Source organism: Crocodylus siamensis, chromosome 4 (assembly GCF_052110815.1).
Source record: "Crocodylus siamensis isolate JL-2025a chromosome 4, ASM5211081v1, whole genome shotgun sequence".
Lineage (NCBI taxonomy): Eukaryota > Metazoa > Chordata > Crocodylia > Crocodylidae > Crocodylus > Crocodylus siamensis.
In genome coordinates, this window is record NC_143398.1 from 212643722 (window position 1) to 212745834 (window position 102113).

Below are 102113 nucleotides of genomic sequence, written 5' to 3' on the forward strand. Positions count from 1 at the left end.
CAGGCGTCTCACAGGCTCTGTCCCACTATCACTACCACCCCCTACTATCCAGCCAGGGGCAAAGGAAGGAAGCGCTGAGTGTTTGAGAGTCTAACGTGGGCCGAGGAGGCTGGGACAGTCCGCGGCGGGGTCGCGGTCTCAGCGCCGGGGCCCCGGCAGGCGGGGGCCCGCGGGGACATCGCAGCTCGGGTGGAAAGGTGGAGCTCAGTGCGCTGACTGCCGAGGTCGCTGTGCAAAAGGCCCGGCGACGGTCGCCGGCGGGGCCCGAGGGCCCGGGCGGCTCTAGCTGTGCGAGTAGAAGCCGTAGTAGCCGATGTCCTTGGCGCAGTTCTTTTCACAGTCCCTCTGGCTCAGTACTTCGCTCTTGAGGGGCGAGGAGCTCTCGGACACCGGCGTGTCCGACGGCGAGATCCGCCTCCGCTTGGCCTGCTCGTATATCCCAGAGTCGCTGGAGTCGATGGACTTAATGGAGGACGGGGTCTCGATCCAGCTGGAGTCGGACAAATCTTTGGGCTTGGAGTCCTCGGCGCCCGGCAGCGGGGAGCGCTCGGGGGCCAGGCTCTCCGCCTCCTCCCCGAGGTAGGGGTTGCCGCTGGCCATGCGGGCGGCGGCCGCGCTGTTGGGCCAGCACGACAGCACGGAGCTGGACTTGCTGCAGTACTGCGGCGGGCTGCGGGCGCCCCAGCCCGACGGGTCGGCGTAGTAGCCCAGCGGCCGGCCCGTGCAGCCCGCCGCCTGCAGCGGCAGCGCCTTCACGCCGGCCGCCGCGTAGGACAGCAGCGTGGCCGCGTTGCCGGCGAAGTCGGTGGCCGTGTCGTAGGCGGAGGCGGCGAAGTCGAGGCGGTTGTTGGCCGGGGTGACGAACCAGCGCTGCGGGGACGGCGCGCCCGGGTCTTCGCCCTGCTGCGGCGACAGCAGCCCGTTGGTGTGCGGCACGCTGCGGTCCGTGCCCGGCCCGGGGCCGGCGCCCGCGCCCGGGTGGAAGCGGGACTTGGCGTAGTTGCTCACGAACTGGTCCTGCAGGAAGGAGCCCGCCATGGCGTAGCGGGCCCCGGGCACGATCTGCGAGCGGGGCGAGTCGTTGGGGGAGGGCGTGAGCCGGTCCATGTCGCAGCCCGTGTAGATCCTGCCGGAGAGAAGGAGGGGAGAGCAGAGCGCTGGGTGCCGGCCCGAGACGAGCCCCGGCGCGCGGAGCCCGGGCCGGCTCGGCCGCAGAGCCCTGGGTGTCCCGCACCTCCCTCCTCCCGAGCCTGGCCTCGCAGGGCAGCGTCTTGAGGAGGCCCAGCAAGCCAGGCAGAGGCCGGCCTGTGCCCGCGGGGTCGCGGACTGACTCCCGTCTCCGGCCGTCCCGTCTGTAAGACCCCGCGCCCAGGGGCAACAGGCGACCCCGGCTCTTGCACACGCACTGCTCAAAGCCAGAGACGAGCCAGCAGGGTTTACTGAACTGAAGCTAACCCTGAGACACCTGCTTCACATTTCCCCCTCCCCAATACTCCTTGGCCTGCAGCTCATGACCATCAGACCTCTACACCAGCCCGTGCTTTTAATTTAGGCTAAAGTTGGGCTTTAGTTAACCCTCCCCTCCTCCTAAATTGACTTCTTCAGAAAACACTCGGCCCTGGAGCAAATTCGACGTGCTAGACGACATTAAGGGCGTTGCTCTTCTTCCCGGCTTGTTTAAGAGGCGCCTTTGTAAGCCGATGCATTTGCGGGAAGGAAGGACAGAGGCGGGAGGAGGCGAGGGCTGGGGCTCCCCCCGCGCAGGACGCAGACACAGCGTGACCGAGAGGTGCAGGCAGGTGGCCCGTGCACGTCAGCGGCCGGCAGAGCCAACCCCTTCATCCTCCCCTCGCTCTAGGCCCGAGTTTCGCACAGCACACACCCTGGCTCAACTCCTCGCTCCAAAACGTTGCATTTACTCCTGCCGAGGTGTTAGCTTTGCTAAACAGAGAGCGGTTCCCGCAGACGCCTGAAGTTAAGCACGTGCTCAGCGTGGCAAACCTATTGTCCTCGAGGCAAGCAGTTCCCAGCCCCGGGACAGGGAACAAGCCACACGCAGGGGCTCCCACAAAGCGCCGTCCTGCCCCTGCCGGAGACCCGAGCCCTTCCCCCGGACGGGGGCTGCCCGGTTGCTCCCGGATGGGGGGTGGCCTCCTCCCCGGCTCTCACTGAGCTGGTCGCCCGGCCCAGGGCTTCGCAGCTCTCGAGCCATAGGCCCGGGGCGGGAGGGTGTCTCTTTGCTCCCCCGCCCCCCGCTCCAGTGGGCAGCGGGCAGAGAACCAGCGTCTCCCGCGCCGGGGCAAGCCGCGGCCCGGAGCGCGCTCGGGGCGCACGCGGTGGCAGCGGGACTGGGTGCCGGGCCGCGGGGGAGCCCCCAGCCGGGCGCCAAGCCCGGATCCGCTCCACGGAGTAGCCCGAGCTTCGCACCTGGCCAGACGCGCGGGTTTGGACACCGACTTGAGTGACAACAGCACGAGTGCGCGCGGGAGCAGCCAGGGGAAATGCCTTTCTGGAAGACGAGCCAAAACAAAAGCCCTGCAGGCTTTAGCTCCACCCAGAAAGAAGAGGAGAAGAGATGCGCTTCCAAACTCGAGGTACAGCGCCCAGCAGCACACGCAGCGGCATTTCTGCTCAGCAAGCTAGCGAGGGGGCCTTATTGTGTAGCCCGAATACACAAATTGAATAAACTGGAGTGCTTCAAAACGGGTGCAAAGATATAACCCCGAAAAACAAGCGCTAAAGAAAACCCAAGAGAAAAGAAAAACAAAACGAAACCAAAAAACCACACAGCACAAGTGCCAAAGCGACGTGCAGCTTCGTGGAAGCGCGGGGCGAGAAAGCCTCCGCCTCCGCCTGCACCGGGCCGGCGGGAAGGTGTCGCCAGCACCTGGCGACCACCCGGTGCCTGCTCCCAGTCCCGCCGTTCACATCCTCCCGTTTATCGCCAACAATTCGGGGAGAGCGGAGCTGATTTTCAGTCTGCCACACATTCAGCCCTGATCGTAAGAAACCCGGTTTTCTCCTCTCACCGCGACACTGGACGGGTCAGGATTCAGAAGACCGCAACTGTGCCGCGAAACCCCGCTCTGCCCTCACGTGCGCCCTAAACGCAACCGCCACAAACCCGGTTTACTTACGTGTCATAATTGTCTCGGAAGCCTTTTGCGAAAGGGTTGTGATCTATCTTCAGCTGTGTGATCTAGGGAGAGGAGAGGCTCCGTGAGTACTCTTCACAGGCAGGCACGGTGAAAAAGCAGGAGCATTTCTATTACACTACAATAAGCACATTTCTTTAACGCAGGGTTTCTAGCTCTTTTATCTTAGGCTCAAATTGCCCCTCTTCAAAATTTAAACAACAACAACTATAATTACAACAACAACAACAACAACATCGTTTACGAAGATGTAATGAAAGGAGAATTTTAAGCTCCTCTTCCATTCGTTTTCAGCAATTACCGATACCAATGAGACATATTTTGATTCGGCATTTATTAATAGGAATCTAAAAACAAAATTTTAAAAAAAAATTAAGATTCCAGATCAGAAATAATTACTACTTCTAGTTGTTTTATCTAGTATTTGCAGAGATGATCCAAGCACCGGGCACAACAATTAAAAACAAAGCAGACAGGTTTAACATCTCCCGTCCGGAGAGAGGGCAAAATAAAATAATAATTTAATTTTAAAAAAGGAGGAAGAAAGAAAAGCAACCCCCCAGCACCAACACCCAAACAAAACCCTTCCCCAGGCACTGGCGAGACCGCGGCCGGGTGGAAGTGACCCGCACCCCGGGGGGCAGCGGCACGAGCAGGGGCTCTTTTCAGACGCGCTTGAAATCCGCCCAAGAGAATTAGAGCCGTTCTTCCGGAAAGGAGGTAACAGCTATGGACAATTATCGTGTCCTGGAAGTGCCAACAGGGTTTCCTCTCGGTCACCCTGGGAGAGATTCATTACGGACACTGATGAATGTTTCGACCTAAGGGAATATTTAGTCTCCGGACCCTGCACCAGACTAAACAGCGTCTGGGACGACCGGGGCAAGGGGAAGGCTTCGAGACCTGAACCCAGAGGACTGCTAGTGTCGAGGGTTTGGGGCTCGCGGCTCTTGCTGGTCCCAGCAAAGGGCACAGCATTGCAACTTGGCCAAATAGATATCCCGACTCCTGTAGGTTTGGGACAGGGGACAGGGGACAGCGTCCCCCGCCAGGGCGGGCGGGCAGCGGCCTGCCCTGCTCGGAGCGCTGCTGCCGCCCGGGGGGCTCCGGCGCGGGTGCAGGAGACGCCTGGCTCCTTACATCCGTGTTCTGGTAGGCGGTGACCGCTATGAACTGGGTCTCGGGGAAGGTGAACGTCTGCACTCTCCCCGGCTGGTTGGTGTCCTCTGTCCCGTCTTCATTCACCTCCACCACGTGCAAGCGGGGCTGGTACTTGTGCAAGGACTGCAAGACCACCATCTGTCAGGCAGAGAGAGGGGAGGGGAGCCGGGGAGAGAGCCGCATCAGAGCCAGGGCAGGGGGAAACACTGAGCGCGACTGAAGCCGCCGATCCCTCCCCGAGAAGCCGGGCGAAGCGCAGCCAGAGCTCTCCCGGCCGGGATTTCTGCCTGCTCGGCGGTGCGGTCAGAGGCTGCGCTTCCCCGCCCGAGCCTGCGATGCGGCTAAGGAGAAAGCTGGGGCCGATCTCGGTCCCCGGACAGCGCCGGGCCCCACTGACCTGCCCGTTGTTGTTGGAGGCTCCTTTGTTGTTTGTAAGTTTCAGCTTCCCGAAGGAGATCTCCTGGCGCATCCAGTGGGCCCCGGTGTTGGGGGAGTCGGGGTGCATGTACACCCGGTTTCCTGCACGCACACAGAGACACCCGCGCTGCTTACCCGGCCCGGCCCGGCCGCGAGCCCCGGCTTCCCGGGGCCGGATCGGCCGCGGCCCCGAGCTGCTGCCCCGCGGGTCCTTTCTCTCCCTTCTCCTTTTCTTTGCCCTCCTTCCCCCCACGCCAGCCTTGGCCCGCTCGCGGCTAGGAAGTCGCCAGAGCCAGTCCACAAAGGCTTTAATTAATCCTTCTCACCTCCGCATGTGTCGGGAAACGTGTTAATTGGAAGCACTTGCCTTGCACATTGGTGTCCGCCTTGCCACAAGGAACCCATTTGCCTCCTTGAAATCTCCAGTGGTTGGGATCGGCCAGAATGACATCCACGAAAATGTTGTAGTGAGCCGTGGGATCCAGGCCGGAGATGTTGAAACTTAGGAAAGGGAACATGCGCCTACGGAGAGGGGAAAGGGAAAGGGGAAAGGGAAGACCCAGCCGCGCACGGGCGCGGAGGGAGCCCGGCGGGGCCGAGAGCCCGAGGTAGCCGAGGGGAAGCCGGCAGAGCTGCAGGGAAGGGCTGAGGACAAAGGCAGGAGGAGCAGCCGCGGGGCCTCCCCGGGGTGGAAGGGCAGAGACCCGCACCCGCCGCCAGCCCCCCGCTTTCCCCTGGGCTTGCGGGCTGCGGTCCGGGTCCCCCCGACATCCAGGCTCGGGCCGGGGGAGCCCGGCGTCCCAGCCCCGCCAGCCAGCGTCGGCTCCACGCAGCAGCCACAGAGAGCGCCGCTTACCTCCCTTGCTTGGTGATGATCATCTCTGTCTGGTGCCGGTGAAATTTCAGCCAGAGTGGCCTGTTGCACAGGTAGACCTGCGCCTTGCCGGGCACCAGCCCCGGCTGGGTGGAGGAGAACTGGTAGAAAGGCGCGCCTTGGTAGGAATGGCCGTACTGCTGGGGGTAGGGGTAGCCCGCCGTTGGGTAACCTTGCGGAGAAGAGTTGGACAGGAGGCTGTTGTAAGCTCCATTGGTGATCACAGGATGGTGAGCCATGTAGCGGCTGGGGCTGGCGATAGAAAAGGCTGGGTGAGCGGGTCCATGCTGGCTGGGGTAAGGGAACATGGTACTAGGAGCAGAGGCAGCGGACTGGGGCTGGCTGGACTGAGAGAGCAGATAGCGATCTGCAGCAGATCCATCGAAACTGTGACGAAGCTCAGAGACCCCGTCCAAGACGGGAGAGAGTTTATTTCTCTGGACGTCCCCTGGTGTGTCCTTGGAGTCAGGAAAATTGTCTGTATCTGACTGATTCGTCATCCCCCTGGTAATTTTTTTCAAAGGTGAACTTCTCTCCAGGTTGTCAGTGGTCGAGATAATGGGATGATCATGCAAGGCAAGCTCAGATCCGCCTGCATGTGGGTAACTGCTGCTCACATTGAGAAATTTCTTGGAGAGCATGATAGAGGGAGAAAGACAATGCTCCAGCTGCATAGCTCTAGCACCACAAGAATAACCCTTCAGTCCCTGGATCTGAAAGGGCTCCTTAACACTAGAAACTAGACATTGCGGGACCCTCGCTAAGCAGAAAGCACTTCTTCCACCAAATGCTTCCCAAACGTTTGATTTACTTTTTTTTTTTTCCCTGGGAGAAGAGATTGGCCAATTGACACTATGCAGCAATCAGGAAAGACTCACTTTTGATCTTGCTGCTTGTGGAGCGGATGAAACGGCTCCTGCCATTGGTTAACCGCTGACAGTAATTTAATTAGATAGACATTAATTAGGATAATCACCTGGCTCCTGGTCGCGACGATCATGGCAAATTGAAGGAGATGATTTTGTGAGATAGAAGGGAGCTGGGGGGAGCGCGTGTGTTTGCTGGGAGTGCTCATTATTGTGTGACCTCCCGAGCTTTGTGACTGTGGATGGAAAAGAAATCAAAAGACGATTTCTGCGATCTCCTAAGTGTTGCTCTCTCCCTCACGAGACGGGGAGAGCGTGGGGGCTGGAGGCTTTGGGGTGCGGCCAAGGTGGCAGCATGCGCTCGGACGGCGAGGGCTGCGCAGGGCAGAGCTCGCGAGCCCCGAGCCGGTGGCCTGCTTTCACCTTAGCCTCGCGCAGTGTCTCTTTCCCGGCTAATACGAAGTGCGCAATAGCTGCGTGGACTCTTTTATAAGATCTCCCCGCCGCCCCCCGCACGAGCTGCTTCCCGGGGAGAAAATAAAGCTCCCCCCCGCGACGGCGGCTGCCGGTCCCGGGTGCGGCGCCTCGCCTCGCCTCGCCTCGCCTCGCCTCTGCCCAGCTCGGCACAACGTGAGCCGGGAGCAGAGGGGCCCTACCGCACCGGCCGCGCTGGTGCATCAATATTTCATGTGTGCGCTGTAATGCGGACGACGATCGCGCCCGGCAGGCAGGCGTCCTTCTCCACTCGCTCTCTCTTCGCGCAGTGACTCAGGCGCGGAGAGATCTTTTGTAGGAGATGTGTCATAGCAGCGGTGGCCCCGGCTCGCGAACGAGGCGAGAGCGCTCGCCGGGGGCCGGAGCCCGCCGAAGGGCTGCGCCGGCAGGCGAGGGCCGGGGCCACGGGCAGCGCCCCCGGCTGCCGGGCGAGGCGCCCCCGCAGGCGGCGCGCAGGGCGCGGCTCTGCAAGGGGGCGGCGCTGACGGAGGCAGCCGGGCCGCGCGGGGTCGGCGGCCGCCCCCTGCCAGGCTGCGGCGGGAGAGACCCTCGCGGGCCCCGCGCACAGACGCTGCTCTGCCTTCGGCCTGTGCGGCCAGGACGGGGCTTCAGCGACCAGCTCGGTCCCTCTCCCCCACTCATTCACCACCAGGAACCGGAGCCTTGGCCGCTGGTAAGAAACCAGGCGGGGAAGGAGTGAAGGCCCCTGACTTCCCTCTGCAGCCGGGCTCACCCTAGCAGTGGTGCCACATACAGTGGAAGCTGGGCCTCAGCAGCCCTGTTGGATCAATGCTGCTGCTGCCAGCCTGGTGGTGCCCTCTGAACCTTCAATACGGGAGACAAAAACATCGTTGCAAATATTCTGTAGGTAACCAAACGAATATTTGGTGGAAAAATCAAAGACCTTCCTAGATGCCAATTTATTATAAATTACAAATTACTGGAAACTGCAAAGCCGTTCTCTCCAAAAAGCAAAGGAAAAGTACAGTTACAATGATCAAAGAAAGCTTTGCTCTTAAGGGACACACACCTTACTCCCCCAAATACTACAGTGGAAATAATTCTTGTAGTTTTAGTTTGACCTGGGGCATTTGATAGTTCTTCATTCAGTCAACTCGACCATGTGTTGCCATCCTTTGCACTGCCACAGCTCAGAAAGAAATGAGTTACCAAAGAGGTCAGCAACAAAGCTCCAACTAGTGCTCCAAAGCTCCAAGATCATAAAGAGAGTAGATAGAGGAGAGTAGAAGTGAGCACATTTGGTTCTGTGCTCTCCTGCCCATCAAAAGAACTGTTCTAAACATCAGAAGGAAAACAGAAAAGTAAATTTAAACCCCCCTTTAAAAAAATCCAATAAATACCTTTTTAAAATGTTTTCTTCAAATGGATTTTAGTTCATTTAGAAAAACCTTAACATTTTGAAATCTGAAAAAGATGATAACTACCTGGTTTCTTCAAGTATTATTGTATGTTTACAGTGAAAAGCCATATAAAAAGGTTTTACGCTTACATAGGATGCAGCCAAACATCATATTAATTTGTAAATAAATGCTAATGAAACATTTGATAATGTTTCAGGTTTTGGTTTTGTAACTAAAGCACAAGATTCAGTAAATGTATTTGAGATAGTCAGCTGTGAACTAAGTTATTGTTCTAGGAAGACCATGTTTTACAGTGGAAATAGTCCTAAAGCCTCTCCGTAAAAACATTTCTAATGAAATCTTTCACAAATGCCAATCATGCACACTACTGTGTTAGTCTTGATTGTTGAATGGCTGGTTGGTTAGCGCATACTATTTTCCACACCATGCATCCTGTTTTCCAGGAATATATAGCAATTTTCTGAGCAGAGCTAGTTACATACTAAGCTGCTATAGTTCTTGGTGCTCATTTCCTTCACATACAAATTCTCCAGTGCAAAACTGCTATGATGATGATAGCACCAGCTGAAAGATCAGGAGACAAGGCAAAATCTCCAGGAGACATAGGGGAAAGACTGTACTACACATTTCATGTAGTACATTCAACCATGGCATATCAATTTACATTGCAGAGATGTAATGAATTCTGCAGCAAACTGGGAATTATGCAATAGTACTAATGTATTCTGAAAAAAAACCTTTATTTTGTCCTTTTGTTAAGCGGGCATCACTGATGGATAGGTATTGGTAGGCTAATCAGTTCGTAGAAAAAATGTGAAAAGGGTTGGAGAAGAATTGCAAAAAGGCACAGTCCATGACTCCTCAGGGTGGTCAGGTCCTAATGAAGCTTGGGTGCTCCCTTCTGGACAGGAGTCTGGTCCCTTCTGCCCTTCATGTCACTACATGCATCCTACTCTCAAACAGCTATGCAATCCTTTCTTTTTGGGTTCTTAAAATGCTTAGTAGATAAAGTAACAACTAGAACATGACAGAAAACAGAATTTGAGAGGTTTATGCAGCATCCTTATAAAAGAAACAATGTGTAGCCAGGCTGCATTATACACAGGACTTGGATGCTGTGGTTCAAGCCCAGGCTACAGCAAATATGCTGCTTCTTGAAAATAAATCTTCCTTCAGTTACCCGCTGTAAAGCATCCTCACTCCCCAAATATTAAAACACCTGATACATTAGTGCTACTTATCAGGAACTTTGTGTTTTTCCCTTCCTCCTTGTCTGGTGTTCTGTTGCCTTCTTTTGAGGCTTATAAATCAGTAAGTTTGCAAACATCTGCATTTATTTCTATTTGAATTAGATGTTTATTAAGTATAATTTGACAGAGTTCTGTTTGTAAATATTATCTAACTTAAAGGTCAACATCTGAACAGGCACAAAAAAGCATTAAAAAAATGCCTTGTAATAAACTAGTGAACCAACAGACTACAGTTTGCACTGCATGGAATACTTGCCACCTACAGACATAAAATGGAACAATGAGGCAAAGCTAGGCTTTACCAATCACACCAGTCAAGTCCCCTTTGTAATTCTGTCTTTTAAAGACTCAAATCTAGCAGGAGTTTAAAATAGTCATCTGCCTGAACCTGTGAATTGTATTTACATTTTTTTAAAATCACTTCATTAGTTAAACAGAATAATGTGTGAGAACAAAAGTGTAAGAGGAACATTAGTGAGTCTGGTCTCTGTAGCTGCCTAATACTGAAAACCACCTGCTTGGATTTACTGAGACAGGAGCTAGGTTTAAATAAGGTAAATGCACAAAGATAATTCCTTTGAGTGAGTGTTCCCACAGCCTGAGAGCAGGAAGGGGCTTGAGAAGTCTCTTTTTGCAACTGGGACTCTTCTTGTGGGACTTGAAATTTAATTTAACCTCCTCTCATTGCTAAGGAATTGTCTTTATGACTGACTTCCAGTCACATTTTATTTTTTTCAGGCAGTGAAAATGCTTACAATAATGTTTTACAATGTTTTTGTGAACACAGTACTACTGACAAAGTACGTGTTTTTATTTTCCTAGGTTACTCAGTAATTCAAGCGAGTCTCCTTTAATTTGAAGTGTTATTTACCACACTTATTAAAATATCTCTCAACAAGACATAGGAAACCAAGTTTTTACCTACGTAAGCATTCTACACTGATATCTATCCATCCTACCAATTGACAGAAAAACACCTTCCAAAAATTAGATAGATTGTAAATGTATTTTTATTATGTAGCAACAATCAAAATATATATGTACTACTGATTTTTTCCCCCAAATATTAAATGAAAAAAACTTGATACAGTTTGCCTCCTCTGTGTTCTTGAACTGCTGTGGAATCTGTAAGACCCTGACAAAGAAACAGAAGCAATTGCACAACAGAGACTGAAAGTTGTTATAGTGCTGAAAATGATACCTTTCATTTAACCATATATATCTTCAGCAGTCCCTGATTTCTGAGTGTTAACAACAGACAAATACACACAGAAAGCACTCCAACAGTAGATTCATTATTTAAATACAACTGTATCCAACATAGCTGCTAAACACTGGACAATATTTGAGGTCATCAGCACATCCACATGTTCTTCTAAATGACGTTTGGGGTCCTGAAACATAAATATTAAAACACGCTATTAGAGAAATCATTAAGATGTGAAATGCTCCAAGAAGCAACATGCATTTCAGTTCCACTTGAGGACACTGAAATGATGTTCCCAGCCTGTAAAGTCACTGTTTTCCTTCCTTCAAATAATGTATATAGCTTGGATTCTGAGTTCTCATGACTCTGACCTTGTTAATCCTTAACATAATCCAAAAAGAGCCCCATGTGGGTTAAGCAAATATGCATGGGTTAATTTGTCTCTCCAATTCTGGAAGTATAAAATGAAAACAAAGTTTTTATACAATTCCATACAAAATCTTGACTCAAGTGAAGTCAAAATTCAATGGAGCCAGGATTTCACCCTTAATATAGTTGCCTCAGAGCTAAGAATAATAAGTAAACCAGTACTTTAGGACTGACTAATCTGCAATAGAAGGGAATTCAGAGTTAAAATCGCTTCAGTGGCTGAACCTAGATAGTAAACTGTATATATGTTTTTGCATGTATGGTGCTACTTTATGAGACCAGCAATAGCTAAGCACAGAACATGTTAGCAACACAATTTTAGTTGCATTTCTAATCTTGTTTTTGTGAGGTTAAGGTAGATCTTTAAATACATTTGAATGCTTTTGTACATTTTTGTTACTGCAAAAGTTAAAAAGATAAAAAGTTCAAATACATATCTGAACCATTTTTCTGTGGATGAGATTTGTACCATTTAAAATGAAAATTCACCATAAATGTCTACAATTTGACATGGGAGATCTACTGTATCAATGTAAATAAATACATCTGTACCATGTAATTCATTTAGTAGTACTTCAGGTGAAATTCTGGCCTCACTCAATTCAATCGTGTAATATTATTTATTTCAACAAGATTTTACCCTTACCATTGATATAGTACTTTGTGATTTAGAGCGAAATGATACAAAGACTTACCCCTCTACTTAAGTAATATTCTTTGAGTACACTTTAACTTCAAAACATTAAGTACATGCTTAAATAGCTGCAAAAATATGAACCTAAGTCCAGATAAACAATATTATTTATGTAGTGAATTCTCTCTCAGATCAATATTATGCATTTGCCCAAGACAACAGGATTGCTACAGTAGTAAATTTAAATAGATGCATACACCTTTGCAGAAGTTAACCTAGCTAATTAATATTCACAGTATAGTGTAAAGTAGATAAGTGAATTTATAAAAATGGCTCTTTCTGTTGCATTGCTTGCTTATACAGAAACCAGTATAAAGAAGTTACAACAGAACGCAGTACTGGGCATGATTTTTACTCTGTTAGAAGAAATGATCTAAAGAATCTCTCCCACATTACATGCAGTTTCATGGAAGTGTCACCCCTTTTTCTATAATCCGTTTGCAAGCTTCATTTATTTCTTTAAGATTTCTCTGTTTGTAGTTATCTTTCTAACTAAAGGGAAAATATTCATGGCAGTAGCTGTGTCTAAAAATCCATAAAGTTTGGTGTATAAATGCAAGAGCAGGAAAAAAAAACTACTGGAAGGAAGTGTGTTTCAATACTGGAAGGAAGTGTTTTCATTAAATTATTTACAAGTTGAGAAAGATATACCAAAAAGTCTCTTTTTAGTAAAAAAAAATCTGACATGCAAGGAAAAAAACACAGTTTTTCTGTACTGAATTAACTTTAAAAAGTATGATTTTAAAGCATAGTTGAAATGATAAATTATACATGTGATAAGGCTTAGGTTTCAGTTGAGAAGAAATATTTACCACTATTATAAATCCTTTAAAATGATAGTTTTTCCTTTTGTTTCCTCCAATTGATCTGAATGCTACAATGTGCATGATTGGCTGAGCAATATTGCAGATAACTTATGACATCACACTGCTGGAAGCTGACACAAGCGAGTAATCCAGAATCCTCTGAAACAGTTCTATGGTTTACTACAGCAGCCATACAAATAAATCCTGTCTTTGTTCTTGCAAGGAAAAATTGTTTGGATGTATTTAAAGCTATCACTTGCTTTTAATTAGAATTCTGAGAGCAGTTTCTTTCCTCAGCAATTTTAATCTTTTTGCACAGCTACAGATTTCTCTCTTTGGCTAATAATTGGCCAATACCAAGTATGGAATTAATGTAATATCTTGTAAGTCCCATGTCCAACCACTGCAAGAAGATGGGCTTGATTCTTTTCTATTTCAACTGTGCCCTTTAAAAAGTGTTGTTGTTCCAAAGCACAAGGTAGTATGACGGCATTTAGCATACCTATTGTTTGTGTGCTGGCATTAAACATCCTCAGTTTGTCAGTGAATTATAGGTGAACTTAAGTCTCCTCCTGGCTCTACAGCCACAGAATAAAGGAATCCAAAGACTGACTTACAAAACAAACAAAAACTCCATGATCTTGTCTTCTAAGGAATGCATAATTAAGATTTTTTTCTTCTTTCTTTCTCTCTTAGTGGATGAAAAGTAGAATCTGGAGGATATCAAGTGGCTTATAAAATTTATTTAGCTGTAGCTACAAATTTCATTATAAGAGACTGCATATCAGACAGATAATTTACAAACCAGAAAGATTTTGTAACTGCTTTACTGATTACCTAGAGTCCTTTTGTTCAGAAAGCGTAAGTTCATTATTTATAGGGAGTTGAAAATATCAAGGGTATAGAAGAAAAATCACCTGCATACAAGCGACTAAACCAATATTAAAAATATACAAAGCATGTTATTTCACCTCACTATAATTCATTACACCTCACCTGCTTGCCAACATTTTTTATTGCCAGCTGTTCAGGTGTCATCTTATCTTCTTCTTCAACAGCCTGTGAAAGAAATACAAAAAAGGTCAGTGTTTCAGATTTTGTTTACTTTTTCCTGAGCCACAAGATTCTCAAAATATAATTTCCTCTTAAAAATCAAAAGACAACACATTTCAGAGAGTCAAAAGGAAAGATGCTTCAACTGCTCAGCAAAGGTGGCACTAATTATTATTTAAGCGTTAGTGCAAGAGATCAAGGGGAGAGTGTTTGTGAGCAGTTCTACTGTCAGATATCCTAGATATATTCACCAAACTGTATTAAAAAAAAGAAGTGCTTGGGATTTATGAAATCTTGTAAAAAGCTAGGAACTGGGAGGTAATCATGTAATATTCAAAGGACAGCATTACATTCATTTCTAACTACTCTAGGTTTTATTTTTAATTATGTATGTTGTGCTTCTTTGAATACATTTTAGTGATATTTCTTTATTTTGATTTAATTTTAAATGCTTACTCTGTAAGGTTTATTTACCCAAATAATTTAAAGTGATATTCAACTTCGTTGTTAGGAATTTACAATGCATTTGTTTTAAAGCACTTTTATGCCTATATTCTTTCTAGTAACTGTTTACATAGGCAGAGCAAACCTCAGTCATTTGCAATATTTTAAATGTAAATAAATACTATTAATTTATGCTACAGATAACCATAATCCTGATTCCGTAGTATGCTACATGAGTTTTATGCTTAACACAGGATATAGTCAGGCTCTATATATTTTAAGAGATCTAAATACCCACCTACTGTATCAGATGAATTTTTAAGCAATTCTACTACTCTGCAAGTACTTCCTGTAGTCTGATCAAGTAGTTCTTGACAGCTGCAAAAATTAGTTGTTTTGTTTTTTTAATCACTCCTGAAATACTCTGAATCAATGTTAAATTACAGAACTTCAGAGTTTGCTAGATTAGAGCCAAATCTGCTGCTTCAGCTAAAAAACTGTGATGGAGCCTTTAAATCTGGCGGTCAGCTATAAGCAACAGCTAATTTTCACTTGGTTACTAAGGCACTCAATACCCAGATAGTTTTGGTTTGTAATTTTAGCTACAGTTGTGCCTTATTTGCCAAATCCATTTAAGTCTCACAAGAATCATTTTATTTGCTATGCATCATACAAACGCATTAATTGAATGGAGAGCAATCCCAACATGCTACTACTGTAGGATATGAATACCTTGTTATAGTTCTTAGCTAATTCCAACATCTCCTTCACTACTGTTTCATTGAGTTTGCAATGTTCACTGTAGTCCTGAAGTGTTAAACCTTCCATCCAACTCTTCTTATGCAAATTTAGCAACATCTGCAAAATAAAGTCAGAGATTTTGAAAACTGTGTCAAAAAAGTAGACTTCCAATACCAATTTCCAAGGCCCACCTGACACAAAGTTTATTCACTAATCAGAGATGCAAGAGTGCATATGAATAAACTAAGGGTAGTAACATGCCAACTAGTTAGGAAAGCATTTTTAATCTTAAAAGGAAAGTATGTTTTGCATATCTATCCTCAAAGTCCCTGGATTTTGCAGTAATCTGGTGCACCAGACTAGAAATTTTGCAACAAATATTTTATTTATTCTTTAAAATAATTATGAAAATGAGAAGTACACAGTAGGTGCAGTAGTCTGTGTAACTATTTTGATTAAAAAAACTTTTACACTGTCCTCATACTTAAAGTTTGCTAGATTTTATATTGACAGTACATAACACTGGAGAAATAATCACAGAAAAGACAGAGGTTTTAGCTGCTACACAGATGGCAGCTGAAGTTTTTGGCTCCTGTTCATAGTTCAGAGACAGTAGAGTGTTGTGGACTAAGCATATTAGGCAGATGTTTTTACCATACTGATGATCCCTGAACAGGGCTGTTGCTATTATGCAGTGGACTTTAACCATAAACAAAACAAATGGTTCTAAAAAGGAATGATAAAGACAGATAGATATGACTTTTTTTCATTTTTCCATATGCTAGCATTCTTCCATGTAGCTGGCTTCAAAGAAGTTGCACCTTAAAGAAGCAGTCAAACTTCACATTCTCATGGGGTGCTAAGATCCATGTCATAAGAATATTTAGGGTTTATTATACACTGTATAAAACCATTCAACTTTAACTAAAGATTTCCACAGAGGGGAACATTTCTGAGTCTTTCACTAATACCCAGGAGTCTGATTTGGATGCAGAGCCCAAGAGATGGGAGAATTTAATATGACAATCCTAAACAGGGGCTCTGAAATTTATCTGAGTTTTGCCTTACTTGACTTGATGGACTGAAAGAACTGGTGGAAAGACACATCTTAGGTTCTGATTTCAGTACTTAGAGGGCACGCATCTAGGAGACTCTGCCCACTCTCAGACAGTTCAAGGATGATTCTGGTGTCTTTTAGGTAGACAGATACATTCTATCCTCTCCCCAATTCCTGAATATGGCATTTACTGCCTAAGTCCTCAAATCCCCATTATGTTGATTATAAAACTAGGAATTCAAGTTATCTGCAGGGGAGCTGTTTTTCAATTCTATGTGACATCTTCATAAAACTGTGGCTTTAAAACACAGTTAAAGGGAGTGGGCTCCCTCCTACAGCAGCTGAAGTCTTTGCATGTGTTGTCTGACAGGTTTTGTACTATAAAGACATTAGGAAGTTAGTTCTCTTCAATAGACAAAAAACACTGGGGCCTTGCTGTGAAATCTAGATTAACCAGCTCCCACAGATTCTGAGCTGTGTTGGTATAGATGTGCTTTCCAACTGAGTCTTGCTGCTTTTGCTTCTTTATCCATAAACACACATAGTTTAAGATGGTTTAACAAAAAAAAAAAAAGACAAAATGGGTGTAACAGTCCTATGAAGGATTTTTTAACTTGACCCTTCATTAACTCATTTTTACAAGCCTCTCTTAAGGTACTTAAGATTAGTCTTTACCTGCTCAGATGATTTCAAGGATCCTTATGGCCTAGCAGTTTCTGCCAACAAAACCAGGAGTGTGTCCACACCAATAACTACCCTGTGTCAGAACCCCTTCCTTTGGCAGAGCAATACCAGCTCTGCAAGTGACAGAAGGCTTCTACTGCCAAAGGGAAAACATCAGGAAGTATATGTGGACATGCCAACACTTTCCCATAGTAGCCATGGCCCCTTTAACAGGTTATGCCTCCTGCAGTGCACCATGGACCTTCTGGTATAACTGTTGTAGCAGAGCCATACAGAGCTGCCACTCTGGGATGCACTCTGGTGTGAGGTGTGATAGCTATGTGCCAGCAGAAGACTTGTTATATACAGAGAAGCCCTAAGTCAAGATAGCAGATGTCTTCTCAGCCTAGCAAATGAAGCCAGATTTAAAGGAACCCATTAGACCCAAGAGATAGTTGATCATGTCATGTTATATTTTCAAGATACCAACAGTCTCTGATAGTTAATATGCATTTCCTGAGGCAAACGGACAATCATTGCAGAAGAATCTAGTGTTGCTTATATGAAAAGTACATATTGCATAAGGATGAATGAAAATAAAATTATTCAAAAGGAAAAAGAGGCTCATTATGCGAACTGGGGACTACTGAAGGAGTCATCCAAAAACAAGTAAACAAGCACTTAGATGTCTTGATTCTACACTTACAAGATGCATGTAAATTTAGCAGCCTCTCTGTCAAGATAATTTCCCTTGTGTATATAATATCTCACGTTAATAATTGTTCAAGTTAATTTTTTTAATGCATTAAATTGAACACGTGGTATGTGGTTTTGAAGCCCACACCCAAGCTCCACTCTGCCACTGTCACCACTGACCAGGAATAACAGTCACAAGCTGGCAGAGGGCAGGTTTAGGTTAGACATCAGGAGGCGCTACTTCACAGTCAGGGCCGCTAGAATCTGGAACCAACTTCCAAGAGAAGTGGTGCATGCTTCTACCCTGGGGGGTTTTAAGAGGAGGTTAGATGAACATCTTGCTGGGGTTGTTTGACCCCAGTATTATTTCCTGCCATGGCAGGGGGTCGGACTAGATGATCTGCTCATGTCCCTTCCGACCCTAGAAACTATGAAACACAGCCCAGAGGCATATGGAGCAGTGCCCAGCAAGCAAATCTGTGAAGGGGAAAAGGCGTGGGGGAGAGAAGGGGCATGTAACAGCAGATCAAGGCCCCCATGGTGACAGAGTAAGTGGGGCAGGGGTGAATGGGGCCCCAGGGCCAGGGTGGGTCATGGGACGGATCTGCGGGTGGCTCGTCCAGGGGAGCTCCCACCACTGCATGTACCTCGGGGGAGGCATGAGGGGCATGTGCACCCTGATTGTGTGCAGGGCAGAGGCGGACTGCTGCTGCAGGCTGGGACTCTGCACCCCGCTGCCTTTGCCCTGGGAGCTGCAGCTGGCAAAGCAAACAAAACTCTGGTTTGTGTCTACCAATGCATCTCGAGTGAGACCCAGGAAGTCATTCTCCTGCTTTACTCAGCCTTGGTGAGGCCGCAACTGGAATACTGCATCCAATTCTGGGCTCCGCACTCTAGAAAGGATGTGGAGAAGCTTGAGAGAGTCCAGAGGAGAGCCACATGCATTATTAGAGGACAAGAGAGCAAGCCTTATGAGAACAGGCTGAGAGCCATGGGACTCTTCAGCCTGGAGAAGTGAAGGCTCAGGGGTGACTTGGTGGCAGCCTGTAAGTATATAAGGGGTGTGCATCAGGAACTGGAAGACTGTCTGTTCACCAGGGCATCCCAAGGGAAAACTAGGTCTAACTGTCACAAACACCCAGAAGACTGTTTTAGGATGGACATGAGGAAAAACTTCTTTACTGTCTGAGTCCCCAAAGCCTAGAATAGCAGGCATCTACTCTGGACACGTAAGAAACACTTGGATGCTTATCTTGCTGGGATCATTTGACCCCAGCTAACATCCTGCCCCTTGGGCAGGGGGTTGGACCTGATGATCTGATGAGGTCCCTTCCAGCCCTAAAGTCTATGAAATCTATGCCATGCTGTGCCTCCCACCACTGGCCGGGCAGGGGTCATGGCACAGCCAGCACGCAACTCCTGAGACAAAGGCAGCAAGGAGGAGCGCCACCCTGCAGCAGCAGCCCACCTCACAGCAGTAGCCCTCACACAAATCTGGGGGGGCACAGGCCCGGCCCCCCATGACTCCCCCAGGATGTACACAGTGGTGGGACCGCCCCCCCCCCCCGACAAGCTGCCAGAAGCTCCAACTGTCCCACAACCCAGCCCAGGGCCCCATTCACCCCAACCCGCCTCTATCCCACTCCCTCCCTCACCATGGGGGCCTCGATCTGACCCCCTGCCCCTTCCCTGCTGGGCAGAGAGAGAAAGAGAAAGAGTGCATCTGTCTGACTTACTCACAAGCCGCTGTCCTCCCCCAGCCCTGCTACTGCCTCTCACTCCTGACCCACAGTACCCCACATCCTGTGTGGGAACCCCCCTCCCCTGGCTCCACACCCCCCCCACACACAGCCCCCCACACCTTCACCCAATGCCCAACTATACAAAGTACTTGCATAATTTTGCACAGCTGAGTTTTTCTGCACATAATTTTGAGTTTTTAGCTGTGCAATTAAAAGTGACTAATTCTTTTAATCACGGAACTAACTGTGATCAATTTTTTAAATCATCTGACAGCCTATATGTACATATATACAGACAGACAGACAGACACTTACAGTGAAAGAAATTACTTATTACTACTGATGGCCCTGAGAGATTAATATGAGAAGCTGGATTCTATTTCAACTCATGCATATTAAATTCCAATTGTGGGGTAAATTTCTATCATTGTTTAAATTTATACAAGCTAACAAAAGCAAAAACATATCCAGGTATATCAGAAGGCAGTCTGGCCTTCAGAATCTTGACTTCTATGAATTATGAATAGCCTGGAAGAATGCACTTTGATTTTCAGATTCAAGACTAAATTTGTTAAATTGGAAATTAGACAAAGCTCATTCTACTTTTAAAAAGAGCAATTTTGATATGGAAGTTCCTGACACTAAATGCACATGAAATCTCATAATACCACTTTTCCAAGAGTAAAATAATTAAGTAGGCTGCCAAGTTTCTAAGCATTTAGTGAAGGCTTGAGCTGTACTATTCAGACCAAACAAAATCACCGTGTGTATTGGGCGTGCTTATAGTTAAGCCTCTATTTTGTAGCTTCGACTGTTCCTATGAATTCTACTCCTCCAAAGTAAAGGTAGGTTTAATATCTACCAACATTGCCATGCACAGCTTGAAATTTCTGACGAACCTGCTCAGGTTGATCAAGGATCAAAGATGTTTCAGGATTAAAGGCAACTTTGAAATATGACAAATGTAGATATATTTAGAAAAAAATATAAATCAATCAAATTATTTATACAAGAAATACTCATTTTCTGTTAGCTACTGTTACCACAATTACTTGTTATGCATACAGATGTTTTTGAAGATGTAGCCTAGTACAGGATAGTTTAGCCTAGTTAATTTGTTTTGTAATAAATCCATAACATGACAGAGGAAAAAAGGTGCTAATGTCAACTAAAAATGTCAGAAATTCTAATTCAAACTACAATACTGCAACATGCTACACATCACTTTAAATAGTTTGTAAAGTGTTTTTTGTACTCTAAACAAAAAATATAAAAACTTACCTTCTGTTCTAATTCATTTTTTCTGTAGTTGATAGTAATGGAGTAATAATGCCTGTTCAGTCCATGAATCAGAGCCTACAAAAATACATTACACTAAAGTTATCATCACAGGTATGAAATATTAGTAAAAAAGCCGTATTTTACAGTGACACTTATCTTAAAATAATCAGGGGTTTTTTAAAGTTATAAACTGAATCAAATACTCTACTTATTCCTAATTCTCCATTCCAAATACTGTAGTTTTTCAATTATATTTTGTATTTCTAAACTATTTTGCTCTGGTTTTTATCCGCTGCTGCATAAGAGGTGCAAGCATCAAGGAAAATAGTAATAACTACCTACCTGTATGGTGATGATGAATACATATAGAAAGCAAACTGAAAAAAAAAATTTTCTATCCCTTTTAGTTATGGTAAATTTAGGTGTTATCTATAAAAATAGGTGGTGCAGGTATTTCAGATATGCCAGGGGTGGGCAAAATGTGACCTGCGGGCCAGATGAGGCCTGCCAGGCCATTCTGTCCGGTCTGCGGCGCCCCTAAAAATTTAGAAAATTAATATTTATCTGCCCCAGCTGCCTGTCATGTGACCCTCGATGGCTTCCCAAAACTCAGTAAGCGGCCCTCCACCTGAAATAATGGCCCACCCCGACATATGCCATGTTTGCTCACATACCACACATTACTAAACAAGACCCACAGCTTGTTTTGGGAAGGCAAATTAAAGAAATAAGACTTTTCCAGAGTTGTGGATGAATCCTGACCATCACTATAGAGGTAAAGCTATGTTTTTAAATTCTCACACAGCTGCTGCTAGGTTGGCAGCAGCTTTTGGCTGAGAGAGTTAAACCTAAGTGACACTGCAGACTACACTCTTCCCCTGCCCTCTGTGGTTGGGAAAAGTCAGACAGTTATGGCAGCCATTAAAGTGTCTTATGCAGCCATTACAGTGTCCATATGCTTCAATTTTGGTGCAGAAGTCAGCCTCCCAGCTTAAGAAACACCCTAATCTTGGAGGGTTGGTTTTTTTGTTTGTGAGTTTGTTTGTTTAGGGGAAAGCTGTGCATTATATGAAAGTAAGTATAGTAAGCATGATTTTTTAAGTTGACCACATCTCTCTATAACCACTGCCAGACATTTCAGAACCATATTTTTTAATCCTTATGCATTTGAGCTGTAGTATTGTGGTAGAGGCTAGAGCAGTAGTTAACATTTCATCTTGGGCCAGACTGCAAGAAGCACTGCCCTAGTACTCTATGTGTGTTTTAAATTTTTCACTGTAAATGCAAATAAGCCTTTCCCATTAATCGGCATGTGCTCCATGAATGTACAGTTCTTAGCTTTCTTTATCACCATTCTGGTTTAAAACAAACAAGTTTTATTATATGGAACTTTTGTGTATGTATGCTCCCTTTTCTTGCTTCGTCATAAAAGATTATAGGTATACTTTTCAAATCTATGACTTAAGGAATGTGTTGGATTAAAATGCAGCCTTTTTGCAAATGTGACAAATTCAAGCCTGTTGGAGAATATTTTTGAGATGTAAGAAATTATAACATTTAACACGTAAATACTGGGTATGTATTTATGATCTTTCAAATTCTGATTTCAATCATTTTACCTATTCACATTTAACTGTATTCCTTAGAGCTATCCTAAGCTCATACTTTATTTATATTATACAAAATGAAAGTAAAGATTTTAATTTAATGATTTCAAAGTTGTTCCTTATTAAAGCTAAAGATAGATGCATAAATTAAGTTTAAATAGCCTTCTTGTGTATATATTTCTATGCAATACAGATAAATGTTTTAAGTTACTTTTTACAAGGATCAATAATTGTGTGTTAACTATGTTGCTCAAATGCTATTATAACTGTTACAGAAACATTAAAAACTTTTCCTGATTGATAACTTAATTTCAGCTTTAAGTGACTTAAGCTTTCTGTAGTCTTCTTTAATGGTTTTCCTCCTGCTAAAAAATTGTATATGAAGTTCAAAATACATTACAAGTGAAGAGGACATTCTGAAACATTCCTCTAGGTTTTAGAAGTACTAAAACAGTGCTGGACAATCTCCCTTAAAATCATTCTCTTCTAAAGAAAAAACATTACTTAAGCAAAATCAAAACCACTGATACTGTTCCACTCATCTTAAAGTGTCACTACAACAGGTTAACTGGAAACCTCTAATATCAGTAACTATTTACATTTTAAAAAACAACCTTATTTAAAAAATAACCTAGTTGCTTTGTTCCAATACAAGGGCTTCTTCTAGCACTGGTTAAAATTAGCTAGACAGGTAAACTATATGTGAAAGAGCTCTGTTAAAAATGACAGCAAAGAAAAACAGAACAAGTACTTCCAATTTAAGTGCGTCTTTTGTTTCCCCGAAATAAAAGTGAACAAAGATAGGGGTTGAAATCTTAGTCTTATATCAGCCAATGGAAGTTTCTACATTAAATTCAGCAAAGCCAGAATTTTACACAGGTACTTTAGAACATAAGTCTACCTTCATTTGTTCTCTGGGGAAGGAAAAGATTTTAAGACATATGTACACTTAATTTTAAACAGCAAGATTTTTAGCATAATGCTGTACTATAGAAACGGTCACTGCAGTCTTGCAATTAATAAAAGTTATGGCCAAAACACAGAATATGCTATGCTGCGATGCTATGCTGTGAGATGCTGTTTAATCTTTTGTAAAATATAATGAAGTAGTATGATACTATGGGGGTTTACAAGAGAGGTCATTACATAAAGTCTAAAAAAGCTCAGTAATATATTCTCTTGAAACATGCAAGCATGGGCTTGCCTATATCCAAGCAAAAACATTAGTAGGTTATTTCATAGTCATTATACTTTGCAGTTTTCACTGACTTAAAATCAATAGCAAAACACTTCAACCTTTCAAAACAGAAGGTATTTTACTTGCATGAATATTTTTCTGTTTTTGTTAATGGAATGTATTAATACTTAAAATAGAAATAGAAAAAACCACTGGCGTTTTGAAGGTAGTGTGTTTAACAATGGTGACTTAGCTCCCAAAGGACAGCTGTCTCAGTAAAAGTTGAAGTCTATGATTTCAGTTTTACGGTGATATACCATATTGTCTTTATCCAGTATATGCTGTATTTAGCAACATACATTACTATTTTCAATGTAATTAATTTTCCGATACATGATTAGCCTTCGTGGTTGCAAATATCCATGACTTATACAATACATTTGAAAATAAAATATACTTTTCTGGCAGGAAAAACTGTAAAAACATTGAGGAACAAGAATGCTACAGATAAAGCATTAATCATTCAGGAGGATACTCTTTTTTTTAGAGCAGAAGATGCTTCTTAAAAATGAAGGCCTGCTTCACTGAAAGTCAGAAATTTGACCCCAACAGCTAGTCAACCACAAAAACCAAATCTCAGATTAAAATAACTGCAAAAACAAATTTAGCCTTTTTACTTAATAAACTCCTGCAAAGATATATAAACAGAGGACTTTGCTTGGATTGGTCAATCATAGCTTATTGAAGTGGGAATAGATTCACTGAATCTATGTTGCTCCTAATGACATCATTAGAGATTTTTTGTTGCTGTTGTTTAGAACAAAGCAGAAATGGAAGTGTAAATTAGTTAAGGTGCAAAAAAATGTAGGAATAAAGAAAATGGAAAGAGAACCCAGGAAACAGAAACAGGACAGAAAAGGTATTTTAAAATGCTTGTTTTAGAATAATTTATTTTTAAGGAAATCTCAGGCCCATGTTAGCAGTAGGAATTTTAAAACTCCAGTACTGGAAAAATATACTAATGGACCTCCGATCATGTAATAGGTCAAAAATAATAAAGATGGGGTTATGTTCACAAACCCCTATATTTAGACTGTTTTCACATGTGGTTAATTTAGGGCTCAGTCTCACACTTCTAATTTACATGAATAATTCTGTCCATCTATTAAGCTGTTCTTCTATGGGTGTACAAAATACCGCAAAGATGTGTGGTAAGAAAACTGAAGTATAACCTCACATGCTCAAATCCTGCTAAACAACACCAGTTTAACATATATTATCAAATACTCAGTTTACCTGGATAGATGGCTTGTTTAAGTGACCCAGATTTGAAGTTGTTTGTCTTGGTTCATGTCCCAAGACCATCATATTAGCATTGATCAACCTGAAGGCATCAATAACAACCTGTAAAAACAAGATGTCAAGTCAATTCTTTTTAGAAAATGCAAGCAATGGTGCCAAGCAACAGTGGACAAGGCATGAACAACTCACATCTGTTTTTGGCCTTTTTCCAGAAAATCATTTAATTATAATATTAATAAAAAAGAACTCCTGCTGGCTGTGCCATCAGCACACCACATCTACTTTGTATTGTAAGGTGACACCAATTATTACATTTTTCACGGAACTGTAAAGTTTTATATACTTTTTATTATCATACCACATTGACTGTCCTACTGTACATACTATAAACTTCAAAGACACGCATATGTTTGTCACCTAAATCTTATCTAATCAAAATGAATGACAGACAGAGACTAAAACTGAAAGTGAGCACAAGCTAAGGGACTGCGTCTAAAGCCCAGTCCTGTCACATCAATTATACCACCACAATACTTGAAATGACAACAAAATTATAGCCAGCAAGGAACTTGCCCCATGTATTCCCTTCTAGTCAGATGCTTTTTGCTTCTTCTGACTAAGAAAAGGTCTATAAACCGTCTGATGGATTAAAAAGTCCTTGTCAGTGTCATGCTCAGGATTAAGAAACAGGGTAAAAGAAAACCAAGGTCATTTATGATTAAAGGTACATAGTAGGTAGTTTGGTTATTTCATTACAAAAAAGCAGAGCCTCTATCTAGCTTATTCCTATACTTTGCTGAATCCTTTCAAGAAACGTTTGGAACAAAATATTTCGTGGCCTCATATAATAAAACTAAAGGTGCACCGATACATTGATGCAATATCAGATCGGCACAGATATAAAGAAAATTGATTGTATTGGAAATCAGCCTGATGTGGCCAATAAATGCTCGTATATGCGCGCAACCGCAGCACAGCATGTAGGCGGTGAAAAGCGCAGCCCAACAGCATGGAGAGCTGCGTGCAGCTGGTAAGTCTGTTGTGGTGTACAGGACGAGGAAGAGACTGGGTGTTGGGGGGAGGGGGGCGCAGATCGACGCCCTCCATGTTGAGAGTGGGCCAGGGACTGGGTTAGGTACTGCCCGGCCAGGGCAGGGTGGGTGCAGGATGGAGCCGTGGCTCATCCAGGCAGTATGGGGGACAGCTCCTGTCACTGCGTGCACCCCAGGAAGGTACGTAGCGGGGGCATGTGCTCCCGGATCTGCAGGGGAGGCGGGGCCTGCAGTTACAGGCTGGGGCCAGGGCTGCGCCAAGCTTTTCCCAGAGCATGAAGGCTGCGCTTGGGACTCTGGGGCCGTGCTCGGAGTTATGCTCCCAGTGTGTGGGACAGCTGCAGCCATCCCAAATTTCCCCATAGCCCCCCCCACTAGACTCCCCTCCTAGCGCTGCTGCTGCATGCTCCAAGCGCAGTCCCCACATGCTGGGAGCGTAGCCCCAGCCCCAGCCCACCCTGCCCCCCACCACGCACATCTGGGGGGCACTCTCTCCCTCAGATGAGCTACTGCTCTGTCCCACGCCCCACCCCACCTTGGCTGGGCAGCACCTGCCCCAGCCCTTACCCACTCTCACTGCAGAGGCCTTGATCTGACCAACCCCACGCCCCTTCCCTGCCCACCACAACAGACTTACTAGCTGCATGCAACTGTATTAGAAATCGTATCAGCCGATATGCCTCCTTAAAAATCGGCTATTGGTATCGACCCCCAAAATCTTTATCAATGCACCCCTAAATAAAACAAACAATCATTTTGGTCCCAGTTGCAGTGAGAGACAGCTGAGAACACACTACAGTCATGTTCTATGCTCATCACCTCTATCCATCATTCTGTTGCTTACAGCTAAGCTTACTTGTTTATTTAGGTTCTGATCCTACAGCCAGACATGGATACATGAAATCTTGTGCAAGATCAAAATGCTACTGAAGTCAAGAGGTGTACATAGATTAAGGCATTTGCCTGCATGAATGTGAGACATTGAGGCCTTATGCTTAGACTGCAATCCTGTTATATTCTTAAAGTAGATTAATACGTCAGAGGATTTTAAAACTTTCATTGAAAACATCGGCTCAATTTCCATTGCAGTTAGGGTATCTTTTCCCACTCTAAAACAGTACTACATGGCATTATGTACTACGGTCATCCATCCAACATATTAAGAAGTTAAACCTCCTGGTGTTTTAAAATCGCTGCTTCTTGAACAAGCAAGAATACAAGTATTGTCCATATTGGAATAATAAAATGAAATATGGCAACTAAGTTATTCTCACCAATTCAATACTTCCCTTTAATTTATACAAATATTATTACTGACCATGAATTCACCTGTCTGGGGGTGCAATGCAAATAAGATTAAAGGTCACAGAGAGAAATTAGAAATGAATTAGCTGATATCAGTATGGAAATTTAAAAACTGCTTGTCAAATCTTAAACTAAATCAGCCTAACTGTTTTGGCCTGTTGTACATGTCAAAGAAGCCATCGTTGCACTTTACGCAAAATTATGTTTATTTCTGTGGTGGAAGCAAGTATCCAAGACTTAAATACAAAAACAGAAGATACTTTTATTCACATCAAGGAATTTATTATTTTTTTTTACTTCTGCATGTATATAAAGGGTAGGGGTCCATATCTTCCTTTAGGCATGAACAGTACAAAGTAGTTACGAAGCTCATTAAATAAGCAGCTATTTTAAAAAAGGGAAATTATAACTCACTTATTCCATTAAGTAACTGAAATGTCTTGATGTACATACAATCCCTAACTCTTGACTGATGGGTGGGATTTCTCCCCATCTCACATTTTAAAGCAGCACACAGAAAGTATACGTGGAAAAGTATTAAGGACCCAATATAAGTCAGACAGCGTGGTGACAAGTACCTTGTAGAAACATGCAACCAATATTTTTCTTTCCAATGTGACCTGGAATAATTTACCCACACACACTTAATGAAAGGAAAATAATTTATTTAAATACTTTAAAAAGAGATTACATGTAATTAATCTGTAAAACAATAACCCCACTAAAAGTTTCTACACATCTCTTCAGTCTGTTTTAATTTTAAAACATTTATTAAAAAAGGTTTTCCTCAGCAAATATTACTTTAGCCTGTGCTATTTTATAGCTATCTTTTTGTGTACAAAGTACATCTTATCAATTTTCTAACTACTGAAATTCCATTTTAACCAGATGTTCTAATTTGTGAACACCTGCAAATGCCCAACCGTAACAACTGAGGAGTATAAATAAAAAAGTAAAGCAAAGCAAAAAACCCACAATTTAGTCCTCCAGAGACTGCTAGATAGAAAAATCAAGCAAATAAAAATTTACCCTGAGGAGCAAGATACATTAACTTGGCAGGGTACCATAACCACAAGGTGCATCATCATAATTTAACTTACTAATGGCTACACTCCTAGACTGGAGTTTAAAAGACTGCTCCGCTAGAAATTATGGAGCCTATCCAAGAATGAAACAGCATTTTTGACTCTCCAGTTGTTCCAATACTTTGGTTTGATGTAAATTTTTTAAGTCAAGTTTCTGAAAGGAAAGACTAAAAACAGTTTAGCTATTAGGCTTTGTAATATTAATCTGATAACATATCAAACATTTTAGGGTAGCCACAGTGTCACATCTGAATACCTTTCAGGTAAACAGATTCTAGACAATCTGCTGCTCAAATATTTCAGCTACACTGAACATGAGTCTGGCCTGGCAACCCTGATTCCTTGAAGTAGGTTCCGTTATTCTGGTGGCATTACCTGCATGAATAAGCCTTGAGGACTCTGCATGTGAAACTTTGGAGAAAGAAAATGAAAATATCTGGTGAATCGTTAGCTTACTACTTTAACTACAACAGGATATCCTGAAATCACAGTGATTATATACCGAGACAATAAGGATACAAATGCTTGCTCTCTCTCTCTCTCTCTCTCTCTAATCTAGATAGGAAACAAAAAATAAATTGAATGACATTTTTCTTTCTCTTGCTTTCTTTATGAAAACCAGTAAAAACTAAATACTTTAACTACACTAAGATTAAAGGAATTCACTGCGATCACTATAGCAACTGTCTTGAGGAAACTAACATGCTCAACAACCTGCAACCTAAATTTAGATCTAATACGCAATAAAAGCATAAATACATTAATATATCCTACATTTTCATTTCTGTGAAGTCTTCTAATTGCTTTTTGCACAGTGAGAACAAATCGGTTCCTCCTTTAGAGCATCATATCAAAATAAATAGACTCATTAATGTCCAGTGCACTAATGAGCAATGGGTGAACTAGGTGTTAATTATGCCACAGTAAGAATCAAGGAAAAAGCCCTGGTGAGCATTTGGAGGTGTGTACGAGCTGAAGTCTTTTCTCTATGTTTGTGTATTTTGAAGTACAGCATGATGCAATCAGATGACAGCAAGATGGTCACATCCTATTTTACAATGGAAACTTTAGACACAGTAATTTGAATAGAGAACCCCCAAGGATTAATTAAAGCAAAGCAAAATCACATTTTTCGGAGTTCCACAGATTTTCTAAATGATCAGGATTTACAGTGGTTCTAAACTGTTAGTTTACATTGCACTTGAATCATCTCCCTGCATCTTTTACTATATTAATGAAAATAGTAACACAGTTCACAACCCCCCTGCAAAACTCCCTCTTTAGAAAGGGGCAAAAAAGTCGAAGTCTATGGTTGTAGGATGTTTTTTAGATTATGACAGCAGCACATTATAAAAATACTTTTCCATACTGCAACTCTTTCACCATCCTGACCATTTAATTCTTCCTAGTACAAGTGTCTCGAGACTTTTCAGAGGTCATTTCAACAGCAGACAGCTTATAACAAAACCATTAGCAGTTTGGCTAGCTTAAGGAAACCTCTTACTTTCCTTTTTTGTTTATTATCACTGCATGAATCTGCAGCATATGAGAGTTTATAATTTCTCAGGCTTGTTAAATTCATGTTAAAGGTCTGTTTTCTTGTTGAATAAATTTTGTTCATATAATGCTGCCTATTTCATATACTGAGTCTTTAATAGCACCTTTGGTCTACGCGCAACTCACAGATCAAAACAGAGGACTAAAATAGGGGTTGATGATGCTATTTACATGTGTGATTCCTGCTGTCTTCTTGTTAGTAGCTTTAATATAATAGAAGACCTTGTCTGTTTTGTAATTAACACATCTTTACTGGAGAGATATTTGGAAGTGATTGCTGTGAATATACTGGTTAGTAAAATAAACACAATCACACACCACTTTCTGTTATCAGACAAATTTGTGAATTGTACACATTATACTCCAGATCAACAAACTGTGATATAACAGCCAAGTAGAAGACACATTTATATAACCCTTTATTTTTCTGAAAATATGTATTCAATCTGACCTTGCAAATATAATTAGCTTGTGGGATGTGTGGATTTCAGTACCATGGATGCTTTACTAATTGCAACTCTTGGAAATAGATACTAAATATTTGGAAGCTGCCAATACAAAATAAAAACTGCATCTTTTTTGTACATCTGTCTTAGCTTCAAAAACCATAATAATCTAAAAAACAATAACGATACAATATTTTTCAAGCAACTCCATGGGGTCAACAGCCTACAATAGCATCCAAATAACAAAGACTGCAGAGTCAAAAGTCAAAGCATCTTTAAACTCAAAAATAGTTTATAATGTTTTGGCTGTTTGTGCAGAACTACGCCAAATATGATTCAACATGTTTTTCTTTCACATATTTTATCCATTACTATGCCACTGTTACAGAAGCAAAATCTCTAGATTATCTACGATTTTTAAACCGTACACTTCCATCCATAACAACTTTAAAAGAAACATGTTCAAACAGACTGATCAGGTGTATACTATTTAATTCAAGGACTAAAATTTACAGAGCCAGAGAGATACAAATAAGTGCTGTACTTCCACATTTCTTTAGGATGGACTGTCTCAGTACTGGCATATGAAAAAAATCAAACAATGTTTTGGTCAAATTTATTTCTATAATACTTTTAAAACTGTATACGGCATTCCCAAGTCTTTGTAACAGTAAGTCTACTTACTCCTTTTATGAAAATATACCTGCATTTTATATGGTAATTACATAAAATAATAAAACCACAGTTAGAGGTCAGTCAGCCTTGTTATTTCAATTTAAAACTTCCGTGACATCAACATTTTTGAGGCAAAAACCTATAACATAGAAGCTATCTTTAAAAATATACTGTGGCCTTGAAATTAAACAGTCTACTTATTGTTTATGCCACATGTTTATGAACAAACCTACTAGTGCATAAGAAAAACTCTGCAAAAGATATAATGTGGCTATGCCAGGTGTGGAAAAAGAAGTAATGTCCCTTCTAAAACATCTTTTATCACCTGCAACTGACCTGTTATCAACTGCTTATTTTGTTTCTAGATTCTTTAAAAATTAAATGGAACATGTGACCTTGGCAGTGCAGCTGGGGTTTATGACCATTTCGTTATTTATGCTGCCATGCACTGTTAGACAACCACAAGTGAAGAACATCTTCTGTCCCTTGTAAGCCCACAACATAAAAAATTCAGAGAAATCTTACTTTTTATGCCATTTCCAATGAAAAGCACTAAGAACTAAAACTGACTGATGCCAAATGCATATCACTGAAATGCTGTGATTGTGAGTTTGAAGTTTGAAACTTGGAAATTATTTATAAAATGTCAGTTTTAGCTCTGGAAGAGAGATTCCTAGGAGTATGTGCATTTTCTTTGTTTATCCTTGGAGAATTGCTTGCTATGGTCAAATGTGCTGTACAACTTGAATATCCATATTGGGAGAAGAGAGAACTACAGTCTTAATACATTTATCTTGACAAGTGAGGGCATGCATCCATAACTCACAAGCAGCAAAACCACAAGTTTTAAAGCTATATGCCTTAATGAAGATAAATGGATTATTTGACGTTCACCATGGTAAAAGGTATTTAAACATTTAATAGTTTTCAACAAAAAGTCTTCTTGGAGCTTTTTTGTTTTGGGGAGGGGAATGAACTAAAATAACTTATAAAACAGTTTACAAAGCAAACATTTGTCACCTAATTTAGAGCACAATAAAATCCAAATGGTGTTGCAAAAAATTACAGAACACTGACATTCACTTTAACAATAAGGTCTGTAATGTTCTATTTTATAATATTCAATTCAGAAATTTAAAGAGCTATTTACTCAAAGCACATGGGCCACAAAAATGTTCTCTGGAAAGTGTAACTAGCATAAAATTCTGCTGGCTTTCAAATGAAACAAGGATGATGGAATGAATGTTAACGGGCACATGATTTGCATGTTATGCCTAATGTTTACAAACCCTGGTCTGAACTGAAGTATCAATACAGAGCTACCTGCATCACGATGCAAAGATAATACCACATTTTCTTGTATACCACACATCCCCAAATAAGACATGCACCTTGTTTTTGGGAAGACAGAATGAAAAAAAGATTTTTCTGGTTACAGCTACAGGCAGCCGGCATAGAGCCTAACCTTCAGTTCACTCGTCCTCTTGTTCCTGCTTAGGCAAAAGCTCTAGTTTTAACCATTTCATAACTAAACTGACTGCAATTCATGTGGCTGCTTGTAGGGGGCAGGAATTATTTTACAGCATCTCCAGGCTTCCATTCTGGGCAGAAAATAAGCTTCCCTGCTTAAGACATGTACTCCAATTTTAGAAGACTAATTCTTTGGGGAAAGGTGCATGAATAATGTGAGTAAATATGGTAGCTCTCCTACAGAAAGTGCGATTCTAAAGTGGAACAAAAAAAGACCATACTCTTACATTCACCAATAATTAGTTTCCTGCTTGTATCAAAACAAAGCCACTATAAAAATAACAATTTCCTTGTTCTGAAAATCTGAGTTCAAGAATGAAATTGCTGACATCAGATAAAGATGCCTCATCTTTAGGTCACTGAGCCATATGCATCTTTCAGTTAATACTATGAGTTGCTCTATTTCCAGATACGTGGTAGTTATTTGACTATCTGTTAAAAGAACTTGTAACCCCATTCAAGCTCTGAGAGGACAGATGCCCACATCACAGAACACGCACACAAATGTCATTCTTGTTGACAGTGTCACCAGATTCAGTCAACGGTTTTGTTTTGTTTTTTTTTGGGGGGGGGGGAGGGGAAATGAAGAATGACCTCTAGGAGAGGTCACTCTGGGGCAGAGTTGAGCCATACTGGTGTAACAATGTTGGGGAAGCATATTTCTAAGATTTCAGTTCTCATCATTTGACAATGTAGAAGTGAGTCACGTTCAAAAAGCAGCCAAAATCTCGTGCCTAATTTGTCCTTATGATGATTTACTACAGGGTGTTCAATAATCACACACTAAAACTGCAGTAAAGGCACAAGAGTCAAGTTTTCTTGAATTTCTGATTTATTCCCCCCATATTTCTATTTTCCCCTCAGCTTATACATGCACCAAAAATATCCAAGAACTCTCTAATAGAGGTTGGAGGAAAAAGGGCTACTAGAAGTTCAATGACTTTGCATGTGGGAAATGATTTAGGCCCATTAAACATGTCCTCAAAGCAATGTCATTTCTATTAAAAATACTGAATCTTTTCTTTGCAACAATTTAATTGAAAGAATAAAAATATTATTAATTCTGTTATGGTACCCAAAGTGTGCTAAGTACAGCACAAATATACAGAAGGTTCCCATCCTATCATAGAATAGTTTCTACTAAAATGATGCATTATAAAGTCTGCTTCAGAACTCTTACAATGCATAGTAATTGAGAATTTTTCATTTACATCAGACTACAGAAATTTTAGCATGTCAAATATTAATAATAAATGTTGCAAAAGGATTAAATGGTCTTGGCACAGAACAATTGATAGCATATGTTAAAAAATAAAAGAAGAGTATTTTCATGTTTAATAGTATTGGTGTAATAATTCAGAACAAATAACCTTGACACTTAGCCTCCAATTTATTAGAACTACTAGTTTTATTTTTAATTTTGCCTAGTTGATTGCTATTCTCTCTAACTGCAGGATTAGTACTTCCAGATTGTATTTTAATGACAATCTAAGGTACCTAGCGCCTAGGACAGATTCATTTTCAATCTATTTTCATAAAAACATAAATTTGTCTTATTTTTAAAGTAAACTTTTCGGATGGTTTCAGGCAATTAAAAAATGTACTGCAAAGTATGATTTTCTTTTAAATACATTCAAATACAAGTTTCAAGTATTACATCTGTCCTTTCACCCATTTTTTGTGATTTTAATAATATTTCCCTGGCTTCTTAAACTCATTCTCTTCTCTTCTCTTCTTTGCCAGTGTGAATGACCTAAACAAACGAAAGGAGAAAAGGGACAGACTCCAGTTCTCAGCTACAGGAACTACTTGAAAATTCTAATATAAGCAAGGCTAAAAGTTGGAGACTAACGTAAGTTTTAAATATAGTAAAGGACAATGCTGAGGCTAATGAGCGAAGTTCTAACATACTAAAGAGAGTAGCCAATATCTGTTTGACTAGCCTTGGTTTGACACCTTTTGATCACCAGACAATCCTCTCAATTCCTTCCAAAGCAATCCAAATTTAGGTTACAGACCATGAATATCTGCAACAAAGACCTGTCTCTGAGCACAGTCCAGCTATCTTTTTCTGTTGTCAAAAGAGTTTATTAAGCAAATCGTCTTTTAACATTTGGAATTTGAATATAGCAGAAGACAGCAATGCTAAGAGTGGACATGTATATTCAGGACTGTACAAAAGATAACAATCCCTCCTCCTCACAGTTTAAAACCTAAACAAATAAAAGAAAATGTAAGTCATGCAGGACAGACTGAAGTCTAGATCTGGAAGTGGTACTTGTATCTGAAGGAGAATCAGAATTCCAAGGCTTCATAGAAGAAATGTGCCTTAAGCAGAGACTGCCACCAAAGAGGGGGAGATCATTCAGAGCATGACAGATAGAGCTGCGGTTGCAAGGATGATATACTATCAATGCTTATGTTGAATTTTAGTACCTTCTTCAATGCCTTAATAAATCATCTCAACTACACTTAGTGAATATATCCTTGGTGCAGGAAGAATTAAAAACAGGATGAAGCAAGCCAACAAAATTCTAAATGATAATGTTTGATCCAGTGTTTTCCTAAAGTTGCTGCTGTTTGGTTTATCATCCTAAACTGAAACCTAAATGCACCTAAGCCTGTGACAGAGAGTAGTATGTTCATATTGACCTTCTGGTTAAAAACTCTGGATTGGGACTCAGGAAATCTGGGTTTGGTTTCCAGCTCTGACCCAATCTTCACTTAATCTCCTTGGTCCACCGTTTTTCATCTGCAATATGATTATAATAGAAGTTTTACTTAACAACTCTCCATTTAGAGAAAAGGCTTGTGTTTTCTTAGTATCTACCACAACTGGCCACTGAGTCTAGACTGACACCTCTAGGGGCTATTATAATGGGGATTACAAAAGTAAGCCCATTTCTTAACTTTCTGCTTAAAAAAAACCCCAAAAAACCCCAAAAGAATGTATCTGACCACTTTCACAGGTAGGACACAAAACCATAAACCATGACAGAAATAAGCAATTCAGAGTTTCTTTGGAGAGAAACTGCTTGAATGAAGAATTTTCAAAAAATTCATTCTAATTTTCAAGCTAACATCCTAACTGCAGTTTCCAGGATCTCTAAAACATTGTTTTAACACCAAATGCAATATCCCTCCTTAGATCTCTTAATGAGAAAGACATGACAATTTCAGTACCTTCCAAAATTATCCTAAAATAATTTCAGAATGTGGACTGAGCTTAAGGTCAATGATATCTTTACGTTTGCTGACATGTCACAAGATTAGCACACAGAATCAAATATACAAAAACGAAGAAAAATCAACCCTCCTGAAAATACATATAGATTACCCAAGTTGTTTTTGCTACATGATTACAAATATTTTCCAGAAGTTATTTTGACAGAGCCTTACTAAAATAATTCACCACAATGTACTAGACACTGACATCATGGTTTCAAAGGTATGTATACATTACTGAATTGATACAAACATGAGAGGTTATGTGATAAAGTTCAGCATGCAAATTAATAACAAGAACTGGAATTAGAGTCACTGTCTTCTACAACCTAGTCAAGTTCCCAACTAACTGGAATAAATTTAGTTTTAAAGTAATTTAATTCCTACAATACAAGTAAAATCAAACTTGTTTTTCTTTTATTCTCTGGATTGTAGTAACGATAACTAATCAACCCAAGTTTCATTCTTGTTGCTGATATTATTATGATACCCTTGTATTTGATGGGAGTTACAGTTTTATGGACAGTTGGGATACCATTAACCTATACATATGAAATGTTGGCACACAGTTAAGAATATGAATAAAAAGAAGATTTAGATTGTTACTTACTGACCTATAAAATTGGCCCACTGTACCTATGGATAATATCGATGAGCTGGAGAGGCCAAAGTGAGGCAAAAAGAGGTCAGCACTACATTTCACTAGTGAGAAAACTTTCTTCAGTTGAAGTGGAGACCCATGCCATCAAGTTCTGTGGAACTGAAATATCCCTTTCAAAATACTAAGGGCCAGATTCTAGTCTACCTCTTAGGTATGTAACTGAACTTAACTGACCCTTTCCACCCTGAAAAACTATGGATACAAAAAAGGTGGTTGGGCCCTCCTTTCTGAATTTGACTCAGGTCTCAAGTATCAGATATGTTACACAGGATATGCATTAATATACTTTCAGGGCCCTGAACAGGATGGAATATAATCACATTTAAGTACCAAAGTGCACACAGATGTCCAATGGATGGACTAGGATCTGGCTCTAAGTGTCTAGCTTTTATAGCTGCAAACAAAATAGCTTAATGGCATCATCATACTTCTTGTTTCCCAAACAAGCTGAGTAAAACTAACAAGACTTTGGTTGGTTTCTCAGGACTGACTTCCACACTGAAGAATCACATCGAGTCTACTCTACTACTAAACACTATGAATCAACCCATTTAAGTCATACTCATAAGTATAACTATTTGCTACTTCCAAGACACCCAAAGCACAATGATTTTCTTTAGTTTTAAGTGCTGTATCAACTCTTGGAAAAATGTCTGCCTTCAACTGCTGAGCCTTGTATGCATTCTCATGCTTAACTTGGCAGTGAGATAAATGCCTTAATTAGGCTAGCTGTCTGGTACTACAAAAGGTAAATCTAGATTCGGATCACCTGTTTCTTTAAGAACATTAGCTAACGTTTTAAAATATAAGTGTACATAGGACAGGTTGTATTTTAACAGGGTAGCTCATCAAGGTGAACCAGGGCTCCCCTTTAAGATTCACTTCAACCAGCTTGCCCCATCTACACAAAGGTTTAAAGATAGATTAGTTAAAATATTAGTCATTGTGTTATTTGTAATTACTTTAATCTTAGTCAACATGTACCTTGTATTAAAACAGGGAAACCACATCTCAGCTTTCGGAGCTCTCTCAGGCCAGGTATACACCACAATCTTTTGCCAGCATAGCTTTGTTGGTAAGAGATACAAGGAGGTGTGATCTCCGACTGACATAGCTGTGCCAGCAAAAGCCCCCCTGGTGTAGCGGCTGTTACACCAGCAAAACTGTGCTTTTGCCAGTATAGCTTATTTTGCTGTGATGGGGGTGGGAGAGGGAGAAATAAGGTAGTGCAGTTTTGTCAGTAAAAGGTAACACCATGTGAGCAGCACTTGCTGGTCTACTGTACTAACTAGATTGGCAATGCATCTAGTACAGACCAGAAAACAAGCTGTAAAGCATTTCCCTTTCTTAGAATATCCTTTTAATTAATGCATAAAACATACAGAATTATGAGTCAGGCCCCCAAAAATCAGAAGTGACAAATCACAAGTAACTGTGGGATTCCCTTTATTTACTTCCAGTGTCATGTTTCAAAGGTGTACTTTTTGAGCTGTTTTGCCACAATCAGGAAATTTACTCATTTTTAAAAAAATATGAAAGTAGGGATTTTCATTTGGTCATTTGACTCCAGGAGCTGGAGCTTTAAGGGAAGAAACAACAAGAATGAGAACACATTGCAAGATTTGTAATAAAGAAAAAACAAAAAAATCATAGAAGCTGACAATGTCAGGAGAAAAGTTATGATCAAAACGAATGTTTATGTTCAACAAAAAACTCCAGACTTTATGAATCTGCTCCTACTAAAGAACAGAAAAAGCAAACAGAAAAAGTCAAAGGTTAGTTGTTCCCCAAAGAGGATATTCACAAGCATAGGTAAAAAAAGAGGTAAAACATATACTTGGTATTAACAAGTCCAGCAGGATGAGTGTGATCTATTCTCAAGATAACACTAGACTTTTACCAATTATTTTAATATAGATACATATGTAATTTAAAATGCAGTAGTAATACAATCCAGATTGTATTTGCTATAGACTCAATAAAAAGCAGTCTTTCCTTATTTTCATCAGATGAAAAAAACCAAAAGAAGGTATTAGTATGTTACCAGAAAACTTTAAAAAAAAAATACTTCACTCCCCCCTTCCATACATACATCAATTACACAATCAGGTATTTATAGACATTTCAATCGATTTAATTCTGGTTTACTAGCTTCTAGAGTACCGAAATGTACTGCTAAATTGCTTGTTCTGTTTTTTTAATGATACTATAGAGACAATTTTTGCTTTGGTAAATGAAGCCAGAATAAGGAGAACAAATTAGGAAATCTGATCTGCCAGAATAATGTGATATCAGAAAGTTCAACTATAATATTTTATTAGATGAACATTTTGAAATTATGAAAACATTTGCCTTAGTTGGAGGATTAATATAATCTGCCATAAGTAAACTACTGCCTTTCAGATAAGTTTTTATAAATATTAGTTTGTCTTAAGTAGCATTTATAAAATATATTAATGGCATACATATATATTATGATTTATTTTAATAATTATTCTACAGTACAATGGAAGTGCATGCTCAAACAAAACACCTCAGCAGTATTTTAAAGCAGTAACCACCTAGCCAATTTCTGTACGTTCTGTAGTTTTTTCTAATCCACTCTCCCTGTGGTTGAGCAAAATCGAATTGCCTCTCACATTTGCAGACAGCTCTGTGAAGGTGATAATAGAGCTGCTCCCTGCTGTCATGAGGCAGGAAATAGGAAAATGGCATATGGGGCTAGAAAGAAATAAAAAGAGAACTAAACAAGAACAAAAGAGATTTCAACAAAGGACAACTATAACCCAATATGCTTTGCAAGTTAATCTCTTTTCATAATCATTTAACATACTTAATCATTCATCTGCCACCCTTACTCAAAAATGTGAATGGTTTAGACCAAGACTTTGGCAAACTTTTTATTGTCTAAAAGATTTGGAATGCAGATAACATCAGAAACCATCATGTTCAATGCCTACAAAATACATCATTACTTGTGCAAGGAACTGGACTCATCCCAATTTGCTATTAAGAAGGTTTAGCAACACACCCAAAATTTAATATCGCAAATTATCTAGTACACAGCATATACATATGTTAATCTGTTTAGCTAGCAAAAGCTCAAGTGGTTGAATGGGTGTTGAATAGCAAATGAGAGTGAGAACTGATTATTGCAAATATATAAGATAGCTCAATATAATATGGCTCAGTCAAGGAGAGCAGATTTCAATTCATTTATATCCTGGGAAAACTGTAAACAGTTTTGTTAAATATGTGCCCAAAATTTAAGACCTACTATGCATTTCACTGTGTTTCAACTTCAAATCTTTTTTTAGTAAATAAAAAAACCCAAAACTGACTGTACCTTTCCTTTTACACTCTGGATAGGATCCACCACCACAGCTACTGCTCTTTCTGATAGGGCTTCAAAGCTCTGTTGAGTATTGATATCCACACCAGACAGCCAACAGCCAAAGCCAGGGTGACTATGATACCAACCAACAACCATCTCTGGCCTGAAACAAAGACAGCATTCTGAGACTCCTAACAGTACTAGCAACAGAAACATAGGCTATGAGAAGAAACACTGAAGAAACAGGGTATAAATTAGGACAAAAGATGGAACACATAGGTGTGAAACAAGCACCATTAGAAATATTTAAATTACTTACCATAGTATGGTGAAAACATGGACATGAATAAGTGAGACAAAGGAGTGCTATCATTAAGGGATGCACATTAACAGTGGTAGATCATGCTTTCAGTTTTTCACCCTGTTACCACACCTTCCCTGAACCAGTTTTTACCCTTTCAGCACTTGAGTAAATATCTACTCTTTAACTCCTTGGCGTCAAGAGTTGAATTTTCACGGCAGAAAGTCCATTCCAGACATGGACGACGGGAACCAACGGTGGGAAAGGATTAAATATCAATTAAACCAGCAGTAGAACTAGGAACTCAGTCAAAAAGCAATTTGCACTGTTCTGTTCAGCTGCTGAGCCTTTTGCTAACATTAATTTTGAAGTTTTTTCCACAGTAAAAGAATTTGTCCAAGCAGATGACAACTGTTGAGAGGTACAGAGTTAAATAACAAAAATTTGCTTAAACGCTAGGATGCCTTTTATCAAGTTTTTTTTCCCCCCCTTTCTTTTACCTACAAAGAGCAACCACAGGCTTGTAAATAAAGCTATGACGTTTTTATAATTTTACAAATACAAACAGTAACATTGTTTCTTATAAAACACCATTCTTATAAAGCAACATTCCAATCCCAGACTATTATATGATAATCAGGGATGGAAGCATATTCCACTGATCTGCATATGAAGTCTGTCTCCTGCACTTCAAGGGAAGACATGACACGGGCTACAATAAATACTTATTCATCACAACTCTAGGTCAATTACATCCGTTTCAGCAGCGATAACATCCCATTGGATAACAGGACTTGAAGGAAGGAGGAGGAATAATGCAGGCTAAGCAACATGCACAAAGCATCACTAACTTCAGATGTTGCTTTAAAACAGTTACTTACCTTCCTGTCTGTTTCAGCATATCCAACATTTTGGCTTGAAATACTGGATCAACTGCCTCTACACTGACTCCCTGATTTGGAAAGACAGACAATATTAATAAATTCACATATAAATTATTTCAAAATATAAACACGCATACCAAAAACATCTTACTGCTTTCAAAGAAAAAAATCCAACACAAAGTGATTTAACAGCCTCACTAATACTTTTTTTTTTTTTTTTTTTTTTTTTAACTATTCTTTATTACTTTTAGGGGGGAAACAAACTACTTTTGAAATTATCTAATTTTTAAGCAAGACTATTTTAATAGGCCATTTTTAAATAGAATTATGAGTTTATAAATGCACCCATTTCTACAGCTCCTCTAAAAATGCTACAAATTTTCTGATCATCTGTTCAGAATTTTTTTTTAGGTTACCAACACCAGCCAGCATGTACAGCAACACTCATGATTGTTTCTCTTCTGTTTTTTTTTTTGGTTCTGTACAAACTGACCTGTTTCCTGCCAGGTCAATTTGAGCTCCACTGTTGCTGTTATGGATAAATATCCACTTGCAAAACCCGGGAAAGGGTTCCATCATCAAAAACCCCCCAGAGAAACTGACCACACTCACCATGTTGGCAAATGTACAGAATAAACTGAAGAAAAGAGGGAAAAAAATCTAATAGTTCAGTAACATCTGATCTTAACAGTTACTGTCCCCTTAAAAGCAATATTTCACTTGAACTACACAAAGCCACTACAAATTCCAAATCCTAACTTCTGGTCATCACCCTCAAAAGATATTCCTTTCTTTTTTCATTAAATTCATTTTTTTTTTAAACTGAGTATTTTAAAATGAATTCAGCAACATATGGTTTGCAGGCTGGATCCAGCCCACAGAGCCAGCAAGCTTTGGTGCCATGGGGCTTCACCTGTACCCACACCAGGGCCAAATGCAGGGAGTTGCACCACGGCGGCAGGTGAAGGGTAAGGAAAAATGGTGGCAGGAAAAGCAGCAGTGGTGGCCAGGTCAGAACGCTGGTTCACCTCAGGCCCGAGGCCAAGGCTGTTCTCGTTCTAGCCCAGAGCTCTGAAATTTTGCCAGTGTTTTAAAACATTCACCCTTCAATATTAGAAAAATATCATCTAAAAATAATTCCACTGGAGTATAAACTCTGCCACAAACAGTAGATTCAAATTCATAGTTTCAGTGGTAATAATACAGTCAAGGGCATGACATCATTTCCATCAAACTCCTCCTTTCTAGGGTTCATAATTAGACCATAACAATTCTCCCAGTGCTACAGTTTCATATACAAAGGTGCTAATGTCAATGATCTATGAGTTCTGTACGCTATGCTTCTATCCCTATAGAAGATCCAGTTAGTCCAGGAGTGGGCAAAACGCAGCCTGCCAGGCCATTCTATCTGGCCCGCAGGGCCCCTAAAAAATTTAGAAATATTAATACTTATCTGCCCCTGGCTGCCTGTCATATGGCCCTCAATGGCTTTGCAAAACTCAGTAAGTGGCCCTCTGCCCAAAATAATTACCCACCCCTGAGTTAGTCTCTCCTAAAGACCATGCACATGCCATAAATTCGTTGAAAAGAATATGAAGTGGTTTAAAATCATCTATTCATAAACTTTACGTAAGCAAAGATGGGTATAACCCAGATGTCTAATTAGTATTTTCTCATATCTTATTAGGGATAATGGAAGAAAATGGGGGGGGAAGGAGGAGGAGGATGCGGGGGCTGTTCCATTCATAACAGTTTTTGCTACATTAAATAACATTTCCTTTCTAATTCTTACTGTAAAGGCTCACCGTTCCTGACTGTGGCATAGCAAACACATCAATTACTCTCACAGTATAATCATCAACAAATTCTCCAAGCATCAGACCCATAACTTCCATGGGAACACCAGCACGGCCATGTTTCAACATCTGGAAATGAGACCAAAGTTATAACATAGATGTAGTTTACAGGTTTGCCTGCGAATTTTTTTTTGCTTCTATTGCAAGTCTTAGTTTTATTTTTTCCGTTAGCTGACAGCTCATAATGTGATTTGAAAATATAATGCACTGTAAATGTGCTAAAAATTATAAATACAAAAAATCATAAACCATTTAAATAAGTGAAGTACTTAAATAAGACTGAAAAATAAATTTAATTAAAAACACGTAATCTTGTAAAAAAACTAAGTAGTCAGCTCCACTGACCTTAAACAACTTCACTTTTTGGATGATCACAGATGTAATGCCCTGTTGTAGCCACAGTACCATTTACAATAAATGTGTACAATTACTTACTTTCAGCAGTGCGAGGGAAGAGATATAAACCTGTTCTGCTGTATCCACGGCAGGAGCATCCGTAGGTGGCCCCTATGAAACAGAATAAATTAAGGACTCTTTCCTCCATATTTATTATGACCCATTTTCCAATTAATTCTGTTGTATTTTGCAAACTAGTGTAAAACTTTAAGAATAATGTGTGCATAAACGTGTTGCTATATGCAGTGAATCCATGGGTTGCAGAATTTACAATGAAATATCCTTTCCATACAACAATTATCCACACAAACCAATCGTCATCCAGTGGAAATTATCTAGCCTATCTAGTCAAAATCAATGCTCAATAATCTAAATTAGCTAGACAGAATCAGTCAAATAAAATAACCAATACTGCAGAGCACACACCTGTTAGGCTACGAGTCAGATAAGTTTCCATTAGTCAGAGTTAAGTCTTGCAGCTAAGCTAACCTTCCTCAGCTGTAAACTATGGCCAGTTCTCCAATTAACTGTGCGTTTCTTACAGTGGTGTGAATGTAAATGCTGCTGGGCTAGCATGATTAACTGGCACCAACACAAACAGCAATTTCCCTTTTGCTTCGGTGATTTTCAACTAAAGAAGACTTGCAGATAAAGGGCTACAGGAGCACTTTGCAGATACACTGGTACAGTGAGAGAAAAATGGACCTCCAATCCCTAGGTGAAAAAGCTGTGAACAAAATACTTTGCTCTTTGCCTTATGAATAGTTATTTGAAAATTAGCACAATTGTCCCAGGTGTGAATTATTAGCTGAGGCAGTATTGTATACTGCTGAAACAGGAAAAAAAAGCAGAGCAAGATATTTAAAAGGTAAAAGTATACTCTTCTTGGCAAGTAAGGGACAAAATGTCCTTCTCTAAATAATCATACCTCAATCTATCCCATCCACCACCCAAGCAACATTATGTTCACACTACTTCATATATGCAGGGTCTGCAATGCATTCACAGCAAAAAGGAGACACAGTGGCCCAAATTCTGTCCTTTCCAGTGCTATGCAAATGTGGAATAACTCCCAAAATAATTCTTTTCTGAGCTCCAAAGGGAGTTCCCAATCCTCAACAAGCGATTGGAAGACTGATACACGTCTCTGTGTGGGTACACTCTGGAAGACACAGGTAAGCGATCTGCATGACTATACATAAATGAATCAGCCAAATCCTCAGTAGGTCCAATTGCAAGAGACTTGCAATGAGCCTGCAATGTGATGCTGCGGCTAGTAAAGCAACCAAAACACTGGCTTGCATCCGTAGATGCTTCTCAAGCAAATCCCGGGACATCATTCTCCCCTTGTACTCTGCCTTGGTGAGGCCGCAGCTGGAGTACTGCGTCCAGTTTTGGGCTCTGCAATTCAAAAAGGATGTGGAGAAGCTTGAGAGAGTCCAGAGAAGAGCCACGCGCGTGATCAGAGAACAGGAAAACAGACCTTACCACAACAGGCTGAGATCCATGGGGCTCTTTAGCCTGGAAAAGTGCAGGCTCAGGGGTGATCTGATGGCCACCTATAAATTTATCAGCGATGACCACCAGTATCTGGGGGAACATTTATTCACCAGAGCGCCCCAAGGGACGACAAGGTCGAATGGTCATAAACTACTGCAAGACCATTTCAGGCTGGACATAAGGAAGTATGTCTGTACTGTCCGAGCCCCCCAAGGTCTGGAACAGCCTGCCATCGGAGGTGGTTCAAGCACCTACATTGAACACCTTCAAGAGTAAATTGGATGCTTATTTTACTGGGATCCTATGACCCCAGCTGACTTCCTGCCCTTTGGGTGGGGGACTGGACTCAATCTTCTGAGGTCCCTTCCAGCCCTAATGTCTATGAAATCTATGAAATACTAGAGAGGTAAAAGTAACTCCTGATCTTCTATGCAATGGAGAAGAATTTGGAACAACAGACTCCCAGATAAATCCAAACAAGACCCATTAACCAATTTACTAGGTATAAAGTAAAGTAGGTGATGACAAGCATTTACATCACTGTTTCTTTACATTTGGATAAGTATTTGTCTACTTTTATCATGCACACAAACATGCTTTTTTTCTCTCCCCCACACCCGCCCCAGCCATAGCATGGTACATACGTAACACAAAAAACTACACTTTTTTGGCAAAATAGTCTAATTCTGGTGACTTTCTCCAAGACATATTAATATGCTTCTGCTTCAGTTCTCCCACCTTTCCAGTCAATTAGCCAACTACAACTCTCTCCTAAAGCTCTCAAACTCCCTCATCTTCCAGACTGCTTTTGATACTGTTGACCATATCCTTTCAATTTAAATTTGCTCTTCCTTCACCTCATAAACTTCCAACTCTTTTCCTCTTCATAGTCTGTAGGTGAGGATCTCAACTCACATAGTTTAAACTATCGTCCTTAGATTTATGATTTGCTAATAGACCTTCAGTGTTTCTGCAATCAATCTAGAGTTGTTTTTCTCCCAATACTACATTTTTTCACATATCAGACACATCCAAATAAGAAATGCACCTTTTTTTGGAAAGCAGAATGTAGGCAGGGAAAAAAAGATTTTTCCAAAGAGTGTGTTCCTGAGCACCAGAGTCCAACATGCAACACACTGTCTCTCTGGGGGGGGGGGGAAGAAGGAGAGACTAGAGGACTGTTTTCTCTCCTGAGAAGCCATGGCATGTACAGACATTCTCTGTCCCAAGAGAAACTCTCCTGGGAGTGATTTAACCAAAATTGTTCCTAGGTTATTTTTCTCCTGGAGCAGCCATTTTTATCCTGAGAGAAAAATTCTCAACATCTGTATGCTCATGGCTTCTCCTGGGAGAACAGTGCCTTTCCCAAGAGAAACTGAATATCTGTATGAGACCTATGTTTCCAGAAGGACTTAATCTACCTGACATAAGGCTAGGCCCCTTGCTAGGGCAATAGCAGGACTGCTATTTCTTTACTGTAAACAGTTCTTTACATAAGCTCCTGTAAACAATAAAGCACTGTTGCCACCCACAAGCCTCCTCAAGATACTACAGACTGCACACAGCAGCTCATTTACCCCTTTAGGCACAAACTATCATGCTCAGGCTGTGAGAGAGTTAACATTAGACTATGCCACTTGGGGCTTACAAGGTCATAGAAAATGCCAGCTATTGTGAAGGGAGAAGACGTTGTACTCTCATTGCTGCCTACTGCCCTTTCTTTTCTTCCAGTGAAGAAAAAAAAAAAGCCAGTCCACCCCCTTGAGACACACCCCAATTTTGGAAGGGTGAAGAGGGGAAGACATTCATGTGGCATCATGTGAATCAACACAGCGCAATATGACCAAAACAGAACTAAATGTCATCCCTGCCAAAGCCCCCCTGGTTCTTTTACTTTATCACTTGAACATCATCTCTATTTTCCCAGTCCCTCTGACATGGACCCTAAGGTACTATACACACCTTAAGAAATCTTGCTTTAAGGAAAATTTCTTAGATAGATCTGAGGTATAGTTTGCCATATTTCAATGACATCCTATTAGTTCCTTATTGACACCTTCCCTACTTTACTCTAAGACCATCGTAAAGAGTCCATGAACACACCTAAATGACATTCTTTCAAAAAAATGTGCAGACGTACGTACTCACTTAGTTACTCCATAGCCAGACAGTACATTTCTGACAGGACTTCCCTAGGAATGCCCAGATTCCCAAGGCAATTAAGCACATGCTTAGGTACCATCTCAAACATGGATGCTTTCCTAAACTGGATGGAAAGAGGGGAATTTAGCCTGCCACACTTTTAATGTCTTCATTGCTCTTAATAACAACTCTCCAATTTACTGTGATTACAGCAGAACTGCATAGTAAAGGACTTCTATAGCCTTGCTCTGTCATAGGAGGTCCCCATGAATGTAGTGCAAGTCTGTTTTGGCTTTTTTTGCCATTATATTTCATTGAAAAAACTCATGTCTAACTTGCTGCACACTAAAATCTTTAAATATTGTAAAAGACTTATTGGTATAATTCTATGTAGAACCTCTTTCACTCTTTGTATGTGCCCTAACATTAAAATCACATTATTTTCTACTTTGGTTCCAATCTCTAAGTTGCTTTGCATTAGTTTTGTTATCAGTGGTGTTCTCACAGTTTAGAATTTTGTTAATTATACTAATATGAATTTTATTCCCTTTTCTGAATCATTAAAAGACAGTAAGAATAGACCTAACACTAATTCCTGTGGTGCATTATATGACAGAATCACCACACATTATTATTACATATCTGAAGGTCTTCAACCAGCCAACAATGTTCAGATTCATCTAATATGGATTAATTTTGGGAGAAGAAATTAATGAGAATCTATATATAAATACTCCACTAAGGCATAAGCATGTATAACATCCACTTGCCTTCCATCCACTAGTATTTTTAATTATATCACTGGGTCTTGCATCATTTATGCTTAAAACCACACTGTTTACAGCACATCATTCCTCTGTCTACTAGGCATGACTTTTTTAAAATTAATTACTTATTCAACTACTGCATTAAGGGAAGTCAAGATTATGCTATAGCAACTGCAAGCATCACCTTTCTGACAGCTGAATGAGTACTTATTCAAAGTGCAAAGGAAGTCTCATGAGTTGGGTACTAAGTCTTTCCTTTCCAACTAATTCACCTGTCCAACTTCATGACTTCTGAGAACAGCCACATGATGATACCATTTTACTTGGTCTTAAACAAGTAAGATACCAGAGGATTACAAACTACTCTTCCTCACTCCATGAAGTCCTGTCTTACCTCTTTCTGACTCAGTTTCCCCTCTTGATATTTTTAAATCAGTCTCCCATTTTATTTCACTCCCAGTCAACAGGGGTTCTTTTTGTGAAGGCTTCCACACTTATCTCAGCTGCCCATTTTTATTTCTATAAATTATAATAGCAGTTGTTTAACTTGCCACATACCCCGGCCACATTTTTTGTATAAAGTGACTGGTGTATCCTGAGCCGGGGGGGGGGCACAATTTGTGGGTGGGCCCAGAGGCCGGCCAAAAGCCCCATATCCACTCCTATACTTCTGTGCTGCAGCTTAGTGTCAGTCTCCCCCACCCCCCAACATGCTGCTGAGCGGTGCCAAGTTGGGGGCCAATCTCAGGGGGGGTACGTATCCCCCCCTGTACCCCTGCTACTAGTCGCCTGTGAAATGTTTTTACTTAATTTGCAAACTAAAACATCCATCCCTTCTGAAGATTTGTTTAAAATAAACTTCAAACAATATACTTAACAACTGCTCTGATATGCTAAAAGTCATCCTTCCCAGAGCCTCATATAATGCGGCCAATTTATACAGAAGTGTTAGTATCATGTCATTGTATTTAATGCAAATTTCAGTTTATTTAGCGCTTTTCCTTAAAAGATGCACTGCACAGAAAACAAATAGGGGTGTGCATTTTCCCTTTTTATAGGGAAACAGGGATTCCATTATTTTATACTTTCAAGTTTTAACTTTACACAGAACTCTATTTTTAAATGAATGCTTCACAACTGGAATCTGAAGCAACACCGTTCCCTTTCTTCAATTTAGAGATATGACCATTACACTAGCATATTCACTCAAGTAGATGGAACTATAGTACATATTTAAATCCTGTGCTTTGACCCACTCCCACTGCAGGTTTCCAAATAAGCCAACCTACCCTTTTTATAATGTATAAGGGAGCAGACAGGATGTAAAAGTTAAGCTTCATATTTGAAACAAGTTGCCTACCAATGGAAAACCTCACTGCCTAGTAGCTTTTATAAAGGGGAAAATGTACTTGTGTATTATAAATACAACTATAGCAGTTACATCTCCAGTACAAATTAAAGATGAACTGGGGAAAGAAGAAGGTCTAGAGGGAGCTACTACTTTTTGCTTTGTTTCCTTGTTTGTGGGTTGCCAAGCCCCTTTCTTGTCACCAACACCCTACAATAAATTTATTTAACTTCACATTAAAAAAAACAAACAAACTTGCCTTTTCTTATTTGTATTAATTCATTAGAGAACTGAAGGATGAATGGGTTTAAGACATTGCAAAATAAAATTTGAGTAATCCTTTAATTCGTTCCTTTATATATTAACAAGGAAATACAATAATTATGAGACCACAATGAAGAACTCTGTTCTAAAAATTAACAGCCAATACATATGGAAAGCAAAGCATCACTCTCCTCACAACCCTAATCTCAAACTCTCCGAGAAAAAAATGGGACTAGAAGCTTCTACTTCTAAATCATCTTAAGTGTTAGTCAGAGAATGACCTGCCTGCAGGCCAGTCATCTCACACAGAAGCATGACCTGGTTTCTTCTTCTTCTCCCCCCCGCCCAATAAAAAGGCACCAGTTATTAGCAACGTCAGGTTTATATTTAAATTGTACACCATAAAGAAGCATTTGTTTTGTCATTTATTTTAGTGAAATAAAATTATCATCCTTTCAGTAATGTTCTAAGGAGCAAGGATCATATATGCTAATCATCTGTTCACAAACTGAATTCCAAGGTTAAACTACACAAGAGATAATATTTTTCTTTCAGAGGGTTAAAACACGATCCTGTATAAACTGTGACTTTTACTTGGGCAGCCCTTGTTGACTAAGTGTTAAAGGCATTTGCCATTATAACAGCATAGAAACTAACGCCTTAAAGTGTTATCTACTCAGGCCTTTTAGCAAATTTGTTAACACTTTTAGGTATATTACTCCACCTTATCTTAGTGTGAACTGGTATCAATTATTTAGCCAATTTTATTGTGTTATTAAAATACCTGCTGATTAAATGTGAACTAAAGTGTCATTTTAGAGCACTGCTCTTCATTTGTACTATTTATTTTACATATATTTAAATAAGTACAAAAGTGGATTCAAGATTAATTATGATAGCAACTGTGAAAGTGAAATATTTCACAAATTGCGACACTTTCTATTGTTTAAATCAAACTTAAATACTGCTATGTTGTCACATTAACTGAACAAAGGCTTTTTATTTAAAAGAAAAAGTCTACCAGCCTAGCTCTCTCAACAAAGAAACTGGATTTCACAAACAGGGGCAGCTGTGGAAAAAATGTAATGAGCTAAAATACTAATGTAGAACAAATTATCTTTATAGAACCCCTTAATTTTAATACAAAAATATAAAATCTGATGTAACCATCACGACCAATTCTTAAAATTGGTACCACTTAAAATACAAAACACTGGACAAGGATAAGCACACACACTCACTATAGTGTTTATTTCTTTCCCAGCAAGGTAAGAAAGAACCTTTTTAATACTTTAATTTTGTGAGTATTAAACAACTAGTGTGAAAAACAAGCTGCATGTAAACTATTTCTACTGCCTCTGCTTCAATGACTAGCTGAGGCAACCTGTTATAGGAGGTGTTAATTGGCAATAGGAGTACAAGTCAGAAGCATGTTCCCCATCGTCCTAACCCAGCAAGGCTAGGTCATTAAAGTGGAAATGAATTCTTTCATGCCGACTTAACCCTTTGAGTACATAATTTCAGCTGTTACACCTAAAGACAATTGAGGGAGATTAATTTAAAACTTGTGTTACTTTTGAGTGTGAAAAAGTGTCGTTTCTTCCTCCTCCTCCTCCTGCAAAGAAATCCTCTAGACAACATTCACTATGTTTATTATGTAGGAGAGAAAAATGTCTAGGATACAAATGAAATACAAACTATTGCAGAAGAAGAATTATTCTGTTTTACATATCAAAACTACTGCTGGAACACTGAACATGTTAAATGGATTTGGAACTATTCTTTTTCCTAGATGTAAATCAAAGACAGGTTCAGAAACAGAGATTGAAAGAGCACTGTAGATTATTACATTCTGAAGAAGCAGAGAGTAAAACAGATATACAGACAGGAGAAACTAATGATGGTACATGTGTTGTATATAACTGCATGTATTTAAAAATAAAATCATGTAAGTGCAATTGCACCTCTTTAAAAATCCCTTTGCTTCTGTTAGGGCACATTAAAATCTGATGATTAACTGACAGAAAACTCTAACACTTCTTTAATATAGTGACCTTTTTTCTATATTAAATTCCTATAATTAAAAATAAAGAAAAATCCAAGTAGGCTTAACTTTAAGAAAACAGTTTTTGCTGATATTGGACAAAAAAGGTGTTAGCATACACCCAAATTAAAAATTATTATTCAGCCAGTGAACATGGGTACAGCTTACTACCAGATTTCAGCATTTCAAGTCATATTACAATACCCCTACACAAAGAAACTATAAACAAATTAAAGATGGCCTTCTCACTGTAGTGGTGCATCTATGGATGAACATCAAATTGAGCAGCAGAAGCCTTTATAAGGAAAAGCAAATTTCGGAAGTTGAAACCAGCATGCTGAATAATAATCTGATCAGTTGGTGTTCAGAATTTTTATTTTGCAAATACTTGATCATCAGTAAGCCCACTTGAAGAAGTTAGAGTTGTGCCAAAACTATGTACAGATTTAGGTCCATATTTGCAATGCTTATGAATAAAAGCATATATTATATAACTGTATGACCAGCTAAGTTTCAACACACACACTATATTTATAAGAAAATTATATAGCATCTCATTGGCCTATATAATCGGGAAAAATATTACAGCATACCCTTAAGAGTATATTGACCTTCCAACTGGAATGCTGGATATTAGGAAACTGTAAAACTTGTTATAAGAAAAAATGTGTAAGAAAATCCAGTAGTTCAAAATGCATTTCCACCAAACTGTTAATTCCTTTGCAAAAAGGCATTTGATTAATCCACATGAACCTGTACATTAAAATGAAACTTACGTAAAATACTAGCTTTGGAAGCTTTAGGAATAAATGGTGCCATGCACCAGCCATCTAGTATAGCAAGATTATTGAGGGTGGGGAGAGGGAGGGTGAAGGCACAATGATTTTCTGCAGCATGGTGGCAATGTGTCCCAACACGCCTTATCCCTCTGTAGGCATTCTGGGGTCTGCAGTCTCCAGTGTGCTTGAGACGCCACTAGGGATGACCCTGTGCTGGCTCACCACACATCTGGTTTTGAAGAACGCAAACAGGAGCAGGTGGGTAGGGCAAGCTGATGCACACCACCAGCAAGGTGTAGGCTGCAGAAATATTGTGCAGGAATCTGTCCAGATGTGATCGTTAACCTGTTTCAAGATGGTAGTTGATTTTATATAGGATACTTCTATCAGTATAGCTATACTTTTAAGAATATTATTAAAATTTTCCCAAAAGTTAATCAAAATTAACAAAAATTAAAAGCTCTTGTGAGGAAACCGCACATTCAAAATAATCAAGTTAAACCTTACAGCAGTATCAAAAGAGGAAAGATTGGCTACATCTACATCTAGAAATCTGGCAGCAGGAAAGCAGTATCACCACTACCCTAGCACCAAATTTCCAGACCTATGGGGAACCCTGTAGGCCAAATAACACCGTGCTGCAGGCCAGATCTGGTCTGTGGGCTGAGGTCTGAACATCCGTGGTTTAGGCTGCTGGCCACAATCCATCTGTGGAAAGATTCTTTGTTTCTGTCATCCTCTTTGTGGAAGAGTCAGTTTTAAGACAATAGAGTACCCATTTAAATAAGCATTTATTCACATCCCATACGTCTTTATAGTTTAATGACATCTTACTCAGCTGATGGCCAAACTTGTTCTTTAGAATACATGTTAAAATGATCATCAGTATAACATTTGTATTGTTTCCTGAGGACTGTGGCTCCTAAACTTGCCAAAAAGGTTACACCAAGAGAACTGATGTTTAAAGCATCTGAAAAATTTAGTCATTTGAATGCTTTTCATTCTTTTTCAGTTTTAAATTACTGCTTCATGACCTTCTCACTGTAGTCTAAACACTAGGGGATAAAAGTGTCCGATTAGATTAAGCAATGACTTGATGCCTGTGGGATCAAACTTAATGTTGAAATTTGATCTCAGTACAATTTATTTTAAAGATGCTCAACCAGAACACTAATTAGTCTAATGATTTATAAGCAGAAACCTTATTGTCCATTAATTAAAAAATATATATCCATAGCAAAAAACTCATATTACCCAAGATTTGTAATAAATACGAAACCATAAACTGTATGGTACAAACTGAAGTGTCTTTCAAAAAATAGAAACAAATGACCACCTGAACAAAGCCATTTCAAGTTCTCATTTTGTTCAAAATAAAAATTCAAGTAGTCATTATACATTCAAAGGAAAAGGACAGTAGATGAAGCACTATTGAAGCTGACCACTTCAATTCAATTAGGATGGCAATAAAGCCATAAATATCTAAGATTTTGTTTCATCTTCATCCCTTCAACAATGCTGTAATTGTCTTAAGCAACCTACCATATTTATTCAAATATAACATGAGGTTCCTTCCCCCTTGCCCTCTCCCCAGTCACCAAGGGGAAAAAAGCCACAGCTAAATCTTAGAAGAACCAGCCAGGGGCAGGCGGCAGCTCACGTGGCAAAAAAAGCAGTAGGGCAGAACAGGAACAGGCATGGGGGGGGAAGGGGCAGAGGGATAAGCAGCAGGCAGCAGAGGAGAGGATGGGGGGCAAGCTATAGGGAGGCAGGCACAGGCATGGGACAGTAAGGGTAGGGGTGGGCAAGCAGGAAGGGCAAGGATTTGGCTCCTCACTTTTCCCTACCCCCCAACTTTTCCCACCATAGTAGTGGGGGGGGGGGGCAGGGATGAATTTAAGATGACCCACCCCCAATTGTTAGATTCTAGAAATGAAAATGTGTCCACATATAGAAACTAATTAATTGTGGAAGATGGCTTTTAAATTCCAAGTATTCTTGGATTCTCGTAATACAGTATTTTTTCATCCTCAAAATGTTGCAAAATCTGGAGTTAAAGTTCCACATAAGAAGTCAAACCATCTACCCATTACCAGTTCATAGTGGCAATTTACAAAGTTCCAGTATTTCTGCCTTTAACATACCTTCCTTGCTGCATAAAGGAATCTGGATTTCATTTATCCAAGACAAGCATCAGAACCTCAATGGGAAGATTCATGGTCTATAATCATATATTTATCCAGAACTTCTGGAAGTTAACTTTTCCCTTCTCTAGATACAGAATTTTGTCAACCACCCACCAAATCACGTTTTGTACAGCTAAAGGATTTGTATTAAAAAAATACAAAGTATTTAACAAAAAAGGATCACGCCCTTGTACAAGATGAAGTACAGTGCCCCTACTCTAAAGGATTTGCAGGTGGTGACAGAAAGTAAAGTGGATGTATCAGCAGATTCTAAGGTTACTGCAAAAGAGATGCAACTTTAGGAAGGTTTGCTAAAAGGAACATGAAAAAAAGAAAGATATACCAAGATGTGATACCCAGAGCAAGACAAATTTAGGAGAAATTCAGAAAGTAGAACTAAAAGGAAGAAATAAAATTTATAACATTAAAATAAATGCTTCCTTAGCTGGTTCTGATGGGTTCTAACCTTTTCAGTGCAAACATCTACATTTTTGATCACTCCATTGTGCTAAAACTTTCTTTCATAGATGATATTTATTTCTAACATAGGGAGGTCAAACATTCTGGCATGCTGCAATACACCACTTCTCACAGTTTCACCTCCCGAGATGGATCAGATGCATACAACCTGGGTATTCATTTTGGCTCAAAGTTTTCCTAAGAATTTGCATAAAGGACAGTAGACATTTAATAGCAGCATGCATGGCAGGTATTTCTTTCAGAGAGCTTACCACATGCCAGTTAAACCTGCCCAAGTGTGAAAAAATTAAAGGGGTGTGCAGGCAGTGGATCATGGCTCTGCCCCAGCTTCAGACCACGGTGTCACCGCCACAAGATCCCGGGCCTGGAGCAGTTTCCTGCCCAGCCACGCACCCGGCCACCACTGGTGGGGCTGGTCTCCATGGCAACCCTGACCCTGCCCTGTCATGGCTGGTGTCTCCATGGAAACTGGCCACAGTGATGTGGGCAGAGGCTCCTGGGAAATTGAGCCCAGCTACTGGCTGGATCCATCATTGTGCCCACCCATGAGTTAGGGAGTCTTACTATAAAATCAAATCAAAGAAAAGAATAAAAATTAAATCGGGGGATACAAGTTCCAGTGGTCATTGTGTCAGACTTGCTGTGCAATTGTGGGCAAGCCATTTATCCCTAGCTCTGTGTTTCTGTCATTAAAGAGCTATGAGCGATATTGATTTTTAATAGTTTAAAAGAATTTGGATGGAAGACGCTATAAAAATATTAATACAATGCTAATGCATGACTCTCCTACATTAGCTGCAATCCATAGTCTACGTATTGCAGCAGAGGATATCTCCTAGCAGGAATGGAGAGAAAGGGGCAGGGCGGGGGTGGAAAACAAGGAAGGAAGGAAGGTCAGAGAAGAATACAACTCAAGTCATGAGAAATATGGGCCAGGATGGGGAAGGCAGCAGCAATAATGTGTCCATGGGTTATAAATTACAAGGATTAGTTTATATTCTTTTAAATGGATGTGAGTTGATGAGCTTTAATTTAGATACAGTGGTGCTGACTAAAGATACAGCCACCCTACCACATTCTCAGAACATCCAATAAAGTTAATAGTATTTCCTACTAGATGTTCAATTAGCTATGGAAGTCTTAGCACAAATATAAACCAGAACCCAGAGGCCTTTTAGAGGCAGAAAGACCAAAAATAAATTACAAAGATGTTAACTATTTGGCCCACGTAATCCTATCATCTAGCCTGTGGTGCTAGCTATGGGACTTGGACTGGACTAGAATGTCAAATACAGGGAATACTATGCCCGTGGGGCACGCTGAATGTGGCACCCAAGCCAAACCAGCCACATGTGTGTGCAGAATCAAGTGCATGAGGCTGGTCTGTGGGCCAGATTGGGCCAATGTCACTCAGTTGGCCTCCAGGCCTTGATGGGTTTGACAGCCTTGAGTTATACTAATGAACAACATAAAGGAAACTTATATTTAATTTGCTAATTGGGAGGGATGTACAGTGAACCTCACCCTCTGCCTGCCAGATCAATAACTTTCTCTGAATCCCAGAAAAATGTTTAATCCCTACATTGGCTAGATCACTTGATTAAACAGAACTTTTGATTAGTGGCAGGTCTCCCAAGTTCCTCTGGTGCCATAGACTTTATAAATGGGATCAGTGTGTTCTAAAAAACATGATAATACAAGGGAAAAAGGTTCCACAGCATCAAGCAGTGCAATGCTTGAAACCTCATAATCAAAGTGACAGTTTTCAAGTGCCATTTACAATGCCCTAATCTGGAAACATCCCAGCTAACCCATCTGATCAACAATTTCACAGATGGAAGCACTTGATGGCTAATTGGCAAGTCCATTATTCAAATAAAATAGCTATCTGCACTTTTATTTTTTATTTTTCAAGTCAAGGTGTAAACACTCCATATACGACAGGTCAACCTGCAAAAATTGGATTATCTTTCCCTCAATCCTTCCCTGAAATGTGTTATTTTAAAGCATATAATCAGTGTAATTTTTTAAAATTTACTGCTGTGAAGTAGTTGTCTGCATAAAAAGATGGTGAGCAATCAAAACTCCTTTTTTGTTTTTCTCCCCCTCCTTCCCTTAATTCCATTAAAGTAAAGACTGGTTGTTTAAGGGCAATACAAGTACATTTATACTATGACCTCACTCCCCTGTAAAACAGCATGTTGTGTAAGTGCTATATTTAACAAAAAGAAAACTTAAAGTGTTACTCTCTCTCTAGATGTGATCAGAGGAGAGACTGGATGGGATGTCAGTATAGATAACACACCTTCACTGGCTTTAGCATTCTGAAGCCTTATACCCCAGGTGGCACCAACAGAGTCTTTTAACTGAAAACAGTCTTTGCTCTCTGAACTAGCACTCATTACAACCGCCTAAGGGTTGCCAAACATGCAGTTTGTGGCCTGGATCCATCCCATGGAACCATCCATTCCATTTGGCCCATCAGGATACCAGAAGTCGGGGAGTGGGACTACAGGGCACTGCCTCCCACACAATCCATGACCCCTGCACTCTGATATACAAAGCTGTCAGCAGCAGATGGAGCAAGTGAGGGATACAGCCCTTGCGACCCACACAGCTGTTGCTGATCCCACTCATCCAGCCTGGGAGGTGCCCCTGTGGTCTGGATGTCACCCAGGGAGAGTTTGACACCCCTGGTCTAAAGTGTACATATACAAAATAGTAACTCCATTATCAACCAAATACTCCACCCATTGTGTTCCAAATGAAAGGGTATTGTTCGAGGTTGAAGTGATGTTGTAGCCATGCTGGTGCAGGAAACAGATGAGACAAGGATGGATCTTTTGGCGATTTAAAATAAATAAAAACATTGGACCAACTGTATAGTTGGAATATTAAACAAGTTTTTGGGCACAAATTGCCCTTGCCTCACAGTACTGTTTCAAAAAAAAGTCTACAGGCATGCTTTTGCTTCACACGCCATACCCTCCTCCCTCCCCAGTCTACAGCGTATCCACTTCCTGACTTATAGGAGCTTGCATAAAAAGCAAAATGAAGCACTAGAATACTAATCAGCTTTGCTACAGGTAAAATTTGCCAAAGGGAAAACCAGAGTGATGGAAAAGGCCAACCAGGAAAGAATGAACAAGCGGTAGAAGTAAACCACAAAAGAGGAACATTAGAGTAGAAATTCCTGCCAAAGAGCTACTTGTCATCTCTTGATAAGAATACTGTCTCAAAAAGACCTAATTAAGAAATGAAGTGTTGACTCACTTGATCTACAGTGGAGAAAATGAAAGTAGGAAGGTGGGTGAGGGGGCAGGGGGAAGAGGAAAAGCAGTTCTGTGTTTAGAACAGTAAAATGCTGCCATGTTTTATCACTAATGCATGCTAGATAAGAAAGATCAACTCTCTTTTTCTGAAGATATCCAAGTAATGAGCAATTCAAAAGCTTGAAGCAAATTCTCTTCTTCTTGCCATATTGTCTCTTCAATACAAACTTGAAAAATTCACTAAGATGCTCCTTTATTTCTCCTTTTTTGATTATGCTGCATCTGTACTGTAAATTTAGAGTAGCCGCACACTATCCTATGCTTCCACTGCATCACTATGGCTTTCGGGATACATTTGTTGAAATATTCATGTAGAATCTTTTAAGAGATGCTAAATTTACATCCACAAAAGGTAAGATTCAAGTCCTACACAGGTCTACTTAGGAAAAGTATTTTCAAATCCTGGTATAAAATTACATCAAAATACAGGCTTCTCTCCCTCCTCCCAAATAAAGGAAAACAAGTGGTTTGTGCTGCATTTCACTGCATACAATAATGTGGTCAGCATTTAACAGAGGAGGCTACGTGAACATTTCTGATACTATGGTGAAGGACAGATTAGTACACTATTAACTAGGACACTAGATTTCTGGGGGATGGCTCCAGGGGTCCTGGGCTGAAACTGAAAAGAAGCTGAAATTGGCAAACAGCAAAGACTTGAAAAGAAAAAAAAGTAATCTTAAAAATGGGGTGGAACACATGTTAAAATTTACAACAGTTCTCACTTCAAATTTTAGTCTTCATTCAGTTTAAATTCTTGTAAAGAGAGTGAAATTTTTGCTAAAATTTAGGGCCATTTTTAGAGGCATAAGTGCCTCACCAACTTCAGTTGAAGCCCTGGTATCTAAACTCTTGTGGCTGGGAGCCAAAGAAGAAAACCCAGTTTGGTGAATGAGAACACAGAATAGTTTCCTTGTTCCTTCCTCCCACCCCATCCTCAGCTTCCCATCCTTTCCCTCAAACTTGTATGACACCACATGTAACCTTCAGAAGCAGGTTATTAAATAGAGCCGTGATGTTTAGATGCACTATCATGTAAATCTTTTTTTTTTTTACCTCTTAAATTCATATTTAAGTAGGTGGTTTTGCTTCTGTCTGAGTCAAATACCACTTTAATGGAAACCATGCTTCCAAGGATTCAAAACCACCAGTTAAATTTACATTAGTTATATAGCCCTCTACTATTTCTAAAGTTTGCACTGTTTTGAGATTCTTAATAATCTTTGTTATTCAAGCCACTTTATTTTAGCTGCTTTGGAATGAGCTACACTTAACTAAGCTTTTGAGTTTTCTCTTCCAAGTCAAACATATTATGGGAAAGAAGAGGTTAACATGCATGTTTTGCAGAAATCTTAATCCTTGGTCTGCTTTTAGTTCACCTTCCATCAACACATTCATAGCTCATATTTATGCAAGATCTTTACTCACAGACTTCATAATGGATCCTTTTAATAAATTATTTGCATTACTGCTGCACTCATAGGCTCAAATATGCTAGGTACCATACCAACAAAGAAAATCATTGTCTTTAAGACTGTACAATTTCATGTCAAACAAAGGGTATGAAATAGAGAGAGAATGCACAAACAAATCATGTAAAGAACTGTCACATAACATAATCCAATCTTGGATTTGTCCTCCGCCTGAAGAAGGGTGTGTATGCCCGAAAGCTTGCAAACACAGATAATGTTTTTGTGATTTCTGAGTTGGTCCAATAAAAGGTATTATCTCTGAACCAAGAGTTCTAGAGCTTTGCATTTCTTTCTGTCTCAGACAAACACAGCTACCAAATACATCTCTTATTATTGATGTGTAACAAAGCTGCCTGCCTTTAATAGGAGTAAAGCTGGGAATATCCACAGCTTGCCACCAGCCCAGCTATGATCATCCAACTATGTTGGAGAGGTGTCACAACAGAGGAGAGTCTAAAAGGTAAAATCTGAAAGAAAATAAAAATACTGGCTTCAGGAAGTTCTTTCCCTGCATAAGGTGCAGTGTAGAAGAAACCCCAAGGGTGCTTAACATAGAAGCTGTCTAGTGGCAGATATAACAAGGGCACAAAGAGTCTAAAAATGGTAAAGACAGGAAAGTTACTTAGACACAAATCTGAAGGGGGGCGGGGGGGGAGGAGGGGGAAGAGGGTGAGATGTGGCCAGAGCAAGACAAGATAGAGCAATGCTACTAGGAGCATACTGAACAGGCCTGAGAGGTATAGGCTAGAGAAGAGGATGGTGAAGTAGACAAAATTTAAAATAAGATCTTGACTGACCTGTGGCTACACAGAAAGAAGAAAGGCCAGATTTAGATTTAGAAATGTCTTGATTCAGTAGGGCCAGTAAAAGGGCCAAGCCAAAGATGACATCTAGGACACAGGCCTGAAAGAGACTATTATGGGTGTCCCACAATAATGAAAAGCATTTAGTGGAGATCACCAACTCAGTTTGAATCTTACTAGGTTTAAGATGAACCCTGGTTATTCAAAGACCTATTAGAAAGATAGGATGCTCAGAGCTCTAGTGTGAAACTAGAGCTAGGCCTCTTGAAAGTCTCTGGATTAGAGTCAGAGGAGAGAGCAACAAGGGTGATGTCATGGTGAGTGTCTGCTATAGACCACCAGACCAGGTGGATGTGGTGGATAAGGCTTTCTTCAAACACCTAGCAGAAGTTTCCAGATCACAGGCCATGGTTCTCATAGGGGACTTAAGTCACCCTGATATCTGCTGGAAGGACAATACAGCGGTGCACGGGCAATCCAAGATTTTTTGGAGAATGCTGGGGACAACTTCCTGGTGCAAGTGCTGGAGGGGCCAACTAGGAGCCATGTGATGAAATGACTGGGTCTATGGATGCGGGGAGACCAGTGGCAGTACAGGTTGGATGAATGGACTGTCAAGCGGATAAAAAAACTGGCTGGATCATCAGGCTTGCAGGGTAGTAGTCATTGGCTTCATCCAGTTGGCAGCCAGTTTCAAATGTAGTGCCCCAGGGGTCGGTCCTGAGGCCAGTTTTGGTCAATATTTCATCAGTGACCTAGAAGATGGGATAAAGTGCATGCTCAGCATGTTTACAGATGACACCAAGCTTGGGAGCATAGTAGATATGCTGGAAGGTAAGGCTAGGATTCAGAGAGACCCTGACAAACTGGAGGACTGGACCAAAAGAAATCTTGTGAGCTTCAGTAAGGACAAGTGCAAAGTTCTATACAGGCAGTCCTCGGACTTACGACATAATTGGTTCCTGAAAACTGCGTCTTCATAGCTTCATAGTTTCTAGGGTCGGAAGGGACCTGAGCAGATCATCTAGTCCGACCCCCTGCCATGGCAGGAAAGAATACTGGGGTCAAACGACCCCAGCAAGATGTGCATCTAACCTCCTCTTAAACACCCCCAGGGTAGAAGCCTGCACCACTTCTCTTGGAAGTTGGTTCCAGATCCTAGCCGCCCTGACCATGAAGTAGCACCTCCTGATGTCTAACCTAAACCTACCCTCTGCCAGCTTGTGACCGTTATTCCTGGTCACTCCTGGCAGTGCTCGGGGGAACAGGGACTCCCCCAATGCCTGCTGATCCCCCCTGACTAGTTTACAACAGGCCACAAGATTCCCCCTCAGCCTTCTCTTGTGGAGGCTGAACAGGTTCAGGTCCCGTAGCCTCTCCTCATAGGGCCTGCCCTGTTGTCCCTTGATCATACGAGTGGCCCTCCTCTGGACCCTCTCCATGTTGTTGACATCCCTCTTGAAGTGTGGCGCCCAAAACTGGACGCAGTACTCCAGCTGCGGCCTGACCAGTGCCGCATAGAATCGAAACGTAACTCGGAACCAATTTTCTCATAAGAAACAATGTTATAAATGAGGGATTGGTTCCTGAACCAAGGCCTGATACCCTGTTTTCACCAAAAGTACACCAGAATTTTGTACTCGATCAATTATAGATGAGTAATATAGCTACATTAACGTATTTATATCGTAAATAGCAATCATATTGATTTACAAGGACTTCTCTGAGGTGACTCTGCTGGACTTTTTGAAGGGCTCTTGGCTGGAGTCTTCTCAGGAGTCTTGGCTGCAGGTTTTTCTAGAGTCCTGTCTGCTGTCTTAAAGAAAGTGTCCAAGCAAGTTTGGACAGATGTTCTCCAGGGAGACAAGTGATAAAGTGAACTTGTTTGCTGGCGTGGTGTCGCACCGGATCAAGCCTTGTAAGTCGAAACTGATGTCAAAATTGAAACAGGGTGTCAATTTATAAATGTTGCAAGTGTGAAATGTTGTAACTCGAAGGTTGTAAGTCAAGGACTATCTGTACTTTGGATAGAACAATCCCATGCACAGGCTAGGGACCAACTGGCTAAGCAACAGCACTGCAGAAGAGGACCTGGTGGTTACAGGAGACAGTAAGCTAAATATGAGCCAACAGTATGTCCTTGTTGCAAAGAAGGCTAACGGCATACTGAGCTGCATTAGTAGAAGCACTGACAGCAGACTGACAAAAGTGATTCTTCCCCTCTATTCAGCACTGGTGAGGCCACATCTGGAGTACTGTGTCCAGTTTTGGGCCCCCCACTACAGAAAGGATGTAGACAAATTGGAGACAGTCCAGCAAAGGGCAATGAAAATGGTTAGGGGGCTAAGGCAGATGACTGCTGAGGAGAGACTAAGGGAACTGGGCTTATTTAATTTGGAGAAGAGAAGACTAAGGCGGGATTTAATAGCCTGAAGGATAATTCAAAAGAGGATGGAGCTAGACTGTTCCCAGCAGTGGCAGATGACAGAACAAGGAGCAATGATCTCAAGTTGTAGCAAGGGAGGTTTAGATCAGATATTAGGGAAAACTCTCTCACTAGGAGGGTAGTAAAATACTGTAACAGGTTAGTCAGAGAGGTTGTGAACTCTCCATCCTTGGAGGTTTTTAAGACCTGGCTAGAGAAATCCTTGGCTGGGATGATCTAGTTGGGGTGGCCCTGCTTTGAGCAGGAGGTTGGACTAGATGACCTCCCGAGTTCCCTTCCAACTCTAATTTTCTATGATTCTGTGGGTCATCACCATAAAGTAGTGGTGAAAGCTGTGCAAAAACCAAGCAGAAGTCCAGCAGAGAAGAGAGGCCAAGACAAAACTTTCACAGGCACACATGAAGGGGAAGAGAACCCTTCAAACAAGAAACTGGAAGGGCGGTGGGGTACCTCTAATGAATGAGGTAAGAGGATAATCATGATAAGCAGAATCAGAAAAGCTAGCAAGAAGACAAAGTTTCCAAAACCACAAAATGTTCCAGAAGGATAAAGCCCTGAAATTTAGCTAGGAAGAGGTCATTACAGTTTTAGTAGAGAGTAGGGGTGTACAGATAAAGATTTTCTTGGCTAATACCGATGGTTGATTATTAACCAGCCATATTGGCTGATAACTGATCCAATAGCTGACTTACAGAAATGCAGACCAACTGCTTGGAGAACAACATCCTGTGGGGAGAGAAGGAGCATGGGAGAAGGAGACTGAGGCTCTCACAGTGAGGGAGGGAGGAGGTCAGGGGCGGGTGTTGCCCAAGCAACCCCGGGAACAGGACAGAGCTGAAATGTGGGGGGAGGGGGGGCTGCTGCTGTACACACCCCCAAAGGAGACACGGGGGGCCATGTGCACCCTTGGATTTGTGCAAAGGGCAAAGGCAGGCTGCCGACTGCAGGCTCAGCACCAAGGGCAGCACCAGCCTCTTCTCAGCAGGGAAGGCTGGGCCGGGGCTGTGCTTTGGGTGGGCAGCAGTGGCGCTGGGAGTGGTGGCTATGGGGTGGACTACGGCCACCTCAAAATTCCCGTAGCCACCCCACAGCCATTCCTTTCAGTGCCACCACTGCCTGCACCACCCCGGCCCAATCCCCCCCACTGGGAACAGGCTGGCACAGTCCCTGCAGCAGGTAGCCCACCCTCGCCCCATTCACAAATCCATGGGGTACATGCCCCCCATGCCATGGTGGGGAGCCACCCTCCCCCCCCCCATCTACCTGCACCCCCTGGAAAAGCCAGCGGTGGCTCTGTCCCACTCCCAGGGTCACATTCACTGCCCTGGCTGGGTAGCGCCTGCCCTGCCCCACTGCCTCCCTCACTGTGGGGCCTCAAATCAGCCACCCCCCACATCCCTTCCCTCTTCCACACCCCTACCCCACACTGCCCTCCAAGCTGCCGGACTGCATTCCTGGCCATGTGCATGCACAGGGCATTTACTGGTAACATTACTAGCTACACCTGCCAAAAAAATCTGATTGCCAATAACACTAATTTTCCTTTTAATTGGTGACAATTTGATATGCTACCAGTATATCAGAGCACCTCTAGTAGAGAGTCTTAAAGGCTGCAGCCAGAATGAATGGAAAAAAAAACCCGTTAAAAAAATTATTCTAAGCAGGAGGTCTACACAGCACATTTGATGAGTTCAGAGGGAAAGTGGAGAAGAGACAGGGTAAGAGTTGAAATGAAAGGTAGGATTAAGAATTTTTAAGTGGGAAGACCAAGACTTGCTAGTACTGGTAAAAGAAAAGTTGAAGAGAGTGAAAAGCAATAGAAAGGAAATAGGTAATGAACAAATGGAGGCAGAGAGCAAGCAACAAGTCTTATAATCAATGCCCAGGGAGGAAAAGGAAGATGGCAATGCTGGATTTTGTGATTTTTCCTTACAAAATGAATTAAAATCCAGGATGCAAAAAGGAAAAGGGACTAGGCAGGGAGAAAGGCTGTAAAAAAGCAGCTGGACTGAGGGTGAGAAGTCAAATGGTTGGCTTAAAAAATGACCAAATTAAAAGAGCAAAAAGGAAACCCACAGATAAAAGAGTAAGCATAATCATACAACTTCTGACAGAAGTGGTCAGCAGCAGAACAAAAGTGTAGAAAACTTGATGTTGAGAGTTAAACAGAAGTTTATGATAGAAGAGAGCTGTCAAACACAGTAACAAGTTGACTGGAAGTAATACTCTGAATAGTGACCAAGATATGTCCCACAGACCAAATCCAGCCTAGGGGGCTTCCCATCAGGCAAGACATTTGATGTTGGGGAAGCAATGGAGACATTCATTAATTGCCACAGGTCCCACAAATACAACAATTAACACTGCCACCTCCTGTCCTGCTACCAAATTTCTGGACCACGGAGAGGAATGACTTGAGCACCACTGGAATAAAGAGGAAAGGACAGAGGAGAATCCAACTGTTAGCTGATGGACTGAAAGTCTAGTGAGGAATAGGTGATAAAAAAAAAAGAGAGAAAAATGAGCACTGCTGAAAGAGCACAGCAGAGATCAAAGACATACAAACTTGTCCACAGTTTCAGGTGAAACAAAACAGACTATTATCAGACCTCCAAACAACTGATTTCTTCTGTCAAGCAACAAACCTCACAGCTGTTTGCAGATGATACTTTAGATGAACCAGGCTACTTAATGATGCTTGAAAAATCATTGGTTTGTTCTACCTTCTGCCATTTTTTGTAAGATCATAATTCTTCTGTTTTGTTTTTACCATGGTGGTTAAGCATTGCAACAGGTTACCCAGAGAGGCTGTGGAATCTCCATCTTTGAAAGTTTAAGGGCAGGTTAGATAGGCACGTGACTGGAATGGTTTAGTCAGACAATCCTGCCTTGAGCACAGGTTTGGACTAGATGACTGCCTGATGTCCCTTCCAGCCCTACTAATCTATAATTCCTCTACTGTATTAGTTGACAGTTGTAGGTTTATTTACCCTGGGTTTAAAATTTAAAATAAAACCTACAAAATGGACAGCTCAATTTTAACACTGGACAATTAAAGAGAGCAATGTACAATAGTTTCAAATATACTAGTATGGTTTATTGGCCTGACTGTGCAGTAATCTCAGTTCCACAAAAGGATTAACTATTACCATGGAATACCTGCTTTTAATCTCAGTTGAATTAATTGGATATAGTATGAAACTACTTTGCTACCATTAAAAATATTCAAAACAAAACAACTCTTCTATTCAATTACATATGAAACTTCCATATTCAATGATGGAATTTATACACTGGAAGAAGTGATCCACTTCCATCTTTCCAGCTGATTCAGTAAACTAAAAGACTGCAAAAGTAGTCATAATATTATCCAGTGCAACCTGCAACAGGCAACAGCAGAAATTCAGTTCCCCTGAGATATATGGAATTATTCAAAATTCCCTCACTTACATAAATTCCTTCAGGAGACCCTTTTATATTTAAATACACACAAAAGCTTTGAGGGCCGAACATGAAAACAATTTAAGGGGGTTATTTGAATACCATGTTCTATTATCTGACACATTTCATATTTGCTTTAATTCTCTAGCTAGATTCAGACTACAAATCATGAAGTTATAAAAGCAGGCTAAAGAGTTAACACCAAATCTGAAAAACAGCTTTGATATGCGTCAGGTTCAGAGAGGACTATGAAGTGAAATCTTGAGTGATTAGACTACACAGATGTTAGAAAAAATGAAGAGTCATGAAGCAGGCTGGTAGCACAGAGGAACAAGAGAAATACCCAGAACTGTTTAAGAAAGCAAAGCTAAAAAATAACTGAGGACTCTTTGAAGATGCACTATGAGTGCACGAAGAAACTTTCAGCTATAGAAATGGAAAATGGAGCAATTGTATACAAAAATTACAGAAGAGCTGGTCAAACAGTAGCTGTAATTCTACTTAAAATACAACACTGAATGCTTCATTTGACACCTTCCAAGTGACAGCTAGAAACTTAGGAACTAGTTACAAATAACCAAAATTAGCAAATGAAGAATTTGCAATTACAGGCAGTCCTTGACTTATGAGTGTTCAAGTTACAACAAATGTCACTTACGACCTTTGTAAATTACAACACCGTTTCAAGATTCCAACGGGGTTTTGACTTTACAGCGCTGGACGCAGCTGCCTCCAGCTGGTAAGTCTGTTGTGGGAGGGTATTGGGGGGGGGGGGGCGCAGATCAACACCCCCACAGCGAGGCAGGGATTGGGGATGGGACAGGGGCTGCCCAGCTGGGGCACCCAGAGGGGGCGAGACAGCTCCAGGCACTGTGTGCCTCCTGTCTGGGAGGACATGGGGGAACGAGGGTGCCCTCGGATCTGCATGGGGTGCTCCAGGCAAGTGGCGGAAGGTGCTGGGAGTGGTGGTTATGCCCTCCTGCTACTTGCCCAGCCGGGGCAGGGTGGAGCCACTGCGCTGCCTCCAGAGAAGCAGCACACAGCACCCAAAGCTGCCCTGGCCTTCCCATCCCCCCCAGCCCTGGCTGGGCGTGTGCCCCTGCATCAGTGTTGAGCGTGGTAGAGGAACCAATCCCCCATTTGTAACCTTGTTCCTATGGGAAAATTGGTTCCAAGCTTTGTGCATCCTCATTGTTTTGAGAGAAAAGTTGTATTCATCTCCATACACCCAAATCTACCTAGACTCTAGGTACACTGGAGTACCAGGGCACACTTCCCATTGCAGAACGTAACAGTTTCACTTGCAGGCCCAGGGAGGCCAACCAAACTTGCCCTGAAAATAAAGGAGACAAATGAACAGAGAAAAGATGAATTAAGGCCTCTAGGCAACATAGCTGACTTAGAAGAGACCATAGGGGATTTCCTACTGTGGGAGAAAATACAGATCATCCAACTGTTGGAGTTTCAGACAGGAATTGGAAGGCACCAGAGAGGTCCTGAGCCCACCACTAATAAAATGATAACAATACTGATAACAATGTTAAAGTTTAACAACCACATGGATAGGTGGTAACTACTACTTACAAGCAATAAAATCTTTTAAGAAAATGTCATGTAACCTCCATGATTTTATATAGGGTAGGTTATTATCATAGGGTGCCCATCACCAAGGAATCTATTAAATCTACTCATGTACCATATCAAGATATTAAAAATTATTCTCAATGATTAAAAAGTCAAATAGTTTGCAATATCATTTGTTGAAAAGTGGGATTTGCAGTACCTTTTATTCCACTAATTTTGCAATACATTTGTATCCATGCACCATGTTGTTTAGATAACTGATGGAAAATTGAAACAATATCTTTAAGTTCGAAAAAAATCAAATAGAAAATGTTAGTACAGCAATTCATGTTAACACAAAGTTCAAACTATATAACAATGTTTCCTATACACTTACAATGCTGCAATTAGTTAAATTTGCTACTAAAAGGTTATTTTTTTGGTAATTAAAGAAATATTCCAGCAACTGTGATTAGTATTAAAAGAAAATATTGACAAGCTGCACACTAACCTGTCCCAGCCCAGGCATACCTCCTCCAAGTCGTAGAAGTCTGTCCATATTTCTAGAAAACAGAAACAAAGGAAAAGGTTCCCAAGCTCTGAAGTGTTTACTAAATTGCTATCTGTATAATTCACCTTCAGTCACTCAGTATGTCAAAAATATTGGTGGTAATTACAACACAACATCAGACTTCCTGTTAATTAACACCACATATTAATTCAAGAAGCTGTCTTCCATGCTAATTAACAGACCTCGCTTTATTGCTTTGGTTTTGGGTTATCCCCATTTCTGAAGACAAGCATTCTTGTCATACTTTTCAAAACTTTGCTACCAGTCAATTAATTATATTTTTCCTGTTACCTGAAAACAGCACCTGCATAGAGAAAGTGCCTGGAAGTTATTACAGATATGACTGAGTTTCCTTCAATTTGTCCAGAGTGCATCAATAAAAATTTAAAAGTAAGGATTTTTAACATCCTCATTAGTAAGTTCTGTGCTAATTAACTTACAGCTTGTCAGTTATCATCAAAACTGCATGTGAAAGACACTGAGCAGATTATGGATCTCTGAATTAGCATCAAAAGCTTTTTTAATGAACTCATTATACTAAAAGAAATACTGTAAAGTAAACATTAAATGCATTTAGTTAGAATACTAGGGGCAGTGCCATTATTTCATGCATTTCAAATGTTGCTTATAGGATCCCTTAGTGTATTCCAGGAATAGAGCTAAACAACTCTTGTGGTTAAATAACTGAATTTCCCCACTTTTACAATCCTTAAACAAGGAAATAATTTTGATTAAGTATACCTCAGAGTACCTGTTCATTACTCCTTCCCACTTTTAAATAATTTAATTTCTTTCATTTCACTGCTGCAATTCCTTCTCTTCTTGAGACGCAAACACATAATCATAAATATCATTTCAAATATGTAGGAAATATGCTGTCCCAAAATATAGTAGGTTTAGTACTTTATGTTACTTTCTCGGGCATGCAATTAAGTTTTAAAAACAAACCAGGGACCAGGGCAGCTAGTGATGATTTGGCACACAATAGCTAAAAAACCCAGCTAACTCAGTGTCTCAGAATTTGACATGGAATAACAGCCAATCTTACTTGAAAAGTGAAAGAGTATAGCGTCAAAAAATAATAAGTCACATCCTTAATATCACAGGACTTTTGAATAAATTGAAACCGGCATGACTTAGCTTACCACTACGGGCTCCTACGCATGTGCAGAGGCTGCTCTGACGCACTGGAGTTCCAATGCGTCAGAGCAGACTCGATTAATCGAGTAATCGAGTCTGCTGGAGCGCAGAAACTGATGGGCTCTGGCAGCCTTCTGCGTCATGTGCATCAGTATTGCTGTGCGTCTCCATGCTGAAAAAATGGTGGCAAGACGCTTTGAAATAAAACATGTTCAATGAGCTTCAGTTCAAAGCGCCCCACTGCCATTTTCTGAGCACGGGGACACGTGGCAGTATTGATACATGACGTGCAGGTGCTTTAAATAGCACGGCTCACTAATTAAAAGCACCTGGCACCATATCCTAGCACATGTAAAAATGCCCTATGAGCCTGCTCAAGTGTACCCTTGTATGCCTGCTTTAAAAAACAGAGTGAAAACAGCAAGTGACCATATTTCAAAAGCAAATGAGTTCTCACCCCATGTATTATGCATTCACAAAAAAAAAAAAAAAATAGAGATTGCATTAACAATACAAATTCAAAAACCTGATGCAGGCTCAGGTTCAGAAAAAGGGATATGGATAGAAGTATGATATATGGAGTAGGGAAAAATAGCATGGGGATGAAGGGTCTGAAAGACCAGAAAAATAAGTTTAGTCTATGTATTGAAAGTAAAAGTAGAGAAGAGATGGTGCTTATTTTGAAAAAAAAAAAAATGAGATGGGTCCAATACCCATTTTAAATTATATTAACATTCTTCTTAACTAGTTATAGGTGGGAGTCTGAGCATTATTTGTGTCTTTATTCCCTAATATTTGGAGAGTTTTATTATGCAGGTTGTGTCAAAAACAACTAAGTGACAACTGTTTTACTTAGAAGCCATGCACTCCTAGGTTAGACAACAGATTTGTAGAATGGTTTGGACAGGGATTCTCTCATCTCATCTCTGGCAGGAGGTTGGACTAGATGACCTCAAAAATCCCTTCCAGCCCTACTTTTCAATGATTCTAAAGCTATAGTTACCCAGATAACACTTTTATAAAGATCAATGAAGCAGAAAAGGAAGAGTTAGAAGTTAGTGAAAAAGAAACCCTTTAAAAAAGTGCCACTCATTGCCTTTCCACATATCTTAAATGTTACAGAAGACCAGATCAAATTTTTGTTTCTTACCTGGCACTCAGTCAGAGCTTTCACACTCTGGTCAACAGAGTTGCCGGGAGCTACTTAACCTCTGGTGTGGCCCCCACACTTCCTGGTAGCCTATAAACTAGTTAAGTCTTCTTCCTTAAATAAGAAAAAAAGAGAGGAAAAAGCAGTGGTATTTTAAAAACAAAAGCACTGAAAATATCATGCTTCATTTTCTGAAGAAGAAAGGCTTTTAAATAAGGGTTCAAACTAAAACAAAAAAAGTTACTGCTAGCATTTGTGCTAGAGAATTTAATGCACTGCATAACATCTGCAGTGCCACCCTCTCCGCAGAAGTTTCCCAGCCACGCAGGCCGCTTACAAACGTTCAAAAAAGAAAAAAAAAAACAACCCTCCCCCCCCGCCCCCCAAAAAACCCCCCATGCTTTACCAGAAGCAGCACTGCATTACTTCAACCTTTGCGGCATCTGTATAATTTCGGTGCTTCACCAGGGGTTTTTGGCACTTTTATCTGAAGTTGAGTTAGTCAGCTATTAGATAAAAACGCCAAAAAAGCCCCACTAAAGCACCTGATCCATACAGATGTTGTGCGAGCTGGGTCCAACTAAGGCAGGAACGAGCAAAGTCCAGCCTGTGGGCCAGTTCTGGTCACCAGGGGACTCCGTTTCCCAGCAATCCCTGCCTGCCTGCATGGGAAGAGGCATGTGCTGGACTCAGCATGGGAATACACCAAGTGAAATAAAGTACCAGGGGTTTTTTTTGAACATCTGTAAGCAGCCACAGTGGCAATATAGATAGGTAAGAATCAAGCTTCATGTTTTAGTAACCACCCTTTTCCAGAAATGGGAAAGGGAAAACAACTTCTGTAACTAATAGGAAAAAAGAGTATTTGTCCATAATTATCTAAAATTTGAAATTTAATAGAGGAATCAGCAGTGATGTTTTAGCAGTAAGAGCAGAATAAACTAAATATATTTACTAAATAGATTTAAATCTGGTTGAAACTAAAAAAGGAATACCTATGAATTGTTTAGGACATTTTTAGTTAAATAATCTGTGACCGTATTACAGGAAACTTACAACAAAGAAAGTCATCCAGTTTTCAAATTTAAAATCTCAACAGTTTCACTTTTTTTGGCTAACTATTAGAATAGCAGTGATATCACAAAATTCGAATACCACAAAAGCATATATTGTGCAAAGGAAGTTTTAATGAGAATTTGTTAAAACCAAGTTTTATTTTCATCAAAAGAAAATTCAGCTTAGATCTGTCTAAAAGTGACATGAATAAACATTACTAAATCTCTGAAACCTTGGGCACATGTTTTTTTTCCAGATTATAATTGGTGGTACACTTCATCCCACAGGTCCACTTCTACCACACAAAGCCAGCCTGGCTAGGGCCTGATCTAGCCCATTTTTCACAACACACTTCCATCACTCTCATGGCACACCTTTTGGGAATCACTGTTACAAGGTATACATTTTAATCATGGCTTAAACTAGGCAAGCAGAAAATATTAAGATTGATTATTTGAATGAAGGTTGATTTGTATTTATACTTCAATTACTTCCCCCCAAAAAATGTTGTTTGGTAGAACCATAAAAACCATGTTGAGTTGCAACAAAATAGTTTTTAAACTGGTCAATATTTTGTACCAAAGGATACACTATAGCTACACACATACATTTAATAATTTATTTAAGCTCAATATACATCTCTCTAGATTCTTAATCATTCTATTTTTATTTTGTTAAAACGGCAAACAATATGTAATTATTACGTTATTTCTATTCTAAACTATTTCTACCTGTCATACTACATTTAACAGGAAATGCAAATTCAATTAAAAAGTAATCACAAGCACTTTTTAATATTACTTGCATAAGAATTTCTTCCAAAATATGATTAAGACGGAAAGCGATTTATTAAACAAAGGAAGTGTTAATTCTTTAAAGCAGAAACAAAGTTGTCATTTGACAACCTTGGGCAGGTTTTCAAAGAAACTTACGCAGGCAACTATAGATACCTATTGTGGCCATCTCCATCTTTATGTGCACCTAACTACTTTTGAAACTTCAAGACCGAGGCTTTAATATATCTCAATTGCTTTCTCTCCCTTCTAGCCCCTTTCTTATTCATAGATTATAAAACATGCTGGGGGGAAGCTTTTCCATTTGTTCACCCCAGTTCCCAGTTAGTTTTTCAATTCTGAATTGACTAAGTCCGGTGAAGAAGATATTTTGTTCTCTACCTGGTAGCCATACGCAGAGGTGCACCGATAAAGACTTTTTGGGCTGATACTGATGGCCAATTATTAACAAGCCATGTCATCTGATAGTGATCCAATTGCTGATATGCAGCCCAGCAGCTTGGAAAGCAGCATCCAGCTGGTAAGTCTGTTGGAGGGGAAGGGGCATGGGGGAGGGAAGAGGCATGGTGGGGGGGCGCAGATCAAGGTCTTCATAGTGAGGGAGGGAGTGGGGCAGAGGCCAGGCGTGGGACAAAGCCATGAGAGGCTCGTCCAGGTGCCACGGGGAGCTGGGGGCGGATCCTGCCACTACTTGCACCGGAGGGGGAAGACACAGGGAGCATGCACCCCCTGGATGTGTGTGCAGGGCAAGGGCAGGCTGCCATTGTGGGCTGAGGCTGGAGGCAGTGCTAGGCTCTTCCCAGTGAGAGAGTTGAGCTGGGCCTGCACTTGGGGTGGGCGGCAGCAGCACTGGCGGGGGGGCTAGTCACCCCAGAATTTGCCACAGCCCCCCCACACAGCACCCTCACCAGGGACAGCCTGGTGCCACCCCCAGCCCCATCCTACAGCAGCACCCCACCCTCACCCCGCACATAGATCTGGGGGACACATGCCCCCAATGGCTCCACCTATGGCTGTGTAGTGGCAGGATCCGCCCCACCTCCCTGCACCCCCTGGATGAGTCTCTCATGGCTCCGTCCTGCATCCCACCCCGCTCTGGCTGGACAGTGCCTGCCCCTACCCCAACCCCACTCCCTCCCTCCCGCACCACAGGGGCCTTGATCTATCAAACCCTCCACAGTCCTTCCCTCCAACAGACTTATCAGCCAGACGCTGCTCTGCAAGCTGCTGGGATGACTGCATGCATGCCGCAGCTGCACGCATGCACATGGCATCTATCAGCATCATTAATCAGCCATATCCGCCAAAAAGCCGATTGCCAATAATGTCTATTTTCCTTTTATAGGTGCTGATACAATATGAACCGATGTATTGGTGCACCTCTAATAGAAACCAGAATTCATAGAATCATAGAAGTAGGGTCAGAAGGGACCTTATAGATCTTCAAGTCTGCCCCCCTGCCTGGGTAGGAGAAAAAACTGGACTCAAATGATCCCAGCTAGGTAGGCATCAAGCCTTCTCTTAAAGACCCCCAGGGTAGGAGCCAGCACCACTTCCCTTGGAAGTTGGTTCCAGATCCTAGCCACCCTAACTGTGAAGTCATTCTTACAGATGTCTAATCTAAACCTACTCTCCAACTACTTGTGGCTGTTATTCCTTGTTATGCCAGGGGGTGCTAGGGGAAACAAGGTCTCTCCCAAACCCTTCTGGTCCCCGCTAGTGAGTTTATAGACAGTCACCAGGTCCCCCCTCAGCCTTCTCTTGTGAAGGCTGAACAGGTTCAGGTCCCGCAGTCTCTCATTGTAGGGTCTGCCCTGTAGTCCCCGGATCATGCAGGTGGTCCTCCTCTGGACCCTCTCAATGTTGTCCACATCTCTCCTGAAGTGCAGCACACAGAACTGGACACAGTACTCCAGCTATGGCCTGACCAGTGTTGCATAGAGGGGGAGGATCACCTCCTTGGCTCTACTTGAGATGCACCTATGGATGCACAACAAGATCCGGTTAGCCCTGCCAACCGTGACCTCGCATTGTCGACCCATGTTCATCTTGGAGTCAGTAATGACTCCAAGATTGCTTTCTGCCTCCATGCTCTCAAGGGAGCTTCCCATCCTATAAGTGTGCTGCTGGTTACTACTGCCCGAGTGCAGCACCCTGCACTTGTCAGTGTTGAAGCGCATCCTGTTTTTGCTAGCCCACCCCTGTAACCTATCCAAGTCCTGCTGCAATAGAAGATTTGCTTCTTGTTATCTCACTCACCCCAAGTCACCTCAGTTGGGTTTTGAACCCAGATCTCCCACGTGGTAGGTAGGAAAGCTACCACACAGCTACCACTAGGGGCTTAACGTCTCAAGGAAATTTGTACCTGGAGGGGGAGAAAGGGGAGGAAAACACAATGGTCTCTAGCCACTGCAAGATTTGCTTCTTGTTAGCTCACTCACCCCAACTGGGACTTGAACCCTGATCTCCCATGTGATAGGAAGGAACACTGCCACACAGCCACTTTTTCTAATCACAAAAAAAAGCTTTTCCACACAACAGCAATCAAAGGTATTCAACATTTGGAAAACATGTCAACATCTGCTTCACATTTAAAATGAAACTAGATACTTAAAGCAATAACATCATATTGTGACATTTAATTTATCTGAAAAAATTAGGTCCCCCCCCCCCATATCCCTTAGAAAGCACTACTAAATTCCCCAACTTCTAAAGATAGCTCCTTGATGTAGCATATTATTTTATTTACGCCTAGGCCAATAGAAACAGCCCAAATTCAAACATACTAAAAGAAAAATGCAATTAAATAAAATATTTAAATTAGCATTTCCATTTAATAAAGTTATTTTTAATTGGGTTATTCTACAGAATGCAACATGTGCTTATGTTCCGATGCTTACTTCCTATTCTGTTCTTCCTACTCCTGCTGCAGGGAAGCAGACTTGGCCAAGTGTGTAGCATGGGCCAAGAACTTATTTCCAATACTGCCTTCAACTCCCCTGTAAATGCAAGATCTTAATTCTGATCTTCCTTTCTTGCACTTTAGATATTGGCTAAATGCTTTTATTCTGCCCAAGGCAAGATCTCCATTTGATCATGACTGCAAGAACAGGTTTCACGCAGGAAGCATGGTTATAAATGTATTGAAATATTCAAAGTTTACACTGGGGTGGGCAAAATAGTGAATATGGGTGGCAGCCAGACTCCATTTCCCAGAATCCCCCACCCCTGCTGCTGTGGCTGGTTTCCATGGAGACCCCAGCAGGGGTACCACTGTGACAGCAGGGGTCAGAGACCCTGACCCATGCTGTCAGTGCTGCTGGGACCACTCTCTATTGAAACCTGGGCCATGTACTGTCATGGTGGTGCTGCTGGTGGAAATCCATGGAAATCAGCCCACAGTGAAGAGGAGAGGCTGCTTGGAAATGGAGTCCAACTTTGCCTGCCCCAAGGTTAAACCAATACTTCTCAACCATTTTCAATTCAGGGCACCCTTCCTTCATTTTCAGTTTTGCAGCAGCCCAGTTAAGAAGCATTGTTGTGCTGCCAGAGGTACAGGCGGAACTGCCAATGTGTGGTATGCACTTCCAGGTAAGACTAAAGCAGGCAGGACTTCTCACTCTTGCTGTAGCCCTTCCCAATCCAACCCTCAACACACTCCTGTAGAAGATTCACAGCCCCCCTCATCAACCCAGTCAAGAACCACTCCATTAGACATTATAATGTATTTGTGCAGATGTTTATTGGTAGGTAACTTCTTGGGGTAGAAGTTGGTTAGCAAATTAACTAGCAATTTCTTTGCTTTAGTAATTATCACGGATCCAGGTTTTCCATTTGCCATGGAAACACACAGATTTTTCCCCTGTAAAAGAGAAAAATGCAAGAAATTGTGGGTTTCCCCTTGCAGGCTGGCAGAGTTCCAGCCTGCAGTGGGCTGCTTGGGGCTGGGGGGAGTGGGACATAGGAGGCAGGGGGTGCCACATGCATATGCACATGCGCACACACACATGGCAGCCAGGTGCGGGGGTGGAGGGGGCAGGTGAAGAGGGCACAGACAACCCTGGGGGGGGAGGGAGAAACAAGTGATGCAGTGGGGGGGACCACAGACCATGTGTGGAGGAGGTGGGCATATGTCCCCCCCACCCCAAGATTTCTGCACCCCCAGTGGAGAACAGGGCTGCAGCCGCACTGCAGCTCAGGGCAAGAGCAGGATAGATTTTAAATCACAATTTAAATCACTGGTCAAGAAGCCTCAATTTAATTACTGTCCTATTCACCATCTTCAAAGCAGCTTCCTCCTGAGGAACACTTCTTATGATGTTGTTTCATTCAGGCAACCAGGCCTTGCATTTCTTTGTTGCACTCTTTGCATTTTGCATGCATGCCTTCTCACCCAAAGGTAAAAGATCTTCATTAAAATATTCCCAAACAGGGTCTCTTCTGGCCTGGCAAGCCTGCGGCGACAAATGACGCATGCCCCCAAAGGCTGGGGTAGGGCATGGCATGGCAAACGCCCACAGGTGGTGGCAGCAGCAACAAGTGAGGAGCTCCCACAGGCAGCTGCAGCAGTGTCAGCAGCCTGGGGGGAAGTGGGGGAGCACAGACCAATGGTCAACGACCACCCTCACATGTAGCCAACTGTTTCAGCGGGGGGGGGGGGGAAAGCAGGTAGCAAGAGGCAACTGACCACAGGTACCACCAGCGGCATCAGCGACAGCCAATTGCAGGGGGTGCACATGCACCTGTGTGCATCCCCCATGTGTCACCACTGCCTGGGGCCATGACAGGTTTTCCCTTCTACCTCACTAGATCTCAGAATCAATGGAGAGGCTATACTAAAAAAACTTATCCCTCAACACTTCTGGAATCTTCTGCTCCAAATGTCTCTCTTTTGTTTCTACTGCCCCTCCCTCCTTGCATTTATCTCCAGACTCCTCCTCCTTGCCCCCATCTACTCTACCCCCAACAAACCTCTGTTCATTTAACTTCTTGAAACTTTGCACTTTTAGAGAGATAAGGACTTGATTCTGTACACAAACTTGCAGAGACAATGGGGCTGATGGGCAAATAATCAGGTCTGTTGTCTCTCACCTCCATATATGGATATATATAGATAAATATATCAAAGTGTGTGTGTGTGTGTGTGTGTGTGTGTGTGCGCGCGCGCACACGCTTCATTCTGATGTATATCTATATCTAGACAGAAAAGCATCACAGAAATGCTTAATGGGATCTTCTGGACTAAGCACTGAGTCCCATTGGGTAGAGTGGTTTTCTTTAATCTTTAGTAATCTATCAGATAAACCTCTGGGAACCCCATAAGATTGGATCCCTAGTATAATCCACGGCCTGTTGTGACATATTTATAAAACTTTTCTCAAAAGATTACGTAAATATGTCTCAAATAGTATATAATTAGATATAAATCCCCATTTCATGATGATAGCTTTGAGCTTTAACATATCTTCAATCACAACTATCTTTATATAGTTTAGTTTTTTTAATCTTTAAAAACAATCAAATAATATGATTAAGTAAAAATAAAAATCCAATTTAATTTTTTTTAAATCTGATGTTTTAATTTTTTTGTTTGTTTTTAAATCATTGATTTTTATGCACCATGGGCAGGAGCCACCTCTGCAGCCAAGATCCAGTGCAGAAGAGAGCACCATGCTATGGCTGCCATGATGAGGCACCCCTGCCTACCTGGCAGCAGTAGGGTGCACAACTCTGCACCTCTACACCCTACCCTGGTTGCCATGGCAGTGCAGCACTCCCCACCAGGCCTGCCTGCTGGGCCTTAGAGGCAACTCCTGTTCAGAGACAGTCCAACCATCCTGCAGCACCCCTATGCATTGCCTCCCCCTCTACCCCCATGTCACCTGTGCCCACACACACCCTTCTCCACACACCTACCCCTTTTATCACACACTGGGGGCAGGAGCCTGGGGGCAGAGGGCTGTGGGTCAGGAGTGAGGGGCACTGGCAGGGCCAGGGGCCTGTGGGTCACAAGTGAGGAGTATAAGCAAGGGGGGGGGGAAGGCTGTGGCTTGGGAGTGAGGGACACCAGCAGGGGCAGGGCACCAGGATATCAAAGCTGCTCAGTGCCACAAAACAGCAGGGGGGAGGCAGCTACAGCTGGACCCACGTGTTGGTGAGCGAAGATGGCAGGGGGAGCTCTGATTTTCCATGGGAAAAAAAACCAAATCCTATCAAAATCAAATGCCAAAATATGTAAGTCTTTATAATTTATTGTATTACAGCAATTGAGACGCTGGTAGACTTCCAAATTGCTTTAAAATTGTAATTATATCAATAAAAAATTGTGTTCAACTGATGTGCAAGTGTAGTAGCATTTCATTTCAATCAACAAAAAACATGGATGGGGTGGGGGGGGGAAGATAAAAAAAAAAAAAAAAAAAAATCAGAGAATTTGGGATTTTTAAACAAAGAAAACCAGGATCCTGGGTAATTATCTTGTTTGGATGTGCCCCTGACTAGATCATCTTATCGTTCCTCAGTTCCCCTCACACCACCCTTAGCAAAACAGTTTCTATTCCTTCAGTTATTTTTTCTCATTGCTCACCTCCACGCAGGGGAAAAAAAGAAGTGTTTTGCATTCAAAAGCTTATCTAACTCTATCCCAACTTTGCAGTTGGTCTGATAAAAGATGTCACCCTAAAAAAATCTTTGCCTCCCTGTTAAAAAAATCTGTACAGCAAACATTCATAAAAACCTGTTTGCAACTGATCTAAAATAAAAAAACACAATCCTTAGATATCCAAACTGATTATTCTCCGATAAGAAAAACATTTAACATGTCAACAGATATATGTAACTAGCAAAAAGAAACTAACACTGCAATTCTGGGTTTTCTATTGGCATACCCAACAGTTTTTATTATCAGTCTGTTACATATTTTTAACTGCTTTGAAGACAAAATACTGAAATGTTTTTCTATTTAGCATGGAGAGAGACCTATAGTCTTTGCCTAAGATGATAAAGACACGGTAGTTGTCCATATTTTTACTGAGTTCCCATAGAAATTTTAAATCAGTGATTCTCAATCAGAGTGCTGTAGCAACCTGGTGTGCCATGGATCCTTTCAAGTGTGCTGTGGAATGCTATTTAGTAGCCTTGGGTGTGCAAACATGATTTTGCAAGATAAACCCAGCGATTTCAAATAGAATCTATACAGTTAAAAAAAAAAATGACTTGCTGTGGTCTTTGCAACAGAAGAATTACTTGATTATCTTTCTGTAGTCAAAAACTAAGTGAAAGCTAAGAGTGGACATTTTCCAAGGGGTGCCTCAAGTCTACTGATGGGGTGCCTTGAGTCTATCAAGGGTGATTTAAGTCTGAAAAGGCTGAGAACCAAAGTCTTGGTGAGAACTCATCAAGTTAGACTTTTTCAGTGTTTTGAAGCTCTGATCATAAGAGAGCCTTTAACCAGTAACTATCAAGGCTGTGTGTAAAACTATAATCCCCATATTAAAAAAAAACAAAACCCAAAAAACAAAAAAACTCAACAACCCATAATAAAATCTTACAATGGAGGTCCTTTGTTCAAGGCTGGTTGATAATTCATTTTGACACACTAGCTCAAGAATAACTTATTAAGAGGAGAAAAATCCTAGCTGGAAAACTGAAACTGCTCTTGTTTTTTATTTAAGTTGTTTGACTGTAGTGAAGGGCTTGTGACTCACAAAACCAGGGCACTGCTCCAAGTCTTGTTACTGGCTTCACTGAGGCCATGTACAGGCAGGTGTTAGGTTTCCACTGGGAGAACTGCAGCTCTTCCTGTAGAAACCATGAGCATACAGGCATTCACACAGGTTTTTCCAGAACACAAATGGTGGTTCCAAGGGAATAATAACCCATCCCCAATTCAGTCAAGTCACTCCCAGGAGAACATATGCCTGTACACTAACCCACCACCTGCCTCTCTCTGGAGACCAGGAGTTGAGCACAGGGAGTGTAGTGGCAAGGAAAGGTCACCATGCCTTCCAAAGGCCAGGGACAACCCTTATTTGGAGAAAGCCTGGGAGGTAACTGCCATCACCCCTGCTGCAGATCTGGAGGGGAGGGATGGAGCAGCCACATCTTCCTCCATGCCTGCTCCTCAGACCGGGATTACCAAACTGAAGAGCAGGCAGTTGGGCTGCTACTCTGCTTGGCTCTCAGCCGCTAGAAGTTAAGCAGATGAGCAGCTGCTTCTTGTTCCCCATCTGCTCCTAAGATACAGGTCCCTGATCTGAGGAGCAGGCAGAGGGTTTTGTCGATTGTTCCAATCCCTGGAAACTAGTTGGGAAAGCAGGAGGAAGGCAAGTGGGAGGAGTTGGGGAAAAGGGGTGGTTGCCAACTGAATGCCTGCACTACTCTCTCTCCCAGAAACATTTCTAACACTGGAAAAATTTCCACCAATAGAAAGAAATACGTTTGTGGCCTAAGAATGTGGCACAGAGCTAAGGCAACTTGTTTCCTCACCTGTAAAAATGGGAACGTTTGTATTTACCTCTATGCAGTTTGTCAATTCCTTACAAAAAAAGCATCACGTAAAAATCATTCCTAATGAATTTCTCATAGTTTGCTCAGGGGGTTGTTTGGGGAGGGTTGGTTGTTTGGTTTTTTGTTTTTTTTTGGGGGGTGGGGCAGCGGAAGATGGTTTAAGTGGTTTCTGCTGCAACTTCATAATATCATTCTAAGAAACGTGTCTAAGCAAGGTAACAGGCATTTCATGTTTAAACACACTGTGCTGCTCTGTTCACATTACCCACCAAAAAGCAAGCAGTGTAGCTGCCTTCACACAGCACTGACAGTGGGCTAATTAGTTCTCAAAGTAGACAGCCCGTCCTTCCAGTTCTAGAGGTAGTACAGTGAGGGTAGCACAGTACATTTCAGCGCAGCACTGACTGACACCGTAAGTTATTGCTACAGATATGCACTGTGAAACCATATACATCACAATAATCCATCATTTCACTAAGTAAAGTACTAGATGCATCCAGAATCACTTGAGGCTCTCACTGCTCAGAAAACCCAATATGGAAACAAAAGAAGTAACTGGACTGAGACAGAGCAGCAGCAAAGAAATCAAACTTCTCATGAACAACCCAAGAAGAAATAATTGTTAGTTTAAACTTCATACCGCTTACCAAAACCTAAATCCATTGTTAAGGAAGACTGATAGAGCTAGCTTATAAAAACTACTAATGTTTTTGTATTCTCCTAGTTAATTCATTTTAAAACTCATTGCAAATTTCCTTATTTTTCCAACCATCGTCATAATGGGTGTCACCATGTTGGAGCAAGGATTACTACCACAGCAAGTGAAGGATCTATTATTAATACCCCATAAAATTGCAAATAAAGATGAACCCATTAGAGGTTCCATGCGTAACCAATCACTTGAGATAAATTCTAGCTATTAAACATATTTGCAAACCAATTTCTAGAGAGCTTTGGAAATCTAATAAGGGCTGATCTTCCACATCTTTGCTCATTATAGACTCAGAAACACTACTGCTGCTACTACTGATAAGTTTTTAAGGGCCATCAAAATCTTTAGGCTACAAGAGTTATCCACAGCTCCGACTTGCAGCATCTTGCAACCTAGAGAAAGACACTGCTTGGTTAAATGTGGGGAGACAGCCAGCACTTACTAAAAATATACACTTTCCAGATAGAAGTATGTTTTCAGCCTGAGATTTTGAAATGTAATTTTGATATTTCTATCTACTGTGCTATATTTTATATAAACAGAACTTGAACGAAGAACCAACAAGATACATGCCCGCATGGCTGTGTGACAAGTATTCCAAACAGCCACATACGACTAAATTATGGTGTTGCCAACTCTCATGATTTTTGGCATTGTTCTTAACATCTATGCTTTGGGAATGTGAAAAACTTAGCTTTTCCTTTTTTTGAGAGAGAAGAAAAAGAGAAGAAAAAAGATGTGTTTTTCACATTCCCAAAGCGCAGACATTAAGAACAACACTAAAAATCATGAGCATTGCCAATAATGAAATTAGACCTGATCTCCAAAGAGCAATGAGATCTGTGGACTAACATCTGTTATACCTTTGTTTCTGTATGTATGTTCCCTTTTCACCATAGATTATGGGCTCCTTCTCCTCCATACCCTGAGTCCCATCACGTTCCTCCCGTCCCCTGTGCTACCAGCTCCTGTAGTGTTTACGGTCTCGGGCACTAAATTATCAACTTCTGAACGGTGCCAAAGGCGCCAGTTTACAACCCGCTCCTCATGGCAGCTTGACAAGCGCGAGGAGGAGCGGGGACCGGGCACCCGCGGCCCCGAGAACTGTCTGCAGGACCCAAGCGTCGGCCGTGGCGGCCCCGCAGCCGAGCCCCCGCTGCCGCCGGCCGCGAGAAGAGGGAAGGGGACCGGCGTTGCGCCACCCCGCAGGCCCCTAGCAACGGGACAGGCCGCAGCAGCCGGACCGCGCCCGCCAAGAGCCCAGGCCTGGCCAGAAGCGGCCGCCCCCCACAGGCCGCCGCCAACCTCACCTACGGGCCGGACCACTCCCGCTCCGCCGCGCTCCGGGCCGCGATGAATCAGCCGAATTTCATTCAAACCGAAGCCGCCCGGGCCTCCCCCAAACACATCCGGAGGCAAAGGGCACCGCACCATTTCCCTTCCCCTAGCCAATAGCGTGGCGGGCCGAGAGCCATGGCAACGCAGTCCCGCCCCCACCTGCTGGCGAGGCTGTGGAACGCCCGGCGCGCGGGGGGAGACGAGCATTGGCTGCTGCTCCTGCCCGTCTCCGCCCGCCCCGCCCCCGGGCAGTCCTGCCCCTCTGAGGGCGGAAGTGCAGGGAGCGGCTCTGCTGAGGTCAAAAAAACGAGCTTGGTGTCACGAGGTAGAAGCGCGGCATGATGTAGGCCCCGGCTGCTTTTCGGGGTGGGGGCAGCTCAGCGTGTATTGTTGGCCCACATCCCATCTGCAGGAGGGTGTGACTGGGGGAGGGGCAGGGAAGAGCACCCAGAGTTACCATAGTGGGGTTGGTTGTACCCGTGTTGGTGTAAGGACATCAGCAGACACGATTCTTTGGTTAGATGTGCTCTGTTTTATTACACCAACTAAATAGCTGGAAAAAATTGTTTTTTGCAAGCTTTGAAGTACAAAGAAGGGTGTTTGTGCCCAAAAGCTTGGAACAAACAATTTTCCCTACTATTTAGAAAGTTAACAGAGGCATCCAGGAGGGATATATGCTTGTAAAGAAAGATAAAAGGCTTGTTTGCCTTGCAAAGGAGAGGGGACTAAAACGGAGGTAAAATAACAGGTATTCTTCTAGGAAGATGGGAATGTTTGTTAAATTTAAAGATAGACATTCTGAACTGATAAAAGCACTTTTCCCTCCACACTGTGTATTGATTAAATCATGGGGCTCACTGTTGGAGGCAATTGTCAAGGCCTTTGGTGGATCAGAAAGCAATCTGGGTGTTTAACTCCAGGTTTATCATAATTAGCAACACCTTTTGGAAGGGAAAAGAATGAATTTTCTTTAAAATGTATGGTAGTGTCCACCAGTGTCAAGAAACTGGATACTGGACTTGATGGATGAATTCAAGATGGCAGATCTCACATAACTGTATTTATGATTTCAGTAGTGCATTTGAAAAAAACAGTATTATAATCTGTGGGATTTTTTAAATTTGAACCTATGGAACTGAAGAAGGCTCGACACCTCCCAGGATGGAGACCTAGATGGAATCAAAGGAAGAGAACTTCAGTGGTCTCAGGAAGATACATTAAGATTCTTCTGTAACCGTTTCAGCCACAACCTTGTACTTTTGAGACTTCCCTGACAAGACCATAGCTTTCATACTAGGGACTTAGTACAGTGATAAGCATGATATAAATGAACAGATAAATAAATTTAGCTAATAGGCAGAAGGCAGAGTAGCTTGACACATTGTAGACTAACTAGTTCAGAGAGACAAGTTTTTGTAGGCCTCTGAGCCTAATTAAATTGAGGAGGCACAGAGTTTTGAAAGAAAAGGCAAAAAAGTGCATCAAACAACTCTAGAAAAGGTTGATACAGATTTTGTGTAAAGCTGAAATTATTTCTTATTTAGTTTGAGTTGTTTCTATCTATCTGATGTTTTCTTAAGGTAATATGTTTGGAACCAACTCGGCTGCAGGACCTGCCAGAGCAAAGCAAATCACCCATTTGGATCCAAACGTACTGGCATCTGCCTTTTCTTTGGATTAAATCAGCAAGGCTGAGAGGGGGTCAGTAATGTGTGGGCAGCTCAGTGTTGCCATATAACCAATGCTGCCCAGGCTTTTGTACCCTGGAGAAGTCACTCCAGCTTCACTTTATTTTCAAATGAGAATTATGTTCCATGAGCTGATGTCTCACTCAGCATAATTCTATTATCTTGCGAGACAGACAGATACCTACTATATAAATTACTAATAGCCTTACCTCAGTTTCTTAGTTCCCTTAAAATATGCCAATCCCACCCAAAAGAAGAACTCAGTCAAATTTAGAAGTATTATGTGGATATTAAACATATTATATGGTGCAGATTTTTACAAGACTTTCTTGAAATTCTAACACATTTTAGCTAGCTTCACGACATAATGAGGTAAAATCAGAGGTATGTCTTAAAAATTGATTCAGACAATAATAGAATTTGCGCTTTGTTTCAATGGGATTATTAAAAATCTCACCTATTTAACCTAGCAAAGGTTAGTGTCTGTACTCTTACCATGAAAATGCTAAGAAACTTAGAATTTTCTATGTGGTCAAAAGCAGATTTAAATAACTGATCAAAGGTTAGTTCTTGCCTCTAGGATTATAAGAGAAGGATGGACTTTTAATTCAGGAGGAAAAAAAATCTTATGCAGAGTTTTATTTTATAATGCACCTGAGATTAATCCCCAATAGTTCCAACACTCTATTCAGATTAAGCACCATAAAAAACTAGATCCTTAATGTATGTAAATCCATTTAGATCAATTGACTTCTATGGAGCTGTGTCAGTTTGCATCATTTTAAGATTTGGCCCTTCATCTTTAAAATACAAAGTGAAAGCAGACTTTCATTGTTATTCTTAATTACATTTCAAGTCATAGTATTGACTTTTTTGAGATATACATTTATTGAAATTTTATAAATAAATATAGATACAGAAGAAGAAAAAAGAGAAAATAGGAGAAATATTTACATTAGAAAGTACAGTGAATTAATTGGATATATACAGCCAGTACCATAGTTGGTACTTATAACAGATGGTATTTTATATTTTGATATAAAAAAGATATATTCTTAATCATATATGTCAAAGAAAAGAGACCATATGTTGTTAGATACTTCCAAATTGTCATCTAATATGAAGGGCACTGTCTTGAGTGCTACCAAATCCTTTATTGGTGTGGTCTAACCAGCAGTAGTCTACTGAAGTTTTTCATCTCCATATACTTATTGTTCAACCTAGCATTGCAATGCTAAGTAAAAACACTAAAAAAGGAATGTTCCTTCTTTTCTGTATACACACACATACACATAAATTAGAGGCTGACTGTTGTTAACTCTTGTAATAGATTCATGGTTCTGAAATGTGGACTACATATGCTAGGCACATCAAGACTGAACAGCTTTCACATGAGTTGTCTGAATGAGATGTGAAAATAAAATAGGAAGACAAAATACCAAACATGGAGGTACTAGAGTATGCAGGACTGACACATTTAGAAATTGCTATCAGGAAGAGGTTGTGATGGATTGGTCATGTCAAGAGAATGGAAAGAGACCATGTCCCCAAGAAAATGTTGTATAGCGAGATTCAAGATGGCTCTAGAAAGCAGGGTCACCCTCTATGGCAGTACTGAAATGTGTGCAAAAATTACATAAAGTCATTCAACATCTATATAGAAAGCTGGGAGGAACTCATAAAATCTTGTCTGATCTAGAAGGAACGTCTGGCACTGGGTGCAGCTTAACACGAAGCAGCTTTGATCCAGAAGATGAAAGCAAAGCAAGAAAGAAGAAAGCAGTGTGCTGTAAACTTAGACTCCAATTCAGACAACATAATGGATCTGTGAAACTTGGAACAAATGGTCTGTTTCAAATTGGGCTTGTCAGTTACAAACAGACTTATCAGGCATCGAATTAGACCTCTTAGTCCACCATGATCCAGAGGGTTGACAGTTGCCTGCTTAGAGATTTAAAAAAAATGTTTGGGAAGGGACCTCTTTAATTTATTGTATTCTCCTGTCAAAACATCCTGTGATGTAAGGTGCCTTAAGTGGGGTTCCCTGAGAGATGTGCTACCCATTGGGTGTGGAGCCCCTCCCGTCAACTTTCCTGCCATGACTTGATGTTATATAAAAGAGGGTTCAGTGTTTTCTTCCTGAGGGGGCTCCCTGGGGATGGCAGTACTCACCCTGTCCACTCGCCAACTGGATGTGCGCCAGCAAATGGTGATTCGGTTGTGCTGGCTTGACCACGGCTTGCCTCGAGGGGGACCCCACGTCAGAGTGGGTTCTGTTGGTGCTTGTCAGGCTGCCCCTTCTGCTTCGTCGAGTAGCCTTCCCTTCCTAGAGACTGGCAAGCTATATGTGCAAAAGCTGACGCCTACTTCAGTGCCTCTGAGTAGGGCGCTTTGCTCTTACACCTCTTCTTTCTTTTTTTTTTCCTCAAAAGAAATAGACCCCTGGGGAGGAGAGAGGTATGGAGTTGCCTCCTTTCCCCCAGCCTCCTACAGGGGATTCAAACGCCTCCCCTGCTCTGCCTGCCAGCGTTGCACCGGCTGTGCTGCTCCTCTCTGTTGCAGAAGCCTCAGCACGTCTGGCATGCTCTACGCCAGCGTGCTCCCTCTCCTGCCCCCCGGGTTCCGGTGGGGCTTTTAAATTTTCCCGTGGTGGCAGGAATGGCTGCCGTGATTGGCTCAGCTGTTCCCCGCTTGGGAAACAGCTGATTAAACAGCTGGCATAACGCTGGCTTGCACAGCCCCAGTTCCTGCTCCGGCTCTGGCTGCCCAGCAGGAGGTAAGTTTCCCCTGTGGGGGTGCTGTTTGTGGGGTTTGGGGCCCATGGGAACTACCCTCTTCCCTTTGGGAGCCTGTGGGGGCGTCTCACCGCCACACATCCCCAGTTCTTTTGGGTGTTCTCGTAATGACCAGTTTTCTAAACTAAAAGCACATGATGTGACCCAAACAAAGATGGGACAAACAAGAAAGCTGTTCATCATTTTGCGAAGTTCAAGGATACCAATTCCCATATATAGCCATGCACCAACTCCATCCTACTTCCAGTTTAGTCACTCTGAGTTTTCCCCCCACATTCTACTTGAGGTGCCATTAAAAACAAGGAGTCCAAAAGCTCTATGCAGAGAAAGTCTATTATAGAACTGAGTAGTCCTTGTACAAAGTTGGCAACAAGGAAAAATTCTGATGGTAAACTTCTAATCATAAACTCTATTCATAATACACATGACCACATCAAAACATGTGTATGATATATAATATATGTATGTTGTTATGCATGAAGTAACAGACAGAATTTTTTATCCAGGGTGGGGGCCAAACCTAAATTAAATTATTTACTGCAGCTGTTTACCAAATGTGCAAGGCTTTATATTCACTTCTTGATGCAAGACACCCCTTGATCTTGGCAAAAAATGGGAGAGAGAGCTCCAAGAGTCTAAAAGCTATTTAGAACTTCAGAATGCTATCTTCATTTTGACCTAAACAAAAAGTTAATCCTTCCATGTGCCATTTTGTCTATTGCAGTATGGAAATGTTGCCATGAAGCATAAGAGATGTCAGAGTACAGCAATTGCACAAAACTCATTCAGACTGACTAAGTCTGAATGAGTTAACTCCCTGGTAGAAAATTAAAAATTCCATTAATATCTGCCGGGGAATCCTTTTACCTTTCTGACATACCACAAACTGTGACAGGATCCTTAGTGCACACAAAGGCATACCAGGCCTGGTAGCTGCACTGCTACCATAAGTTTGTATAAATATACAATAAATGCAGGGCATCTTCATTCCAAACCAGATGCCCTCAGTGCATTGCAGGTATGAGAACACTGTGGGATGAAGTCATCCTACTCTCCCTCCATGCTTTTTGTTTAATAGCATTGCAGAGTGGTCACTAGCTATAGCAAGAGATTCCCTCTGGTACACTGAATACAGAGTTTATTTTTGTTCAATTAAATAGTCCTTTTCAAAAAAATCATCATCATCATCGTTCTGGCCTTCTGCTGGATGGTCATCAATATAATCTGCTTTTCTATGTCTTCGTAATTTGCAAAATAGTTCCTGTTACTGTGCACATGATATTGCGCCCCTTGTGCTGGACTTTTCACCATGTTGAGATTGCCTCTAGATTCACCAAAAACAAATCTGGTCTCTGCCATTTGTTTACCCTTGTATTCTGTCTCTATGCTTTGGTATGCATTTTTAATTAGATGCACTTCAGTTCTTTCACTGCTTGCTAACACTTTCATTTGGGAAGCAGTTTTCACTAGCCTTGCAAATATCCACTGTTCTTTGCAATGTCAAGTCCTTTTCTCACCTTGCTTTGACTTGGTTATCACTTATATCACAAGTAATTCGTCCATCTGTTAACTGTTCCAATTCACATTACTTGGCTTTATTTCGAAGATCTGCAACAATGGTCAATGGGCTCATCTGGCAGCTGGCTTCTTGTAAAAAATATGCCTTTCCCACGTGACACTCTTGTGTAGATCAAAATATTCTTTGGAAGTTTTGAATGTCTTCATCTAGCAGTTTGCAGGGTCTTGTAATTTCAGTGGAGTGGACCGTATATCTCCAATGCCTTTGGACAGGCCATATGTAGTAACATGGAAGACTTGACCCTCTCCAACTCTACTTGAGTCTTCTCCAGTTTTCTGCCAGATCCCCTTCCAAATCGATGTGGGCAGCTTTCCTTGCTCTGCTGTTGGCAGTTTCTGACACCATATGAAACTACTATGGTTCTGGAGCTACCAAATCATTTCTGGCCCAGTAGAAATTAAAAACATGTTTCTGCCTCCTTCTGTACTGTGTCAGACAAGATGTGGAAATCACATGGCATAACTGAATATGGGATGATACTCCAATTCAGCAGTAAGTTCACAGTTACGGTCATTAAAGATAACCAATGTGACTCATATGTACTTCTCAGATTGACCTAGTAGGCAGTCCTCTAGAAGTGGGAAGTCCCAGTTAAGGTTGTCCACAGTTGACAACAAATAAGATTCTCCATAGTCTGTTTGACAGCCTACTTTTTCCACCTTCAGCAGGAAGAACAACCAATACTGAGTCTGTTATAAGTCACTACTGACTTTCCCCAAGTGTTAGGACCTTGAGCTCATGACCTGACTACAACCTCTGACCATACACAGAGTGGCCTGGAGGGCATAGGGCAGTAACCCTGTAGAATCTACTGAAGGGCGTGGGAAAAGGATTCCATCTCTACTGAATACCCAAATACAACAAGAGAAGGAAAGGGGAAGAAGATCCTAATCTACAAAAAAAATTCTGATTGAAGTCACCTATCTTCAAGTCACTATTGTCTACTAGACTCCAGTGAATACCCATTAGAAACTGTTTCTCTAGTTAAGCACATTCATATCTGTGTTCTCTGGTCCCTGCATACTGTTGACATGCTATAGACATTTTAAGGTAATCAGTGACCTTCCTCGGTATGTCCAGGCATCTGTTCCCATGACCAGGTTCAGTAATTCAGTTATCTTGTGGTTTATTGAAGACTATAATGTTTTTTCAGTGATACTATGGGTTGTTTTCCTTTCTCCTTCCTTGGACAGTTTTGGTTGCTTGATACAGCAAGGTACTTTGATAGGTAACTTTTCCTTTCCTGTTATCAGGGGCACTAGGGGCAGGGACTGGTCAAACTGTAAGGGACCAGTACATGGACAGTCTAGCCCAGTGGTTAGGGCTAAAATCTGGAATCAGAATACGAAGCAGGAGCCAAGGACAAGAACCAGAAACAGCAGTTGGGACACAAGTTAAGTGTTAGGTGCCAAAGACCTGAACAAGACATGAATCAGAGGTTGGAAATGAGCTTGAAGAAACAGCCAATGATGGACCAATATTAACCTATATAGAGTTGAACCTATAATGCTGCCCTAAGTAACAGAACTACTGTTCATAGCAGCCAACCCAAGAGGGTAACCACAAATGTGGTTACCACAGCCAAGCTGAAATGGTTTGCTTGTCCAGCATTTGCTCATAGGCCTTATCTGGGGGAGAAATCTGGACCCAGGCTGTCTGCTATTAATCAGTAACCCTGACACAGGCATTTCTGTGAGGGTCTAAGGAACTAGTTTTACTTTCACATATTTTGGCTTGACTGTGTCCTAGATAAAAACTCTGGCCAGTGTGCCTTTCAGGGTCCCAGCCTTTCTTTAAAAATGGCTGGAGAGGCTTTCTGGTATAGGTAGGCACTTCACTGAATTCACTAGTGGGCAAAAATCCTGCTGTATACGCTGTAGACACAAGTGTAGCAACTGATCACAATTGCACAATTGACTTCATCAGTACAGATTTATAGCTTACTTGTTTTGTAGTAGGTCACACTTTTTTCCCTTTCAGACAGCACACAGTGGATATTCTCCTTGCCCCTCAAGTTAAAAAAAAGTCTTCTGTCTTTCTCCTTTTCCTTTGGTCTTTTGAGATCTGTCCTCCTGTGATGATGATGATGATGATGGAGCAAAAAAAGGTCTTTGTATGGCTTCAGTAAATTTACAGATGGGGTATATCTACAGAAAGAAAGGAACTAATATTTATTAATATCAAAATAGATACCAGACTGCACTGCAACGTAACACAGCTAGTATATACAGAATGATTAGTGACTGCCTAATGTTTATGTTTCTTTAAAAGAACTATGTGCCATATAAATATATACATTTCACATAGTGGGAAGAAAATTATACCAACAGGCAAAGCCACACTACTATGTCTGTATAGCAGTGTTTGAAATAATGGAACAGGAAATCCCATGTGGTTTTGGGTTAAAGAGCTGTTATCCTACTAACTACTCTTTAACCTATTGGGTTATATAGGCTCTAAATATTCCCTACTCAAACAAATAAATAAAAGATTCTCTTAAAGAAACTGACGAGACATTTAATGGCCTAGGATCTCCTATGCAAATCTTCAGACTTGTGTCACCAAAAATGCACATGCAGTGTGTTTTATTCAGAACTAGCTTTTTTGGCTAACACTTTGCTCTCCATAAACAAAACAAACACATTCAAAAATGTATAAAGCCATCAAATTCATGCAGTATTCTATAAGAAGTCATGAGGAGCACATATATACTCCAGAAATATTTTCAGTTCCAGCATTTTTAATTTCAGGACTAAGTCAGGTCTAACTCTAGTTGGTTTAGATATGTTTAAGGCACTTCCCTTAGGATTGCATCAGATCCTATGCAGTAGCAATTTGCCAGATATTTTAGGATTCTAAATAAAACATGCCTGCTTGCAAATAAGTTGTAAACTAAGAATGAAGTACAGTAAAAGCTTTGTTATCCGGCACCCACAGGGAATGGGGGGTTCTGGATAACAAAATGTGCCACTTAACTGAGAGGCGCGAACAGGCATCTTTGCCTGTTCAGGCCACCACCTCTCCCACCACATCCAGGGCATCACCACCCCTTCTGCCACATCGCTGCCTCTCCCACAGGCCCCAAGGGACAAAGATGGGGGGCCCACGCAAGCTGCTATGCCCTAGGCCGTGGGGGCTTGGCAGTGAAGTCTGCTTTGCCCCAGGGCGTGGGGGCTCGGTGAAACTGGAAGTACCACAGTGGACGCTTCTGGTTTTGCTTTTCCCTCACAAGAGAGCATGCCGGTTGTAAGGTGCTGGATAGCACAGCTTTTACTATACTTATATATTTCTGTATCAGCAGACAAATATACACATGCATTTACTCCAGCCCGGATTTACTTTGGTGTAAATTAATGCAAAGTAAGTGTTTTTGAACAGGCGTCTACACGTGGGGGGATTAGGGAGCAGATTAGCACCCAGTTCCCTACAGCCCTGCAGGGGGTCCCTGCCACCACTGTGGGGAGCTCCAGGCTCTCTCCCAGGTGCCAGTCCAGGGGCTGGCAAGGAATATGGGGCGCTTCCCGATCACAATGGCGGAGCAGGGACTGGGAGATAAGGGAGATGAGCAGGGATCATGTTCTCAAAGCAGGGAGCTTCGAGCTTCCTGCTGATGGGGCACAGGGACATTGTCCCCACCCAGGATCCAGTGGTAGAGCTTGCCCCAGAAACAGGCAGCTCCTGAGGACAGAGAGCAGTCTCCTGCCCCATGGTGGACAGTTGACCAGGAGCAGATTTTGCTCCCACTCAGGCATCTACGTGAGTGCTCTCACTATTACATATTTCATATAAATTTGCTACTTGCATTTGCAGGTAGCAAATTTACTTGGGATTAGGGAGGTTTACTGCAAAGCATAAGCATGTGTAAATGCACATGCTTACTTCACAGTAAACTATGGTAATACTAAATTAAGCATCTAGTGTAGATGCACCCGGTTTGTATAAATATTATATGTTCATACTACATTAAATATTCAAAATATATAATTTCTGTTTTTTAATCATGCCCATAAGATTTTTCTCATAACACTTAATTTTCTAAATATATAATTTAGATAAAGTGCAATTATCAGAAGTAAATCACCTCCACACAAACTATTGACCTATTAATATCAAGATCAAGTGGCTAGGTAGAATTTTTGCTACTGAGTACACACTGATCAGGTAAGGTAAAATGCTTATTTTAATTATGTTGGATATCTGCCATAAATAAAGACAGTAGTAATTTATCCCATCTCACTAGCTAGCTTGATTCCGTTGATTAATGCTTGCAAACTGATTTTAATTATACATAGTAACAGTTGGTATTTGGAGACCTAAATATTTAGGACCATGTGGTGACAGTTTGAAGTCCCACAGTATGTATGATCTAAAGAAACCCTCTTAACACTGGCTAGATTTCTAATTTCAGCCAATTTTTATAAATTGATATGTTTCCAGATCTCTTTGTAAGTGTATTCATTTATATGCACTATTTCAGGATCAAAAGTATGGCCCAAGGACTTACTGAGTTTCAGGAAAGTCACTCTTTTTCTGTAAATGCAAAGTGCAAAACATTTAATCAACTACATGTAATCAAACAGCAAGATATTTGAATACATCTGCAAGGAAGGTAGACACTAAAATAATGCATATGTATATGTGTAAATATTTCTGATTTAAAAAGTGCAGATTGGATTTGGTCATAGATTCCTCTTGGTGTAATAATATGGACTTCAAATCACACACCATGTGCCTTTACTCTTTTTTTGTGAAAAATGTATTATAAAAGTATATATTATTTTATTATAATGACAGATTCCAGTGGAGAAAAATGAGTCCTTTGTTTAATTTTTCCACATAACTGAACAGTATTAAAGATCCTAGCATTACTTTTAAAGGGTTTTTATAGCTCCATTTACAAATCTGGAGGTTAAATCCAAATAAGTGAATTATTGGTCCTTCAGCTGAAATTAAATAATGAGGCATTCTTACCATCAAATAAAAATACTGAAGCAAGATAATTTAAACCTGATATTAATTAGAGTTTTAAAGAATCATGCTGATTGTGCATAATCTGTGTGTGATAAACGTAGTAAACAGAATATTTTTACAATCTAAACAAAAAAGTGGGTTTTTTTCACCTTGGAAATTATGTTTTGCAAATTCTCTGTCTCTCCTCAAGTGGTTCCATACGTCTCCTACTCCACCCGGTTAAAACAAAATAAATCGGGCGTAAGCAAGTGGGGAATCAGGCCCTAAATGTCTGCATTGTAATATTCACCTGTAACTGGAGGTTTCACGGTTCTCCACGGATAGTCTTCAAAATCTACTGGATGGTTCTCTTATGATTCAACAATTTCTGATAAGCCCAACCTTTAGGTTAAATCAGTGTTATACTATATGCCCAGTATGCTGAGTATGCCAGTGTCATTTTGTATAAGAGAATCTATTTTACTTACATAAACTATTCTGTATTATATAAGGAGCAGATTAGCACCCAGTTCCCTACAGCCCTGCAGGGGGTCCCTGCCACCACTGTGGGGAGCTCCAGGCTCCCTCCCAGGTGCCAGTCCAGGGGCTGGCAAGGAATATGGGGCCGCTTCCCGATCACAATGGGGACTCTCTGGGTATTTTAAGGCCTAAAACAGCTGAAGTATACTATATAATACCACTTTTCCATATGGCATCCATAAAACAAAGAGGAAAATCAGAGCAACTTGATTGTTCATTAAAAAATCTCTTTTTGTCTCCTAGAAACTGTTTTTGCCAGCAGATTTATAATAGGTCTTTTCTATGTTTCAGTGGCCTCATATTTATACCTTTAAAAACACTGGACCTTCTATAGTATCCTTATTATAATCACTTATCCACCACGTAAGCTAATCTGCTCTCCTCACCTCTGGTATGGTATGGTATGGTATGTTTTCATTCATGGGACGAAATTTCCTGTGCAGTATTCTTGTCTGCAAGACTCAAATGTAGAAGTAGATTCTATATTTACAAATTACTTGAAAACTGTGTATAAGCAAGATTATTAGTCCTGCATAACTAACCATTGTATTCTGTATTCAAGATTTTCTCCCTGTTGTTTTAAGTAATTGCAAATATCCTCTACCTAAATAATCCCGTTCCTCAGTCCTTTGTTGCATGTTTCTTTGTCACTACAGATGCTTACGACTCTCAGTACCTAGCTGTAAATAACATCATTTTTAATTAGAAATGTGCTGATGTAGAACTACCTGCTCATCTTAGCTCCATCTTTCAGGTAACTTGAGCTGCTAATTACTTTTAAAAATCCAGGTCAAATGTTCACTATCTGAATTCATTAGCCACTCAGAAAAATTGCTTATGTTAAGGCTGTCTCTGCAAAAATTGGAAAACTTTTCAGATATTCTTAAAGGTCAAATTCTCTGCTCAGCTATACCCATCAACTTAATTTCTCCTCAATAATAGATCTTGGATAACAACCTGCAGATAGACAGCAATATATAAAGAAATAATATTTTTCAAATGTTGGATAAACTATCTGCATTCTTTTTGTGCATTTTCTTTTTTATGAAAAAATTAATTGCCTGAAAACTAATGCTTTACACAAGAATTAATCTTCAAGATCCCTAGTGCACAAAGCAGTTACTTAAGAAATATCAACACCAAATCATTCAAACTGTCCCCAGTCATTCTAGCGCTGGGATAGTTTTTTGACCTACTAAGAGTATAAGGAAGAAGCAAATACGCTTGGCAAGTCACTGGCACAATAAGAATAGAATCCAGGCTCCTTGACTCCCATTCCAGTGCCCCATTCACTGAACCACATTACCTATTAAATCAAGTCTTCTTCATTTGTACATTTTGATACCACTAGTTCAAGCTGTCAGAATTCTACATCTGGCAGAGAGTTTGGATGGCAGCCAGTCTATGTCGATACTTTTACATGAGATGACTGGAAAGGTACTACATTATACACGCAAATCTGCCATGAAAGATAGCAGGCCCATTTAAGGAGTAAGGTTGAAGACTCTATAAACATAGATCTGTCAGTATGTACATTTGGTCTTGAAATAAAAGAGCACTCTTCCAGGTGTTAGGCACACATTGTTTTGATGATTTGGAAATACAAGTGCCTAAGTTATTTACCTAATAGTAAATGTGACACTATTAGACCTTCATTTACATTCTTTGATTATTCCAACTGTTCATTTACCTTTATTTTATAAATATTTATTGAAATTTCTTCACATTGTTCTCCGTTGGTCTTACTTACCATGGATACTTCCACTGCTACTTTCAAACTGATTTCAAATGTATTTGATTAATATGAATTATACTACTTTGTGAAAGGAGTAAGATTGCATTTTAGTTGTTTATATTTTGCTATAACATTGGCATAATTTATTCCTCTTTGCCTCTTCCATGTCTTTGATGTGACTGAGAAACTAGCCACTTCTCTTGTATTTTGAATGAAGTGGTGAGAGTAAAAATGGAATGCTCTTGGTTTGAATTTGGGCCGGCAGAAACACTCATGTTTGTAGGTCTTTGCAATTTTGCCAGTGCAACAAGCAGTTCTTTCTCTCAAGAATACTATGAACTAGTACAGGTGCATTGCAAAATCTTACTGGAAACTACTGCTTTGATTTTGTTTGCATATTGACTGATGTCAGAAAGATAGGAAGATACCATTTTTGCTACCAATACTGTATACATATTTAGTTAATCTTGTAATGTAGTATACGATTACTATTCTCCTCTTTGGATTTATGATTTATATAAAGCTTCAGAAAAAAATTACTAGTGTAAGTGGTACTGTTTTTCCTTTGCAAGGTTATAGGTTATTATGTATGCTTGATGCCATTCCATCATAAACTCTACTCTTTTAATGGTGTATAAAACAATAAGCTAGTACTGGGGAGGACTTGCAGGGAAATGAGCAGAAGTTACAGAGTGGCTTTCCTGGCAGAACCCTCTTCTTTTTATGTAGCAGCAATGTTCCACTATTATTGTTTTAAGAGGCATAAGGCAAAGGTTCTGACTAACATGATATTCAAAGATCCTATGGCACACTTTGTAATCCCAGTGTTTATAATTCTTTGACTAATTATATTTTACCTACTCAAATTCTTCCCCTGAGTGCAACAAAAGAAAGCTATGGCCATATTATCGCTGACTTTTTTGCGTTTAGCTATGTGTATTGTGGCTACTGAACACTTGCACATTATTAGTAGACAAATCCCTGTATGTTCCATAACATAATTAGTAAAATATATAAAAATCTGCTCTTTGTAATCCATCTGAATGAAAAATATGTTACAATTACAAGATTATAAGCATTGATTGCCATTGATATTAAATATCACTGCAAGCTGCATGCATTTATTCTGAAAATGTTGGTAGAAAATAAGGCCATGCATATTCCTACAACAAAGCTGTTCATTGTATAATTTAGTTTTCAGCTGAGTCTGAACTTACTGCAGGTGAAAATAAGATGATCCAGATCTGTCAGCACTGATATACATGTAGGTGGTTCCATTATTATAATTTGTGAAATGCTCACAAGCTGTCTTTGTGAGGGTTCTTATATAGAATAATATATTAAAAAGAAGCAAGATGTTCTACCTTATGATGGCAGTTACAGTTGTGCAGTTTCTATAAAGTGATCAAACGTGTCTAAAATACATAAAGAATGTTTCTGAATAGAAAGAGAGAATGCTACTACTGTTTGATTTTTTGTGTGCGTCTAAAACATTAAATGTTTTAAGAGAAATATTCCTGCTGTTTGCAAGATGAACACTCTTTAATCAAAAGCAACTGGAAGTATCTGTAAGCCACTGCCTCTTTTCATGTATGGTGAGCATTTCAAGAGTTATAGCACAAATGTTTCTGACATTTAGAATTGGGTTTAGTAACTGTACTATCCTTACGACTTGAATGTAAAGTTATTGAGTTAATACCAGCAGCATATCTGAATATTTTACCTTACTGCTTTGAGAAAAATCATTTTATTATTGTCAACTTTTACTTGGATTCCATAGGCAACTATTGTCTAACCTAAGTTTGTAATGATGAGTGGGACAGTAGCTTCAGTAGGTGTTAGAACCAATTTGTAACTTCAGTTGAAAGAAATGATCTGAAAAGCTATAAAACATACCTTTACTCTGGGGCTATTTTGGAATATCAGCAGTAGATCTGCTTGTGGAAAAAGTTAGGGTTTTTATGTAATAAGACAGCATAACTGGATGTAACCCAACATATTTTATTCTGCGTTTCAATATAAATTATTTTCTTTTCCCAATGGCATCAGGCAAAATAGAGCAGAATAGAGTGAAAAAACACTATCTAAAACATATTCCAATTTCAGTTTCTAATTATATCATTGTATCCCATGGGCAGACCCATGTGCCATTGTAAAGAGCTGATCAGAGGTGTTCCATGTAGGAAAGAGTCACTGTAAATACAGAATCCAAAAGAGCCCATGAAACAATAGGTTAAATATATGTTGTAAATTAAGTTAATTATCATAGTTCCCTAATCCAGCAAACACTGAAATATTTAAGTAAGTTCAGTCACATGAGTGAACCCCCATTAGATTTCATAGGGCTGCTCATGTGTTCAAATACTTCCAGGATGGGGGCCTGAAAAAGCACATATGAACATGTGAAACTGTAAACAAAGTATTCATGAGCTGTACTTGAAAACAAAATTATTGCATTAAAATGGAGTCAACTAAGTAAAAGTAGACAGTTGGGGGGCGCAGGTCTCCACTGGGTGGGGCTACTTCTGCTTCACCTGACATGTGCATGTGACAATGACAGGAACCATTAACGTTTCACATTTATAGCAACGCTGCTTTTGCCTTTTTAGTTCTGGCCAGTGTGCCCATTTTTGAAGTATTCAAACAAAGAACCACAAACCGCTAGTCACACCAGCTTGTGTTTACATTTTCAGCTCTCCAGATCGTGATCCTATTGAGTGCACATAGAGCGAGTGCTCGTGTGCACGCGCCCATCCACCATCAGGAGAAATGAAACTGTAAACACAAGCTGGTATTTTGGTGGGGGCACCCTAATATGGCGGTTGGCGGGGTCAGAAGGTGGAAGGTGAATGAGGGATTCAGAATTTCCTTGTATTTTTCAGTTTAAGTCATGCTGCGTACACAGTAGCTGCTTTTCAAACTGTAAAATTCAGCTGTTTTAAAGCAATAGGTCCCAGCTACATGGATCAGTTTTTAGACTGTAGATCTAGGCTTCCAAGCAAATTGATGAAGCCATAATATTTGAAGTACTTAAAACTAGACTGGACACAAGAATATAAAAGACACCATGGGGAACTGCTCTACACAAGTGGAGGAATGGTGAACTCACAGGACTTTTCCATTTTTAATTTTTCTGATTCGATGATAGACCAACTGCATGACAAATTCTCTTGTCAAAATTAAGCTAAAGATGGTGAAAATCATGCAAAATAATACAGTATGTTGATTTGGGAGAAAGTTACTATATTTAACAATCTGAGAAAATCTAAGTTAACATTTATATGCAAATGTAAACTATCAAGGTATAAAAACCAGTTGGTTGGTAAACTAAAGAGCAATTGGTTGGTAAACTGAGAAGCATTCAACTAGGCATCTCTGACAAGCTAATATTTTATCTTTTATTTAGCCTTGTAATAAAACAGAATTGTTCAATTATAAAGGATCAAGAATATGCTAGTCTACTAGAAAGAAGGTGTAACTTAAGGAGTAGCAAAGTCATGGGTTGCGGTAGTATTTTGTAACAAATGAGCTAGATAGATGTCATTTTAACAATGTACATATCTTCTATATGTGACATAAAAACAAAATGTTGTAATACAAAAACATTGCAGACTAAGGTACAGAGACTTATTGGGGGTATAGATATGTGAAAAGTATGTGCATGAATCTTATTGTCTCTTCCTCCATCCATCTACCTTGTCTAGGAGAAGGAAACCAGCCTCCTTTACCATATTACCACTATCCCTGAAGAGGGGAGACCTGTTACGTTCTTCTGTCTTTGGAAAAGAAGGTGAAACAGGTGACTAGTGGGCTCTGCAGAGGATTCTACTCTGAAGAAAAGTCCAGAAAACTGACATTGCCACAGGCTCCTAGGCTCCTAGCACTAGCAGCTATCCAGGGGTCTCTACTGCAGTATAACCTGATGACATAACACCTCGTATCTTGCTTAAGGATAGGACTGGTAATCATGCTTCTCTTTTCCAATAGAATAGTACAATCCAATAGTACAATAATAGTACAGAAAAATAGCTTAAAAGAAAGGGAATTAAAGGAGTTTTAAAGTTATTTTCTCTTTGGCTGTTTGTCAAATAATCTTCATGGCCCAGAGGATCAACCCTGCTCCAGTCTGTCCTAGGCCATTGTAATGCCTTTCGAAGGCCCCCTGCATTGTTCTACAGCAGTGGTTTTCAACCTTCTTAAAGTCATAGAACCCTTTTCATATTGCTTCTTTTACCAGAGAACTCTTACCCTATCCTGTGGACTGGGGCAGAGCCAGGTGACCTGGTCTGGCAATGACGGTATACCGCCTCCTGGTCCACTCCACCATTACCCCAAGTCTCTTTGCAGAAACTGATGACCTATTGTGGAACCCCATGGTTCCATAGAATACAGTTTGGAAACTACTGCTCTACAGTCAACTGCAGAGGAATTGCTAGAAGGTGATGCACAGTGCTCTAACATCTATATGCCATAGTGTGTGCTCTGCTGACCTTCTGATTACAGCTCCTCATAGTCTAGGAGCAACACATCAAGTCCATGTCCTTAGTTCTGATCAGTCTGCTATGCTAGGATATTGTATGACCAACAGCATTTCTAGGCCTGCTCCTTTAAAAGCCATGTTTAATTTTTTTACCCACATTAAAACAGTTAGAACCTTATAAATAGGGGCTTACCAAATTCCCAGCAGAAGTGTAGTGCGTAGTGGTTCCTTTAATCTTGCATGTTCCCCCATGCGCACCTTGCCCCCACTCCTCCACTGCTGATTAGAAAAGGACCCCACCACTCCCTCCTGATCATCCATCCAGGGCCTCTCAGCCAATCAGTAGCGGGAGGCAAAAATGGCACCATATTTAAAACCACAGTTTTCGCCTCCCAGCTGAACAGGAGTGAGCCACAAGCAGGGCCCCTCCACCAGTCAGCGGGCAGAGAGGGGAGCGTGGGGAAACCTGCAAAATTAAAAGAGCCACAGCGCACCCCACTTCTGCCATGAATTTGGTAGGGCCCTACTTATAAAAGAAATCAGAATGTAGATTCCATTCCAGATAGTTCGAAAATTCCTGAAAACTTTAAAGAATTGTAAAGAACTCTTGACATATTTAGAAAAAAGTTACAGTCTTCTTTCTGATTAACTATATTTAGTAACATTTTGCTGACATAGCAAATATTTTTTTCTACTGTTATATCCTTTTCTTTATAATGGGAGGCAGTGCACCGGTAGTTGGAGTACAAGACTCCCCTCCCCTAGAATTCCATGACATGAATTCCCTGCCATCTCAAGCAAGTCGGAAAGAATCTTGTACCTAAGCATAGTAAGAAGGGTTGAATAACATCTACCTACTGGTCAGAGGAAATGTAATTACATTAATGTTTGTGAAAGGAGCTTTGCATTGTAAGTGGGTTATTCTTGTTAATTATTAACAATCATATTGTCAAAGTAATGAATGTGACCTCCTTTGTCCTCCATTTTTAACTCTTAATTTTGCATGTTAAAACATTTCCCCTCAACAGTGAGGGGCCCCAAAACTTTTTCTTTTCCCTTACACAGAAGCTGAGCTTCTCACAACAACATTACTTGAGAAAATCAAATACTAACTATTGTGAGATTCTCAATGTAATCATGAGGATTGGCAGCCCTGCTGAGAGCTCAGTGTACTATAATTCAAGTGGGAAGTGCTGACAGGAAGAGTCCTGCCCCCACCTTTTTCTGTAGTCGGTGGTTGCTAGTCCTCAGATTCAGTATATTGCCTGTGTCTTCATCCCTCTCAGAAGCTAGCCTCCCTCCCTTTCCAACTTTTGTAGGCAACCCAAGGTGTCCTGACATGGGTAGAATACAGAGATTAGCTCTTGTTAGGCCTGATCTGCAAAGGAATAGATACTCAACAGTTTACTGAGACCCAAGACGGAAGGAGCAGAGAGGTGGTAAAGCCACTCACAGCCTCTAGCTTCCCCCATAGATGGTGGATTCTAGTGACATTCCTCCTATTTACATAGTATTAATAAGAGTGGTGGTTTACTATTGGTTTTTTTTATAATTTAATTATGTTTTATATATTGATATCCTCCGTTATGATGTCACAGCTGTTCTCTGTGGAATGATTATAATATCCTATAAAGGATTCAGAGTAAGTAGAAACAATAACTCAGTCTAAAAAGCCCATGAATCCCATTTTTATGTAACTGTCCT

General features: G+C 41.1%; 2 protein-coding genes across 2 annotated transcripts in view; both read right to left on the bottom strand.

Moving 5' to 3' along the window:
* TBR1 (T-box brain transcription factor 1) overlaps positions 1-6542 on the bottom strand; it is a 6900-nt gene extending 358 nt beyond the window's left edge. The window contains exons 1-6 of the mRNA XM_090045614.1: positions 5590-6542; positions 5101-5255; positions 4714-4835; positions 4296-4454; positions 3138-3199; positions 1-1126 (exon numbers count right to left, since the gene is read on the bottom strand). The exon at positions 1-1126 is cut by the window's left edge and continues 358 nt beyond it. Coding sequence (XP_089901740.1) covers positions 283-1126; positions 3138-3199; positions 4296-4454; positions 4714-4835; positions 5101-5255; positions 5590-6281 — 2034 coding nt within the window. The 5' untranslated portion in view covers positions 6282-6542 and the 3' untranslated portion in view covers positions 1-282. The remainder of the gene's footprint in view (positions 1127-3137; positions 3200-4295; positions 4455-4713; positions 4836-5100; positions 5256-5589) is intronic.
* A 4050-nt stretch (positions 6543-10592) lies between these two features.
* On the bottom strand, positions 10593-82771 carry PSMD14 (proteasome 26S subunit, non-ATPase 14). The gene is made up of 12 exons (XM_090045615.1): positions 82615-82771; positions 70235-70348; positions 67885-67936; positions 42846-42917; positions 42360-42479; positions 40552-40622; positions 39382-39532; positions 24494-24601; positions 20414-20488; positions 14966-15091; positions 13733-13795; positions 10593-10994 (listed from the first exon to the last, which is right to left on the bottom strand). Exons 3-12 carry the CDS (start codon positions 67930-67932, stop codon positions 10896-10898), a joined length of 933 nt encoding a protein of 310 aa, XP_089901741.1. The 5' UTR covers positions 67933-67936; positions 70235-70348; positions 82615-82771; the 3' UTR covers positions 10593-10895.
* Positions 82772-102113: the final 19342 nt, after the last annotated feature.

Excerpts from the sequence above, each read along its gene's own strand:
- PSMD14 (XM_090045615.1), bottom strand. The coding sequence starts at position 67,932 with ATGGACAGACTTCTACGACTTGGAGGAGGTATGCCTGGGCTGGGACAG. Across the intron at positions 24,602-39,381 it reads TCCAGAGTGTAAAAGGAAAG|GTTGTTATTGATGCCTTCAG; the intron begins GTACAGTCAGTT and ends TTGTTTTTACAG. Across the intron at positions 15,092-20,413 it reads AAAATGAATTAGAACAGAAG|ATGTTGCTAAATTTGCATAA; the intron begins GTAAGTTTTTAT and ends TTTATTTTGCAG.